The sequence below is a fragment of the Adiantum capillus-veneris genome, chromosome 26 (genome assembly GCF_014529385.1).
Source record: "Adiantum capillus-veneris isolate H3 chromosome 26, ASM1452938v2, whole genome shotgun sequence".
Taxonomy (NCBI): domain Eukaryota; kingdom Viridiplantae; phylum Streptophyta; class Polypodiopsida; order Polypodiales; family Pteridaceae; genus Adiantum; species Adiantum capillus-veneris.
The window spans coordinates 11,781,982-11,926,160 of NC_140956.1; the positions used below are offsets into that span (position 1 = coordinate 11,781,982).

General features: G+C 43.3%; 2 protein-coding genes across 2 annotated transcripts; one reads left to right on the forward strand and one right to left on the reverse strand.

Annotated features, from left to right (window-relative positions):
- Positions 1-33,488: 33,488 nt before the first annotated feature.
- On the reverse strand, positions 33,489-100,756 carry MSFC1 (Mitochondrial substrate carrier family protein). Its single transcript, XM_086501349.1, has 3 exons — positions 100,481-100,756; positions 99,990-100,412; positions 33,489-34,269 (listed from the first exon to the last, which is right to left on the reverse strand). Exons 2-3 carry the CDS (start codon positions 100,407-100,409, stop codon positions 33,712-33,714), a joined length of 978 nt encoding a protein of 325 aa, XP_086357475.1. The 5' UTR covers positions 100,410-100,412; positions 100,481-100,756; the 3' UTR covers positions 33,489-33,711.
- Positions 100,757-129,845: 29,089 nt separating this feature from the next.
- On the forward strand, positions 129,846-132,279 carry LOC147423003 (xylan glycosyltransferase MUCI21-like). The gene is made up of 3 exons (XM_086501155.1): positions 129,846-130,096; positions 130,212-130,310; positions 130,439-132,279. The coding sequence occupies exons 1-3, from the start codon at positions 129,931-129,933 to the stop codon at positions 131,923-131,925; spliced, it is 1,752 nt and encodes a 583-aa protein (XP_086357281.1). The 5' UTR covers positions 129,846-129,930; the 3' UTR covers positions 131,926-132,279.
- The last annotated feature ends 11,900 nt before the right edge of the window (positions 132,280-144,179 follow it).

Below are 144,179 nucleotides of genomic sequence, written 5' to 3' on the forward strand. Positions count from 1 at the left end.
TTTCCTTGATCGGATTCCTGTAGCTCGTTCTACAAGAATTTTGCAAAAGTAGGTCTGGCCTCCTAATTTAGGCTTCCCGCTTCCATCTTTTGATTTCTTTGAAAATTTTTGTGCTTGTATGCCTTGTCTTTCTAATCACCATCATGTCTTTTATTTTTCCATATGAGCTTCCTTGTTATTTATTATTATTTTTTGACCTGTTTATTTGAAAAAATCAAAGAAAATAGTAAAATGCTCTAAAAAAGTAAAGTGAAAATTTAGTAATTAAAAAAATCCATTGAAAAACACAACTTTATTGTTTTTTTTTGGATTTTTCTATCTTTAAGCCTCATTATTTAAAAAAATGATGAAAATACCCAAAAAGGACTATTTTCTTATGATTTTTTGATAGTATATACACTATTTACACTCACCGGGAAGATGTTATCAATGAATTTTTCCTTGATGATGAATTATAAGGGCATTATTAGGTAATTTTGTAAAAGATCACACGTTAACATTGAACTTTTTTCTCCCTCTCAAACATTGCCCTTAATTACTTAGTACTTAGTGCCCTTCCACCCCTCCTAGATGGCGTACTCCGGGACGACTGTGTGCATGGGTTGAACAATTATGCATAGCCGTGGTTGGCTCTACCATGCTTTGAAGATCAATGCCATCCAAACCACTATAATGTGCAAGAGCTGGGTCTTGAGTAATTAACTCAAGGATTTCTAATGCCGAGGTTTGCTGCTGATGTCTTCCAAAGAACAAATTTTGTAGCTTGTGTGCTCTCTGTTTGATTGTACCATCAGGATGCTTCAGCACACAGATTGCTTGAGTTGTTGGTAGCACTTTTGTTTGTTCTCGAGCTTTTTCTCGCCATTGGTAACTTGATTTGCTTGTTGTTGTATGGTGTGGTGGAGTCTTTTGAGACTTAACTCGCCACTGCTTGATTGTTACAGTTGGTGGAGAAGATACGTACTCCTTTTTCTTCCAAATCAATTTCATGATAGATTCCTTGCTCGGAGATGCTCGCCTTTGTGTTTTAACCCTTGGAACCTTCTTTTGTTTTGTCGGTGAAGTTTTAGGCACCCAGAACTGAATCGGTTTATGCTTAAGCTGTGCTTTTGGTATCCAAATTTGCCTGACTCCTTGCATGCTACTTGTAGCATTTTCTTGTCGAGGGGATGGAGAAGATTGATTACTTTGTATTTTGGTATGCTGATTGCTTCTTTTCCATTCCTCTTTGCTTGGTGCAATTGGAACAATGAGTTGCATGTCTTTAGGTGATAGCTTTAGCTCACTTGTATCCCAATCCCAATCTGGTATTGCTTTGTATGTCCACATCCAGGGAATTCCAAGAATCATCGTTTCATTCATGCACTACAACAAAAAAAGGTGTCATCGACGCAGATATCGACGCACTGCGTCAATATCTGCGTCCCTGTAAAACTGTCGCTATTTGCATCGATATCTGCGTGGAAAGGCTTTATTTGCGACACAGATATGGACGCAGTTATAGACGCAGATAGCGATGCAGATATGGACACAGTTATAGACGTACATAGCAACGCACATATGGACGGATATATAGACGCATATATCGACGATCATAACAGAAAAAAAAATTCTTGGGCAGAGGGCAGGTAGCCTGGCCTGTGCCCAGTGAAAAGATGGACACAGCCACAACCAGACTTCCTGCCCTCTGCCCAAGAAAGCGAGCAGCACCAAAATCAACCGTGCTCCCGCGCACAAAAATTTCGGCAGAGTTCCCTTTGTTTTTACATAAACTTTTAAAAAAAAACCATATCATATATACGCCTTCTACATGCTATCCATGTAGGATCTCACAAGAGATTTAAGGCCAATGAAAGAAATGAAATGAACTTTGTGCAAAACCATAACCGTACCAACTTAAAACCATAATTATAACGAACTTAATTTGTGCAAAACCATAACCAAATTAAAACCATAACAGGCCATAACCATATTGATCAAAACCATAATGCAGATAACCATAATCACAAACAAAACAATAATCATAAGCATAACCAGAAAGTTAAACATAACCATAAACAAGCCATCCTTCAGCCATGCTACCCTCAGGACGAGCTCTTTGACGAACGAACCCCTTTAAATTCTTCATGAATCTCTCCAAGAAGAACATCCATCTGCTGTTGACGGTTCCAACAACTGCAACTTCATCGACCACAAGCACAAGCAAATGAATTTGGATGGTAAGAATGTTCGTTGGAAAGTACTTCTCCACCATACACACTGCTTCGATTGCATTCAAGTGAGCTGCATCTATGCTGTCTTTTCTTATCTCTTTTGATGAGATCCAACGCACTAGCTCACTAATTTTATAAATGGTACATCTGATGTCATATGTCAGACAATCTTTTATGGCAATTGGTAAGATAAACTGTAAAAATTTGTGCCAATCATGCGACTTAAGACCACTAAGATTGTCATCTCTAGTAAAGGCCGTTTTCAAACATCGCATGCACCCAGTAGGAGTCTGGAAAGAAGATATGGTCTTCTTCACTTGTTGCTCTTCAGCACGACTCAAAACCCATGGACCTTTTGGAATAGCATACACTCCATTGGACTTTAGTTGAGGCCACATCTCTGGCATTCGACCCACAGCCTGTAGGTCATCTCTCTGAGCTTTGCTCTCCCTTTTTCTAGTAATGGTCTTCCATATGATCTCTCCCACATTCTTAAAAATGTGCATTGGGTCGAGCAGATGATTAATAAGAAAATCACTCCAGTACGGCAGTTCGTGAAAAATAGACAATCTCTTCATGCCGGGTGGGTTAAAATCTCCACTTTGTCTAGAGGTGCACGGAGATCAAGACCATCGGGTAAATCATGTCTTTATTGGTCAAATTAAAGCCTATATTTGTGGGTGCAACATACGTACACACACACACATACTTGCTCTTCAGACAATCCATGTAAACGGTCTCAAGAGTTCTCGCTTTATCTTCGGATCCGGATTTGACCTACGACTTGTGTATTTGGCGTTTTTTATGCCCATTTGACCTACAGCTTGCCATACGCGCTCTTGACATTTCCTAAAGACTACCTAATCGACTACGGATGGTTTCAGTAACCGTAGAATCAGTTTCCGAAGTCCGTTTGCATTTTTTCATAGAAAAACGTAATCGTATCTGATCAATCCCTTGTGTATTTGGCGTTTCTTCTGTCCGTTTGACCTACGGCTTGCCATACACGCTCTTGATATTGCTTTAAGACTACCTAATGGACTACGGATGGTTTCCGTAGGCATAGAAGTCATTTCCGAAATCCGTTTGCATTTTTTCATAGAAAAACGCAACCGGATTTGACATACGGCTTGTGTATTTTGCGTTAATTCAAACCCATTGACCTACGGCTTGCCATACACGCTCTTGACATTTCTTTAAGACTACTTAATGGACTATGGATGGTTTCGGTAGACATAGAAGCCATTTCAGAATTCCGTTTGCGTTTTTCCCTAGAAAAATGCAACCAGATCTGACCTACGGCTTGTGTATTTGGCGTTTCTTCTGTCCGTTTGACCTACGGCTTTCCATACACGCTCTTGACATTGCCTAAAGACTACCTAATGGACTACGGATGGTTTCAGTAGGCATAGAAGCCATTTCCGAAGTCCGTTTGCGTTTTTTCGTAGAAAAATGCAACCGGATTTGACCTACAGCTTGTGTATTTGACGTTTCTTCTGTCCGTTTGACCTACGGCTTGCCATAAACGCTCTTGACATTGCTTTAAGACTATCTAATGGACTACGGATTGTTTCGGTAGGCATAGAAGCCATTTCCGAAGTCTGTTTGCGTTTTTCCGTAGAAAAATGCAACCGGATTTGACCTACGGCTTGTGTATTTGGCGTTTCTTCTATCCGTTTGACCTACGGCTTGCCATACGCGCTCTTGACATTGCCTAAAGACTACCTAATCTTCTACGGATGGTTTCAGTAGGCATAGAAGCCATTTTCAAAGTCCGTTTACGTTTTTCCGTAGAAAAACGCAACCGGATTTGACCTACGGCTTGTGTATTTGACGTTTCTTCTGTCCGTTTAACCTACGGCTTGCCATACACGGTCTTGATATTTTCTTAAGACTTCTTAATGGACTACGGATGGTTTCGATAGTCGTAGAATCAGTTTCCAAAGTCCGTCTGCGTTTTTCCGTAGAAAAACGCAATCGGATTTGACCTACGGCTTGTGTATTTGGTGTTTCTTCTATCCGTTTGACCTACAGCATGCCATACGCACTCTTAACATTGCCTAACGACTACTTAATGGACTATGGATGGTTTCGATAGGCATAGAATCAGTTTCCAAAGACCGTCTGCGTTTTTTCGTAGAAAAACGCAACCGGATTTGACCTATGGCTTGTGTATTTGACGTTTCTTCTGTCCGTTTGACCTACGGCTTGCCATACACGCTCTTGACATTGCCTTAAGACTACCTAATGGACTACGGATGGTTTCGGTAGGCATAGAAGCCATTTCCGAAGTCCGTTTGTGTTTTTTCATAGAAAAACGCAACCGGATTTGACCAACAACGTAGAAGCCGTTTATGAAGTCCGTTTGCGTTTTTTCGTAGAAAAACCCAACCGGACTTAAAAAACGGCTTGTATTTTTGGCGTTTCTTCTATCCGTTTGACCTACGGCTTGTTATATGCCCCTGCCCAACCTTTTTTGAGGAGGAAGCTTGTCTCAAAGAGCAACGACGGCGCTGTTGTTTCTCCCTAGAGGACTTTCATGTGTAAAGCTGAGAGTTGAGCTTCGAATGTATTTTGAGCTGGTCAAATGAAGTCAAAGAAGCTCAAGAGGAGTGTCACATGTCGGCCGGTTATTAAAAATGCTAGAGGAGAGTGAGAGAGAAGCTCTGTGGAGCGCTGTGATGGTTTTTTGAGCAAGCAATGAGCCACCATCTTTGCCTTTTGTGTTTTGTTGCTCCTCCCTTCCCCTTTTCTTCTTCTATTCTGCTCTCGTACTAGCCGCGGTGCTGACTGAGCGTGTGTACGCCCGGGCCGCTGGTTCTTTGCACGCACACACACACACACACACACACACACACACACACACAGAGAGAGAGAGAGAGAGAGAGAGAGAGAGAGAGAGAGAGAGAGAGAGAGAGAGAGAGAGAGATTGTGTGTGCTTTACATGCTGTCACTAAGAATGCCGAATGATGACAGTAAGATGCAAACATTTTCGTTGGTCATGCAGGGATATGCAAACTTTTTGTTAATGTATTTAAAGCTTTTTTATTCTATTTTTGGATATACAAGACCCTAAAACTAATTAACTTTAACCCTAAAATTAATTTCAAGAAACCCTAAAATACAATTAACAATAACAAATTTAAATATAAAATTAAACCAAAATTAAAATTAATGTGTGTGTGTGTGTGAGAGAGAGCAATGAGATTGTGCACTCACATACACTCGTATGTGTGCACAAAGCTTCCGGAGTAGCTTCCACATCTGCAAAAAAAAGCACACACACACACATTGTGTTACACACACACACACACAAAAATAACCAAAAAACAAGGACAAAAGGCTTACCTGCAGCAAGTAGAGAAGATGTGATGGTGTTTGCCCAAGCCCGTAGTAGTCCAAAGGTGCAGATCTGGCAGCGAGTTGAGCGAAGAGAGAGAGAGAGAGAGAATGAGTTTTTGGAAACGCGTAGAAAATAAGCCCGCCGTTTCGTTTTTACTAGTCGACGTCGGTATACGTTGTTGTATACGCATCGGTATACACTGCTGTATACGCATCGGTATATGCTGCTGTATATGCGTCGATATCTGCATCAGTATACGCGACGAAAATTGAAATTTGAATTTTTTTTAAAATCTGAGCTCCCTCCAGTATTGCCGATGCACATACCGACGCCCGCCAATGACGTTGGTAAGTTGGCGTCGGTATTCAAGTGATCTCTAGTAGTGTCTCTCTCTCTCTCTCTCTCTCTCTCTCTATATATATATATATATATATATATATATATATATATCACTCTCTATCTCTCTATTTCTCTCTCTCTATCTATGTACCCTATCTCTCGTTCTCTCTCTCTCTCTCGATCTCGCTCTCGCTATCTCTCTTTCTCTCTAAATTTCCCTATTTCCCTATCTCTCTCTCTCTCTCTGTATCGCACTCCACTTCCCTCTCTCTCTCTCTCTCTCTCTCTCTCTCTCTCTCTCTCTCTCTCTCTCTCTCTCTCTCTCTCTCTCTCTCTCTCTCTCTCTCTCTCTACTTCCCTATCTCTCTACTGATCGAACGAGCGACTGAGCTAGGGAGATCCAGATGCCCACAACTGGGGAGGACTACACAACATCGACAGAGGCTGCATCAAAGGATCCAGGTCACTTTGGCTCGACATGCACAACGCCCGGTCAGACTACTGACCATGGAGGAGATTGATGAGATCCGCCAATGACAGATGCTGGATCTCCTATGATCTACCTATCCCAGCTAGCTGTTTTAGCCGTTTAGTCCACACCCAGCAGTTTAGGATTCCATAATATTTTATTTTGTCATTTTGTCATCTTTTTACTCTGACTTTGTATCAGATCCACCACATTGTAACTTTCTTGTCTCATAGGTCACTTTGGCCTTTCGAAGACGTTAATTAACATTTCATTTCACTTCTCTCTTTAATTTGTATTTCTTTAATTTTAATTTCCTACGTGTACATTAATTCTCTCTCTCTCTCTCTCTCTCTCTCTCTCTCTCTCTCTCTCTCTCTCTCTCTCTCTCTCTCTCCTACACACACACACACTCTCTCTCTCTCTCTCTCTCTCTCTCTCTCTCTCTCTCTCTCTCTCTCTCTCTCTCTCTCTCTTTCCTACATACACACACACACACCGCTCTCTCTCTCTCTCTCTCTCTCTCTCTCTCTCTCTCTCTCTCTCTCTCTCTCTCTCTCTCTCTTTCCTACACACACACACACACATACGATGTAGAGAGAGGGGTTGGGGGGGGGGGGGGGGGGGGGGGGGGAGAGTGACATAATACCTGCGCAGCAAGTTTCGGCCAAGATTTGAGCAGGTAAAAATGGCCCCTGCGCATGCGGGTTTCCCTTTTTTCCCCCAAATTTTTTTGCGTCACAAACTGCGTCGATGTACCCATGGGAATTTGCATCGATATACGTGTGGCAAATAATGCCTTTCCACGTGTATATCGATGCGCATTGCAACGCGTATATCGACACATATATCGACGTGCTCTAATTACGTCAATATACGCGTGGAAAGGCATGGCCGTCGATATATGATGCGTCAATATCTTCATGTTATGTTGTAGTAATGTGTTCATCTGGTAAGCATACAAACTAATGAGGACATGAACATCCATGTACTATCACGTTCAAGTTGACTACTCCCAATGTTTGGGTTGGGTTCTTGTTGCATCCTTTGATTGTCGCTATTCCTGCTGTCAATGCTTGACTTGTTGCCTTCTTGTACATGGAATAACTGACTGCATTCACTCTAGCTCCTGTGTCGACCAAAGCACTGGTGCTATGATTGTTGAGCTGTACTTTGATGTGCAGGTCCATTCCGTCTAACCAGTCATCATCTATTGAAAATGCATCTTTAGGTAATTTCCATTGTCGGTCATCTATTTCCAGAGTGTTGATGGGAATCGATATCTATTGATTCTTGAGAGCAGCTTTCCATTTGAGTACCCGAAGCCGAGCTTCCTCTTGGGCTTCATCAATAACCTGCTGTCGTTTAATATTTCTTTACTTGGCTGCATACATTATTTCTAGCAATTCATTGGTTAGCGACAAATTGTATTTCTTCAAACGACATCCACTAATCCAATTAGCCATTGGTTTCCCATCTAGGGTGGCCAATTTTACTGCTCCACTTGGAGATACATCTTCAATGATAAATGGTCCGTTTCCCTTTTTCTTAAACTTAGGACTGTGTTGCTTAAGGGAATAGACTAAAACTAAGTCCCCTTTCTTGAAGATTTTGGTGATTAAGTGGGAATCAAAAAACTATTTTTGTTTCCGCTTTTGTGCATAGATATGAGCTACAGCAGTTAGCCTTTGCTCATCTAGCTTTTCCAAATCTTCAAGTCTTTCTGACAATTCATGTCCAGTCCACTCAAGATTGTGTGCTACCCTTAATGTCGAAAATAGAAATTCTATTGGTAGTATGGCATCAAGACCATAAACAAGGTTAAAGGGTGTAGCATTTAAAGCTATTTTGAATGAAACTTGATAAGCCTAGAGAGCAGCATGGAGATTCATTTCCTAGTCTGTCCTTCTTGAACTAACTACTTTAGTGAGCATCGGGCTAAGAATTTTATTTGTATGCTCAGCTTGTCCGTTTGCTTGTGGGTGATAGAGAGCTGATTTGTTCTGGATGACCATAAAATCACTAAGCAAATACTCGATTACCTCATTGAGAAAATGAGTTCCCCAATCACTGACAATTTCTATTGGCAGTCCATATCTCGTGAATACATACTCATATAAGAATGCAGCAGTGGTTCTGGCGTCATTCTTTTGAGTTGCTTTAGCCTAAGCCCACTTGGTCAAATAGTCCATAGCTACAATGATATACTGAGCTTGGGGTCTATAAGCAGGTGGTTGTATTGGTCCAACAAAATCTATACCCCATTTTGTGAAAGCTCTAGCCCCCATCATTGGTCCAACAAAATCTATACTGAGCTTGGGTTCTATAAGCAAGTGGTTGTATTGGTCCAACAAAATATATACCCCATTTTGCAAAAGCTCTAGCCCCCATCATTGGTCTTAAGGGCATGCTATCTACACGTGTTGGCATTTTTGCTCGTTGACAAGCATCACACCTTCGAACATATTCTTTAGCATCTGCAAAAAGTGTTGGCCACCATATGCCTGCCATCAAGATTGCTCTTGCGGTGGTCTCACTAGAAAAGTGACCTCCAACTAATCCAACATGTGCTTGTTCTATAATCTGAATATACTCGTTGATCCTTATCTCTTCGATACAATTGGTTCCCAATAAGAGCATAGTCTCTTGCTTTAGTTTCAATTGCTCTTTGATGGCATTTACTCATGTCCTCAGAAAATGTTTGGCTTGATAAGTAAGTAACTAGATAGTTACTCCACTTAGGAACAGGTGACATTCAAAACAATGTTACATGAGGTATGGGTATTTGTTTTGGACATCGAGGGCAATCTCTTACAAAAGATCGAACATCGCTTCTCATAGTCGGCCAAAATACTCCAAGTCTCAAGATTGCGTTGCATAGTTTGGTCTTGAAGTCGTACTATGGTAACATGTGCTTGACTTAGGTACTATTTTTTTTCTTCAGGATTAATGCATAAGAGCAATATTCCATCTCGATTTATTTTGTATAGCCTACCAGCTAGTAATTGATACATAGCTTATTGCTCGATTAAGCTGATCGTAATAGGAAGTGGTATTTGTGAATCCACTTGAGCTATTGTCATCAATGACAAAATGTTTTTCGACCATCGAGGTATTATTTCCACGGAGAACAAATAGGCATCTGGTAGGTCATCGTCTACCCCTTTAGGTGATTCTTCTGAAACAATCCTTGACAAATGATATGCTCGTTGATGTGTAGTGCCCTTTTTTACAACCACAGTGAAATCAAATTCCAGAAGAATGATGAACCATCTCACTATTCTTCCTTTGCTGCATGGCTTGTTGACCAAATACAACAAAGCTTGGTGGTCCACAAAGAACACAAACTTGTTGACTAATAGGTAATGTCTATACTTTTTAAGGCATAGATCATTCCTAATCCTTCCCTTTCGGTGATGGTGTAATTCTTTTCCGCCATGTTCAATTGTTGCTAGCATAAGAAATAGGAAAGTCAATTTTTTCGTCTCTTGATTGCGCTAGTATACAACCGACAGCAAAATTGGAAGCATCTACATGTATGTGGAATATCTTATTCCAATATGATGCTTTCAATATTGGTGCTGAGGTGAGAGCTTGCTTAAGCTTCATGAAGGATTCTTCACATGCCTTGGTCCATTCAAAGTGTGTAATCAAGCTATACATGGGTTTTGAAATTATAGCATACATGTAGATGAACCGTCGATAATATCCACAATGCCCCATGAAGGCTTGTACCCCCTTGACTGTTGTTGGTCTAGGAAAATTAGCAATGTCATGAATCTTCTCAATATCAGTAGCTATGCCATTTTTAGACATTATATGTCCAAGAATTTTTCCTTGTCTACCCATAAATGTGCACTTTTTAGGATTTAAGAAAATCCTATAAAGTCTACATTTTTCGAATACCTTGTTTGAGGTGTTCAAAATGATCAGCCCAGATTGATGAATGTACACATAGATTATCCATATATACTTCTAAGAATTTCCTAAGATATTCTTTGAAAGCATGGCTCATCAACCTTTGAAATGTAGCTGGAGCATTAGTTAACCCAAACAGCATAATCCGATAGGCAAATATACCCCATTCTGTTGCAAAAGCAGTTTTATGCTGATCTTTTGGGTCAACCAAAAGTTAATTGTATCCCGAAAAGCCATCTTAGAAGCTGTACGATTCTTTTCCTGCAACTCTCCAAAACATGCTATGTTATCGAAAGAGGAAAGTTTCCTTTAATGGTAGCTGCATTCACCTTTTTGAGATTAACACACACTCATAATTTTCCATTCTTCTTGGGTACTACCACAATTGGAGACACCCAATCTGTGTGCTCAATTTTGTAAATGAATTTAGCTTCCTTTAGTTTTTCAATCTCTTCTTTTATCTTCGTGGAAAATGTTTCATTATACATGTATGGCCTTTGTCTACTTGGTTTCGCATCATCTCTCATGGGTATGGTATATTGACAGATTTATGGATCAACACCCTTGAGATCCTTGTATGACCAAGCAAAGATATCTCGGTATTCCTTTAGCAACAATAACTCTTCTTCTTCTTCTGTTAGGTCATTCGCAATGTAAGCAGGTCTAGGCTCTTCTACTGGTTCAGCCAAGTCTATCTTTTTAGCATTTTCAGGCCCTTCGTAGGACTCGCCCTGTTTACGTTGTTCCCTAATAGGTTGTTCGACTATGATTTTTTGATCTTGGAGAGTATACTTTTTGTAATGGGATGGTTCGCTCATTACATCATTACCATCCTCTTCCGTGGTTTCCATTTCAGTCGTATATATCTCCTTTAGAGCTTTTTTCAACTCTTGAGATTTCTTTTTCCGCTCGACTCGGATCATGTTATCCTTTGGGTTTGCTTGAGTACCCTTCCTTGTTTTTCTCGATGTTTGAGACATTTTTGAATTCTGGTTTGAAGGATATCTGCCAGTGATTTTGTCCTTGATACAATCATTTGCATCTATCTGCATCAAGAACTGTGTTCTACTGGAGACTGATGGCATAGATTGTGTCTTAACGTATCTGGTGTCTATTTTTCGTCTATACCATTTTTGTCTTCTTGATTTTTGGTTTGGAAAGTCAAAAAATGTTTCCTCCCCTCCTTTTAAGAGTAGCTTAGCTCTCATATGTTCTTTTTTTGACCCCGAACCTTCTGAGGTAGCTGAGTGTTCATCTAACTCATCAGTTGCATCGTAATAGAGGTCTGAAAAGACTTGTTGAGCTTTCATTAAGTCATTGGGTTCCTCATCTTCGTCTTCAATGTTGAGGATTGAAATCATTTGGATGGGAATTATGTCGTAGCCATCCTCATTGCAAAATTGAGTAGGCATAGACGTATTCACACATACATCCATGGTCACTAAAATTTGAGTTAACTCAAATGGCTCAAACAAATGCTCTGGAAAGGGTTCAGGTACATAGGCTTCGTCTGTGTAGTCCCTTTCTAGCATACATTCTTCTCGTCTTAAACTTCCATTTTTTGAAGCTCCACACATCCAAATAGGAGTGTCTTTGTTTAACCAGGATGAAAGCTTAGTTTCAGCCGAAGAGACTGAATCAAACTCTTGTATGGGTGTTTTCAAGACATCTCTATAAGTGTGATCTTTTATATTTACTCTTGTTATAGATCCCACTTGCTTCAAGTACAGATAATTGTTTCCCCAATCTTGGATAAGTTGTATCTGTCGCATGAAAGATCTTCCCAATATTTATTTCATAATTGAGTTTTTTCCCAAAGTCTACTATGGCAAAAGTGTGTTGATATTCAATTCCACAAGAATTGACTATCACCTTTTCAAGCAGCCCTAATGGTCTCTCAATGTGTCCGTCAGCCAATTGCAATTTCATTCGAGTTTGTCTAATGGCTGGTTGTCCCCAGGATTCCCATACTGCTTTAGTGCCTATGGCTATGCCTGCTCCACTATCCAGTATCACCATGGTTTCAATGTCATTGTATTTCACTAGGAGGGTGGTGTTTCCTTCTTCCCCTTCGTAATATTCTCCGACTTTGTTCATGGCAACAGATCGAATCTCTTTGTTGTCCATTTCATTTTTCAAATTTTCCAAGATTTTCGAGATTAACCCCGTTATCCCCACCTTCTCTAGGGTTTTCTGTAGATCATTCCATAAGTATGGTCTGAGTTTTAATAGTTCTCCCAAGGTAAGAGTGCATTGGATGGGTGTAAACATGATTGAATGAATGTTGTCTACTTCTAGGGTTTGTTCAGCTCTTTTTACTTGAGTGGTCTTACACACTATGGAATCATCCCTGTTTTTTCCCAAGTAAGAGGGTAATGTTTTCAAGGTCAATGGTTTTGACATTCCTCAAGCTTCAGATCCGCAATCCCCGTACAAGGATTGCACATCCATGTTCACAGCAGAAGGTAGGCTATCTAACCAGACTTCCTCTATAGGAGCTAACTTTAGAGTTAGGCTCCATTGATCTCTCTCACTTTTTACCATAAGTGTCCTAGCCAGTCTTCCTCTACGAATGGAATTCCGTCTAAGGCATCCTCGCTGTCAGACACTATAAGTCCTGGTTCTTTTGTTTCAAGGTGGGGTTCTGCCACCACATCGGATTTTTCTTTAGTGTCTCTTACCAAAAGCTCCTCAGGTTTTGTGATACTTTCAAGCTTGGGTTTTTGTTTTTCCAGCATTTCTTGTGTGATTCTTATCAATTTTTGATAAGCTTTCAGTTTAGCCGCTTTCATGTCTGGAGAAGGATAGTTTTTCCATATGTTTTCCATGTTTTGGCTTGCTTTAAGTCCTGCTTGGTAGGCTTCCAAGGCGGCATTGATAGGCTCAAAAATTTTATCAACCAGAATGGATCCTCCAGATTTCACGATTGTTTCTTTGATTTCACTTCCAGTTTCCTTCAACTTTTCCTGGAATAGCTTTTTTGCTTTCTCCTCGATTTCAACCCGTTGTTTTTGTTTTCTCATCTCATATCTTTTCCTTGTGCTCCTTTTGATTCTTTGAGAGGAAAATTTTGTATTTTCCGAATCATCAGAGGAGTTGTGTTTCTTTTTCTTGTCCTGGCCTCTAGTGATTAGCTTGATTGGAACAATCGGTTCACTCTCTGATGAGCTACTAGGTATCACTTGGACTACGTTTACTATTGTTTTACCCTTGTTTAAAGGATTTTAAGGACAATCTTCAGGAAAGTGTCCTCCCTTTTGGCAACATTGTATGCAATAAGCTTCAACTGGTTTGAGGTTTTTGTCAGGCTCTGGACATTCATTTTTCAGTGATCATCAGCACCACAGTTCTGACAGTTTTTCGTTCTTGGCTTAATCATGGGTCTTACCATGGGAGGTCTGACACCTTGATTAGCTACATAATACATTGGTGCGAGCTCTGGTGGAGCATAAGTCACGGTTTCTTCCATTGGTGGTATGTGAGTTATACCAATCTCTTTCTACCATTATTGTAAATGGACTAGGCTTCGCATAGGGTGTAACAGGCACTAATGCTTGTTCACATCTATGACTCCTTCAGAGTGCATGTACTTACATGCACTGCATTATGTCTTGGATACAGAGGTAGTTGACCCAACTAGGGTTGAGATCTTTCCATACCCACTGGTGGTCTTTGAGCTTGGTCCATATTAGGCTGATATCTGTACATGGATTGTCCTTGTGGCCTCATGGGCACGTACTGAACATTCCCATCATACTTTGGTCTGAAGTAGCACTCGTGGGTCTCATGGTTGGTCCATTTAACCTCAATTGCACACCATTTTTGTGGCCTAATTGGTTGTCCCTATTGAGGTATCCCTTGTCCTGGTCCCCTCATAGGTACTTTTTGCATGTTGTATATCGTGTCATTCATCCTTTTAAGCATATCTTCTATGGCTGAAAGTGGTGCTGCAGCAGCCGTTCCCACTTGTGCTGGTTTAGTGGATGTTGTTTTCTCGCTTTGGTTATCCTTAGGGACATCTTCTTTGTTGAAGATATTACAATTGTCTCTTAAGTCAATAGCATCTGACACACACTCTTCTAGGGTTGTATGTTTTTTACTATAGAGTATAGCATGAAGTTCTTTGTTTAGCAGTCCCTCTAGAAACAAGGATACAAGTTAGTGATTCTTCTATAAAGACAGTAGAGTTTTTGCTAACTCTCGTGATTGGTCTATGTGTATCACTTCAAATCGAGTTATGGGAGTCAAAATTTGACTTTCAAAAATTTTAGCAAAAAATCAAAGGTTTAATCTGCAACATGGAAACTGAGTGAACATGTACCAATTTTGATCTGATTAAACCCAAAATTGCCCGGTGGCTTTGTATTATGTTGGTCTAACAGTGTATAAGTTCAAAAGTCAAAATTGATGTCTCTAGATAGCAGTAGTAAATAATCGTGGTTATTTACTTTTGTCAATTTTTTGCACTTTTTGGATTGGTTTGGCAAGTATACAACTTGTTAAAGTCCCTGGACAAGTTTCAACAAGTTTGGACAAAATGTGATCAAGTTTATCAACTGTTTTGTGTCTGTAGACCCTGATTTCAAGAATCTGGCTTAAGTCTCACTTTTGGGATCCAAATTACACCAAAATCGATTTTTGGGGTCTACTTGATATGCTTGACCTTGTGGTATACTCAATTGTGCAAAATTCTCAAGTTTTGAAGCAGATGTAAATAATCGCGACTATTTAGTCCATCTATATTTTGTAATTTTTTGCCCCAAATTTGACACAAATCTGTTAAGCACCTCAAGTTAAGGTCACTAGCCAAATTCCATCAAGTTTGGATAGTTTTTGGTCAAATGGTCATCAATTTTCTGTCCGCAGACTAACTTTGCAAATTTGGTCACAATTTTCAATCCAGTGATCCAAATCTTACTAAATTTGGTTTGTGGGCTTATTACAACATGGTAAAACTAGTGGTATGCTAATTTGGTTTGTGGGCTTATTACAACATGGTAAAACTAGTGGTATGCTGATTTGGTCAAAAATTTTGAAAAATGAGGCAAATAAAAATAATCACGATTATTTACAACTAACAATTTTTTGCATCTTTTTGGTCAACTGAGCATGTACACATGTTTATCACATCAATATAAGCCTATAAATCAATTTTCAACAAGTATGGGCAAATTTTTTCCCAATTTACACTCAAGATTCAAAAAGTCAGTACAAAATTTAGTTTTTACCCAGTTTTTTGTCAGTTTGGTGATCCAAATCTTTTGGGCCTTTACAAAAGTTGTTTGTACACATGCAATGAGTTAATGGTATGAACCTTGGTTAATTTAGAGCAAAAGTTAATACTCGCGATTATTAACTTCATGCTTGAAATGAACACTTTTTTGCAATTTTTTCAAGGACAGTCTTTACATGAGCTATTTTAAGGCTACAAATCAAGTAAAAATTTAATTTGGCCTAAAATATCAAGAAAAAGTAAATAATCTGAGTTTTGACCAACTCTTGAAATTTTTACCTCGAAGTGTCTTTGAGCTTAGCAACTGGTTCAGACAACTTTTAAGCTTACTCTCCAGTCGGATTAAGTGGTTTCGAGTCTTTTCGAGCTATTTCTAGCCGTAGACCTAAAATTCTGCAACTTCCAATAAACAACTCACACTTGATTATTTCAGAGAGAGCAATGATCTGAAATCCACCTCGGATCCTGCTTACCCTACTCGTAGGTTTTCATACAATGGGTTTGTGGAAAGTGTCCACAAACACTCGTTTTCTTGTCTTTTGGTTTCCTGAGCATTGATCTTAAGACTTGTCTCGTCTACCCATCATTCTCAAAATCCTAATCTATTTCTACAATCCTACAATCCTAAAGGCACTCAGCAAGTACGATTACTTCCAAGCTACCTCTACACAACAAAAGACAACAATCTTAAGCTATGCGATTTCTAAAAGAAATTTTTGAATTCTAGGTGAACCTAGAGGAAGTTAAAGGATAACTTCACAAGACGCTCGTGTTTTTCCCTAGTTTAGGTCTCTTCAATCCCCGACAACGGCGCCAAATGTGGGACGCATGTTTAACCTCACCATCCTATCTTATTGCAGTATTAGCGAGAACCACGATTAATTTGTCAATCCATGGGACAAAGCTGACTCGACTAGTGCATAGAGGCTACAAGAGGGTTTCAATCTCTCGGAAAACAACTAACAACTCGCATCTAACTCAAGCTACACTCAAGTGACTAAAATCGTTTAAAGCCAATCGCTCATCAAATGACATCCAAATATAACGAAACTTCTAGGACATGTTTATAAGACCTAAGCACACATGCTTATGGTCTCAAACCCCACTTTAGGTCAAGTTCCAAAATTGTGATTATTAACAGTAGTGGATTTTTGACCTAGTCGTTCGACCCAGAATGCATCTCAATGCTTAGCAATGATGCCCCAATACCTCGTCTATGCTTACTTTTTCGTTTGAAAGTATAAATTCCTAGTTATGATGAAATTAGACTGCGGGTCAATGATGCCAAAAGCTACGAATTACTGTGAACTGCTTACGTCAACACGTAGAGCTCTTACATGCGGTTGCAATGCAACAAACACGACTGTAATGTGACAACCGGGGAGGGAGTAGGAAGCGTGAGAAGGAGAGGAGTGAGCACTGTTAGCTGACACTGTGTATTTCGTATCCAAAACTTATAAAAAACTTACAAAAATTGGCTTTTATACCTTAGCCAAGGTTTTTGGGTGGTGAAAACTAATAATCTAGAGTTCTACCAAAGCTGGGTAATGATAGGTTGATACAATCTGGAAGCTTATAGCCCCGGCTCATTAATTACAAAGTTTATCCGAGAAAATAGGAGTTACAATATTCCCGATTTATCAAAATAATAAGTGTTTTACAAAGAGAAGTCCGAAAAATGGTATCCGTGTTAGCTTGCTGCTAACAATTTATCTTATTGTTCTCTAGAAACTTCATCAAGGAGGCATGCGGTGAAACAAACCAAGATGATCAAGTCAACCTTCTCACTAGTTGTCTCAATACCCATGATGTGATTTCTATCTTACAATCACCTAGGTGGAAGCACATTAAGGATGTAGTCACCAAGGACCTTATGCGCAAATTAAGAAATGTGGTTAGTGAAGATGACGTGCAACAAGTTTGTAATGAGGTTGGGATCAACACCAAAGCCTATCATGATATTTTTATACTCCTAAAGGATGCCCTCAAAGAGCGTGGCATTGTGGAAAACCTATTTCCCGTTCCGCACAAGGTCAACCTTGCAAAGAAGGTCAACCTTGCAAATGGAGTACCCCAAAGAGACCAATGGAGTATTTTCATGGATTTTTGAAAGAACTCCATGGATCACAGAGGTAATACAATCCCAAATTGCATGTGAGAAGCTGAAGGTTGAAGGTTTTGGTAGCTTTGATGTGGAGTGGCACTTAGGTGGGGACTTGAAGACCATAAAGTGTTTGCTTGGCTGCAAACAAGGGGCTTCTTCTCTCATGCCTTGTCCATTTTGCACTCGAGGGTATAAACCTAACAGACAAAAATCACACAAGAGCTTTGCAAAGGGCGGTTCAATGCTTCCATGGCAAGGACGAGAGAAGAAGGATTGGACTGTCTCATGATGTCGGAGATGAAGCGAGATAATGGGAAGCATCTATTTTGAGATGTCCCATGCTAAATTCCCTAGATCGTGCACCAAAGGACCAGGCTTGGAATCCAATCTTTCCATTTCCTCTATCAAACATACATTTTTGTACATTACACGCATTCATGCACATTTTTGATAGGCTATTGAAGCTCCACATTGACTATGCTTTCACAATGAAGCCATTGGAAAAGTCCCAGGAAGCGATCAAAAGGGTGTAGGCACTCTTGAATTCCATTGTCTATCACGATGGAAATGTGTCTATCATGCTGCAAAGAACACAGGGGAGGCCCATGAAATTTCCCAACAAGTATCAACGAGTGGAGAAAAATCCAGACACTTTTTGAAGAAAATAACCCAAGGAAAGCCAGGTCGATATGATGCTCAAAACAACTTCAACTAGCAGGTAGGTAACCTTTGGGAACTTTGGAAAGATTTATGCAAAGCTACTACTGACAATGATTCAAATGGTGAGCTTGGAAACAAGCACAAGCAAGTTTGGGCACATTTTGATAAAATGGTCAAGCTTATGGGCCTTACCAGCACAACAGAAGAACAATGCCAATCATTTCAAGAAGCCTTGGCGGATTTCACCAAGGTCTTCACCCTTTCTTGGGGTAAAAATAACATCACACATTACATGGTGAAGGAGAGGAGCCAGGAGCACAGCGGAAGAGGAAGAGGAATGCGCACACACACCACCATAGCCACACACATAGGTTGGAGGGGGAGAGCTAACACACACTGTGTGCCCCATTTCTTTCTTCTCTATCTTATGTACTAAAGCACAATACACATTGTACATAGTTTTAGTGGCTCACACAAGTGTATAGCTATACACTTAGGGCTAGTAGCAGTTAGTGATGGCGGTTGGCCACATGGCCATTAAACCTAACATACTCCCACTTGATGGGACAATGCCCATCAACTCACGAAAGTGCTGAAATTGATGGCTGGAGAGACTTTTAGTGAGTTGCATCTGATGTGTTCTCTAACGTAGGAATCTTCACTAAATCAAGGCTCTTGTTTTCCAGGGGTTCACGATTGAAGTGATAACACACATCAATGTGTTTTTTTCTGGAATGAAACACTAGATTGTCAGCCAAGGCAATACCACTCTTGACTATCACAATGAAGAACTGATGTGCACTGCTCCAATCTAAGATCTTTCACTAGGCGAGCAAGCCAAATAGCTTCTTTGCATGCCTCACTCAATGAAACATACTCTACCTATGTGGTAGAAATGGATGTACAGTCTTGAAGAACGGATCTCTAAGAAATAGCAGAACTAGAAAATGTGTAAATCCAACTTGTTGTTGATTTACGACTATCAACACAACCTACATAATCACTGTCTATAAATTCCTGAATGGATGACTCTCCATGACCATAGCATACATGTCTATCTGCATGCCACTCAAGTATCTGAGAATCGACTTGACAACATCCCAATGCTTTTTACCAGGGTTAGACATAAATCTGCTGACAACTCCCAGTGCATGTGCAATGTTAGGTCTGGTAGCCACCATGGCATACATGAGAATACCACAAGTTGAAGCATAAGAAAACTTAGCCATTTGTAGCTTTTTCCTCATCAGATTTGGGATAGTCGTTCTTGCTAAGTGTCAAAAATATGTAGGCAATGGAGTACTCAAAGCCTTCCCCTTTTGCATGTTGAAATGACCAAGAACCTTGTTCACATACTCTTTTTGAGAAAGGCACAACAGCCTCTTCTTACGGTCACAAGTAATGTGCATACCAAAATGTGATTGGCTTCACCCAAATCTTTCATGTCAAATTGACTTTTCAGCTTGGTTTTCAAGTCAGCAATGTCCTTCTTGGAATGACCAGCAATAAGCATGTCATCTACATAAAGGATAAGCATAATAAGTTGTTCATTGGGTTGTATTTTCACGTAAAGACATGGATACTCATTACTGCGCTTATAGCCTAGGGAGCGCATAAATGCATCAAACTCTTGATACCATTGTCTAGTTGATTGCTTCAAGCCATAAATACTTTTTAGAAGCCTACATACCAAATGTTCCTTGCCTTTTAGCACAAACCCTTCAGGTTGCTATCTCTTCCTCAAGATCACCATGTAAGAAAGTTGTAATGACATCCATTTGATCAAGCTCCGTATCTTCAGTGGAAACCAAAGCAAGCAACATTCTCAGTGTGGTCATCTTAACCACTAGAGAAAATATTTGCTGGAAATCAACACCATATTTTTGCTTGAAACCTTTGGCCACTAAATGAGCTTTGAAATTGTCAATCTTCTTCTTGTAAACCCATTTACAAGGCAATGCTTTCCTATCTTTTGGCAATGGAACAAGTTCCCATGTCTTGTTCTTTGCAATACTAGACAGCTCCCTCTTCATAGCATGTTCCCACTGAACCTTATCATTGGCTAGCATAGCCTCTTTGTGACAAAAAGGCTCACCACTATCTGCCAGCAAAACAAAATCCACGCCTAGAACAAAATGTTCTGGCGGATGTGAGACTCTTTAAGATCTCCGTGGCTAATCAGAACTTGTACTAGCCTGTGTAGTAAGTGGCTCGAGAGCTGTCTAAACAGGAGGTGATACATCGAAAAATGTCACTTTTTGGAATTCAACCTCTTTCACTGCCTGTCTATGTATCTTATTCTCATTAAATACAACATCACTGCTATGTATCATTGATTGACTTTTCGGATCCCATAAATGATAGCCAAATTCACCATCTACACCATAGCCAATGAAGATGCATTTCCTGGACTTAGGATCTATCTTAGCACACAACTCATCGGGTACATGTGCATAAGCTTCACAGCCAAAGGTGCATAGTTTTTCATAAGATAATTTATGTCCTGACCATAACTCCAAAGGTACACGAAACTGTACTGAAGCATGTGGTAATCTATTGATCAAGTACACAACTGTGTATAATGCTTCAACTCAAAACGCTTGCGATAAATTAGCATGTGATAGCATAGACATAATCCGGTCTTGGATGGTCCTATTCATTCATTCCGCAACACCATTTTGTGCAGGGATATAAGGAGTTATGAACTCATGCTTAATTCCCCTACTTGAACAGAAGTCTATAAACTGTTTGGAGACATATTCTCCACCATTTTCTGAGCGCAAAGCTTTCAATTTATGTTCAGACTGAGTTTCAACACTAGAAAAGAACTTCTTTAAGCAAGAAAAGGTCTCATCTTTAGACTTCATGGTGTAGACCCAAACATGCCGTGTTGCATTTTCAATGAACGTAACATAATAGGATGCACCACCATGGGATTTAGAAGGCATAGGCCCACATAAATCACTGTGCACAAGCTCTAAGGGTTTTCTTTCTTTGTCAAAAGAATGTGTACGATGTGTCCATGTTTTCTTTCCATATTGACAGTGCTCACAAAAGGGAAAACAAAAAAATGACAAAGACGATAAGTAGCAAATACGAGAGAGTGTCTCCATTCCCTTCTTTGACATATGTCCTAACCGGCTATGCCACAAAGCAACGGTTGGCAACTCAGTTAAAGAAAGAGCATTGTTCTTATCAGATACATGAAGAGGATAAAGTGAACCAACTTTAGAACCATGGGATATAATAAGATGACCCTTTGCAACACGCCAAGATTACTGATGAAATGTGACTTTGTAACCCAAGGCATCAAGACGTCCAACCAAAATCAAATTGCATGTCAAAGCTGGAACATGACGCACATTATGGATGATAAACTTCAACCCATTTGCCATAACCATGGCAATATCACCTACGCCAACAATGTCACAAGAGTAACTATCACCAAGTGTAACAGAGCCACTGGTTTCCTCATATGTAGTAAACCAATTCCTATGAGGTGTGACATGCAACAAAGCACCCTAATCAAGAATCCATGTATGGGATACTTCATCACTAACAAGGATTTCAGCTGCCATAGAGTTAGATAGAGTGTCATCTGCATCATAAAAGACATCACTATTTTTAGTCAACATATTAATGTCTTGCGCATCACTGTCAACCTGAACTATGTTCAGTTCTTCAATCTTAACTGAACTCTTTGGTTTCTCCTCTTTATTATCATGATCTTTGCCTTTACCTTTGCCCCTCTCTTTGTCACACTTCCAAGCATAACAATCCTTATTTATGTGACCAAACTTATCACAATAATGGCATTGACCATTGCGTCAACCACGAGACTTTGATCTACCCTTTGATGCATCTCTATTGCCCTCTTTCTTGGACTTACGTTGCAAAGAACGGCCCTTACGTTGCTTATCATCCCTTTGCACATAATAAGCTTCACCATGATGCAAGCTAGTCATGGTCTTCCGACGCATCTCCTCTCAAAAAAATGCAATGGTAACATCATCGTACTTTAGCGTACCATTAGGAGCAGAGTTACTAACATCTGTGCAAAAGATATCCCAAGAGGGTGGCAACAAACAAAGCAAAAAGATTGCTTTCGTCTCATCATCAATGGTCATGCACTGCGCATGAATCTGGACAAAAAGAGAATCAAAATCATTGATATGGTTGGCAACACTAGCTGACTCCTTCATACGAAGGTTGAAAAATTTTTGCATCAGGAAACCTTATTGCTAGCCGTATCCTTTTTGTAAGTGGCGTCGCATAATTTTTGCCATAAAGCATGAGCAGTTTCACATTCTAACATTGAAAAGTACACCGACTCACCAAGGTGCAGTCTAATCATAGACCTACATAGCTCATCAAGCTCCTTCCACTGAAACTGAGTCATGTGCATATCTTTAGTTCTAGTCGCATAGGCAATAGGCAACTTTTGTTTCTTTTAGACAAGCACATTATGCATTTGGTTCTTCCAAAGCGAAAAATTAGTGCCATCAAACTTCTTTATGTCATAAATGTCACAGTCTTTGCTAGTAGATATGGTGACTACCAAAAGGTTTTGGGAAAATTTTGGCAAAGTCTCCTTTGTATTTGGGACTATGTCAACCAAAATACGAAACAAAATGACCAAGTATGTCACTCACAAAGCATAAAAGAGGGCAATGCCTCTCAAAAGCACATTGTATAGAGACCAACTGAGGTGCATAAACTATCAAACTGACCATAGACCGCCAACTCGGAGTCAAAAGCACTTATACCACTCTATGCATGTCCTATGGCGAGGCCTCGTAAGGGATGCTCCAGCTACCTATATGACCGAAGGTATCTCCATATTTGAGAATACCCCATCTCATTGAAAAACTCACGCTATCGACCCTCAACAACGTAGGTTATGTAGAAAAACTTATAGCCAAGTCTCGGAAATGGCTATCATCCAGACCAAGTCTCAGTAATGGTCGGGGCTACCGTACTAGCCAAAAGATGACTCCACAAAAGTGTACAATGGCAGTATCCACAGATGTACAAGTCTATCACGATGCTCAAACAGACACCAAAAGCATGTGCATGCAAAGAAATATCCCTGTGGGGAGCCAAACTGCTCTCAAAAGAGCTCAAACACTGTCAAAAGGTGCCAACATATGCATGTACGCACAAAAAATTGCTCCCACTGGAACCAGAATATTGCAAGCACTGAAACCTGTAGCCTATGACTTGATATCGATGTCGTAGCCAAAGACAAGATCAAAGCCGAGAAGCATAGAGGAAGCTAACCAAGCCGCTCTATGTACCTTACCTGTACCTGTATCTGCGCCTATAGTCGAAAAAGACAATGCCGTCAAACTCCCACTCTATGTGTGTGTATGAGGCTACTCCAAAAGAGTCTACACTCTCAAATGAGCCGTGGACTCTCGTAGATGGAAGAGACTGCAACAATGGTACTTGTAATGGCTATGAAAGCTCTGTAGCACAAACTACCAAAAGAGGGTTGAAAACTATAGCTCTTGAACCGTAGCTTGAATGAGGTTTCACATGGCACGAATGGCTCTGAAAGGGGGGTAACATTCAAGGACACCTATCAGAAATGCTCTCGGAAGCTGAATTTGCCGATGTCGAAGTCTGAACCCTGTTTGCACTCTTGAAAGTACACGCGCGCAGAAGCGATTTTGGGAATGAAACCGCTCTGATACCATATGAAGGGGAGGAGCCAAGAGCACATCGGAAGAGGAAGAGGAATGTGCACACACACTCACACACACCACCATAGCCACACACATAGGTTGGACGGGGAGAGCCAACACACACTGTGTGGCCCCTTTCTTTCTTCTCTATCTTATGCACTAAAGCACAATACACATATTACTTAGTGTTAGTGGCTCACACAAGTGTATATGTGTGAGCCAATAACACTTAGGGTTAGTAGCAGTTAGTGATGGGCGGTCAGCCACATGGCCATTAAACCTAACATATGGTAAGCCATGTTACGTAGTGAACTTATTACAAGAGATTGTTTTCATTAAATAATGTGGATCATTTTCTCATGTGAACATCATATCTTGTTTGCGCGTGGTGCGTTTTTTATGCACAAATATGGTTCGCTTGCGAATTTTAGCACTCAAGGCATGGAGAAGTCCCATTATCGAGCAAGGGGGGTATACTTCGACATGGTGGTGGAATGGTGCAATCCAATTATTTGAAGGAGATGTTCAACTGGTTTTTTTGCACAACATTTACTCATAAGCTCACAATGGAGCATGCGCGACAATCCAAGATTGCTAGGGAAGTGCGGAAATGGAGTCGTCAAGAGCACAGCAAGAAGTTGTGAATGTCGCAAGGCCCCGGCAAGCATGTTGCATGGCGCCAATGCAGAGTGCAAAAGAGTTAAAGTGGATTCTGCACGAGTGATTACACGTGAACGCAGGGTCCAACTCTTAACAACATATTTTTTTAATAAAGTTTGGTGCATCCATCTAAAAAATAATAGTTTTTTGTAAGTTAGTGTGAACAGGGCCCTTTTAAAATGGGTCCTTATAAATATTGCATGCTCTCATAAACCACTCATTTCTTAAGCACAGGTGATCTCTTACCATACCCAATGTCGCGCACCAAACAAACCACGAAAGAGCATCCGCCTGCCAATGGAAACACCCTCCAAGGATGTGAGAAGCCAAGATGGCTTAAAGGCACAAGAAAACGGTTGCGAACACCTGGCCATTCCAGGCACTCTTCAGGCAGTGGACATGGTAGTCGGACCCAAGAGTCATTGAGGACAGAAGATTCTTCACGTGCTCAACAACAAACACCTTGACATAGAGTGAAGCAACGCGTCCAGTGCTGGTGAGAAGAACAGGGCCAGCAAACACCAGAGTCTGATAGGGAGGAGCCGTCGCACCACCAATCGCAAGCAGGACCATCCAGAGCTCGAGTAGTACATACAAATACTGAATCAGAGACAGAGACACCATGGCAACGAGCTCAGATATCGCGCACATACCAGGTGCCAGTTGGGGGGAAGACATTGCCTCGTGGCCAAGGAGATCTCCCCACAGCACAAGATTGGGAGGCAAGGGAAGAGGATGACTCAAAAGAGGCCGCAGATCCAACACCAAAGCATGTAAACAGGTGCAAATCTAAGTTTTTCAAGAAGCCCAAACACTGTCAACCAGCAAATGTGCAAGTGCCCCCAAGACAACCTTAGCGGCGTCGAAAAATAGCAAGGGCAAAATCCGGCACTACCAGAAGACTACTGAGTTTTAATTTGACGCACCCCCTTTGCTCGCACGGTGAAGGAGGTTTCTCAAAGCTATGGAAATCAATATAGGATGCAAGCAATGGCACTGTAAGCTATTCAAGAAGCTGTAGAGGCCCACATCATTTCGGTGTTGGAAGATGCCAACCTATGCGCCATACATGCAAAGAGAGAGACAATACAGCCAAAGGATATGCATCTTTCACGTCGATTACGGTGGGGCTTTGAGCATAAGCCGAAGTTACACGTCCCTTTTTTGTATTGCACACCCTTCTCTTTGTAATTAGATGACTTTGCAATGACAAAATGATTGAGAGTTGTGTCTATTGTCTCCAAATTCATTTGTATTTTCTAATTATTCATGTGTTTTAAGTTAAGTGATTCTAGTCATGAAGAGTTAATTTTAAATCAAATATTAACTTTTTTTGGTATCCTGGGGGACATACAAGGCCAGATAATGCCAAAAAAGGGGTGGCCACAAGGACGCGCAGATGGCCCATCCAGCAGTTTTGGATGGTTCACCAGTGCGCCCTTATGGCCACCCTCTTTTTTGCATTTTCTAGCCTTGTTTGTGCCCTAGAATACCAAAAAATATTAATATTTAGTGAAACCAAATGTTTATGCAACATGACAGTATAGATTCCACTTCTTCCACTTAAATGATTTTTATAGTGTCCCCAATGTGATTTGACCTTTTGGTTTAAGGAACTATTAAATTAATTTGAAAGGAGTGATGATGTACATGAAAAGTTAAATTTAAGGTTTATCTTACCATTTTAATGGTCTTTGAGTGCAGCAATGGCCAAATAATGCAAAAAAAAAAGAGTGGCCACAAGAGGGCTCAAATGAGCCATCCAAAGCTGCTGGGGCTGGGCCATCTTTGCGCCCTTTTGGCCACCCCTTTTTTACATTATCTAGACTTGTTTTCCTTCTAAGATACCAAAAAATGTTAAGATTTAGTGAAAGTAAATCTTTATGCAACATGACATTATAAATTCCGCTTCTTTTCACTCATATGATTTTTATATTGTCCCCAGAATGATTTTCCTTTTTGGTTTCTTAATGTATTAAGTTAAGTTGAATGGAGTGATCATGTGCATCCCACGGATGCTCAGTTGTTGCTCTAAGCAAAAAAGACACCGCTTATTAAAACACATCACCAATTTTAGTAATTTACAAGATTGAGAGACCACATTGAAAAGAACGTACAAGATAAAGTGGCAATTTAAAGTATGTTTTATTACTTCTAAAAAGTTGATTTTACATCATACATCTGAGGAGCTCATAATTTTCTTTGTCATTTCTTGGCGCCTCTCTTGCGCATAAGGCAACTTCCCAGCCAGGAGGGAGTGCACTATCTCCTGAGGGTCAATTGAGCCAATAGAAGCGTGTATCCCTTTCTGGGCAAGCACTTTGCCATGGAAGCCAGTGCCAAATGTTGTGCATACAAGGGATCTATGCACTAGGAACACAAGATGTGCAGCTTGAGCAATGGTTCACCAACGCAAAACTTTTCTCAGAGCTTTCAACGACCATTTCATAAAATGGCATTGGGGAGTAAATTCATTATGTACAATGTCAACATCGCTAGGGGGGAGTTGTCTCTAGGTAATGTGCAAGGGAAGACTGAGGTCCAAAGGCCGTCCGCCTGCCACCCATCCTTGCTGCAAACTCATCAACCTCCAGGATGTCCTGTCATAAACCAATCAAGGTTAAGAAAAAAGACAATGAAGGGCAAAAAAAAAAACATGGAAATTAGGATAGAGTTTACCTCCTTCTCCTTGTCCTCCTCCTCCCTATTGCCCTTTCCAGCCAAGTCGGCGCTCCCTTTTATTGAACCTACAAGCTTTGGATCATCAGAGGGGGGGTTATGGGTTATGCATTGGAGTAGGCATCCTAGCGGCCTCAACCTTGGCTTGTGTGGCCTGGAATTCTTCCTCGTCCACGTGTATCTGCTCCGCTATCAAGACCTCCGCACACACAACTGCAGTAGTGTCAGTAACAAAGTCCCCAAGTGGCAAGAGCTTGCTTTCAAGGGTATCCGCCGGTGTAGTGTCTCAGGGAAATTGGGTGTTTTTGTATAGCACGCTCAAGCATTCATCCATTCGCAGACCAAATGCTTTCTCCAAGTCATCAATTTTTACATACTCCTCTCCATCCAGTACCATTGAGGAGAAGCGGCTGATTTATACCTCTGGGATAGCCTCATTCAGCAATGGTAGTGGCACTAGAGTATCACTAGGGCCAGCCACAACGATGGATTTCTCAACCACCTTCTCGAGCCCCCTCGGGTACTCGAGCCGAAGTGCCTGTCCTTCCACTGCAAGGTTCATGGGGACATCATCCTACTCCTTGACGTCCTTGATAAAGGACACAACCTAAAGGTGTGGTAGATGGAGCTCCTCCAAATCAAGTTCCTCTCCCAGAAAGAAGATAAATATTGCCAGCCGAGAAAGGTACTCCATCCCCAACTTGCGCTTCTTGAGCGCTGACACCCCTGGGGCTTGCTCGTCAAAGAAATGGCCTGCGTTGCTGGCAATTTCTTGGAACTGTCTCAACTGCTTGGAGAATGGGCGATCACATTTGTGTATGTAGCGCAAAAGATTGCAAGGCACCCAAATCCTTACATGTGGGGAGATAGATACGAAATCTTTTATGATGTGCCTCCATGAACGCTAAAATCTCGGCAAATGCATCCGTGTGAAGGGCAATTGTGGCGTCAAGGTCGGGGAGACGAGTAAAGAAGGTATGGAAGTCCAACTTCCCTTTGTAGTTGGTGTCCTCGAGAAAGAGGGTGAAGCGTGACATAGGGGTGCATGTGGGTGCAGATGCAGAGGCTATGGAGGCGTCCATATCTAGCCCGGGGTGCAGACAGAGAGTGGAGGAGCTCAAGGGTTGCGAGAGTGAAAAGTTTGAATGAGTTATGCAGCCCCCCTTTTATAATGGTCCCTTTTTTAAAGAAGGAACTTTTTCCAAAAAAAATTTAAAAAGGCACTTTCACCAAAAATGAACTTTCATCTCAATGTGAAAAATTATATTCAAAGTCATAATTTTCCGAAGCAAATTATATTGATTACATCAGGGATTATTTCCAAAACTACAAGAGTTACAAAGCTATAAGAGCGATAGCATAGTTCCATCCATGTTCCAATTCTTCTCGACCTTCAATCTGTCTTCCATTCTCTTTCCAATATGCAGACATTCATTACAATAAGTAGCCAATGATCATCAAACTATGTAGTGAAAATGTGGTGGAAGGATTCTCACCTTGTAACCTTGCAAACAAAATTGCGCTTGTTGAAGGTCCTTAAAACCCATAATAGCCAAATGTTCTCGCACATTACTGAGAGTCCAATCCGTGTTCACTGGACAGCCTCCAAAGCATCATTGGCCATCCTCACTACAATGTCAAAGCTTACAGTAGCATCATCTATGATCTGCAAGGGAGTCCACACTTCAAGCTTGCACAACCAACGATCATAGTGAAGTCATATGTACAAAGAGGTGCGGGATTTTAAATAGCGCATCCCAATACCTAAAGCTCCAACCTTGCAACGGTACCTATCCCCATTGTGCATGCCCTCCACAAAATCCCAATCCTCTTCTAAAAGCCTTCCTAATTCCTCATAATTCACATCTTTACATACAAGCATTGTGGTAGTCTCCACAAATCCAAACCCTTTAAAATCCAAATCCAAACACCAACTCAAGCCCACAGACCTAGAAGCTTTAGAGTATTTCAAGGAGTTTTGGACATCTATTATCATCTTTTGCTAAAAAGATACTACCGACCACAAATTTGTTTGTGGCCACTCCATAGTCAATAAGGAAGATACTTTGATGGGTTCAAGCTTTCCAAACTTTTGTGTAGAAGTAGGCACAATATAGGAGTGAGAATAGAAGAAAATCCTTCTTTGAACCAGTTTGGTTGGGCAAAGATGTGCAAAAATTGTTGCTCCAATATCCATATGTATAGCGACTATCTAGTGGCTGCTCCTCCACCAATGTGGATGGAAAATATGACTATAAATATATGGAAAATCTTAAGTATGAATCCATAAAAACATTACACTATGATTTCACACCTAGCTTTGTATTCTCAAAACATGTATTTACAATGTGTTGGAAATCAAGCTGGTTGTTGCAATGGCATGCTTGACATTGAGAAACCATGTTGCACAATGGTTAAGGTCCCCTTGTTTTTGCCGTTCTTGAAGTCAAGGAGCTTTCCTTTCCAATGATAATCCAAGTTTGGATGATTTCGCACACGGTGAGGACCAATAGCAGATAGCTGCATGTATACACAAGCACCTTTGGTGAACTCTTGTGCCACCCACTCATCATCTATACCTCTTGTGTTGTGGCATGCAAGTGCTGTAACCTCATCGTTTCACCTTTGCGGAGTAGAGCTGGCCATGGGTGAAGAAAGAAAATTAGGAGGAGAAGTAGGACCTTGATTGTTGCTACAATGTAGGTGGGAGAAAGTGGATGACTTTTCTTGGTGTGACAATGGGAGGTGGTAGTGATAGGGGCGGGGGAGGGAGGAGTCTTGTGGCAATCGAGATAGGAGAAGGAGGATAACCTTTGCTTAGTGTGACAATGGGAGGTGGTAGGGGAGGAGAGAGGAGCTTCCTTGTTGCAGTTCTAAAAAGATAAAATCACTTTTTGACTGAGCACTAGTTTTGAGGATACTTTGGATAGTAGAAAATGATGTGTCAAAAGTTTTTGAAAAAAATTTGAATTTTAGGGTTTTTTGGTGTACGTTTTGACTTTTTGAGGTCAAAAAATGCTTTTTTGACCATAAAATAAGTTTAGGAGGTTTATAAGAAAATACGATTTGAGTTTTGAAAATTTTGAAAAATTTCAAAATTTTGAAATTTTTTCAAAACCGGATTAAAAAGGAGGAAAGTTGGAGGTTCCAAGTGGCCCACCACAACCCCCCCCCCCCCCCCCCCCCCCCCCCGGCCCCACCCCCCCCCCCCCCTCCCCCACCCCCACATTTTCACTAGGTAAGAGGCCATCAAGAAATGTAAGACTTGTTGGCTGGCCTCTAATTAACCTTAATCCCAAAGGACCCCTAAAGGGTTCATATTTTTTCTAATGCAAGAGACTAACTCAAATAAGTGACTATTTAGTTTGTCTCTTGGATATGAGCCTACCGAGGGACTAAATTTGCCATGCACAAAAGCCTTGATCAAATTCGTAAATTTTTCTAATTCACCATATAAAGCTCCCTTTGAAATGCTACAAGTCCCTTTTTAGGTGTTTCAAAGGGCGTACCATCTGAATCGAGGGTCTAAGTTTATAGACTTTGTTTTGCTTCCATTATCCAAAAGAATCAACTACAACTAACTTGACTTCTTTTTAAGCTAGCATCTCTTTAGTGCTAACATGTTGTTTAGTAGGAATTCAAAATGCTTACTCATCTTTAGTGGAGAATTTATGGCGGAGGTACCCTCTTCCGCCCTTACAAACTTGTTTCGAGAAATAGTCTTAGTCGGAGGTCACTCTTACCACTTTCTCAGTGCTTTCACAATGTTTATTTTCTTACACATGCAATGAAAGCATACGATTGGAACATTCTCAGTTCTCTCCAAAACACGACCATCAACTTTGCATTAACTAAGTAAGCTTACCGCTTGTCAAAGCTAATTGTCGCATAAACAAGCAAAAGGGGAATAACACATGTGAATATGTGTGCATCCACTGACAAGCGAGACAACGACTTGCTCACAGACAAGTGATACGTAGGCGTTGTATGCCTCTTGTGAAGAGCTCTCTACATAGGAGCATTGCATATAACTTACTACCCAACCATAGGAGTCCATCTTATATAGACTTTGTCGTTCATACTTGACTAGACACTCCTATGCATTGCATAAAAGTTGCTACTTAACCACAGGAGTCTATCTTATAAAGACTTTTCCGCTCACACTTGATTGGACACTAATCGATTATGCCCAAATCTACAACATGCCGAGCTACAAACCTCTATGGTTGTCTTGCCTACTCCACCCGTGAACTATGCATACACGGCATGCTTTGTGCACCTATCCATGCATGCAATCTATGCTCCACGGTCCCGATCCTATAGTTGATGTGACACATGGGTTGCGATAAGAAGCTCTAGGTCATTTCCCTCATATGCTTGCATCTTGAAAGGCATGTGACATTATCCAAGAAGTGGGCATGACTGAACATACACGTGGTGCAATCAAGGATCTGGGGCTCTTGGAAAACAAAATGTCAATGTTTGCAATGCTTTGGTCAATATGTATGTCAAATATGATGAAAGCACAAAACCATTTTAATGAGCTTTTGTGATCCAGGATGTGATTTCCCACACATGCTTTGGTCATTTCCCTCATATGCTTGCATCTTGAAGGCACGTGGCATTTTTGCAAGAAGTGGGCATGAGTGAACATACACATGGTGCAATCAAGGGTCTGGGGCTGTTGGAAAGCAAATGTCAATGTTTGCAATGCTTTGGTCGACATGTATGTCAAATATGATGAAAACGCAAAATCATTTTAAGGAGCTTTTGTGTCCATGATGTGATGTCATGAAATGCATTGTAGATTGCAAAGTTGGCCAACAAGGTAGGGCCAGGAAGCACTAGGTTGTTTTCAAAAATCCTAGAGTCAAGATTTCTCTCTAGATGGGATTTTAGTCCAAAAGGTCGTCTCTTAGACTAAACTAATTGCAACATATGCCCAACACAGATTGAGCAAAGAAGCTCTAGGTTGTTTCCTGGGGTTCGGGTACAACATAAGGGCTCTCAGCCTTGCTGAGCTACCAACATTCGTAGTAGCCATCTAGACGCTCTATGCTCCATTGCATTGACCTACGCTTACATCTTCAAGGCATGTGGCATTACTTAAGAAAAAGACATGTGCAAACAAAGTCAAGATGATATTGTTAGTTTGAGGGATCTTCAAAGAAAGGACGAATATTAGCAATGCTTTTGTCGACATCTATGCCAAATGTTGCGTACTTTTGAAACTACAAAATGTTTTTGTTGAGCTTGCTATCACGAAGGTAGTCTGTTGAAATGCATCGAGTGCAGTTTATGCCAAATAGGGAAATGGCTAAGCATTTCGCAAATGCAAAACAAGGGTTAAATTACTACATATGCGTTTCTAAAGATTGATCTTTGTAACTGCTAGCATGTATGTAAAATGCGGTGAAGTCTGAAAGGGTTCTTTATTAGCTTTTGTCTGGTATGTGGAATGAATTGCAGATTGCGAGATATGTCGAAGAGGGGCAAGGCAATAGAACACTAGGCTGTTTCCATGATGTGGGTGTTTCTTACGAACGTGAAGCTCCTTTCCAAAGTCCTTGAGTGCCTCGCGTGCTACCCGCTGCTAGATGGGTCTACGAGATATTAAATGAGATAAGAGGGAGAGATGAAGAATATGGGAACGAATTTAACACGCAGTCGCATAGAAGAAGAATGAGCTCCCAACAATTACCAAAAGGTGTCAAAAGAGTGCCGAAGAAAGGATGCCATAAGGCAACCCGACCCAGTTGCGTCTGCATCAGTTACTGCAATATAGAGCTGACTTACTCGGGGCCTTCTTGCACTAAGTGTTCACTTTGAATCCTCGGGAGCAATTCAGTTTATTCCTCTGGACCCAGGACCAATACCAAGGTTAAAAGCTTTGATTCAGATTGGCTGCTTATCAGGTTCTTACACGGAGGCAACCAACATCAACCCCAATGACACTCTCATCAATTGTTAAGTCCTCTAGCTCTTTATCGATTGCAGTCAGATTTTTGTTGCTGCTAAAGAGTGCATATTCTGTCAAAACAAACATAAAAGAGAATCTCATTGCAAATAACCACCTCCTTAACCTGCTTCTGCATGCCTCAGGCTTGACAGTAACGAAGCGACACCTAAAGCTAAAGTGACACAGCTACACAATTGCGAGAAAAGTTCTGCCCAATGGAAAAGATGTAGGCAAAAAAAATGGTTGTATGCTGTTTCAAGGTGGATCATACAAACTCTTCATGATAGACCAAACTACTCTACAGAACTCAAGATGGCAGTAGCCCTGGCCCTTGTAAAGCCATTAACTATTTTTAAGTACTCTGCTCCACAAGCAGCCATGTGGATAGGATTCCACAGAAAAATTCCCCACCGAAATCAGCTTTTGGGATCACTCTTCCTGAAATTAGATTCAGCTTTCCTCAACACGTATTTTCCGATGCAAAAACCGTCTCTCATACAACCCTGTAATTTGATCAGCCACTGTCCACATGATGGCTTGGCCAGGCGGAATCCTCATCAATCTGGGTAAAAGGCCTCTCCATAATGCACGTAAGCCCTCCTCCTTGTAAATCAGCGCAATTGCATGAACCATACCTTTATATTTTGGTTCACCTGAGGAATCTGCGAACCTACTTTGTGCCATTAACCGCGTTTTCACAACATCAAATGGACCCGTGCACACGGGACCTACAAAGCCTGCCGCAAAACCTGATATCATTGATTGCCATGGTTGTAGTGTCTTACCATCTCCTTCGTGCTTGTCCCAAAGCAGTGAATCAAACGTGCTTTTGGCTGTAAACATTGCAGCTTGATTGATACCGTTTCTCATCACTGTGGGGGCTGCACCTGCCCACAAACCAAGAAGTCCCTCTTCGCGCATGATGGTTGCTGCACAATGAACTGGACCTTTGTACCTCAGTAAATCAGCTGATAATCCTCTTTGTTGCTGAAGCCTAATTTTGACCACCTGTATAAAGATAACAAGGGCTATCAAACAAGCAGTGTACTAATGAAGCTTGCTGTTTTGCATTCTTTCTGATGATACCAGAATCCAGCAGCTGTGTAATCACGAAACAGTACACCCTCAATCAGGGGGCAGCGAGCTAGTGAAACCTCTGAGCAGAAATTCAATACATGGACATATATGTCTACATTTATAAATGCATTATGCAATATGTATACATCCAAAATAATAAATGTGTGCACATGCGACACACTGAAAAAAGCTCACATAGGTTCATGCAAGTGTCAAACATGGTGGCCTCCATAGAAAACAGTGTTTGAAAAAAGCGCGCTTTGACAGGTAATATGTAGTATGTCTCATGTCATGCACATGTCAAGTCACAAGGGAGTCCCTACTTGAAACGTGTTTGTGTGCACGCGGTTTTTTTTTTTTTTTTTTTTTGGGGGGGGGGGGGGGGGTATATACATGAAATATGGGAAAATCCCTAGAGATATACAATGAGATCATGGGGGGAAATCCCATACAAACCAGAGGATACATCAAGGGATAAGGTACTCTAAGCAGGGAGTGGTAATGAAGGTCTCTCGCTATAAGAAACCTACACAAATCTTTCAAAAGCTCCATCCCTCTCGAGCGATGATGTGAAACCACAACGTCCACTGCTAGCTACCTGACTGATATACTGTAAAACACCTCCTGTAGCAGCTCATAGAAGCCAAGGGACTGTAAACCCCTGGCTGTCCCTCCAAAATCATCCCCATCCACTCTAACATGTCTGGATGTTGTACGCCAAAAAAGGATGAAGATCTACGGCACACCATACTCTAAGAGAGGCAGAAGGGACCCACTTGTCGTCCACCACAAAAGCCAAAGGGAGGTATTAAGATGCACATCTCTCTAACCAAACCCACTTCCCCAAGACATCACTAGTCGCTCAAACGAATCTGCAATATCAGAGATAGCCTCACTCATCCAAAAGATAACAATCCCAAAAAGCTAAGCACATCATATACATTCTTCAATTCTAGCCAATCCCGAATAGTAGATATTTTTGCTGGGTCCATCTTTGCACCTGCTGCTGTGTCCCAAAAAGTTTATCTCTAGTAGAAAGAATTCACTCTTGTTTTGTCCATCTTTACACCTTCTGTTGTGTCCCAAAAAGTGCATCTCTAAATAGAAAGTATTCACCCTTCTGCCCATTTATACCAACCTGTGCTTTCGTGGTGCCTCAAACATCTCTAACAAATAATTTCGATGTTCCTCTTCATTCTTGTAGAATAGAATAATATCATCAAAGAAGGTGCCCACAAACTCTCTATGCTCTCAAAAGATCCGGTCCATCATCCTATTGAACATTGCAGGAGTATTTTTGAGACCAAAAGGCATCACCAAATACTCATACAATCTAAAGGATGTCTTATATGCAATTTTGTATACATCTCTAGGAGCGAGCCTGATTTGATGATAGCCACCTTTTAGATCGATTCTGCTGAAACATGAACCCTATAATCTGTCAGTATACCTTCAATCCTGTGTATTGGAAACTTGTTCTTGATGGTGCTCTTATTAAGAGCCCTAGTGTTGCTAAATGGACTATTTTAAAAATATTTTCTTATTTTCTCGAGTAATTTCTTTTCATTAAAATTAGGATATTTAAATATGTGCACTTGAACCGTAAGGTTAGGAACTGTAGATCTACTGGAATTATTAAAAGCCATCAAGAACGGAAAAACACTGATGCGTTATATGATGGTTGACTTTAAGCATCACGAAGGGGTTGTACCGTTAGTTCGGTAGGAAAGACCCGGGAACGGATATTCCCGATGCGTCCCGTGTTTGTGTGTGTTTGCACCGCGAAGGAGAAGCAGGCAGGCTTCGGCCTACACTTGGGAAATTCGGATGCAGAATTCGGAAATTGTCTACGGAGCCTCGACTCCGAGTACATACCAAAAAAGGATTGAGAGCTCGTCTCTTGGATTTCCATCCGGAAGGAACAACCATCGAATCTCAGAATTAGAACGGAGGGGTTTTCTCCGGTTCTTGTGCTTGTAAAAAGATTCTCCCTAATAAAGGATTCTCTTTAAGGGGGGGGGAGACCAGCCCATCTTCTGTTCCCAAATACTGTGTCGAACTTCTCCCTCAACTCTATTTAGTTGAAAGATTATTTATTTTCATCTTGTTGATTATTCGTGTGCGCTCCCGTTTGTGACAGTGGTATCAGAGCTCGAATTTCTCTCTTTCTTTGCAAAGGAGGACGATTCAGGGAAGGAACAGGAAGAACCATGTCAAGCCAAGGGAGAAGCACTGAAGAGGAACTTCAACAAGTGCGAGCTCAGCTTGCGGAATTGCAACAACTTCTGCTAGATATCCAGAAGATTTTGGACGGACTTAAGAACACGCAAGGAACAGATATCGATGGGCATCAGGAAAATACTACGGGTGGTACAAAACCGCAAGAGCAACATGCTGAGGATGGTGCCGATACGCACAAGGGATCTTCGGATCGGAACAAATGGCCTACAAAGAGCAAAAGCCAGGAAAAGGAACTCTCTCTGTTGGATGAAAGCAAGGATGTCTTTATCTCTTCTCCATCTTACTCTCCTGATTATACTACTTTCACTTCTCATACAATATCTAAAGGATAGTCGCAAGTCTCATCGCCGCATGAGGATCTTCAAATCTGGTGACAAGGATGTCAAGTTTGACAGCTATACTGGACGAAGGATATCTCTAAAGCACTGTCCTTTATCAGGCGGTTTAAAGTTTCTTTCGCTAATGAGCACTTCACAGAAAAATCCAAGTTGCGTCATGTTGGGATGTATCTCAAGGAAACGGCAAGCAATTGGTGGTTAGCCAACATTCTGGAAGGCTCTCAAGCCAAAACATGGACTAGGTTCAAAGCTGAATTTTATGAACAATTCCTTCCACTAGATTTCGAGAAGGACATCAAGAAGGAATGGGATTGGCTCGCCCAGAGAGAACATGAGAAAGTCACCACTTATGTTGACAAGTATTGGTCGGTTCTTCTAAAGGTTACTCTTTCATGAAGATTTTCGACGAGGAAAAGATGCGAAAATTTGAAGCGGGTCTCCTACCACAGCTTCGGAAGAGCGTGAAGTGTATCCTCATAATACCCTTCAGAGGATGATAGAGTTAGCCATCATTGCTAAGAACCTACACTCTTAACTACAAAAGAGATACTCCAACTGGAGCAGACCATCCATCATCAGGACTGCACACTTAAGTTTTGGAAGATTACACCTTGGATGCTCAAGGGACAACAGAGCAGGAATTAGCATCCTATCCCAAGATTCTAGAAGGATATGTACAAGAACTACAGTTGAGGACAACTCTTTAGAAGCCAAAGGATGTTGCTAAATGGACTATTTCAAAAATATTTTCTTATTTTCTCGAGTAATTTCTTTTTATTGAAATTAGGATATTTAAATTATGTGCACTTGAACCGTAAGGTTAGGAACCATAGATCTACTGGAATTATTAAAAGCCATCAGGAACAGAAAAACTCTGATGCGTCATATGATGGGTGACATTAAGCATCACGAAGGGGTTGTACCGTTGGTTCGGTTGGAGAGACCGGGGAACAGATATTCTCGATGCGTCATATGATAGGTGACGGGAGCATCGAAAAAGGAATATTCCGTAGGTCAGGCAAGAAACCCGAATTGGAAAAAGGAATACGCGTAAAGACGCAAGCACAAGAATAAAGATGGGTTCTGAGAAGCTTTTCTTAAAAAGCGAAACATTTTAACGTGTTTTCCAAGAAGAGCAAACACTTTCCCAAAAGGAATCTATGTTTGCATTGCATTTGTCCATGGGGTTGCATCTAGGGACGCCTGGGAAGTTCTGTGAAAGCATTGTTTTTTAATTATAAGGTTTATTTGAGTTTTTGAGCAGATTCGAACCAATTTTAATATATGCCGGCCGCCCACTTAACAAGTGGGCAGCCACTTGGAAAATAAAGCAGCAAAACCAGCCAATGTTTTCTCTCCCCCTTTTTTTGGCAGAAGATCAAAAACAAAATAAAATCCGCCGTGATCTCTAAGCGGGCAGCCTGCGCTCAACTATTCCTGCAGTGGCTAGGGCGCTATTAGGCGCTATTAAAGCATCACACGCCCTCACTCAGAAGAAGAGTTGCCAGCACCAGCAAGAGGAGACTGCCGCCAAAGATGCAAGAGATCACGAGACTACGAAGCACGGAGGTCGCTTTTCCCATGCAAAGAGCGACAGGTATCAATTGTAGATTCGCCATACCAATAATCGTCCCGTGTTTGTGTGTGTTTGCAGGTACTTCATCGAGCGGGAAGGCTTCGGCCTATGCTTGGGAATTTTGGAAACGGGGACCAGCCCATCTTCTGCTCCCAAATATTGTGTCGAACTTCTCCCTCAACTCTGTTTAGTTGAAAGATTATTTATTTTCATCTTGTTGATTATTTGTGTGCGCTCCCGTTTGTGACACCTGGAGTCTATGCACATTCTCCAAGATTTGTCTTTCTTTAAAACAAGAAGCACTGGTGAACAGGAAGGTGATGTATATTGGGTTGGATTAGGGCCTTTTCCAAAAGTTCTTTTACTTAAATCGTTATCTTTTCATTTTTAGGGCTTTGCTCACTGTATAAGGTGGCCGGTTTGGTGGCATACTACCACAGTTCACATCAGTCATGTGATCCTCAATCCTCTCATGAGGTAGCTCTCCAAGCAAACCCTCACAAAAATAGTCCGCTTGAGCTCAGCGTTCTCATTCTAAATCGGACATATTTGAACCTTTATGTTCCTCCAAATTGTTAAGAAAAATAGAGTATACAAACAGATTGGATTTCATTAATTTTGAGATCGCCGAAGCCAATTCAATTGGGACTGACTCGCCCTTTAACTTTACATCAAGGATGATCTCTCTACCCTTAGTATTCTTCAACATGAATTTTCTTGCCCAATAATCCACCTTGACATGGTCCTTGTGGTGCCAAGGCATCCCCAAACGCACATCACATGACTCAAGAGGCATGATATGAAACTCCTACTACACCTAACAATGCAGCTCAAGTTTACCAATGACAGACGTAACGTCGACTTCATGCCCTGGTGCCGCTAAACTGCATCCAACCGTGGTCCCATTTCTTCGGACCGCCATATGTGGTGAGATGAAATTGGCCTTAGCTCCGCTGTTGAAAAAGAGTAGGGGTTCCTGATCCCATACCTTACCCCAAGCTCTACAAAGCTCTGAACTCTCATCCTCATGCTCAAAGGTCGTCCACATGAAATCTGGAACTACTCCTACCTTTGTCTTTCCTTTCTTTGCTCCCTCTTTATCCGCCTTAGAGCTCTTTGGCTTGTCCTCACACTTCTCCTCTTTTTCTTTCTTTGGACACTTTGCAAGAGTATGCCCAACTTCTCCACAGCCATAGCACTTGCCTTGCTTGTAGTATTTTGCACCCTGGTCTACTGTCAGTTTAGGCACATTGGATTTCTTCTTTTGTTTCTTGCCTTTCTTTCTCCTTGGAAGAGTCTTTCTCCGATGCCTTGGACACTGACTCGTTCCTAGCATACGTCAAAGACCACGAGAACATAGATAAACTATCCATCGCATGCTCCATAAGCTGTTGAATACTCGTGGATTTCTGTTTTAAGCAGTATCGTCGAATCTCTTTAGGCAATCCGCAACAATAGTGCTTCCTCTACTCCACAAAAGACACCTCCTGAAAAGATCAACCGGCAAAAATGAATCTCAAAAAACGTTCTGCAGGTGCCTCTTCCCGCATCCTCAAATGGTTCCTGGGTGTAATAATGTCCACCTCGTACAGCTATGTCAACCACACCCAAGAGAACAGTTTCTTGAACTTAACCCACTTGGATGGCGCTTTGCTGTGAAGCAAAAGAGTGGACCACCATGTGAGAGCATACCCTTTCAGGAAAGATCCCGCATTTCTGATTTTAGAGGCTTTTGTAAAGTTGTCTCCTAAAAAAGCCATATTTATAACAGGCTTGGACACCCAAACAAACAATTTAAAGCGGTACCAAAAGAAGTTCAAAACAGATATAATCTATTCCAAACCATTTTCAAACAGTATTCAAAATCTTAGTCAAAGTTCAGACAAGCCTTTCTTCTCATTGGTTTTCCATCTCCCATGCTTGTAACTCCATGTTCCTCCATCCTGTTACCTATTGTACCCAGAACATAATTGACACATGCTGCAGGAATCCTAAATTTTCTCAAAATTGTTCAAATCAAAATTCGTTCACATCAATGCGTAGGGCTCATCGAGAGGATCAACTTTTATCTTTTGCCTCATATCCAAGTTGTCGTCCGTTGAAGACATTTTCAGAGGCCTCTCCAACATAGAAAAGCATGTTTTTAGAGCTTTTTAGGGCAAAAAAGAACTCTTGTTTCTTCATCTCGTCCTCCTATTGTCGTTGCTTCTTCATCCAACTCCATAGCTTGTTGTTGTAGGTTCATGTAGGACCGGTTTGCTTGTCACAACAGTAAATGACTGATGCTCAAATACCACTATAACGAGAGGGAACCACGTGCAAATTGAAAAGAATAGACTAGAACAAACTTTTAGCACTTCAAAACAATTGAACACACACACACACACACACACACACACACACACACACACAATCCACACGGTAGACACGGAGTGGCAAAGTTCGACTCCAGGAGCACTAGCTTGAAAACCCTTGATACTCAAGACTCTTTCCACATCGCAACTCTCCCCTCCACCCCTGGTTTTGCTCGGCTATAATTTGTCAGCACCTTCGACGTACTCGGTCGAGCAGAGGGCCACCTTTCGTCAACGACTCTTTGCCCCTTCTCCACGGCAGCAGACACTGATGGAGGCTCATGCTCCACCTCAGAGGGACTCTCAAGAAGTTCCCCTCACCCGACCCTGCAAAGCCCACCATCCGTCTTGCTCTTTCGTCGACAGAGCTAGCGAGCCTTGCAGCAGAGGTGGAATGCCTTCAGGCGACTTCCGTCATCTGGAAGATTCTCGGCACCAAACCCAGCAGAGGAGAGGTGTGTGATCTTCTCCAGGCCCGCCTTCTTGCAGAGGTGGGCAAGATCTTGGATGTTCAGTTCCTCGGACACGGCTACTATCAGATAGAGTTCGAGACCTCCGAGATGGCGTCCAAGGTCATCACGATGAGCCCTTTGGCCATCTAAGCAGTTCGAGCCCACTTTCGACAGTGGAGGCATGGTTTCGATCCAGCTATTGATGTTCTGGTAGAGGAGGCAGACCTTCCCATCTTCGTCTCCTTTCCCGGTTTGAGGAGGGAGTATCTGCCACTCTTGTCCAGGATAGGCTCAAAGATTGGGACTGTCTTGAAGACAACTCGCACGACAGCCTCTGTAGCTGCCAAGGCGGCCGGCATCCCCACAGTACATGTTCTGGTTCGGGACACCCACACTCTTCCAAACGTCATCCTACTATCTCGGGTGAGTGGAGGTTGGTTCCGTCAGAGCGTGGAGTATTCGGGCCTCCTGAATCAGTGTTTCATTTGCAAACAGATGGGCCATTTGGCAAAGACCTGTCCTCGCAGGAGACCTCGACCCACGGCGCATGCGCAGCCTTCCAAAGCTGAGCATGCCCAGCAGCCAAACACTCAAGATGCACAAGCTGGTACCTCGACTGAGACTTGCGATCATACAACGGACGGTTGGTACCAGGTGCCTGGCCGCCGCCGACAGGGGCGGGCTTGCCCCACTGCTCCCCGTAGTGGCCGACCTTCTGCAGCTCGGCAGCATTGGGTTCCGACTGAGAACCGTTTTGACCCCTTTCAACAGGACCCGCTTGAGGAGGTCCCGTCCACTTCAACTCCTCCACCTCCTTCTCCCTCAGACGCTGCCGCTTTGCCTCCCCCTCCCCCCTCTTCCTCCTCCACCTCCGCCTCCCCCCCCCCCCCCCCCCCCCCCAACCCCACCTCCACCTCCGCCTCCCGCCCCTCCTCTCTCCCCGGTGGGGCCCCCAGCCTCATGTCCCGACCCCTCCTCAACTCCTCCTCAGACGCAGGGGACTAGACACGCGTCTGTCGCGAGGCGATCTCTTTGTAGTGCTTTCGCTACGAGTCATGTGGCTCGAGAGGGACAACCCCACCTTAGGCTCCCTTTCTTGGTGCAGACTTCTCCTTTTGCAACGTCCCTAGAGGTTTGACTAGCTTTGACATTTGCAGACATTGGGACTTCTTCGACTACAACTTCACACGGTTCTTGGGTGACTCTTTTCCTGACCTGGAGGAGGCTTGCTTTCGAGTCCATGTCCTCTTTCTTGCAGCTAGAGGCATTGAGGCTTTGGACACAGCGGTACATTTCTCCTTTCCGAAGTGCAGTAGGGATTCCATGGAGTGGATTCAGGCTACTGAGTTCCCACACCACACAGAGGACTTAGGGGTGACAGATTTAGTGCAAACACTTTGGCCTCTTGCCAAGTTCAGAGTGACGCCTCCGGATGCAGCGGGTTGCAAGCACATTGTGTTGCATTTGTTTGCTGACACTCAGAGACCTCCTTGTTATGTATTTGTACATGAGGATTCTTGGACAAAGGATGTAGCCCTTCAGGCTGCACGCTCGGCTTGGGCCTCGGCGGGACAGTCACTCCTTTCTGCTTGTCTAGAGGTCGTTCGGATGTGGATTACTCCCCATCCAAACCGGCCTCAAAGATAGCGAGGTTGGTTGTTGTGGCAGCATCTGTTTTCTCTCACTGACTCCATGAGGATCATCTCATGGAATGTGCAGGGATTAGGAGGGCTCCAGTTTCAGCATCAGATGGGTCGGCTACGTCAGGAGCTTCAGAGATGCCTTGTGGGTGGTGAGATTGACATTCTTATGCTACAGGAGCATCATCTTTGTGAGAGCCGCATTAGTCGATGTGGTCAGATTTTGCGTGGTCGCTATGAGACGTTTAGGTCAGTTGCATTTGGACCTGGAGGCATCCAGGGAGGGGTATGTATGACTATTGCGGACTCTTTGAAGCAGGCCATTGTGGGCAGAGGGATTATTGTGCCAGGCAAGGCTCAGTGGATCACTATGCAGGTTCACGGTTGCCTTGTGGGCTTCCTGAACATCTATGCGCCCAATGTGGCGAGTGCACGTGCAAAGTTTTGGCCTCATATTGTTGAGTCTCTGCCGCAGGCAAAGCAATGGTGCATTGGGGGTGACTTCAACATGTTGAAGGACCCCTTTGACAGGATTGGAGGTAGCCACACTACTGTGCATGGAGTTGAGTTGGCAGCTTGGGAGAGGTTTTGTATGACTCTGCGGGCTTCAGATGTGTGGCAGCATTCTAGCTTTGTGAGCCCCCAAACAGCTTGGCCTTCTCTCCTTCGGACCGCAGAGTGGGAGGAGTAAATCTATCTCGGATAGATCGCTTCTACACTAGTGACCACTTCTGTGACTTGGGTGGGACAATTTGCATTCTGGCTGGGACTTCTTTTTGGACCATGTACTAGTGATCCTCACAGTGACAGATAGACAGTGGAGAGCACGATGTTATGTATCCCTGAGAGTGGACTCTACGCTCAAAGAGAGAGTGGTGGATCTTTGGACAGAGGGCTTAGCCATGCAGGACTCTCGTACTCACAGAGTGGCCTCTGGACTTACTATGCTTAGTTGGCTTTTTTTTCAGGAGTCCATGGCCCGCCTGGCTGCAGCGAGAGAGGAGGAGCAGCGTCTCCGTCGGGCCATTGCTTCCTTGCAGAGGATGCAGGAGCAGTATCTAGACAGTCCTTGGTTGGAGGAGCAGTTGCAACAGGCTCGCCGAGAGCTTGCCAGGACAAAGGAGAGGCGCCATGAGTTTGCTTTCCATCGATAGACATCTCAATGGACCCAGGTGGGTGACAGAGTGATAGGGACTTTCTTTGAGGCAGTGAGGCCCCGACATACGCATGCAGGGTCAGCCAGTTGAGGAGGCCCGACGGGTGGTCAGTTGCTTCAAAGCCTGAGAACATGCGAGCAATTGCTACCGACTTTTACCATGACCTGCTATCAGTAGAGCCTCAGTCAGAGCGTCAAGATGCATGCAGAGAGCGGGTTTGGACACAGATGCCTTGTCTTGTGAATGAGGAGATGCGCCAGAGGCTTGAGCTGCCTCTTCAGCTAGAGGAGCTCCACGTGGCCCTCAAAGCACTTCCCCGTGGTAGCTGTCCAGGTGAGGATGGTTTGACTCCCAGTTTTTTCTTAGGTATTGGGGCTTACTTGGCTCAAATCTCTACAACGCTTTTCAGTACATCCTGCACACAGGAGAGATGCCTGACAGCATGAGTGAGGGTCTCATTTACCTCATTTCCAAGGAGGGTGGCTCCTTGGATGAGATTCGACACTGGCGGCCCATCACCATCCTCAACTCAGCCTACCAAAATTCTTGCCAAGGCTCTCAGTTTGAGGATTCAGTCCCTTCTAGAGAGCATTATACATGGGACACAGACAGGTTTTGTCAAGGAGCGTAGTATCCTTGACGACATCTTTACTTTTTCGGAGGCTTCTGCCCTCACTCGCTCGCCTCCGTGGTGAGGATCTGGTGATACTTCTTCTCGACTTTGAGAAGGCCTATGATAGAGTTGACAGAGACTTCTTGGAGGGCACTCTACGCAGGATGGGCTTCTCAGATGCTTGAATCAGAGGTGTGTCAGCTCTCTACAAACGGGCACACAATCAGCTACTATTGGCAGGTGGTAGAGGAGATCGCTTCATGCTCACACGTTAGGTCAGACATGGCTGCCCTCTTGCCCCCTTTCTCTTTCTGTTCTATGTTGAGGCAATGAGCAGATTTTTGGTTTCACAACAGGTTGGTTTACGTGGCTTAGCGCTCCCTGTTCGGGGCAACGAGTTGCTGGATGTTGAGTTTGCAGACAACTCAACTTTGTACTTGGAGGGCTAGGAGGCCAACCTTCATAGGTGTGAGCAAGCTCTTGAGGCCTTTTGTTGTGCATCACGCGCACGGATCAACTGGAGAAAGACTGTGGCTTTCTCGGTTGGTAGTGCTCCTACGCCTAATTGGCTGCCAGGTGAGGGTTTCAAATGAATTCCCCCCGGGACTGCAATTCGATACTTGGGTTGTCAGGTTGGTTTGGACTTGTCCCCTCCTGCTGTCCATCAAGAGGAAGTTGTTACATTGGAGCTCCGCACGTCTTTCTTTGGCAGGTAGAGTTGTAGTGGCCAACCAGGTGTTGTTGGCTACTATGTGGTACATCACTTCTTGTTGGATCTTTTCGAGTTCCTGCATCAGCCAAGTAGAGAGGCTGATCAGGAACTTTCTTTGTTCAGGGCGTGACACTCAGATAGCCCAGGCCAAAGTGGCATGGCAGGTCGTCACTCTTCCTTCTTCTCAGGGAGGGTTGGGGATCATAGACCATCATAGCAAAGCAGAGACCTTCTTGGGAAGTTTGTTGTCAGAGGATTGCTTCCAGGGGAGGAGCCCTGGAAGGAGTTTTGCTTCAGCGGCTTAGTGCTAGGTGCCCCAGGCTGGAGGCCCCTGGCGACCCTCGAGCAGATGGATCTTCACAGAGATGCGCAAAGTTGGCCCGAGCAGGAGACTGGAGGACCGTTTTGCTGTGAGTCTGCTCCGCTCCAAGGAGAGGCCTAGAGCAGCATCAACCTACTTGTACGGAGGAACGCCTGAGACAACCCCTTGTTTGGAACCCCATGGTTAGCACTCAAAGAGGCCACTTGGTTGGTAGTAGCCCTCATGTTTCTTGGGGTCCCATGACAAAGGGTCCAGCATGCACTCTAGGTGACTGGCTACACTTCTCAGGCTTGTCAGAGGAGCTTCAGAGCATCCAGCTACAAGGCATGAGCGGGGTGCAAAGCATGTGTCAGGACATCAGAGAGGCACTACCAACTGAGTGGCTCACACCTCTCGAGTCAGCAGCGCCCAGATGGATGGGGGCCTTCACGCAAGTAGAGGTTCTCATCGCAGTTCGGGCTTGCTCAGAGATTGTACCCTCCTTGTTTTTGGAGCTACAGGGTGAGGGTCATTTACATCGAGTTTCAGTAGAGGCCCCACAGGTGGCAGAGTGCTGTTTTCAGAGGATCCGAGTTGTGGGCATCTTTCTCTGAAAGGACTTGTGTCATAGATCCTGACCCAGCAACTCTTGAGACTGGTCACTGGAGGTTGTGGGCTTGGGAGAGCTATCCACTGGCACGTGTATAGTGGGATCTTGGAGAGTAGTTTTGGAGGGACCCTTTGTCCTCAGCCGACCATCCAAGTATCCCTTTCTTTCAGTACACTGTTCGTCTAGGACGTCACATACTGGCAACACAGAGAGAGGCTCGTCCTGCTGCAGCACTTCATTGGCAAGAGGAGGGTCTCACAGCTGAGTTCTTGTAAGCTTTTTGGGCGAGGTTGTGGGACTCCAGACAGCCGCAGCGAGTCACTTTGTTCCAATGGCTGGTTGCACATCGAGCTACCGCAGTTGGGAGTTGGCTTGTACATAGTGGTCTCTCGGCAGCATGCGCAGCTTGTGAGCATCCTGTGGAGAGTCAGCGTCATTGTCTTTGGGACTGTCCTTTGACACAGCAGTTTGGCTTCATGTCCTTCGACTGATGCCAGCTCTTTCCTCAGCACGGCAGTACACTTGGGGGGTAGCTGTTGGTCCACTCTTACGGGCCCGGCACTTCAGTTTGAGCTATCCTCCACCAACAAGATGATAATGATGCAGGGGGTCGACCTACACTCCAGCCTACTACAGAGCTTACTCCACAGGAGTGGCGCAGTGAGAGAGAGGTGTGTTGGGAGCTCATATGTGGCCTGACACTCTGGTTCATCTAGCGGACCCGCTGCTTCCGCATCTTTGAGGCTCGCCCTGTACCACCAGTAGAGACAGTTCGAGATCTTTGGCTACAATTGATCCATACTCTCAGAGGATACTTCAAGAGACTCCAGGGCAGCTTCGACCGCATGCGGGAGAGTAGAGAGGCTTTCCTCCGACTCTGGCACCCTGGGCCTTTCTTCACCATGGTCCAGGGTGTGCTCAACTGGCACTATTATCCACCTGTGTGGCTCTTCCCTCCTCCCATCTCCTGATTTAGCCTCATTGTACATATGCTGTTTTTTAATTGGGAGAGTCTCCCCTTATGATTGCTGTAGACCTCTCCAGTAGAGGTGGTTGTAGCCCTATGGGCAGTTTCATCAACAAATAGAAGGATCTTTTTCTCGGAAAAACAAAAACCCTTGATACTCCTTTCGGTATTTCTATCCTAGGGAGTGGATCTGTGCTTCTGTAGTCACGCGACACATCCAACCCTATGTGTCCGTGGACAAGCTACAACACGACAAGGGTTCAATCAATCCAATCAATCTAGATTTAGAAGTGAGCTGGCACTTTTGTGAGTCTGTTCGCAGACCGTGCATGCCCAGTCACTTAAATTAGATGCATATCGTCCGGTTGCACACAGCATGATCATCAGCATTCCCATCAAAATTCATCAGAATCCATGAGGGGAATTTTCCAATGCATTAAACCTATTTTCCCTATTTTTGACATTTTTCACTTATTATTTTTAAGTGACTTTTGTTGGAAAGTAGGTAGGCAATTTTGCTAAGTTAATATAAAAGCAAACCAGAGTTAGCACTTTCTGGCAGAAGAGGCAGCAGGAGCACCTTGCTCAACAGGCAACTTCTCAGCAACACCAGCCCCCGCAACTACTCTGGCGTTTTCTCCACAAAAGACCTACCGTTTATGCATCAGATCAGCCTTGGCGATTTGTGCACAGCAGATCAGCCCCGGCGTCGTCAAGACACAGCAGATCAGCCTAGCGTTTTCCATTTGCAGGACATCCGGCGATAGCAGAGCAGATTTTCAGCCCTAGCGTTTTTGCATCTACATCATAACCCAGCGTTTTGCAGATTCTCCGCGACGGAACCTCAAGAAACCCAAGCGTTTTCAGTTTTCAGCCTTTAGACATCGCAGATCAAGTCCACCTCGCAGACCTCACCTTCCCTCAACAGTTCCTCGCCGCACGGTCAGTTTCCGCAAGGTTTACAGTTTCAGCTCGGAAAACGCAGATTTCAGCATCTGCGTTTTCAGCGTGTCGTCGTTGCGTCGTCGTCGTCGACATCGTCACCGACATAGAGTCAAAATTCAGCAGATAAAGATTTGCAGATTTCAACCCTTAGCGTTTTCAGATTTCAGCTCGTCTCGTCGTCGTCAACATCGTCTGAAACCGGCCCGTAGGGCGGTAGACATTGGCTTTCACCCGAAATTCTTTACTTTAGACACACACACAGAGCACTTTGCAAAGGTAACCTGTGACGAGGATTAACACCTAAGTACACACGGGGCTCGGGAGCTAGAATGCTCCGAGCAGACACCGACAACCTGTAGGCCCCAAAATTGGCGCCCCTTTCGGTATTTCTTTATTCTTTCATAGAGGGAATAAAACCTGTGATCTCCTACAAGCTGCCCCGCACAATCTAGGCTAAGAAACACCTGTTCTGGCCCGATTTCGGCGACATAACTGTACTAGGACGCTTCACAGTCAGTATCCCCACGCAATAGGTGACTTTCCCGACGCATACGGACACCTTGCAAAACCTGGCGAGAATCTGCAGCACGCTGAATTCTCTGTTTTCTGCCCCGAAAATGCGCCAGTTCACCTGTACAGTGGTCCCCTTGCATCCCCGAACCTCCTGGGCGTATCAGGGTTCGTTTAGGGCCGAAACCCTAAACCTGCAAAAATACACAGCAGGCTGTAATTCCCTGTTTTGGGCTCCGTTTCGTGTGCCGGTCCAATCTGTAGCAAGACCTCGAGCTCCCGCACCTGTAGGGCTACTTGCCCTTTGAATCGGACGAGATTTCTGGTGTGAAACCTCTCCGAATTCACCTGTACCTGCGGGGGATTAGCCGCTAGCTAATCCAATACCTGTGCAAGAGGCTCTTGCCTCGGCAATCGTGCATGAACCGATACTGTACATTGGTCAAATGAAAAGCCCACTAGTGGGGCATAACATACTGCTCGTAGGGGAGAGAGAGGGCAGTGCGTAGCGTGCAGGGCATCACTCCTGGCACCGCACTGTACATAAGAGGGAAAGGAAGCACTCCATAGCTCTTAACCTGTGACAGAGACTTGCAAATGAGCCTCCCTTCTCTAAATTCAGCGCCAACTCCTTGCATTGGAAAGTGCACAAAAATGTGACACTTGGTGCATTTACAAGCATTTTCCCGTTTCGGGTTCGCCGCTTAAAAATATCCTGACCGGTTGCCCAGTTGACTTCGCTGCAGAGTTGTAAAATGTTCCCCTAGTCATACCGAAGGTAATGACGCGAACACATTTCTCGGCCCAAAATAGCAATTCCCTAAATTTTAGGAGATGCTTCCGTTAGGCTCCCACTGGTCTTCTGACCATCCATCCTCATTGGGACCATATCCAAAAATGCAATATGGCCCAACTATCGGATACTTTCTGTTGGCAGTCACACCTTGACTTTAGGCCTTTATTGAGTTCACTTCCTACTTGCTAAGTGCGACAGGGGGACCTATATGATCTTGCTCTGAGCCTAGACATCCTCTTACCATACGAATTCCAGTGCCGACCACTACCCATCTGCGGGTGAAACTACCGTTCACATTGGCCATACAATGTCCGACCGATTGCTACTTCAAGACGAGGGTCTCAAAAATAAAACAAAACCCATTGGAAAGAAACCAACAACTAAAGTTAGCAGTTGCCACGTCCCCGTGACATAGTTAACAGTTGCCATGTCCCCGTGACATACCCCCCTCTTGAAATCGCAAACGTCCTCGATTGCATACCATAAATACACGCCACTGATGATCTGGTGCTAATAACACTCTTTTATCATCGCATGTATCCGCAACAAAGGTCATAACATATAGATACAAATGACTTAATGAGGCCTTCATACTTTTGTCATTTCCATCTATTACACTGAATTGATATGTACATTTGATGTACTAGCTCTATCATTACCCCTCCTTTGCACACGTTGGGTTGGGGCATAAGTAGGCTGTAACCCAAAGGCTTCAAGGTAAAGCTGCAATACATTTGGTGACTCTGACAATTCATGCTCTTCCATCCACTTTTCATCCATAGGCGGATAGTTCTTGAACTTCACCAAATAGCGTCATGCAACTTGTCCTTTAACTTTTCTGTCCTTATGTGCCAAAACTTGCTCAGGTACTAGGATCTCATCAAGTTCCTCAACTTCTGGCTGATCCTCATCTTGCATATCTTCTGGCACATCACCCACGAAGGGTCTTAGAAGACTCACGTGAAACGCATTATGAATCTTCCACGCATCAGGCAATTTCAGCCTGTAAGCCACATCGCTGATCTTGTCAAGCACTTGAAAAGGCCTATAGTAACGCATGCTGAGCTTAGAAAACAACCGTTCCTAGCCCTTCATCTTCTTTAACCTTGCCTTTTCGAACCTTAACAGAACCCAATCACCAGGTGATAACAGCAATTCACGACGGTGACGATCAGCAGCCTTTTTCTGCTTTGCCTGAGTCTTCTCCAAGGCAACTTTAATCTTCTTATACATCTCATCCATGTTCTCAACATATCGATCTACCTCAAAGATCTTGTCCTTTGTATGCAAAATGAGAGGAACCTTTTTGCCGCCTTCAACAATTTCAAAGGGTGCTCTGCCAGTAGATGAATGCACCGTATTATTGTACGCATACTCAAGCTATAACCGGCCCGTACAACGTAGAGGGCGGTACTATTTCAATTACCTGTTAACTTTACACAGAGCACTGAGAAGGGAAGAGAACACAGTTGCGTCCAGCGACTAGAATGTCACTGCGCACACGAGACCGACACCCTGTAGGCCCCAAAGATTGGCGCCCCTTTCGGTATTTCTTTATTCAAATTAAGGTAGACAATCCGACCACTTAGCACAAGCTTTCACAAAGCTGTCCAAACCTGGCGAGGGCTGAAAACGCAGGTTTTTGACCGGATTTCGATAGCATAACGGCGCAAAAACCCTGTAGGTCAAAAACACCTGTCTAGGACGGATTCCCTCGATATCTGGAAGCTTTCTGGTGAGCTGTCACAGAAATTCAGCGGGCTGTAATTCTCTGTTTTTCACTGCCGGGAGCCCAAAAGCCTATACACGCATCCCAAGGCTCTCACGAGGCTCCCCCGATGTTCCCTTGCAGTTTAGGTGCGAAACCCTAAACCTGCAGAAAAACACAGCAGGCTGTAATTACCTGTTTCGGATCGTTTTTAGCGGAGCGAACACGCCTACGCGTGTCCCAAGGGCTCCCGCACGCAATGGGACAGTTCCCCTGTGAATTGGACGAGTTTTCACGCGAACAAACTCTCCAAACTCGCTATCTTTCGTGATGGAATTGTGCGTACCTGTGGGGGATTAGCAATTAGCTAATCCGGTTCCTGTTCAGAAGGCTCTTGCCTTGGCAAACGCGCATAAACCCCCAGAACTATACATAGGTCAAATGAGAAGCCCACTAGTGGGGCATAACATACTGTACCTAGGGGAGAAAGAGAGCAGTATGTAGCGTGCGGGGCATCACTCCCGTCACCATACTGTGCATAGAGGGCAAGGTAAGCATTCCATAGCTTCTATACCTGCTACAATCCACCTGAGGCTGAAAATGGCGTCCCCTTTGTTGATATGCAGCTCGTTTTTGCCTCCCAGAGTGGCAGAATCGCTCACAGGCTGACACGTCGCCCAGTTTCCGAGTTTGGGCTTTCCCTGCTAATAATATCTCAATTGGTGCGTCAGTTGACTTGGCAGCAGAGCAATAAAATGTTCCCCTTGTCATTCCAGAGCTAATGACGCGAACACATTTTCCGGTCAAAAATAGCAGTTCCCTAAATTTTAGGAGATGCTTCCATGGCGTCCCTATCGGTCTCCTGACCATCATTGAAGACTACCATTTGACCAACATCTACAATGTGGGTTAATTTACTGGCCCCTTTCAACTTATAAAGTTGCAGTGACTTGACGAGTGGCCCAAATTCCAGTTTGGCGCACACGAGCTTCCATACTCATCAGAATTCAGTGATAACTGGCTCGCGCAGTCCCTGTCTGACCGACCTAGATCCCCGATGTGAGAAACCCATTTGGCTACAGCCATTTCACACTGGCCATGCAATGTCCACTTGCACCTTTTCAAGGGTTTTGGGACAAACAAGTAAAAATAAAATAAATATATCTAATACTTATTTACGGAAGGCAAAAGGAAAAATACACCTCCTGGTGACACAAGCATAGGCAAATACTGTTCCCACTTGCCCTTATTATCTGACACATAGCATTTCAGCAGATCTAAGACAGTAGAATTAGCCTCTTCTGACTGTCCATCAGTTTGTGGATGAAACGAAGACGAAAACTTGAGCGTAGTGCCCATGTTCTCAAACAATCCTCTCCAGAACAAACTGGTCATGCGAGGATCACGATAACTCATAATCGATTGTGGCACACCATGGTACTTAAACACATTGTACATGAACAAGCGTGCCATCTGATCAGATTTTATCTTCTTCCTAACAGGGATAAGAGGGGCCTGCTTGCTGAACCTGCAGATAATGGTCCATATACCGTCACTCCCTGTTGGCGTCCTTGGAAGATCAAAGATTAAGTCCATAGCAATGCTTTCCCATGGCTTATCCGGAATCGGCAGTGGTTGTAACAACCCTGGTGCCTTTTGCCTGTCAAACTTGACCTTTTGGCAAACTATGCATACTCGCACAAAGGCATCCACATCTCTCCTCAAGGTAGGCCAATAGAAGAATGTCTCTATTGCTTTAACTGTTGCATCAATGCCACAATGCCCTGCATATGGTGGGACATGACTCTCTTCCATGACCTTATCTCGCAATGGCCTAGTGACACAAAGTCTGCCATGCATCATCATAAAACTATCTCTGAGGAGGTAGTGCTCGTAATGTTGCCCCTCTTGTAACTGTTCAAAGATCCTTGCAAAATCTTCATCGGCAGTATACGGTTCCTTCATGTCATCTAACTCATGATGATAAGGAATTGACACAGCTGAAATTTGTGGCTTTCTTGATAACGCATCAGCCACAACATTCTTCTTACCTTCCACATGCATAATCTGGAAGTGGAACATGGAAAGAATGTTTGCCCATCGCATATGCTTTTCGGATAACTTTGACTGTGTCAAGAAGTATCGCAAGGTTTGATGATCTGTTTGGACAACAAAATCAGCACCTAGGAGGTAGTGCTTCCAGCTAGAAAGCGCATGAATCACGGCCAAGAGCTCTTTCGCATAGACTTGCATAGTCCTCTCTGGCCCTTGCAAAATTCGGCTTTCATAAGCTACTACCCGTCTCTCTTGCATTAGCACTGCTCCGATGTTACAGCCACACGCGTCACACTGGACCACAAATGACTTCCTGAGATCTGGCAAAACAATAACTGGAATTGAAGTCAACTTTTCCTTTAAGAAACTAAAAGCTGAAATCTCTTTTTGGGTCCATCTGAAAGTGACCTCTTTCTTTTGCAAAGCGTGAAGAGGCGATGCTCTCTCTGCAAAATTTCTGATAAACCTTCTATAGTAGGAACACAATCCCAAGAAGCTTCTGACATCGTGCACAGTCTTCAAGTCTGGCCATGTCTTGATAGCTTCGATCTTTGCGGGATCCATTCTAACACCATCCTTTGAGACAATGTGGCCAAGAAAGTGGATCTCTTCAAGGAAGAATTCACTTTTCTTAGGATAGACAAGTAACCTGTGACTGCGTAGCTCTTCGAACACAATGGTAAAGTGACGCCTATGCTCCTTTCATTCTTCGAATACACTATCATGTCATCGAAGAACGTTCCAACAAACTGTTGATGCGAGCAGAAAATCCGGTCCATCATTTTGTTGAACGTGGCAGAAGCACTTGTTAGCCCAAACGATATCACTAGAAACTCATAAAGACCAAATGTCGTTCTGAACGCAGTCTTGTGCACATCCTCTGGCCTTATACGAATCTGATGGTACCCACTCTTAAGGTCTATCCTGCTAAAACTTGCAACACCCGCTAAACGATCCAGAATATCATCAATTCTAGGAATAGGGAACCTATTCTTGATGGTATTCTTATTCAACGCACGGTAATCAATACACATGCGCCATGAGCCATCCTTCTTCTGCACTAGGAGCACTGGGGAGCAAAAGGGTGAAGAACTAGACTGAATCAGCCCCTTCTCTAATAACTTCTCAACCTGGCCCATAATCTCTTTCTGCTTCGCCACACTAACCCTATAGGGAGGTCTATTTAGTGGGCTACACCCTGGCACCAAATCTATCCGATGGTCCTCAGGTCTCTCTGGCGGCATTTGCGACGGTAATGAATCAGAAAAACAATCACTAAACTTTTGCAAAAATGCTGACCTTTCTTTATCTAACACTGATAAATTTGACGCATCACTATCTGAGACATCACATGCAAAAATCAAGTACACAGAAAGATGATTCTGTATTACAGAAGTGATTGCAAAAGCAAATACAATAGGGACTGACTCTCCTTTAAGCTTTACATCCAAGATGTGAGTTTTGCCCCTATGCTGTACAGTGATCTTTTTGTTGTAGGCATCCAAGACTCCATGCACTCGGAACATCCACGGGATCCCCAACAAGGCGTCACAACCTTCCAACGGCATGATGTAAAACTCTTGAGTGTCCACATACGACTCAATATGCAGACGCAGTTTTCCAATGATGGTAGTAACACACTCTGGGTGGCCAGGACATGCCAACCCTGCCTCTGGTGTGTACCCCATCTCTTCAGCTCTGATGCCCAGCTTCATAGCTAACTCTGGTGAGATAAAGTTGGCTTTGGCACCTGGATCAAAGAAGATGAGTGCCGTCTGATCCCTAACTTTACCCCATGGCACCTGATCAAAGAAGATGAGTGCCGTCTGATCCCTAACTTTACCCCATGCCCTGCATAAATCACTGGCATCTGTGCTGGGCTTGTCACCCACCATGTCTGGCACTAAACCTGCCGTGGGTTTAGGCTTCTTGCCTTTCTAGTCTTCTTTATCCTCTAAGTCAGCTGGTCTTTTCCTTTGTGGACAAAGGAAAAGACCAGCCTGGTTACTTTTCCTTTGTGGACAAAGGAAAAGTAACCAGGCTGCTCGCATATAAAGCATTTGTTCTCAGCCATTAGGACCTTCTTTTCCTCGAGCGACTTGCGCACAAAAGGCTTCCTTTTCTGTTTCTTTGCCTGCGCTCCAGAAGTCCCGGCTGAATCCTTGTCTTTGGTGGCCTTTTCTGACCCCTGTGACGCATCAGTAGCCGTTTTCACAAAGGGCTTCTTCGCTGAATTTTTATTTTGCTACCCTCCTTTGTCACTCCTCGGAAATCCACTGTCCTCTCCTTTCAACAAGGCAAGACCAGTGTTCGCAACTTCCATAAGCTGAATGAGGGTAGCCACTCTGTTCTTTGTACAGTAATCGCGAAGCCCTTTAGGCAGCCCACAACAATACTTCTCTATCTGCTCTATCAATGGCATAAATCTGTAGGAGGTCACTGAGAGTAACGCTTTACAAAACCTCCTATACTCGAGCAAGCTCTTGCACAAAGCTGAAGTAAGCTGGTGCCAATCTGTCATGACGTCGGCTTCAAATTCATTTGACAGCCAAGCAGATGCAAACATTTGCTTGAAGTAAACCCAAGTGGCAGGTGCCAGTCGTTGCATTAACAATATCGTCCACCATGTAAGCGCATTGTCCTTTAAGAAAGTGATAGCCTTCCTGACCTTCCAGGCCTCTGTAAAATTCCCTCCCGCATAAGCTGTATCAAACTGCTGGAGGAAAGTGAGGGCCTTTGTCTTATCCTCGAAACCACTGAAGGTACTGAACTTTACCGCTGCACCACCTTCTTTGTAATCCTTCGGCTTCTCTAGTGCCCCCAAGTTGTCATACGGAATGGTCTGCAACATGGGCACTGTAGTAGGCATGATCAGCACATCTTGGCCATTCACATTTTGCGTCAGAGGTGCGATATCTGGCTGCTGTCCAGAAAAACCAGTCATGCCAAAATGACCGTGTGGCACCCCAAACTGGCCCTGGTTGCAGTGGAAACCTTGCTGCATGCCGATACTACCATACATGGGGTTTGGCATGATCCCTTGCATACCCCCGAACACTATTCCTGGCATGTACGGCTGACTTCCAGGCGCATAACCAGCCATACTTTGGAACATTGATCCACCCCCGAAATACCCAGGATGTATCGTGGGTGGTGGAAAAACTGAGTGCATAGCCTGGTATCCAACTCCCTGTCCATTCAAGACAGCATGCTGGCTTTGAAAGGTGGCGGGCTGAACTGGCATAACCTGTGGAATAGGCGTTCTAGCCACTTGTTCAAGCACGGGAGGAACCTGCTTTGGATCCCCCGACTCCGCAACATGCGAGTGTTCCCTTTCCGCTTGCGCCACATGAAGTACCTGGGCTTGAGCATCAACAAGCTCTGTACGCGGCATAAGTTGCCTATTTTGCTGTTGCACTGGTGGCGCTTGCAAGAACTCCATAAACCTTGGATTCTGCACGAGCTGCGAAAAGACATTCACCGCGGCAACTAACTGAGTCTTGAACGCATCATCCTCAAGTTGCCCAGTCATAGACCCCTGTACTACTGGAGGGACATTCACGTTGACAGGAGGTACAGACTGACGTGGCTGTGAGCTCTCGCCAATCTCAAAAACCATAGGAATCACCTGCCTGTCCTTTGAAGAGGAACCCTCTTCCATAATGCCCTTCCCCTTGTCGGCCATAGTGTAATCCCGCATTCCTGCACTCTGTGTCTTTTCCCAAAACAATCCAGGCTCACTCTTTAAGGAAAAAGTGATTGATGTCCCAGCGATGGAACCATGAAACCGGCCCGTAGGGCGGTAGACGTTGGCTTTCACCCGAAATTCTTTACTTTAGACACACACACAGAGCACTTTGCAAAGGTAACATGTAACGAGGATTAACACCTAAGTACACACACGGCTCGGGAGCTAGAATGCTCCGAGCAGACACCGACAACCTGTAGGCCCCAAAATTGGCGCCCCTTTCGGTATTTCTTTATTCTTTAACAGAGGGAATAAAACTTGTGATCTCCTACAAGCTGCCCCGCACAATCTAGGCTAAGAAACACCTGTTCTGGCCCGATTTCGGTGGCATAACTGTACTAGGACACTTCACAGTCAGTATCCCCACACAATAGGTGACTTTCCCGACGCATACGGACACCTTGCAAAACCTAGCGAGAATCTGCAGCACGCTGAATTCTCTGTTTTCTGCCCCAAAAATGCACCAGTTCACCTGTACAGCGGTCCCCTTGCATCCCCGAACCTACTGGGGGTATTAGGGTCCGTTTAGGGCCGAAACCCTAAACCTGCAAAAATACACAGCAGGCTGTAATTCCCTGTTTTGGGCTCCATTTCGCGTGCCGGTCGCATCTGTAGCAAGACCTCGAGCTCCCGCACCTGTAGGGCTACTTGCCCTTTGAATCGGACGAGATTTCTGGTGTGAAACCTCTCTGAATTCACCTGTACCAGCGGGGATTAGCCGCTAGCTAATCCAATACCTGTGCAAGAGGCTCTTGCCTCGGCAATCACGCATGAACCCACATAACTGTACATTGGTCAAATGAAAAGCCCACTAGTGGGGCATAACATACTGCTCGTAGGGGAGAGAGAGGGCAGTGCGTAGCGTGCAGGGCATCACTCCTGGCACCGTACTGTACATAAGAGGGAAAGGAAGCACTCCATAGCTCTTAACCTGTGAACAGAGACTTGCAAATGAGCCTCCCTTCTCCAATTCAGCGCCAACTCCTCCTTGCATTGGAAAGTGCACAAAAATGTGACACTTGGCGCATTTCAGCATTTTCCCATTTCGGGTTCGCCGCTTAAAAATATCCTGACCGGTTGCCCAGTTGACTTCGCGGCAGAGTTGTAAAATGTTCCCCTAGTCATACCGAAGGTAATGACGCGAACACATTTCTCGGCCCAAAATAGCAGTTCCCTAAATTTTAGGAGATGCTTCCGTTGGGCTTCCACTGGTCTTCTGACCATCTATCCTCATTGGGACCGCATCCAAAAATGCAATGTGGCCCAACTATCGGATACTTTCTGTTGGCAGTCACATCTTGACTTTAGGCCTTTATTGAGTTCACTTCCTAGTATCCACCAACTTGCTAAGTGCGACGGGGGGACCTATATGATCTTGCCCTGAGCCTAGACATCCTCTTACCATACGAATTCCAGTGCCGACCACTACCCATCTGCGGGTGAAACTACCGTTCACATTGGCCATACAATGTCCGACCGTTTGCTACTTCAAGACGAGGGTCTCAAAAATAAAACAAAACCCATTGGAAAGAAACCAACAACTAAAGTTAGCAGTTGCCACGTCCTCGTGACATAGTTAACAGTTGCCACGTCCCCGTGACATCGTCGGCAAGTCCAAGCATTGTAGAGATTTGTGCAATCGTAAGTAGACCGCTCTCGCCATAGAGAGTGGGGCCTTCGGAGGAGGGTTTTACGTCGTCTCTAGTGTCGTATTCTCTTCTGTATCTCTCAGTCTCATACACTTTCACGCACAGTGTCCATTCACTTTGTTTGTGTTCATTGCACTCTCTCATTAAGAATGGAAGGCTCTCCCTTCCATAAGAACAAAAGGAACCTTGAGCACAGTTCGGAGCACTCATCTTGAACAAAGTTCAAACATTCATTCCGCTACACCTTACATCTGCGCGTGCCAAAATGCCCGAGTGAGCATCCAAGATTCATATTTAAAGGCACTTGGCCTAAAACATCGAGCATGAAAAGCTATGTCCTCCAAAAGCATCAGGTTCCAAAAGCTTGCACCCTATTTCCGTAAATTATGGTAGATCCGTACAGTTGCCACGTCAGCAATGTTTCCACGTCACCAAGTTATGACAATGATCCTCTCCCAATTCATCAGAATAAGGCTTTCCCTGGTTGGAATCTCCGTTGCTTCTCTTTGTTTCTCCGATGGAACTCAAGTGCTTTTCATCCCCTCGTATAATTAAAGTAGGTCACATGAGTTCCGTTGTGTCGGATTCACTGCTGAAACCCATGTGTGCTGCAAAAAATTGGTTCGGATCCTCCGTAGGATAAGAATCATCTGGTCTCAAATACCACTATAAAGAGCTTGGACACCCAAGTGACAAATCAATAGCAACACAAGAACACAAACTACAACAAACTGAACTAAATAGAGAGAGAAGAGGTGCCCTACGAAATGCACAGGAAAGGGATTAAGCGCTCGCTGTTCTACTTCTTGTCACAGAAGCAGCTATCGGAAAAGCAGATGCAGTGGGCGAACATCTTGTCACAGTTTCACTTCCAGATTGTCCATGTGCAGGAACAGAAGAATTTGGTGCCAGATGCTTTGTCTCGGAGGCTGTTGGTTCTGGCTATTTCCGTAATTCATCATAGGAGCTTCGAGGATATGGTCGATCAGTATGCCACAGATACGAATTTTGCAGACGTTTTCACACGGATACGGGATGGGGAGACAGTAGCGGGATATTCCATTTGGGATGGCTACTTGATGAGAAAAACCATGTTGTGTGTTACACAGCCGTTGAGGGAAAAGGTTATGACCGAATGCCACTGTCCGCCTTTTACAGGTCACTGCGGCATTGCTACCACGTTGAAAGGGGTAAGAGATACTTCTCTTGGCCGAGACTCAAGAAGGATGTGGACAAGTTTGTGCGCAGTTGCTTGGTATGCCAAAAGGTCAAGTTTGACAGGCATAAAGCACAGGGATTGTTACAGCCTTTGCCCACCCACCCCTGGGAAAGTATTGCCATGGATTTCATTTTTGATCTCTCAAAAACACAGAGTGGTCACGATGGTATCTGGACTGTTATTGACAGATTTAGCAGGCAGGCTCATTTCATTCCAGTGAAGAAAGCAGTCAAGCCGGATCACTTAGCGAGATTTTTTGTGGCCTAGATTTTCAGATTACATGGCATGCCCGAGACGATTGTCTCCGACAGGGACCCCAGATTTACGAGTTTGTTTTGGAAGGCAATTTGGGAGAAAATTGGCACGCGGTTGCAGTTCTCATCATCTTTCCACCTGAAGACTGACAGGCAATCTGAGATTACCAATTGAGTGGTTTTAGATTTATTGAAGTCTTACATCTCGGATCAGAAGACTCAATGGGAAAAGTATCTACCTTTGGTGGATTATCCTACAACAACACGATACACTCTTCGACGGGGAAGGCGCCATTTGAGATTATAGAAGGTGCTGCGAAGGTTCCACCCTTCCTAAGCATGAAAGATAAGATTTTTGAAGCCGATGAGTACACGCGCGACTAGGACACGGCTTTTGCCAAGGTCCGCGAGGCTTTGCAGAAATCTCAGGAAAGACAGAAAAAGGCAGCGGATCGCCATCGACGCGAATTGAAATTGAAGGAGGATGATTGGGTGCTCTTACGTTTTGAGAAGGCACACCTGAGAAAGAAAAAGGGAAAGGAGAGGCTTTTTCCAAAGCTTAGTATGCGATACTACGGACCTTTCCAGATCTCCGAAAAGATCAATGATGTCTCCTTCCAACTGAAACTGCCTGACACTTGGAGGATTCACAATGCATTTCATGTGAGTCTCTTGAAACCTTTTAAAGGTGATGTGCCCGATGATGGGGAGTCTGATGAGCAACCCGAAGTGGAGGAAAACGAGGAGATCCTTGTTCCTAAACAGATTTTGGCACATAAGGACAGAAAGATTAAGGGTAAAGTACGAAGGCAGTTCTTGGTTAGATTCAAGAACTATCCTGCATTGGATGCGAAGTGGATGGAGGAGAAGGACCTTGCAGATACTCCTCAGATTGTGAACCTTTACCTTGAAGCTTTTGGTTTAGCATAGTCTACTCCAAATGGAACCCGGAACTCAGCTTGGCCGGAGATCTGGTGCAGTGGGGTTGCACAAGAGGAGAGTTACTACTCTTCTTTGTCAACAGATGCCTCGATTTTAGAATACTAGAGTCATTGATGTCTCTTTGAGATTCAAGGATATTGAGAGCTGACAGTGTTCTACTATATGACTTTATGAAATGGAATTCCCGAATATGAAACTGATTTGTTCTTGACTTGTTTTTAAGTGCAGCAACTGATAGACGAAATGATTGCAACATTTTGGTCTGAATGATCTCGAATAGACATGGTTGTGTCACGTGACACATCCAACCCTATGTGTCCGTGGACAAGCTACAGCGTGACCAGGGTTCAGTCAGTCAAGTCAGTCTAGAATAGAAAGTGATCTGGCACTTTTGTGAGTTTGTTCGCAGACCGTGCATGACCACTCACGAATATTAGATGCATATCCTTCGGTTGCACACAGCAGGATCATCACCATTCCCATCAGAATCCATCAGCGGAATTTTCCAGTGCATTAAACCTATTTTCCCTATTTTTGGCATTTTTCACTTATTTATTAAGTGACTTTTGTTGGGAACTAGGTAGGGCAATTTTGCTAAGATAATATATAAGCAAATCAGAGTTAGCACTATCTGGCAGAAGAAGAAGGAGAGCAACAGGCACCTAGTGCAACAGGCCCTCTGGAGACCCTTCTCAGCAAGACGACCCTCCCCATAGCTTTGCGTTTTCAGCCCTAAAAAGCCAGCGTTTTCAGGTCCTTGAACCAGCGTTTTCAGGACCTTGAACCAGCATTTTCAGCAGTGGTTGCAGCAGCACTATTCAGCAAGGAAAACCCAGCAAACTCAGTGTTTTTCCCACTAGCAACCTAGCGTTTTTAGCAGCCCCAGACCAGCGTTTTTGTAGCAAAACAGCCAGCCACATAGCGATTTTCAGCAACGATTCCACCTCAGCATGCCAGCGTTTTGCATCAGCAATTTCAGTAGATAGAAGCCCAGCAGATCCAACGATTCCAAGCAAGAAAGGACAGCCCGACAAGAAGCATTCGAAGCATTCAGTTTTCAGCCATAGTCTCGTCCTCGTGGTCCACACCGTCGACCTCGACATAGCCATTAGACTTGCATCAGCATCATTGTACCAGATTGTGCAATCAATAGTAGGCCACTCTCGCCATCCAGAGTGGGGCCTTCGAAGGAAGGTTTTACAAAGTCTCTGGTGTCGTATTCTCTTCTCTCTCTATCTCTCAGTCTCATTCACCCTCACGCACAGTGTCCATTCACTTTGTTTGTGTCCATTGCACTCTCTCATTAAAGAACGGAAGGCTCTCCCTTCCCTAAGAACAAGGAACCTTGAGCACAGTTCAGAGCACTCATCTTGACCAAAGTTCAACGTTCATTTCCATTGCACCTTACATTAGTATCAAAGCTTTGGCAGCGTTCTGTATCACTCAAGGAAAGAATTGTCACAAGGCGGGCACCACATGCCAATAGAAAAGAACAGACTGAACAGACTTTTAGCACTTCAATAACAACTGAACTGAAAGAGAGAGACGACACGGGACACGGAGCGGCAGAATTCCACCGCAGAGAGTATTGGCCCCAAAATCTTGGCACCCCTTTCGGTATTTCTTTATATTGCATCAACAGAGTACAAGCCGGTACTCCAGACTCTGCACCTTCTGCAGGAAGCATGCCAGAGAATGAGCCCTAGCCTCATATTTAAAGGCCCTTGGCTTGAAAAGCAGTTATAGTAAAAAGCCTTTAAAACTCGAAAGCTTCTGTTCCAAAAGCAAAGCCAAAAAGCTGTCAGCGTAAATCACGAAAATCCGTACAGCCTGCCACGTCATCAACCAGCGCAATTTTCAAAAATCTCCCTGCTGCCCTTAGGGTTAAGGTTAGGGTTTTTGCAATTTTAGGGTTAGGGTTTCCAGAATTAGGGTTTGCAGCTTTTAGGGTTAGGGTTTCCAGAATTAGGGTTTATAGGTTTTAGGGTTGGGGTTTCCAAAATTAGGGTTTCAACAGTTAGGGTTTCTGGCAGAAATTAGGGTTAGGGGTTCTGCTCTCGGGCAACCACATCATCACTTTGTGACAATTTAGGCCCCTCGGCCACATTTGTAAGTTGGCTCCATTCTTTAGGCTTTGACACGTCAACAGTTTGTTACATCTCCTGTAACAGACTTCGACACTCCAAGTCAAGAATCAACCGCGACAGCACCAAATAACCACTTCAAACAATTCACAAATCACAACAGATTTGCACTGGCCCGGCGGAGTTCCGTGCCTAGAGATATTGGCCCCAAAGACTGGCGCCCCTTTCGGTATTTCTTTTTGTATTAATCAATTCAAAGTACGAGAGTGTTTCGGGTTTCACTCTCAGACTCTGCGTCCAGATGCTCTGAGAAGTGAGGCACTCACCACTAATTTAAAGGTTACAAGGGATGCCAAAAGCGGAGCCCCAAAAGCTTAAAAGCAAAACCAGAGTTTTTCTCTCTCTCACACAAGCTCTCTCTTGAGCTTTTAATCCAAAAAAAAAGCAATGATGCTCTCTCTCTCTCTCTCTCTCTCTCTCTCTCTCTCTCTCTCCCATGCTAGCTAGAAAAAGCAGATAGCATCCCTTGGAAGAGGGAAAAGCAGCCCACCAAATACGGAAATCCGTACACTAGCCCACGTGGCAATTTTTAGGGATTCAGCCAATTAGGGTTTCAGCCAGCAGTTAGGCTTAGGGTTTCCAGAAATTAGGGTTTGCTGAAAATTAGGGTTTTTGGCAGATTTTAGGGTTTGCAGGAAATTTAGGGTTTTTGGCAGTTTCTGTTGTCCGTAGCCACGTCATCACTTTGTGACATACCCCCCTCTTGAAAGCATTGTAATCGACTGTGATTACGCCTGCAAAACCGACAAAAGCCATAAACCGTCTTAGCAGACACTGACTGTTAGTACCTACGTACTAGGAACACACATCTAGCACATGTACCAAAATCGACAATCACATCACAGGACATCACTAGACATCACATGACATTCAACATTCATTCGGATCTTAGAGCATGATTTATCGGCAATGTAGCTAGCAATCACATCTAGGTCCAATCGGGACCTCATCGATGTCCGATTGACTAACATATACCTTCATAAGTTCAGAATAGTCTAAACTCACGAATTATAAGAGGGAATAAAGCAATCATAAAACTATAAAAGCAAGGGACACAAGAAAAGAAAAACAAAAACAAACAAACAAACAAATTAAATCACTTTGTTTGCTACGAAACAAAACTAGATAAAACAAAACATTATTAACTTAAAAATGTTTTTAGAAAAGGCATATGTAAAATAAGTTGACGCAACTTACTTGGCTTAAAACAAGTACTCAACTTTAAGCAAAAAAAGGATAAGACATCTTCAAAACTTACTCCTAGAAATCAAACTTCACACAACAACTTCTAGCGGAACACATTTTTAAGTCCTCAAGTAAGCTAAATATGAAATCGAAAAATGAATACTACTACAAACCTACGAAGAGCAAAGAACCAAACTTGACAATATGTGATCTCAACTTCACTGCTTGTCCAAACAGAAAGAATAAGATTATCACCTTTATCATGCATAGCTTGGACAACAGCTATGACATCCCTACTCACGTCGTCAGTGCCCAAGAGTAGGTGCAGGTTTATATAGAGGTCATTCATGCTTTGAACGTACTCTACAAAACCAACGAGCTGAGTTTCTATCACCCTCCGGAGGTGATGGGCATACTCAGCCATGATAAAGGCTAGCAATTGTCAAGCTATAGTGAAAATACTAGAAGCGCTAAAGATCAAAACAACAACATAAGGTGTTATTAAGTCAAACAATAAGTGGGCTTTTTAGCTCCCCACTTCTATTGAATTTACTACTGATTATCTTGAACATTCCAAAGGAAGAAACACTAAAAATAAACTTACTACGATGCAAAGATGAACGAACTTTTTTCATGATTCTTTTGAATGAGTATCCTTTTTCAACTAGTAAAGAAATAAGATGGCAAGATTGAACAACAAAAGTATATTTACTAGAACAAAGACGAGAAAATCTAAATAGTTGAGAGCAAATGACACCGTATTTAGCTAAAAGAGAAATGTTCGAAGAAATGTGAGGCATACGGATGATTTTTAGATTGGCATATTCTGGTTCAAGGCGCTTATCATAGATATCTACTTCTAATCCCAAGGGAGTCTGAAAAATCTTAAGGTCTAAAAAGACACAACAATCACTATTTGTGGTACAGTTTAAGTTCACAAAACTCCTTGGGATAAATTCCTCCGCCTCCAGAACTCGAATTCAAGTACATAAAATCTTGAAAAGAAGGAACGTCAAGGACAAAAAGATCATCTACAAAGCGTCTTACATTGCATAACTTGTGCAAAAATATTGTGCAAGTGTTAGCAAGGACAAGACGCTCCATAAAATCAAACTCATAAGTAAAAAGATAGAAATTAGCAAGAAAAACAGCACAATTGGTGCCCATAGGGATACCAATTGTTTGCTTGAAAAGAGAGTCGCCGATGGTTATATATAAATTGTCCAAAAGAAAATCTAACCAAGATATGATGTCAATGTCATCTACAATCCTGGTGAATCTCTTTCTTCCTTTGTCTACATCTACATTCTTACTTTTCAGCCATAAGAAGTCAAAGTTCAAGGCTGACTTTTCTACTAGCAATGCCTTGTACCTATCCTTCTCAAGCTTGTACGCAAAAACTTTTGAAATAAGAGACTTTACTCTAAATTTAAGGTCCTCCAAATTTAGCTTCGTGTATAGTGTTGTAAAGTCAAAAGTTTGGAGACATAAAGGAGAAGATTTCTCCTTAAGGCTTCTTGAAGAGTTCAAAAACTTTAAAACGGGAATCACACGTACTGAATCATTTAAAATCCAACTTGAATCGGTAGGTACGTACTACGTGTGCTTCCTTTAGCATATTATTCCACAATTCATTTACGCTAGGTAAAATGGCTTTGAAACAATAACTAAGCCATTTGGAAACCTCAGTCAAAGAGGTGTACAAGAAGAAGCTATAAATCTAGGCTTTATAGGGTTCTTGTGGAACTTCCAAACAGTATATAAAAAAGGTAATTTAGGCTCGCACTTGAAACCAAAAGACTTACAAAAGTCTTGATGTTTCAAGATAACCTCTTGCATTGAAAGATCACAATCACTGTAAGTCTAAGAGTTTACTTCACCTAACAAGCATTCTAAATAGAACTTTTTGCACGTAACAACAAAGTTATTAGAGCACTTATCTACATAAGAGATTACAAAATCACGATGAAATTTCCTAAGAGCATCACGATCAGAAGAAGATAAGCTATTCCTTCCTAAAGAGACGTTCCGAGAGCAAGATGCTAATTTTAAAGAAGCTTTCTTGAGGATTACAAACTTCCAATGGGTAAAAATACCTTGAACTCCTAAAGACTCCTCAAACTTTACTACGAAACTAGAAATTCCTTTTTCTATGGCTTTGAGAAGGCAAGAGTCGTTTGAAGAAGGGAGCCTATATTTAGTACCTCTTGAGAAAAGGTCTTTCAAGGAATCCGAAGGAAGGATAGAACAATCGGCAATAACTACATGACCCAAAGCTCCATTTATGTAAGAAGAAAAGGCAGTTTTACTACAAGGGCAATCAATACTTGAGATTGCTAGCCTCTCTTGCTTTTTAAGATTACCTCCTATGTCACTATAGTTGAAAGCTTTTGGTCCTAAAGTTTTCACATATTTGAAAGCTACGACAGGATGGTTCCATACCTTTCTCACACAAGGAGGGAGAGCATCCAAAGCTTCTTGAGATCTCAAAATAGAGCTTAATCCAATCTTGTCTAAGTCAGGGGAGGTAAAGATAGTTATCAACAAATCTCTCTTTCCAACTAAGGGATTTTTCAGACTAGGACATTTGGACTTCAGAAATTTGTCTAACAGTACTCGAAGTTGAGTACTATGAGACTCTCTTAGCTCCAAATCTTCATAAGAGTAGTTCTCAAGGGTATACAAGAACTTAAATAAGATCCTTATATTATACCTTTCAAATATTTTATAAGAAAAAGAACCCAATTCCATGGCTCTAGATAGGTAAATCAATCTCCGTTTGAAATCTCTATAAGCAAAAATTCTATGGTTAGAAGGGTCATCACTCTCAATTCTAGAGATTGAAGCTCTAGGGAGACCTTGTACTCTATTAGAAATAGTGTTGTGCAAAACAACTGGATTGATTTCAAGGATAGAAGGCGGATCTGAACGAGAACCTTTAGAAATCCAAGTTCTTTTAAACTGACTTGAAGGGAAAACTAACTCGGGTTTGGGATGCCTTCGCCAAAGCATAGGTTTCTTATGGTAAATTGTCTTATTTTTACGTAAAGAAGACTTTCCTTCCAAGTTGAAACCTTTAGGGAAAAAAGTATGCAAAGTTCTCATCCAAAACAACTCTCGAGGCCACGCTGATTTATAGAACTCTTTAGAGTTTCTAAAATTACCTTCTATGTGCTCAATGGGAAAACAACGGAAAGACTCAAACCCATGTTTTGCTATTGCCGCATACAAGGGTTTCACACTTTCACGTACGGTGCTCTTACTTTGAACTTTTCTCGCTTCTCTTACATGTTCCTGAAAACGAACAAAAGCTGTTCGAAAGGTTTGGCCAACATACATCATAGAACTATCGTGAATATTATAAATAACATAAATACTTCAGAGGTAAGAACCGGACTTAGAGGACGATCTACCGCAAGATGTTTTTTCCTTAAACACCTCAAACGATTGAGGGCTTTTATGGAAGAACTTGTGTAATGAGTACTAACTAAGACATTCTTAAAAAAAACCCAACGAATAGGACCATCACCAAAAACATGCAAAATCTTCAAATTAGACTTAGCTAAAAACTTAAATCTTTCTTGATACAGATTATGACTACTTCTAGCTATTGAAAAGAAAAAAGGGTCGAAAAGACGTACCTGAGAGTCATCAACATTGCTGGTTGAAGATGAAGAAGAAGTAAAAGTGTTTTTCATTTTTGTAGTAAGGTCAGTGTTTCAGATCAACGCCCGCCTCAAGGCTAAAGATCCTAAGGCTAAATTGGTGCTAGCCACACCCCTCATTTGTATAGCAGGGTTGCTGCCAAGCAGTGAGGTCCTTAAATAAGGCTGCTTGCTACACTCAAAAGATCATTGACAATAGCGTGCAATCGAGTGCCCGTGATCCCTTGCTAGAATCACTACTCAACCTCTCCTCTCACAAGAGATATTTCATGAAACCGCACAAGAAACCCTTGATCCAAAGGACCCAAATTAAGAAGTTATTTTTATTTTTTAAGAGATTTAAGAGAAAAACATTATTTATTAAAAACATGCAATCTACAAAGTTAGAGTTATAACTTTCTCACTACAACCACCGAACACACACACGCACACACACACAAAATCAAAAGCAAAAAACAACAAATAGATAAATCAAGACAAATTAAAAAATAAAAGGCATAACACTCAAACAAACCAAAATCAAGACGAAAAGAAGCTCTACACAATAAATCAGGATACAGCCAAAATTACAAAAAGACCCATTACTTATAAAAAAAGTTTATTTAAACCAAAGAATAAAAGTAATACATACATAAAATCACATCGACACACACATGAGTATAAGATCGGTAGCTGTTGGGGTATGCACACACTCCCAATATATCTTCATGAAGCTCAACAGCTGGTCACCACTCGGACGAAAATCAAAAAGATTTGCATGTCCGCTAGATGACTGAAAAATATACCTTCATAAGTTCAGAATAGTCTAAACTCACGAATTATAAGAGGGAATAAAGCAATCATAAAACTATAAAAGCAAGGGGCACAAGAAAAGAAAAACAAACACAAACAAACAAACAAATTAAATCACTTTGTTTGCTACGAAACAAAACTAGATAAAACAAAACATTATTAACTTAAAAATGTTTTTAGAAAAGGCATATGTAAAATAAGTTGACGCAACTTACTTGGCTTAAAACAAGTACTCAACTTTAAGCAAAAAAAGGATAAGACATCTTCAAAACTTACTCCTAGAAATCAAACTTCACACAACAACTTCTAACGGAACACATTCTTAAGTCCTCAAGTAAGCTAAATATGAAATCGAAAAATGAATACTACTACAAACCTACGAAGAGCAAAGAACCAAACTTGACAATATGTGATCTCAACTTCACTGCTTGTCCAAACAGAAAGAATAAGATTATCACCTTTATCATGCATAGCTTGGACAACAGCTATGACATCCCTACTCACGTCGTCAGTGCCCAAGAGTAGGTGCAGGTTTATATAGAGGTCATTCATGCTTTGAACGTACTCTACAAAACCAACGAGCTGAGTTTCTATCACCCTCCGGAGGTGATGGGCATACTCAGCCATGATAAAGACTAGCAATTGTCAAGCTATAGTGAAAATACTAGAAGCGCTAAAGATCAAAACAACAACATAAGGTGTTATTGACTAACCCCTATTGCAACCATGTCTATTCGAGGTCAATCAGACCAAAATGCTGCAGTCATTTCGTCTATCGGTTCCTGCACTCAAAGGAAGTGAAGAACAAATCAGTATCATTATCAAGAATTCCATTTCATTAAAGTCATACAGCAGAATACTGTCAGCTTTCAGTATCCCTGAAGCTCAAAGAGACATCAGTGACTCTAGTATCTAAATCAAGGCATCTGTTGACAAAGGAGCGGAGCGACTCCCCTCTTGTGCATCCCACTACACCAGATCTTTGGCCAAGCTGAATTCTGGGTTCCGTTTGGAATAGACTATGCTAAACCAAAAGCATCGAGGTAAAGTTTCACAATCTGAGGAGTATCGCTAGGTCCTCCTCCTCCATCCACTTCGCATCCAATGCAGGATAGTTCTTGAACTTAACCAAGAACCGCCTTCGGACTTTACCTCCTTCGTATCCTTATGTGCCAAAATCTGTTCAAGAACAAGGATCTCCTCGTTTTCTTCCACTTCGGGTTTCTCATCAGGCTCCCCATCATCAGGCACATCACCCTTAAAAGGTTTCAAGAGACTCACATGGAATGCATTGTGAATTTTCCAAGTATCTGGCAGTTTCAATCGGAAGGAGACATCATTTATCTTTTCAATGATTTGGAAAGGTCCGTAGTATCGCATACTAAGCTTTGGAATTCCCTTTTTCTTTCGTAGGCGTACCTTCTCAAAACGTAAGAGCACCCAATCATCCTTCTTCAATTTCATGTCGCGACGATGGCGATCCGCTGCCTTTTTCTGTCGTTCTTGAGACTTCTGCAAAGTCTCGCGAACCTTGGCAAAAGCCATATCCAAATCTCGCGCGTATTCATCCGCTTCAAAGATCTTATCTTTCGTGCTTAGGAAGGTGGAACCTTCGCAGCACCTTCAACAATCTCAAATAGCGCCTTCCCCGTCGAAGAGTGTATCGTGTTATTGTAGGCAAATTCCACCAAAGGTAAGTACTTTTCCCATTGAGTCTTCTGATCAGAGATATAAGACTTCAATAAATCTAGAACCACTAAATTTGCACTCTCAGATTGCCCATCAGTCTGCGGGTGGAACGATCATGAGAACTGCAACCACGTGCCAATGTTCTCCCAAATTGCCTTCCAAAACAAACTCGTGAATCTGGGGTCTCTGTCGGAGACAATCGTCTCAGGCATGCCATGTAATCTAAAGATCTGGGCCACAAACAGTCTCGCTAAATGATCCGGCTTGACTGTTTTCTTCACTTGAATGAAATGAGTCTGTTTGCTAAATCTGTCAATAACAGTCCAGAAACCATCGTGACCACTCTGTGTTCTTGGGAGATCAAAAATGAAATCCATCGCAATACTTTCCCAGGGGCGGGTGGGTATGGGTAAAGGCTGTAACAATCCTTGTGCCTTATGCCTGTCAAACTTGACCTTCTGGCATACTAAGCAACTGCGCACAAACTCTTCCACATCCTTTTTGAGTCTCGGCCAAAAGAAGTATCTCTCTACCCCCTTCATGGTGGTAGCAATGCCGCGGTGACCCGTAAAAGGTGGACAGTGGCATTCAGTCATAACCTTTTCCCTCAACGGCTATGTAACACACAACATAGTCTTTTTCATCAAGTAGCCTTCCCGAAGGGAGTATCCAACTACTGTCTCCCCATCCCGTATCCGTGTGAAAATATCTGCAAAATCTGTATCTGTGGCATACTGATCGACCATATCCTCGAAGCTCCTATGATGTATCGCGGAAATAGCCAGAACCAACGGCTTCCGAAACAAAGCATCTGCCACCACATTCTTCTGTCCCTGAACATGGACAATCTGGAAGTGAAATTGTGACAAGATGTTCGCCCACCGCATCTGCTTTTCCGAAAGCTGCTTCTGTGACAAGTAGTAGTGCAAACTCTGATGGTATGCAAAGACAGTAAAATCCACTCCGAGTAGGTAATGCCGCCATTGAGTAAGAGCATGGATAACCGCCAAAAGCTCTTTCTCATATATCTGTGCTGTCATCTCCGGCCTAGAGAACAATCGGCTCTCGTAAGCAATGACATGGCCTTCTTGCATCAAGACCGCACCCAGACTACAACCGCAAGCATCACAATATACTTCAAATGACTTTTGCAAGTCCGGCAAAGTCAAAACTAGTCCCGTAGTCAATTTCTCTTTCAAGGTCCGAAAGGCAATCACCTCTGTTGATCCCCACGAGAAAGGGACTCCTTTCTGTGTCAAGATATGCAAAGGGGAAGCAACCTCTGCAAACTTTTGTATGAACCGCCTGTAGTACGAACACAGTCCCAAGAAGCTTCTAACTTCATGGACATTCTTCAAATCGGGCCAATCACGGATAGTCTCTATCTTGGCCGGGTCCATTTGCACTCCAGCTGCAGAGACAATGTGTCCCAAACAGTGCATCTCTGGTAGGAAAAATTCACTTTTCTTTGCATTAATCACTAACTTGTGATCTTGTAATGCCTGAAAGACTTGAAGCAGATGATCTATGTGTTTTGCCTCATTCTTGGAGAAAACAATGATGTCGTCAAAGAAAGTGCCAAAAAATAGTCTGTACTCTCGAAAAATCCTGTCCATCATCCGGTTAAATGTCGCAGGAGCATTGGTTAAGCCAAAAGGCATCACCAATAACCCAAAAGTCGTCCGAAAGGCTGTCTTGTAGACGTCTTCCGGCGCTATTCGGATCTGATGATATCCACTCTTCAGATCAATCCTGCTAAAGCACGAGAATCCCTGTAACCTGTCGAGTATATCATCGATTGTAGGAATCGGAAATCTGTTCTTGATGGTGATTTTATTGAGAGCTCTATAATCGATGCACATTCTCCAAGATCCGTCTTTCTTCAAATCCAACAACAGTGGAGAGCAATACGGTGAAGTACTATGCTGGACAAGACTCTTTTCCAAGACGTCTTTCACTAGGTTCATAATCTTTTCATTCTATACTCGGCTCACACGATAAGGTGGCCGGTTCGGTGGTGTTGCTTCTAGGTATCAGATCAATGGTATGATCTTCAGGCCCTCTAAAAAGCAATCGGCATGAGTGTGGAGAAAAATCTTGGCGTTCTTTTGTTCAGGTCAAAACATATTCAACCTTTGTCCATCGTTCAGTTCTCTCCCAAAAGAATGAGTAAAGAAACTGAAGTTCATCAAGTACAATCTCTGAGCCCTTCATTTGTCAAAGTCGCTTTCTTGACCCGGTAGTCAACCACGGCGTAGTTCTTGTGGTACCACGGGATTCCGAGTAGAACGTCACTCGTGTGCCCTGAACACCCCTATCATTGCAAATGAAGTTTGCCAATGCTCGATGTAATGGCAACATCCCATCCGGGTGCCAGTCGAACTAGCTCCGCCTGTGGCGTCAGTCTGTCGGGCGTAATTCCAAATCGAGCAACCAATTCCAAGTGAAAATAAGTTGGCCTTGGCTCCTTCAAAAGAGCTTCCTGATCCTTCACTTTGCCCCAAAAAGCGGCAAAATTTGTACTTTCATTCGTTTGATTCAGTGCAGGTCCCACGCCATGTGGTACCAGTTCTGCTTTTCTATCTGCCTTTTCTGCCACATTCCTCAGCTGCTCTCCAACTCTCAGGCCTGTCGTCGTCTTTATCATTTTGTTCTTTCTGTGCCTTTTTAGGGCACTTCGCGGAGATATGTCCATGTTCCCCGCATCCAAAGCACTTCCCCTCTTTGATGAAGCGAGCTCTCTCCTCAGGAGTAAGATTAGGTCGTGCATCCTTTTTCTCTGGGTTGCTCTTTCTCTTTCTACTTTCATTCCAAGAAGTCTGTACGGCTCGTTGTGTCATGGCCTCATTTGTGGGGTAGGTCAGACTGCCAGAGTGATGGCAAAGCCCTGCTTCGCATGACTCATCAACTCCTGAATAGAAGCTGACTTCTGCTCCAAGCAGTGATCTCGGATCTCTGTAGATAGACCCAAGGTAAACCGCTCAATCTGTTCTCTGAACAAGATCTTCTGGAATGAAGAGGCGGGTAGAAAAGAGCTCCAGAATCTTTCATAGTAAGCATTGATTGTATCTTTCTTGGTCATCCGAAGATGGTTCCAAGCAGCTCGTATATCTCGTTCATATTCTTGCGTTAACCAAGAAGAAATAAAAAGCTTCTTAAATTTCAACCATTTAACTGGCGCAGTCTTGTTTAAAAGAAGCGTGGACCACCAAGTACGAGCATTCCCATTAGAGTAAGAGGCAACTCTCCGAATCTTGGAGTGCTCTGAATAGCGTCCTCTCGCGAAAGCGATGTCAAACTGTTGTATAAACGACAAAGTCTTCGAAGCATCTGAGTATCCTGAAAAAGTATCAAACTTGATCGAGTGGCCACCTTCCTTAAACTCTCGAACTTTCTTGCTTTTATCTTCGAGAAAGTCATACTGGTTGGCTTTGTAAAAATTCTTCTTGTTCGCATAAAAGTTTCCGTTATCTGAATCTGAGCTGTCTCTAGACGAGTCCTCACTAGAACTGTCAGTCTCTGGGCGAGATTTAGCCTTCTTTGCCTTTTTCTTGCCCTTTCCGAAGCTTTGTTTCTTGCTTCGCTTTTTACCTTTTCTGTCTTCTTCGCTCTAATCTGAAGAGCTAGAAGAACTGTCAGAAGAAGAAGAAGAAGAAGAAGAAGAACTGGGTACTCCTTCAAATCGAACACGCTTCTTCTGTTTCTTTGCCTTGTCAAATGTCAACTGACGACCCAAATATCTCGGGAAGTCAATGCTTTTCTTCTGTTTTTTCCGTGCTTTTTGGATTTCTTTTGCACGTCTCGCTCATATATTTTGCCAATTTCGGATCCTTCGCAAAACTCAGCATCATCTTTGTTGCATCACCGATCAATTGACGACGCTTCATCTCTCTCTGCTTCGCCTGAGTAGGCCGAGGCCGGCCATACTCTCTGCCGGAATCTTCGTTGTGATCCCTGCCCGCATCTCCAGATGCAGAGGGAGTCGAATGATCCTTGCATGAAGTCATAGGTGCCGCGGAAAAAAAAAGGGGATCGGATTACCCGTAGAAGAGAAATCGGTCGTGCTTTGATACCACTGTAACAGACTTGGACACTCCAAGTCAAGAATCAACCGCAACAGCACCAAATAACCACTTCAAACAATTAGAGTAAGATGGAGATGAGATAGAGATGTCCTTGCTCTCGTCTAGCAAAGAGAGCGCTTTTTCCTGGCCTTTCCTTGAAGTAGGCCGTTCATTCCGATCCGTAGATCCTTTGTGCACCTCGGCACGTTCTTCTTCTCTTGCCTCCTGTGGTCTCACGCCAACAGTGTTGTCTGGATGCTTGGCTGCATCAGTTCCATTCGTTTTCTTCATTCCGCCAAAAAGCTTTTGGACGTCTGGCAACAGTAAGATTTGTTGCAACTCCGCAAGCTGAGCTTGCACTTGTTGAAGCTCCTCTTCAACGCTTCTCCCTTGGCTCGACATGGTTCTTCCCGGAATCGTCCTTCTTTGCAGAGAAAGAGAGGAGTCCGAGCTCTGATACCACTGTCACAAAACGGGAGCGTACACGAGCACTTCGAAAATCTGAAAATTATAATTCTTTGAAAACATGAGAGAAGGGAGAAGATCGACACAGTATTGGGGACCAGAAGATGGGCTGGTCTCCCCCCCGTTAAGAGTATTCTTTTATTCAGGGAGAATTCTTATACAAGCACGAGAACCCGAGGAAACCCCTCCGTTCTGTAGTCTTAGACCCGAAGGTCGTGCTTTCCCGTAAAGGGCTTGGGCACAAGGCCGTTCCTTCCCGTGAGGGACTTAGGCGCGAAGCCGTACTTTCCCGTAAGGGACTAAGGCGTGAAGCCGTACTTCCCGTGAAGGGCCTTCCCATGAGACGGGAGATTCCTGCAAAACAAACCACACAAAGCAGCAATTCTCAATGCGTATCAACACCTTATACCTATCGCTCCTTGCTCGGAGAATCAACCTCCGTACTCAGTCGTCACGCGAGCACTTGCAAATTCCGTCGCCAGTCTCTGCTCCAAAATCCCAGCGCTTGCACTTCCTGCTGCTTCCGGCTCCTCCAAACTGAAACGCTGGCTACCCTTTTATAGGGTCTGACACCCGACAGGAATAGGGGTCCAAAAGCAGAGCTTGGCGCTCCTAGAGAGAGGAGAGAGAAAATCGCGTTTTCTAGAGAGAGGAGAGAGAAAATTGCGTTTTTTTAGAGAGAGGAGAGAGAGAGAGAGATCGCAATTCAGCCCCCTGCGTAGGTTTTAGCGCTAGCTTTTTTTTAAGGGCCTTGCTTGCTTTATTTTATTAATAAAAGCCTGGTCACTTAAAAGTGACCGGCCACTTTAATAAAATAAAGTGTGAACCTGTTCAAACTTTAAAAACTCACTCAGTTAGTGAAAACAATGCTACACGGACACATTCCAGGCGTCCCCGGGTGCAAGACACGACACAGATGCAATGCAGACACAGACTCCTCGCGGGAAAACATATGTCCTCCCGCGACTGTTCCTGCTTTTCGTAAAAAGCTTCATTGAACCCATCTTTATTCTTGTGCTTGCGTTCTTACGCGTACTTTCTTACTCAGTTCGGATTTCCTCCTTAGCCTACGGGATGCCCCCTTACTGATGCACCCGTCACCCATCATGTGACGCATTAGAGGCACTCGTAACCCGGCCCTTTCCACCGAACTTACGGAAACTCCTTCGCGATGTTTACCGTCACCCATCAAATGACACATCAGAGTTGTTCGTTCCTGATGGCAGTTCCTGTAGCTACAATCTTTTTAACAGTTCTTAGTGCACATAATAAAAAATCCTAAAAAAGAGATTTAATCATTAAAAATAAGAAAATAGTCCAATTAGCAACATTGTGGAACTCCACACAACCGAGGCGAGTCACTTTGTTCCAATGGCTGGTTGCACACCGAGCTATAGCAGTTGGGAGCTGGCTTGTACATAGTGGTCTCTCGGCCGCATGTGCAGCTTGTGACCATCTAGTGGAGAGTCAACGTCACTGTCATTTGGCACAGCAGGTGTGGCTTCGTGTTCTTCCGCTGATGCCAGCTCTTTATGCAGCTCGGCAGCTGCTTGGTCCACTCTCACGGGCCCGGCACTTCAGTTTGAGCTATCCTCCACCAGCAGGATGATAGTGATGAAGAGGGGTCGTCCTACACTCCAACCTGCTACAGAGTTTACTCTACAAGAGTGGTGCAGTGAGAGAGAAGTGTTGGGAGCTCATCAGCGGCCTTGCACTCTGGTTCATCTAATAGGGCCGCTGCTTCCGCATCTTCGAGGCTCGCCGTGTACCACACGCAGAGACTGTTCGGGATCTTTGGCTAGAGCTGATCCATACTCTCAGAGGAGAGTTCAAGAGACTCCAGGGCAGCTCCGACCGCCTGCGGGAGCACAGAGAGGCTTTCCTTCGACTCTGGCGTCCTGGGCCTTTTTTCACCATGGTCCAGGATGTGCTCAGATGGCACTACCATCCACCTGTGTGGCTTTTCCCTCCTCCCATCTCTTGATTTAGCCTCATTGTACATATGTTGTTTTTTCATTGGGAGAGTCTCCCCATCATGATTGTTGTAGCCCTCTCTTGTAGAGGTGGTTGTAGCCCTATGGGCACTTTCATTAACTAATAGAAGGATCTTTTTCTCGGAAAAAAAAATAGAGAGAGAAGAGTCGACACGAAGCGATAGAGTTTCGCTTCCAAATGATGATGTCACAAACTCGTGACGTGGCTGTCCTACGGGTGCCGCAAAATGCTGACATGGCAGTTGCAGTGTACAGAAACCCACAGAACCCGACGCTTTTCACGCTCTACTGACGTGGCATGACTATACGGCAGCTCCCCCACAACTTGCGGTGCAAAAAGCGTTGGCTGATCGTACGGAATTCCTACGCAAGCTTTTGGACCTGCTTTATTTTACGCAAGTCAGCAAGAGAGAGAGGGAGCTTAATTGGCTTGCTTCATTTTATCAAGCAATGGCTTGAGAGAGAAAGAGAGAGGGAGCTTAATTGGCTTGCTTCATTTTATCAAGCAATGGCTTGAGAGAGAACTTGCTTTATTTTTTAAAGCTTTTGGGGCTCTGCTTTTGGCATCCCTTGTAATCTCTTTATAAGTATAGTTGGGCTCCCACTTCTCACAGCATCTGGACGCAGAGTCTGAGAATGAGACCCAACCACTTAGTGTACTTCGTGCAACAAATTAATACAAAAAGAAATACCGAAAGGGGCGCCAGTCTTTGGGGCCAATATCTCTAGGGACAGAACTCTGTCGGGCCGTGTCGAATCAATTGTGAACTGTGACCTGCTTTGAAGTGAATTCTTGTCGTGTCACGATAGAATCTTGACTTGAAGTGTCCAAGTTTGTTACAGATGATTGTAAAGTACAATTGCCAGGAGGTGAGCTTTGCAATCTTCTTCCAAGCTAATCTGCAAGGGCCAAGAAAAGACTATGCAAATCTATGAGAAAGAGCTTCTCACCGTGATTCATGCGCTTTCAAGCTGGAAACACTACCTGCTAGGTGTTGATTTTGTTGTCCAAACAGATCATCAAACCTTGCGATACTTCTTGACACGGTGAAAGTTATCTGAAAAGCATATGCGATGGGCAAACATTCTCTCTTTGTTCCACTTTCAGATTGTGCATGTGGAAGGCAAAAAGAATGTTGTGGCTAATCCGTTATCAAGAAAGCCACAAATTTCAGTTGTGTCAATTTCTTATCATCATGAGCTTGATGACATGAAGAAACCATGAAATAAAAATCCTCGTGTCCTACATGTCACGGGGACAGGTACCACATGCCAACGAAAAAGAACAGATTAAACAACTTTAAGTACTTCAAATAACAACTAAACTGAAAGAGAGAGTGCACGACACACGAGACAGGGAGTGGCAAAGTTCCACCCAGAGAGCATTGGCCCCAAACTTGGCGCCGCTTTCGGTATTTCTTTATATTGCTTGAACTCAGTACAATGCCGGCACTCGCGTTCTGCACCTTCACCGAGAAGAGTGCTAGAGTCAGGGTTGTTCTCGTCCGACGGACAAAACGAGGCGTCCAAAAGCGTCCCGTCCAGTCAAGGCATCCGATCCGTCCGGTGGATTTTTTAGCCCGTTTGACCAGTCAACGGTCGGTTTGACCGTTTTGAGAACTTTTGACTGCGCTTTTTTTTGGAAGGTTTTTGGGTTGCCTTTTGGCATAGGATCCCTCCCACCTAGCCTACGATCCCCCCCCCGCCCTCACCTCCCACATGCCTTGAGCCTCATCTCTCTCTCTCTCTCTCTCTCTCTCTCTCTCTCTCTCTCTCTCTCTCTCTCTCTCTCTCTCTCTCTCTGTGTACGGTGCAACGGAAGTGAATGTTGAACTTTGCTCAAGATGAGTGCTCCGAACTGTGCTCAAGGTTTCTTTTACTTACGGAAGGGAGAGCCTTTCGTTCCTTTAGTGAGAGAGTGCAACGGACACAAACAAAGTGGATGAACACTGTGAATGAAGGTGCTGAGACTGAGAGGTAGATAGAGAAGAATACGACACCAGCATGTTGTCAAACCCTCCTCCGAAGTCCCCACTCTCTATGGCGAGAGCGATCTACTATTGATTACACTTGGACTTGCCAACTATGTCAACGACGATGAGGACGACGACGAGACGGGGCTGAAATCTGAAAACGCTACTGCTGAAATCTGCAAATCTTTATCTGCTGAATTCTGACTCTATGTCGATGACAATGTCGATGACGATGCGACGACGATGCGCTGAAAACGCAGATGCTGAAATCTGCGTTTTCCGGGCTGAAACTGCAAACTACGCTGGATCTGACCGTGCGGCGAGGATCTGTTGCGGGAAGGTGAGATTCTACTGCGGGATCTAACTGCTGAAAAACTGAAAACACTAGTCTATCTTGAGGTTCCGTCGCGGTAGATCTACAAAATGCCGAGGCTGATCTGCAAATCAAAAACGATAGGGCTGAATGGGGGTCTGCTGCAAAAACGCTATGCTTCTGCTGGTCTTGCTACCGCCAGGGCTGATCTGCCATGCAAAAACGTCAGGGCTGAGTTGATGTAAGAAACGCTAGGCTTACAGCTAGGGTTGTTGCGGGGGGGAGTCTTGCTGAGAAGGTGTCTGTTGAATGTTGTGTTCCTGCTGCCTCTTCTGCCAGAAAGTGCTAGCTGTAACAGACTTGGACACTCCAAGTCAAGAATCAACCGCGACAGCACCAAATAACCACTTCAAAACAATTCACAGATCACAATAGATTTGCACTGGCCCGGCGGAGTTCCGTGCCTAGAGATATTGGCCCCAAAGACTGGCGCCCCTTTCGGTATTTCTTTTTATATTAATCAATCATCAAAGTACAAGAGAGCGGTTAGGGTTTCACTCTCAGACTCTGCGTCCAGATGCTCTGAGAAGTGAGGCCCTCACCACTAATTTAAAGGTTACAAGGGATACCCAAAAGCAGAGCCCCAAAAGCTTTTAAAATCAAAAGCATCAATTCTCTCTCTCTCTTAGAGAGTCTTTTCTCTTTTTTTTTTTTTTAAAAAGCAAAAGCAAAATTCGCGTCGCTCATCATTTTCCAAAAAAAAAATAATAATAATAATAATAATCCGCCTCCGCGATTTCCGGAAATTAGGGTTTCTGGCAGAAATTAGGGTTTGTGGGAATTTTAGGGTTTCTGTTGTCCGCCACGTCATCACTTTGTGACACTAGCGCTAGGTTTACTTATTATATACTTGCTTATCAAAATTGCCCTACCTAGTTCCCAACAAAAGTCACTTAAAAATAATAAGTGAAAATTGGCTAAAATAGAGAAAATAGGTCTATGCACTGTAAAAATGCTCCTGATGGGTTCTGACTGAAATCTGATGATCATGCTTTGTGCAACCAAAGGATATGCATCTAATCTAAGTGTCTGGACATGCACGATCTGCGAACAGACTCACAAAAGTACCAGAACACTTCCTAAGCTAATTGAACCGAACCCATGTCATGAAGTAGCTTGTCCACGTATTCATAGGGTTAGATGTGCACGTGACATCCCCTCCTTTTCAAAGTGAGGTACTGGTACCGAATTGTATGGCGTCGAGGGAGATCGCCAATAGTGTCCGGAATCCTAGAAAGGACTCTTCGCCGGCCCACTCTGATGCGTGGGTCATCCGATACTTGAACTTCATAAAGGTCTGCAACGCTTGCTATTTGGGCCGCACCGAAAGCGACACAAAGTCATATATGGCTCCTTCAATGCTTCAACTTCGTCTAGAGTCCTGTGTCTACCATCTTCTAGAATCTCCGTGGGTAAAAATTCTTGAAACCACTTCCAACACAAAAACATGAACATACTCATTCCATGTAAAGTGACTGGAAAAATTCTAGTCTTCTTGAAAAACTGTGCATGCAATGTAGATGAACATATAGACTGAGTGCCAAACCGTTCATCAAACACACGCAAACAATGGTATCGAAACTTGTCTTTTTTATCTAAATCAATCAACTGTGGCAAATCATAATGGAAATGCCGATGCTTGATGCTCAATCCTTCTTGTGCTCTTTCGGACATTGTGTCATGCCAAGGAAGAGACATGGAATGTGAATTCCTTGAATGCAAACATTTCATCTTTTCATGAGTAATCCGCATACATCCGTGCTCATTCATGAATGGATCGTGTTCTTCGTACAATATGGCATGCCTGTGAAAAGGGATCACATAATGACTGAGAGAATCTCCTTCTCCAGATTCTGTTCAATCTGTCCATGCACATTAGAAAAGAGTCGCAACACACGTGCTATGGCTTCCATTCTTTCGTGGTACTTACAATCAATTGTTGCCTTTCTTGCTTCGCGTTCTAACTTCCTTGCTTCGCGTTTTGGCTTCCTGTCCATCATCATCTTGTGGAAAGCCTCCATAGGAATTGGTGCAATCCTTGTCGTAGATGGGGAAGGGGAAGGGTCGAAGAAACCTCCTGGTGGGGAAAATTCTTCTTCGCCTCTTCCATGCTCATCACCTCCATGCGAAGTATCCATTCCCCTTCCGATGATGACCATACATTGAAGTCGTGGGTTCTTACGTTCACGAGGAACTTGCGTTCTTGTGGGTCTTGGGTTCTTGGGTTCCTGAATCTTCAGGTTCTGGTGTCTCGAGGGTCTTGAGGTTCTTTAGCTTGCAATCTCTTACCCAAGCTCTTCTCTTTCCCACGGGCGCACCCCTTAGCGGCCTTGCGCTCACACCAAGGTTGTTATTTCCCACCTCACGTCGATTGGCCAGCCGCCAAGTGCACGGTCCGTTCTCAATGAGTGAAAAGAGAAACAAGGAGAGGCTGGACAAGACCTTCTTTCTTGGGTTTCCAGTCACTCTTCAAAAACACGATTAGGAATCCACACGCCCAAGTGGACTTGGATTACTTGCGACCGCAACAAGCAAAAAAAATTATGTGGTTCTTTCCTTTAGTGATACAGAACACCGCCAATGCTCTGATACAAATCTAAGGTGCAACGAAAGTGAATGTTGAACTTTGCTCAAGATGAGTGCTCCGAACTATGCTCAAGGTTCCTTTTACTTACGGAAGGGAGAGCCTTCCGTTCCTTTAGTGAGAGAGGGCAATGGACACAAACAAAGTGAATGAACACTGTGAATGAAGGTGTTGAGACTAAGAGAGAGTGTCACGAGGACATGGCAGTTATTAACCAAGTCAAAGAGATGTGGCAACTGCTAACCTTGGTTGTTGGTTTCTTTCCAATGGGGTTTATTTTATTTGTTTTGAGACCCTCTTTTTGAAGTAGCAAACGGTCGGACATTGTATGGCCAATGTGAACGGTAGATTCACCCGCAGACGGGAAGTGGTCGGCACTGGAATTCGTATGGTAAGAGGATGTCTAGGCTCAGAGGAAGATCATATAGGTCCCCCCGTCGCACTTAGCAAGTTGGTGGATACTAGGAAGTGAACTCAATTAAGGCGTAAAGTCAAGGTGGGACTACCAACAAAAAGTATCCGACAGTTGGGCCACATTGCACTTTTGGATGCGGTCCCGATGAGGATAGATGGTCAGAAGACTAGTGGGAGCCCAACGAAAGCATCTCCTAAAATTTAGGGAACTGCTATTTTGGGCCATGAAATGTGTTCGCGTCATTACCTCCGGTATGACTAGGGGAACATTTTATAACTCTGCCGCGAAGTCAACTGGGCAACCGGTCAAGATATTTTTAAGCGGCGAACCCGAAACGGGCAAATGCTTGTAAATGCACTAAGTGTCAAATTTTCATGCACTTTCCTCTTGCAGAAGAAGTGGCGCTGAATTTTATGCTGGGAGAGGCCTCATTTCAGCTTTTGTCACAGGTTAAGAGCTATGGAGTGCTTCCTTTCCCTCTCATGTACAGTGTGGTACTAGGAGTGATGCCCTGCACACTACACACTGCTCTCTCTCTCCCCTACGTGCAGTTATGTGATGCCCCACAAGAGGGCTACTCATTTGCCTGATGTACAGTTGTGTGGGTTCATGCTTCTGTGCTGAGGCAAGAGCCTCCTTGAGCAGGAACAGGGGTAGCTAGCTGATGCTCCAAAGCAGGCTCTGGTGAGGGTCATAACCTCACCGTACAGGTGCAAAATCAGCGCTGTGTATGCGCTGTAATTTTACTGTTTTTCAGCCATACGGACGCCAGGACCATTGGGAATCGTGCCCCACTGGCAGAGGACAGTTAGGGGACTGTTTGGGGCTGAAAACAGGGCAAAAACAAGTAAATACAGCGTGCTGAATTTACTGTTTTTGAACAGGAATTAGAGGGTATACGCCAGTAGAAGCGAGTTCCAGCAGGGGAATTGGTTTCGCGCAAGTTTTGGGGCTGTTATGCTGCTGAAATTTGGCCAAAACAGGCGGTATCTAGTGGGATACAGTCAAAGGATTCCCAGGACTCTTCTTTGTACTTTACCCTCCTAAAGAATAAAGAAATACCGAAAGGGGCGCCAATTTTGGGGCCTACAGGTTGTCGGCGTCTGCTCGGAGCATTCTAGCTTCAGAGCCGTGTGTGTGATTTAAGTGTTAATTCCCGTTACAGGTCTCCTTTGCAAAGTGCTCTGTGTGTGTGCTTAAAGTAAAGAATTTCGGGTGAAAGCAAGCGCCTACCGCCCTACGGGCCGGTTTCATGGTTCCGTTGCCGGGACATCAATCACTTTTTCCTCAAAGAGTGAGCCTGCCTAGATTGTTCAGGGTAAAGACACAGTGCAGGAACATGGGGATTATACTATGGCCGACAAGGGGAAGGGAATTATGGAAGAGGGTTCCTCTTCAAAGGACAGGCAAGAGATTCCTATAGTTTTTGAGATTGGCGAGAGCTCACGGCCACGTCAGTCTGTACCTCCTGTCAACGTGAATGTCCCTCCAGTAGTACAGGGCTTTATGACAAAGCAACTTGAGGATGATGCGTTCAAGACTCAGTTAGTTGCCGCGGTGAATGTCTTTTCGCAACTAGTGCAGAATCCGAGGTTTATGGAATTCTTGCAAGCGCCACCAGTAAAGTTCAGTACCTTCACTGGTTTCGAGGACAAGACAAAGGCACTCACTTTCCTCCAACAGTTTGATACAGCTTATGTGGGAGGGAATTTTACAGAGGCCTCGAAGGTCAAGAAAGCTGCCACTTTCTTAAAGGACAATGCGCTTACATGGTGGACGACATTGTTAATGCAAGGACAGGCACCTGCCACTTGGGTTTACTTCAAGCAAATGTTTGCATATGCTTGGCTATCAAATGAATTTGAAGCCGATGTCCTGACAGATTGGCACCAGCTTACGGCAGCTTTGTGCAAGAGCTTGCTCGAGTATAATAGGAGGTTTTGTAAAGCATTACTCTCAGTGACCTCCTACAGATTTGTGCCATTGACAGAGCAGATAGAGAAGTACTGTTGTGGGCTGCCTAAAGGGCTTCGCGATTACTGTACAAAGAACAAAGTGGCTACCCTTACTCAACTTATGGAAGTTGCGAACAGTGGTCTTGCCTTGTTGAAAGGAGAGGACAGTGGATTTCCGAGCAGTGACAAAGGAGGGCAGCAAAAGAAAAATTCAGCGAAGAAGCCCTTTGTGAAAACGGCTCCTGATGCATCACAGGGGTCAGAAAAGGCCATCAAAGACAAGGATTCAGCCGGGACTTCTGGAGCGCAGGCAAAGAAACCAAAAAGGAAGCCTTTTGTGTGCAAGTCGCTCGAGGAAAAGAAGGTCCTAATGGCTGAGAACAAATGCTTTATATACGAGCAGCCTGGTCACTTTTCTATCAATTGTCCACAAAGGAAAAGGCCAACTGACTCAGAGGATAAAGAAGATCAGAAAGGCAAGAAGCCAAAACCCACAGCAGGTTTAGTGCCAGACATGGTGGGTGACAGGCCCAGCACAGATGCCAGTGAGTTATGCAGGGCATGGAGTAAAGTTAGGGATCAGACGGCACTCATCTTCTTTGATCCAGGTGCCAAAGCCAACTTTATCTCACCAGAGTTAGCTATGAAGCTGGGCATCAGAGCTGAAGAGATGGGGTACACAGCAGAGGCAGGGTTGGCATGTCCTGGCCACTCAGAGTGTGTTACTCCCCTCATTGGAAAACTGCGTCTGCATATTCAGTCGTATGTGGACACTGAAGAGTTTTACATCATGCCGCTGGAAGGTTGTGACGCCTTGTTGGGGATCCCATGGATGTTCCGAGTGCATGGAGTCTTGGATGCCTACAACAAAAAGATCACTATACAGCATAGGGGCAAAACTCACATCTTGGATGTAAAGCTTAAAGGAGAGTCAGTCCCTATTGTATCTGCTTCTGCTATCACTTCTGTAATAAAGAATCATCTTTCTGTGTACTTGATTTTTGCACGTGATGTCTCAGATAGTGATCAGTCAAATTTATCTGTGTTAGATAAAGAAAGGTCAGCATATTTGCAAAAGTTTAGTGACTATTTTTCTGATTCATTAGCATCGCAATTGCCACCAGAGAGACCTGAGGACCATCGGATAGATTTGGTGCCAGGGTGTAGCCCACCAAATAGACCTCCCTACAGGGTTAGTGAGGCGGAGCAGAAAGAGATTATGGGCCAGGTTGAGGAGTTATTAGAGAAGGGGCTGATTCAGCCTAGTTCTTCACCCTTTTGCTCCCCAATGCTCCTAGTGCAAAAGAAGGATGGCTCATGGCGCATGTGTATTGATTACCGTGCGTTGAATAAGAATACCATCAAGCATAGGTTTCCTATTCCTCGCATTGATGGTATTCTCGATCGTTTAGAGGGTGCTGCAATTTTCAGCAGGATAGACCTTAAGAGTGGGTACCATCAAATTCGTATAAGGCCAGAGGATGTGCACAAGACTGCGTTTAGAACGACATTTGGTCTTTATGAGTTTCTAGTGATGCCGTTTGGGCTAACAAATGCTCCTGCCACGTTCAACAGAATGATGGACCGGATTTTCCGCTCGCATCAACAGTTTGTTGGAACGTTCTTCGATGACATGATAGTGTATTCGAAGAATGAAGAGGAGCATAGGCGTCACTTGACCATTGTGTTCGAAGAGCTGCGCAGTCACAGGTTACTTGTCAATCCTAAGAAAAGTGAATTCTTCCTTGAAGAGATCCACTTTCTGGGCCACATAGTCTCAAAGGATAGTGTTAGAATGAATCCCGCAAAGGTCGAAGCTATCAAGACATGGCCAGACTTGAAGACTGTGCACGATGTCAGAAGCTTCTTGGGATTGTGTTCCTACTATAGAAGGTTTATCAAAAATTTTGCAGAGATAGCATCGCCTCTTCACGCATTGCAAAATAAAGAAGTCGCTTTCAGATGGACCCAAAAAGAGATTTCAGCTTTTAGTCTCTTAAAGGAAAAGTTGACTTCAGATCCAGTTATTGTTTTGCCACATCTCAGGAAGTCATTTGTGGTCCAGTGTGACGCGTGTGGTAGTAGCATCGATGCAGTGCTAATGCAAGACGGACGGGTGGTAGCTTATGAAAGCCGAATTTTGCAAGGGCCAGAGAGGACTATGCAAGTCTATGAGAAAGAGCTCTTGGCCGTGATTCATGCGCTTTCTAGCTCGAAGCACTACCTCTTAGGTGCTGATTTTGTTGTCCAAACAGATCATCAGACCTTGCGATACTTCTTGACACAGTCAAAGTTATCCGAAAAGCATATGCGATGGGCAAACATTCTTTCCATGTTCCACTTCCAGATTATGCATGTGGAAGGTAAGAAAAATGTTGTGGCTGATGCGTTATCAAGAAAGCCACAAATTTCAGCTGTGTCAATTCCTTATCATCATGAGTTAGACGACATGAAGGAACAGTATACTGCTGATGAAGATTTTGCAAGGATCTTTGAACAGTTACAAGAGGGGCAACATCACGAGCACTACCTCCTCAGAGATGGTTTTATGATGATGCATGGCAGACTTTGTGTCACTAGGCCACTGCGACATAAGGTCATGGAAGAGAGTCATGTCCCACCGTATGCAGGGCATCGTGGCATTGATGCAACAGTTAAAGCGGTAGAGACGTTCTTCTATTGGCCTACCTTGAGGAGAGATGTGGATGCCTTTGTGCGAGCATGCATAGTTTGCCAAAAGGTCAAGTTTGACAAGCAAAAGGCACCAGGGTTGTTACAACCACTGCCGATTCCAGATAAGCCATGGGAAAGCATTGCTATGGACTTTATTTTTGATCTTCCAAGGACGCCAACAGGGAATGATGGTATATGGACCATTATCTGCAGGTTCAGCAAGCAAGCCCATTTTATCCCTGTCAGGAAGAAGATAAAATCTGATCAGATGGCACGCTTGTTCATATGAGTACAATGTGTTTAAGTACCATGGTATGCCACAATCGATTATCAGTGATCGTGATCCTCGCATGACCAGTTTGTTCTGGAGAGGATTGTTTGAGAACATGGGCACTACGCTCAAGTTTTCGTCTTCGTTTCATCCACAAACTGATGGACAGTCAGAAGAGGCTAATTCTACTGTCTGAGATCTGCTGAAATGCTATGTGTCAGATGATAAGGGCAAGTGGGAACATTATTTGCCTATGCTTGAGTATGCGTACAATAATACGGTGCATTCGTCTACTGGCAAAGCACCTTTTGAGATTGTTGAAGGCGCCAAAAAGGTTCCTCCCATTTGGCATACAAAGGACAAGATCTTTGAGGCAGATCGATTTGTTGAGAACATGGATGAGATGTATAAGAAAATTAAAGTTGCCTTGGAGAAGACTCAGGCAAAGCAGAAAAAGGCTGTTGATCGTCACCGTCGTGAATTATTGTTATCACCTGGTGATTGGGTTCTGTTAGGGTTCGAAAAGGCAAGGGTAGAGAAGATGAAGGGCAAGGAACGGTTGTTTCCTAAGCTCAGCATGCGTTAGTATGGGCCTTTTCAAGTGCTTGACAAGATCAGCGATGTGGCTTACAGGCTGAAACTGCCTGATGCGTGGAAGATTCATAATGCGTTTCACGTGAGTCTTCTAAGACCCTTCGTGGGTGATGTGCCAGAAGATATGCCAGTTGAGGATCAGGCAGAAGTTGAGGAACTTGATGAGATCCTGGTACCTGAGCAAGTTCTGGCACATAATGACAAAAAAGTTAAAGGACAAGTTGCAAGACGCTACTTGGTGAAGTTCAAGAACCATCCGCCTATGGATGCAAAGTGGATGGAAGAGCATGACCTGTTAGAATCACCAAATGTATTGCAGCTTTACCTTGAAGCCTTTGGGTTACAGCCTACTTATGCCCCAACCCAACGTGTGCAAAGGAGGGGTAATGATAGAGCTAGTACATCAAATGTACATATGAATTCAGTGCCATAGATGGAAATGGCAAAAGTATGAAGGCCTCATTTGTATCTATGTATGTTACGACCTTTCTTGCGGATACATGCGATGATAAAAGAGTGTTAATAGCACAAGATCATCAGTGGCGTGTATTTATGGTATGCAATCGAGGACGTTTGCGATTTCAAGAGGGGGGTATGTCACGAGGACGTGGCAGTTATTAACCATGTCACAGAGATGTGGAAACTGCTAACCTTGGTTGTTGGTTTCTTTCCAATGGGGTTTATTTTATTTGTTTTGAGACCCTCTTTTTGAAGTAGCAAACGGTCGAACATTGTATGGCCAATGTGAACGGTAGATTCACCCGCAGACGGGAAGTGGTCGGCACTGGAATTCGTATGGTAAGAGGATGTCTAGGCTCAGAGCAAGATCATATAGGTCCCCCCGTCGCACTTAGCAAGTTGGTGGATACTAGGAAGTGAACTCAATTAAGGCGTAAAGTCAAGGTGTGACTACCAACAAAAAGTATCAGACAGTTGGGCCACATTGCACTTTTGGATGCGGTCGCAATGAGGATAGATGGTCAAAAGACCAGTGGGAGCCCAACGGAAGCATCTCCTAAAATTTAGGGAAATTCTATTTTGGGCCGTGAAATGTGTTCGCGTCATTACCTCCAGTATGACTAGGGGAACATTTTATAACTCTGCCGCGAAGTCAACTGGGCAACCGGTCAGGATATTTTTAAGCGGCGAACCCGAAACGGGCAAATGCTTGTAAATGCGCCAAGTGTCGAATTTTCATGCACTTTCCTCTTGCAGAAGAAGTGGCGCTGAATTTTATGCTGGGAGAGGCCTCATTTCAGCTTTTGTCAGAGGTTAAGAGCTATGGAGTGCTTCCTTTCCCTCTCATGTACAGTGTGGTACTAGGAGTGATGCCCTACACACTACACTTTGCTCTCTCTCCCATACGTGCAGTTATGTGATGCCCCACAAGAGGGCTACTCATTTGCCTGATGTACAGTTGTGTGGGTTCATGCTTTTGTGCTGAGGCAAGAGCCTCCTTGAGCAGGAACAAGGGTAGCTAGCTGCTGCTCCAAAGCAGGCTCTGGTGAGGGTCATAACCTCACCGTACAGGTGCAAAATCAGCGCTGTGTATGCGCTGTAATTTTACTGTTTTTCAGCCATACGGACGCCAGGACCATTGGGAATCGTGCCCCACTGGCAGAGGACAATTAGGGGATTGTTTGGGGTTGAAAACAGGGCAAAAACCAGTAAATACAGCGTGCTGAATTTACTGTTTTTGGACAGGAATCAGAGGGTATACGCCAATACAAGCGAGTTCCAGCAGGGGAATTGGTTTCGCGCAAGTTTTGGGGCTGTTATGCTGCCGAAATTTGACCAAAACAAGCGGTATCTAGTGGGATACAATCAAAGGATTCCCAGGACTCTTCTTTGTACTTTACCCTCCTAATGAATAAAGAAATACCGAAAGGGGTGCCAATTTTGGGGAATACAGGTTGTCGGCGTCTGCTCGGAGCATTCTAGCTTCCGAGCCGTGTGTGTGATTAAGTGTTAATTCCCGTTACAGGTCTCCTTTGCAAAGTGCTCTGTGTGTGTGCTTAAAGTAAAGAATTTCGGGTGAAAGCCAACGCCTACCGCCCTACGGGCCGGTTTCATGGTTCGGTTGCCGGGAAATCAATCACTTTTTCCTCAAAGAGTGAGCCTGGATTGTTCAGGGTAAAGACACACAGTGCAGGAACACGGGGATTATACTATGGCCGACAAGGGGAAGGGAATTATGGAAGAGGGTTCCTCTTCAAAGGACAGGCAGGAGATTCCTATAGTTTTTGAGATTGGCGAGAGCTCACGGCCACGTCAGTCTGTACCTCCTGTCAACGTGAATGTCCCTCCAGTAGTACAGGGCTTTATGACAGGGCAACTTGAGGATGATGCGTTCAAGACTCAGTTAGTTGCCGCGGTGAATGTCTTTTTGCAACTGGTGCAGAATCCGAGGTTTATGGAATTCTTGCAAGCGCCACCAGTGCAAAAGCAAAATAGGCAACCTACGCCACGTACGGAGCTTGTTGATGCTCAAGCCCAGGTACTTCATGTGGCGCAGGAAGAAAGGGAACACTCGCATGTTGCGGAGTCGGGGGCTCCAAAGCAGGTTCCTCTCGTGCTTGAACAGGTGGCTAGAACGCCTATTCCACAGGTTATGCCAGTTCATCCCGCCACCTTTCAGAGCCAGCATGTTGTCTTGAATGGACAGGGAGCTGGATACCAAGCTATCATTCAGTTTTTCCACCACCCACGGTACATCCTGGGTATTTCGGGGGTGGATCAGTGTTCCAAAGTATGGCTGGTTATGCGTCTGGAAGTCAGTCGTACATGCCAGGAACAGTGTTCGGGGGTATGCGAGGCATCATGCCAAACCCCAGGTATGGTAGTATCGGCATGTAGCAAGATTTCCACTGCAACAAGGGTCAGTTTGGGGTGCCACATGGTCATTTTGGCATGGCTGGTTTTCCTGGACAGCAGCCAGATATCGCACCTCTGACGCAAAATGTGAATGGCCAACACGTGCCGATGATGCCTAGTACAGTGCCCATGTTGCAGACCATTCCGTATGACAATTTGAGGGCACTAGAGAAGCCGAAGGCTTACAAAGAAGGTGGTGCAGCGGTAAAGTTCAGTACCTTCAGTGGTTTCGAGGACAAGACAAAGGCACTCACTTTCCTCCAGCAGTTTGATACAGCTTATGCGGGAGGGAATTTTACAGAGGCCTCGAAGGTCAGGAAAGCTGTCACTTTCTTAAAGGACAATGCGCTTACATGGTGGACGACATTGTTAATGCAAGGACAGGCACCCGCCACTTGGGTTTACTTCAAGCAAATGTTTGCATCTGCTTGGCTATCAAATGAATTTGAAGCCGATGTCCTGACAGATTGGCACCAGCTTACGGCAGCTTCGTGCAAGAGCTTGCTCGAGTATAATAGGAGGTTTTGTAAAGCATTACTCTCAGTGACCTCCTACAAATTTGTGCCATTGACAGAGCAGATAGAGAAGTACTGTTGTGGGCTGCCTAAAGCGCTTCGCGATTACTGTACAAAGAACAAAGTGGCTACCCTTACTCAGCTTATGGAAGTTGCGCACACTGGTCTTGCCTTGTTGAAAGGAGAGGACAGTGGATTTCCGAGCAGTGACAAAGGAGGGCAGCAAAAGAAAAATTCAACGAAGAAGCCCTTTGTGAAAACGGCTCCTGATGCATCACAGGGGTCAGAAAAGGCCATCAAAGACAAGGATTCAGCTGGGACTTCTGGAGCGCAGGCAAAGAAACAAAAAAGGAAGCCTTTTGTGCGCAAGTCGCTCGAGGAAAAGAAGGTCCTAATGGCTGAGAACAAATGCTTTATATGCGAGCAGCCTGGTCACTTTTCTATCAATTGTCCACAAAGGAAAAGGCCAGCTGACTCAGAGGATAAAGAAGATCAGAAAGGCAAGAAGACAAAACCCACGGCAGGTTTAGTGCCAGACATGGTGGGTGACAGGCCCAGCACAGATGCCAGTGAGTTATGCAGGGCATGGAGTAAAGTTAGGGATCAGACGGCACTCATCTTCTTTGATCCAGGTGCCAAAGCCAACTTTATCTCACCAGAGTTAGCTATGAAGCTGGGCATCAGAGCTGAAGAGATGGGGTACACAGCAGAGGCAGGGTTGGCATGTCCTGGCCACTCAGAGTGTGTTACTCCCCTCATTGGAAAACTGCGTCTGCATATTCAGTCGTATGTGGACACTGAAGAGTTTTACATCATGCTGCTGGAAGGTTGTGACGCCTTGTTGGGGATCACGTGGATGTTCCGAGTGCATGGAGTCTTGGATGCCTACAACAAAAAGATCACTGTACAACATAGGGGCAAAACTCACATCTTGGATGTAAAGCTTAAAGGAGAGTCAGTCCCTATTGTATCTGCTTCTGCTATCACTTCTGTAATAAAGAATCATCTTTCTGTGTACTTGATTTTTGCACGTGATGTCTCAGATAGTGATCAGTCAAATTTATCTGTGTTAGATAAAGAAAGGTCAGCATTTTTGCAAAAGTTTAGTGACTGTTTTTCTGATTCATTAGCGTCGCAATTGCCGCCAGAGAGACCTGAGGACCATCGGATAGATTTGGTGCTAGGGTGTAGCCCACCAAATAGACCTCCCTAAAGGGTTAGTGAGGCGCAGCAGAAAGAGATTATGGGCCAGGTTGAGGAGTTATTAGAGAAGGGGCTGATTCAGCCTAGTTCTTCACCCTTTTGCTCCCCAGTGCTCCTAGTGCAGAAGAAGGATGGCTCATGGCGCATGTGTATTGATTACCGTGCGGTGAATAAGAATACCATCAAGCATAGGTTTCCTATTCCTCGCATTGATGGTATTCTCGATCGTTTAGAGGGTGCTGCAATTTTCAGCAGGATAGACCTTAAGAGTGGGTACCATCAAATTCGTATAAGGCCAGAGGATGTGCACAAGACTGCGTTTAGAACGACATTTGGTCTTTATGAGTTTCTAGTGATGCCGTTTGGGCTAACAAATGCTCCTGCCACGTTCAACAGAATGATGGACCGGATTTTCCGCTCGCATCAACAGTTTGTTGGAACGTTCTTCGATGACATGATAGTGTATTCGAAGAATGAAGAGGAGCATAGGCGTCACTTGACCATTGTGTTCGAAGAGCTGTGCAGTCACAGGTTACTTGTCAATCCTAAGAAAAGTGAATTCTTCCTTGAAGAGATCCACTTTCTGGGCCACATAGTCTCAAAGGATAGTGTTAGAATGGATCCCGCAAAGGTCGAAGCTATCAAGACATGGCCAGACTTGAAGACTGTGCACGATGTCAGAAGCTTCTTGGGATTGTGTTCCTACTATAGAAGGTTTATCAAAAATTTTGCAGAGATAGCATCGCCTCTTCACGCATTGCAAAATAAAGAAGTCGCTTTCAGATGGACCCAAAAAGAGATTTCAGCTTTTAGTCTCTTAAAGGAAAAGTTGACTTCAGATCCAGTTATTGTTTTGCCACATCTCAGGAAGTCATTTGTGGTCCAGTGTGACGCGTGTGGCAGTAGCATCGAAGCAGTGCTAATGCAAGACGGACGGGTGGTAGCTTATGAAAGCCGAATTTTGCAAGGGCCAGAGAGGACTATGCAAGTCTATGAGAAAGAGCTCTTGGCCGTGATTCATGCGCTTTCTAGCTCGAAGCACTACCTCTTAGGTGCTGATTTTGTTGTCCAAACAGATCATCAGACCTTGCGATACTTCTTGACACAGTCAAAGTTATCCGAAAAGCATATGCGATGGGCAAACATTCTTTCCATGTTCCACTTCCAGATTATGCATGTGGAAGGTAAGAAGAATGTTGTGGCTGATGCGTTATCAAGAAAGCCACAAATTTCAGCTGTGTCAATTCCTTATCATCATGAGTTAGACGACATGAAGGAACAGTATACTACTGATGAAGATTTTGCAAGGATCTTTGAACAGTTACAAGAGGGGCAACATCACGAGCACTACCTCCTCAGAGATGGTTTTATGATGATGCATGGCAGACTTTGTGTCACTAGGCCACTGCGACATAAGGTCATGGAAGAGAGTCATGTCCCACCGTATGCAGGGCATCGTGGCATTGATGCAACAGTTAAAGCGGTAGAGACGTTCTTCTATTGGCCTACCTTGAGGAGAGATGTGGATGCCTTTGTGCGAGCATGCATAGTTTGCCAAAAGGTCAAGTTTGACAAGCAAAAGGCACCAGGGTTGTTACAACCACTGCCGATTCCGGATAAGCCATGGGAAAGCATTGCTATGGACTTTATTTTTGATCTTCCAAGGACGCCAACAGGGAATGATGGTATATGGACCATTATCTGCAGGTTCAGCAAGCAAGCCCATTTTATCCCTGTCAGGAAGAAGATAAAATCTGATCAGATGGCACGCTTGTTCATATGAGTACAATGTGTTTAAGTACCATGGTATGCCGTTTCATCCACAAACTGATGGACAGTCAGAAGAGGCTAATTCTACTGTCTCAGATCTGCTGAAATGCTATGTGTCAGATGATAAGGGCAAGTGGGAACAGTATTTGCCTATGCTTGAGTATGCGTACAATAATACGGTGCATTCGTCTACTGGCAAAGCACCTTTTGAGATTGTTGAAGGCGCCAAAAAGGTTCCTCCCATTTTGCGTACAAAGGACAAGATCTTTGAGGCAGATCGATATGTTGAGAACATGGATGAGATGTATAAGAAAATTAAAGTTGCCTTGGAGAAGACTCAGGCAAAGCAGAAAAAGGCTGCTGATCGTCACCGTCGTGAATTGTTGTTATCACCTGGTGATTGGGTTCTGTTAAGGTTCGAAAAGGCAAGGGTAGAGAAGATGAAGGGCAAGGAACGGTTGTTTCCTAAGCTCAGCATGCGTTAGTATGGGCCTTTTCAAGTGCTTGACAAGATCAGCGATGTGGCTTACAGGCTGAAACTGCCTGATGCGTGGAAGATTCATAATGCATTTCACGTGAGTCTTCTAAGACCCTTCGTGGGTGATGTGCCAAAAGATATGCCAGTTGAGGATCAGCCAGAAGTTGAGGAACTTGATGAGATCCTGGTACCTGAGCAAGTTCTGGCACATAATGACAAAAAAGTTAAAGGACAAGTTGCAAGACGCTACTTGGTGAAGTTCAAGAACCATCCGCCTATGGATGCAAAGTGGATGGAAGAGCATGACCTGTTAGAATCACCAAATGTATTGCAGCTTTACCTTGAAGCCTTTGGGTTACAGCCTACTTATGCCCCAACCCAACGTGTGCAAAGGAGGGGTAATGATAGAGCTAGTACATCAAATGTACATATGAATTCAGTGCCATAAATGGAAATGGCAAAAGTATGAAGGCCTCATTTGTATCTATGTATGTTACGACCTTTCTTGCGGATACATGCGATGATAAAAGAGTGTTAATAGCACAAGATCATCAGTGGCGTGTATTTATGGTATGCAATCGAGGACGTTTGCGATTTCAAGAGGGGGGTATGTCACGAGGACGTGGCAGTTATTAACCATGTCACAGAGATGTGGAAACTGCTAACCTTGGTTGTTGGTTTCTTTCCAATGGGGTTTATTTTATTTGTTTTGAGACCCTCTTTTTGAAGTAGCAAACGGTCGAACATTGTATGGCCAATGTGAACGGTAGATTCACCCGCAGACGGGAAGTGGTCGGCACTGGAATTCGTATGGTAAGAGGATGTCTAGGCTCAGAGCAAGATCATATAGGTCCCCCCGTCGCACTTAGCAAGTTGGTGGATACTAGGAAGTGAACTCAATTAAGGCGTAAAGTCAAGGTGGGACTACCAACAAAAAGTATCAGACAGTTGGGCCACATTGCACTTTTGTATGCGGTCCCAATGAGGATAGATGGTCAAAAGACCAGTGGGAGCCCAACGGAAGCATCTCCTAAAATTTAGGGAAATTCTATTTTGGGCCGTGAAATGTGTTCGCGTCATTACCTCCAGTATGACTAGGGGAACATTTTATAACTCTGCCGCGAAGTCAACTGGGCAACCGGTCAGGATATTTTTAAGCGGCGAACCCGAAACGGGCAAATGCTTGTAAATGCGCCAAGTGTCGAATTTTCATGCACTTTCCTCTTGCAGAAGAAGTGGCGCTGAATTTTATGCTGGGAGAGGCCTCATTTCAGCTTTTGTCAGAGGTTAAGAGCTATGGAGTGCTTCCTTTCCCTCTCATGTACAGTGTGGTACTAGGAGTGATGCCCTACACACTACACTTTGCTCTCTCTCCCATACGTGCAGTTATGTGATGCCCCACAAGAGGGCTACTCATTTGCCTGATGTACAGTTGTGTGGGTTCATGCTTTTGTGCTGAGGCAAGAGCCTCCTTGAGCAGGAACAGGGGTAGCTAGCTGCTGCTCCAAAGCAGGCACTGGTGAGGGTCATAACCTCAGCGTACATGTGCAAAATCAGCGCTGTGTATGCGCTGTAATTTTACTGTTTTTCAGCCATACGAACGCCAGGACCATTGGGAATCGTGCCCCACTGGCAGAGGATAGTTAGGGGACTGTTTGGGGCTGAAAACAGGGCAAAAACCAGTAAATACAGCGTGCTGAATTTACTGTTTTTGGACAGGAATCAGAGGGTATACGCCAGTAGAAACGAGTTCCAACAGGGGAATTGGTTTCGTGCAAGTTTTGGGGCTGTTATGCTGCCGAAATTTGGCCAAAACAGGCGGTATCTAGTGGGATACAGTCAAAGGATTTCTAGGACTCTTCTTTGTACTTTACCCTCCTAATGAATAAAGAAATACCGAAAGGGGTGCCAATTTTGGGGCGTACAGGTTGTCGGCGTCTGCTCGGAGCATTCTAGCTTCCGAGCCGTGTGTGTGATTAAGTGTTAATTCCCGTTACAGGTCTCCTTTGCAAAGTGCTCTGTGTGTGTGCTTAAAGTAAAGAATTTCGGGTGAAAGCCAACGCCTACCGCCCTACGGGCCGGTTTCAGAGAGAGAGAGAGAGAGAGAGAAGAATACGACACCAGAATGTTGTCAAACCCTCCTCCGAAGGCCCCACTCTATGGCGAGAGCGGTCTACTATTCATTGCACAAATCTCTACAATGCTTGGACTTGCCGACTATGTCGACGACAATGAGGACAACGACGAGACGGGCTGAAATCTGAAAACGCTACTGCTGAAATCTTTATCTGCTGAATTCTGACTCTATGTCGATGACGACGATGCGACGACGACGTGTCGAAGACGCAGATGCTGAAATCTGCATTTTCCGGGCTGAAACTGCAAACTACGCTGGATCTAACAGTGCAGCCAGGATTTGCTGCGGGAAGGTGAGATCTGCGAGGTTTGGGACTTTGAATCACGGACGATTACTTTCTTTCAAGAAGGGGGGATGTCACAAACTGCTAACATGCCAAGCCACTGAAGAATGGAGCCAACCTGCACATCTTGGTCGAGGGGCCTAAACCCTAAGAGAAGAAGCAACAAAAGAAGCAGAAGCAACTTATAAAGACTTGCCGTGTGACCTAATTTTTTAAAAAAATTCCCACCAATTTATGGAACCCCGCCCGATGGGGACCAAGTGACACAAGACGTTAAAATAAAGGAGCGCCCCCCCCCCCCCCCCCCCACACACACACACACTCTCTCTCTGTCCAACTCTCTTGCGTAGCAAGCTAATACGGACGCTCCAAATTTTGCGATGACATTCTGGCGTGCACTATACGAACGTCCACGAAATGCATTGGCTTCTGACGTGGCAGATTGTACGGATCTTCAGAGTTTACGCTAGCTGCTTTTGGGAGGCCAGATGCTATTAGAACTTGAAGGGGCCTAAACCCTAAGAGAAGAAGCAACAAAAGAAGCAAAAGCAACTTATAAAGACTTACCGTGTGACCTAATTTTTTAAAAAAGTTCCCTCCAATTTATGGGACCCCGCCCGATGGGGACCAAGTGACACAAGACGTTAAAATAAAGGAGCGCACCTCCCCCTCTCTCTCTCTCTCTCTCTCTCTCTCTCTCTCTCTCTCTCTCTCTCTCCAACTCTCTTGCGTAGCAGCTCATAAGTGGCAAGCTAATACGGACGCTCCAAATTTTGCGATGACATTCCTATACGGACATCCACGAAATGCGTTGGCTTCTGATGTGGCAGATTGTACAGATCTTCAGAGTTTACGATGGCTGCTTTTGGGAGGCCAGATGCTTTTAGAACTTGAAGCTTTTCATGTAACTGCTTTTTATGGCCCAGGGCCTTCAACTATGTGCTATGGCTTAGTATCTGGCACGTCTCCACGTGGGAGTGGAGAGGACAAAGTACAAGCTTGTATTGAGCTGAAGCAATATAAAGTTTGGGGCCAATGCTCTCTTGGGGTAGAACTCTGTCACTCCCCGTCTCGTCACTCGTGTGTCGTGCATCTCTTTCAGTTCAGTGTTATTTGAATTGCTTAGAGTTGTTTAGTCTGTTCTTTTCCATTGGCACGTGGTGCCCATTCCCGTTACACTAAGCAACTCTCTCACTTTCTCTCTCGTACATTCTCTCCCTAACTCTACGTTTCCGTATCGTCGACTTTGACAACCTTTGCATTGACTGCACCTATGGCCACTATCTGGATAGAAGTGTGTGTGCATTGACACTAGATTGGTAACAAGACTCTTTATGTCCTTGGACACTGTTGTGTCCTCTTAACTCAGCAACTTCCTAGAATTGCGGCTTGAGATGCCAAGGAGGTTCTCGAGTGCCATGTATCCACAAAGCTAGCTTATGACTTTAAAAAAACTTGGAAATTTTTGGGGCTATGGATTCCACCTTTAGAGTTGGGTTTGAATAACATTTATAAACCTAACCCGAGTTGAAAAACATGCGTTGTTTTTTGCCAATTTTCATAAACTTGGCGCTAGATCATCCTAAAACACAACTTAGTGACCTCTAAAGTTCGACATAGCTGGCATAGCTAGTTCTAAAGGTGTTTTTATTCTTTTCTAAAATGGAAAGCCTATGTATTCGAAGTTATTTTCCATTAAGGAAAATTCTCTATACCGATTTGATAGTAGAATTCACATTTTGATGAATATTTTAGAAAGATCTTTGTAATCAAAAGGATATTTTAAGTGTGTTTATGGAGTTATTGATATGTAACTCTTCATCCTTGAGTTTTGGGACATCTAATATCCTAAATAGCAAACAACACAAAGGCAGAAGACATTTTCCATCTTACCAGAATCAAACTCTCTCAAAAAAATGGTACATTTCAAGGTTAGGCCAAAATATGAGTGTACGCTTTCAATTTGGTGCCAACTTGATAGGTTTATATACCATACGGAAGGCCACATTGTGGAAGCCAGATTTTATATCCATGCAATTTTTGTACGTCATAGGTGTGTTCCAAATTGTCTTAGGAAGACATGTTTTGATGCTTTTGGTTTTTCTGTGCTTAAACATGAAAGTAAAGAACCGAAGTGTGTAAAGTGAAAACATTTATAAAGATAATGATGGGTATACATAGTCCTATGTTAAAAAGAAAATTTGTTGGCCTACACCAACCATAGACTTTGGTCAAGAACTCATTGATGTTTGAGGAAAAAATAGGCTCATTGTCTAGAGATCTTTTTACCTTATGTAAGATGGGTTTCACCTGGCAAATATGCTATTTTTGGTCAAATTGAGCACTCTTTTGGCTTTGAGAGCTCCTCATGACCATATAGCCAAGAGTTGTGAGTGTTTCTTATTTTTTCGACATAAAGTTAGCTTTGAGCTAAAGTGAGGACTCCTACAAACACATACATGTAATAGGAGTATTTTATTTTTTTCCAAAACCCTGAAGGACACTTCTATGTCCTGTTAGGTTACCAAACTTGTGTTAATCATGAAACATGTGCCAAGTATAAAGGAAGCGTTCTTCTTTTACAATAACCAGAATGTTTTAAATTCATCAAAAATGGTTAAAACATAACTTTCACACTAGACCTGCATGCTGCTATCCCTAAAATGCCATGTAGCCTTGATAGACTTTAGCACTTAAAATTAGATATATATTGTATGCTTCGGTGCCCAATCAGAAAAAAGAAAGGCTAAAAGAAATACACAGCATACCTCAAATGGGGTAACAATCACAAGAGCTTCAAGGACTCCAGCACCAAAGCCAGAGGCCAGTCGACCAGTAGAACTAATCTGGCCAGTCTCGGGATCCCGAAAGAGCATTTGCAAAGCTGCATTGGAGCCCATGCGAAGAGTATACTTAAGAGTAAGATGCGTAGCAAAGGGAGTGAGCCCTTTCCAAAGAGCTCGTATGCCTTCCTGCTGTACTATGGTTCTCCCACAATGTATAATGCCTCTGTATTGACCACTTCGATCCAATTGAAGCCGCGTTTTGATGACATCTATGGGTTGTAGACAGCATGCCTCAACTATTCCGCCCACAGACCCAGAGATGGCCTTCACATATGATGGTATCACAACCTCATTTTTGCTCTTCTTGCTTGCAGAAACTGAATGCTTCTCCTCATAGGCCATCCCCTACACGAATGAAAATCTCTCTCTCTCTCTCTCTCTCTCTCTCTCTCTCTCTCTCTGTGCACACCTACCTCAGAGGGCTGCCAGCGACCAAGAAGACTACCACCTCATTCGACCCTCGACGCTTCGCAGGTTCGACAGGTCAGCTTAGACGCAAAATGCCAATGAATAATAGTTTGAATGTACCTCCAGTATTTTAGCGAAACGAATTAATAAGTCACGGCTTTAGCAAATGACATTATTATACATGCAGGAAAATTGGTGCAAACTCGAAGTCCTACTCCTGCTCATTTCCACAGTCCACTCCGTGTTACACATGAGGGAGAGCTATGGAGATTAAAGATTTGAGACTCTCCCTAGTATTCGGGCCACGTGCAAGTACGAAGTCCTAGCTTCTAAGTGCCAACCAAATGACAACTCAAGATCCACCACAAATTATCTACCATCATGACTAGTAGTTAGAGAGAGAGAAGAAGAAGATTATAACGTCGTAGGAAACTAGTGGGGGAGGGGGGAGATGATGATGCATGAACATACAAACATAGACACACACACATACAAATCCCACAACATGGAGACTCCTAGACACCCCCCTTCCTCTCTCTAAATGTCATCTTGAAAATACAAGCACACATCTAAGGATGAGTTTGGATGAGCCGCAATGCATCCAAGTCAAGGGAAGTGGAGGCAACCTTCATAGGCTACACCTTACGCTCACCGCATTTTGCTTTAAAAGGGGCACGGTAGTTCACTATTGCTAGGGGGATACTCATGCTACACAACAAGTACACCTATGCTTGCTCTTGTGCCTCCCCCTTATCTGAACCAGTATAAGTCTTGCCACCAATATCTTTGCCTTTCTATCACCAACGCTACTAACACAAGTCCAACATACACATCATGTTGCATTAGACGTGGCAACGTCTCTCCCAATCTTTGTCGACCACATACCATGCCTCCCCTCCTGAACCTCCACTTGGGGGAGAAACAATGCAAGCCAGCAATACTGCAATCCAAAAGATAAGAGGATGTAAAATCTATGAGCCTCCTTTTGGCGGGTCATACCACTAACCGATGGGAGGAGGAGGAAGGGAGGTTTAAATTCTCTCTTTGTCTACTCATCGTCCGTGATCTTGATTAGCTTACCCAATTACCCCCTCTCTCATAGCTACTCCCCTAGTTGCACAATTAGCTACGGGCCTTTCTCTTTCTCACTCGCTCCAATTATGCACAAATAGCCTTCCCATATTTTCTTGCATTATCTTGCTCAAACCTCAATTTTGTTAGCAATGAATTAAGCTATTATAAGTTGTAACGGCTTATTTCTACTTGATGTGTGGGTTGTGAAACATCTCCTTTCTAAGACAAGGTTCCAATTGTAATGGAAATCAATATAAAATTATTTTCCTACAGCTTACAGGTGGAAAAGCATGACCGAGCTATGGGCTATGCGAAAGAACGAGGAAAGAACATCACATTTATGTATAATTTATTATTCAAGTGCTCTTTATGAGCTATGGCCATTTATGTTCGGCCGGCCAATGTGTATTCATTTTGAGCATTCAAGAAATCTATAAAAATAAATATGTGCAAAAGGAAAATTCTCACTCTTGCACGGGGGGAGATTGCACCCAGTGCTTGTGTCTATTCTTCTCTCCTATCCTCTCCTCTCTCATCGTGTTGGTGTAGCACTCAACTCTATGAGGTGCATCTGCATTCTCTCTCTCTCTCTCTCTCTCTCTCTCTCTCTCTCTCTCTCTCTCTCTCTCTCTCTCTCTCTCTCTCTCTCTCTGTGTGTGTGTGTGTGTGTGTGTGTGTGTGTGTGTACGACCGATGATATAGGATTTGACAGGTATGTAGATTTGTATGTTTTATGGGTTGTAGCATGTAGTTTTTGGTATTTTGTAGGGCTCTCTGCACCTCCATCTTTAGCAGTGGTATCAAAGCTCTGGGAACAATCTTAGAATCGCGACTATTACTAAGGAAGCATGGATATCAAGAGGAAAAGAGCTCAGATGAATAGAGCTAATTTATTTTGATTCTTTGTTTCATGATATAGGAATGCATGTATGCGTATTTTGTGTGAAAACAGATGCTTGAAATGGGAACCTTAAATTACAAGTAGAATGAACACATAAAGATGAACTTTTGATTAGCAAGCATGGCAGGGTGATTATCTCAAGATCCTTGAGGGAGTGTGTAATATAAGAAGTAATTGCATAATAGGATTCTTGCATAATATGCACATTGATGGAGTACATAAGAGGTAATAAGAAAATAAGATTGTATTTTAGAAAACAAAAAAGTTGGGATGAGGTTCGTCTCTAACAAAAAGACGTGAATCGAGAAGAGTATACTTAATCAGTGTGGGAATCATCTCAAGAAGACCAAAGTTGATTTTTTCTTTCTTCTTCTCTCGAGCCTTGAACTTCGAATCTCTCGCTCAAGGGGGCACAAGGTTACCCCCATAATCTTGAGCATAGAAAGCAATCCTTTATCAATGAATGAAGATGAGAGAAATTCTTACTTCATGGGAGCCTTCCCCAAGAGGGAGAATTAAAGATCTGCGAAGGGAGCGTGAGAAGCAACCCCACCTAAATGGAATCACCTCAACCAGCCTATACATATTGATTCCTTGCTCAATTAAATTGTAGCTCTACCAGTATCCCCCAACACCTACGGCAGCTCCTCCCGACAATGGCAAGTCGTCTTTGAGCTAACAACCTCGGGCATTCAAAGAGAGTCTGCTGCGCTGAGCAGGCAAATACACAACAAATTTTTTTTGTTATTATTTTTCAAGTAGCTTGCAGCTTTGGGCATCCGATGTAGCAATAGGACACAACTGTTGCACACACATGTGGCCCACTCTCCGCCAAAGGTTGCAATTGCAGACGCGTAAAGCAAGGGCGACAACATGCAACTTTTTAAGATGCAATTCTCCATGCAGTATTGAGCACTTCAATTCCTCTAGCTTTTAAGGGCCAAGGCTCTAATTACATGCCAGAGTATTCTCCATGGTCTGTACAGTCGTGGTTTGAAAATAAAAAACCTCCACCACACACCCACACTCCCACACACATGCGCCGGCCTGGGCCGCAAATTCTCAACCACCTCTTTTGGTCCAGCTGTCATCCACTCCTTGAGATTGTCTGACTTTGACCGTAGATGCATACCCTTCAATCTCACTCCCACTCTCTCTATCCAATCTTTTAGTCAATCGAACACTCCCTCTCTCTCAATCTCTCTCAGTCCAAAACTCTTTCACTCTGAACCAGTGAACTTGCGTTCTCTCTCTCTCCCTTATCTGCAAGTAATGACGCCTGCACACCTAGATTATGTTGCTACAATAATTAAGTTGCTACCATCAATTAAGTTCACCCTCTATGTTCTCAAAGCACTCTCACAAAAATGCTCTCTTTAATTCTCCTTCCGCTATTCTCAAAGTTCATGGGCCATTTCCCACTATGGGAGAATGCTGCTATTACCGCACAGCATTACCGCATAAAAGGAGAGAGAGAGGCTTCAAGAAAGAGAGAGATTGTATGATGCAGCCCCGCTAGCCCCTTTTTCGATTTTTCCGCGAGCATTACCGCAATTATTACCGCATATATAGTTGCCCATATTACCGCAATAGAAAAAGAATCCACGCGGCCCATTCCTCTCCCACTTTTCCCTTTCTATAAATCCTATTCTATTTTGTTACTTTTCAGAAATTGGTACCCCCTTTTTGCATGGAGTGTAAGAAATCCCATTCTCATTTGGATTTTTAGTACCTCTCTTCTCTTTGCTTGCCTCATCTATTGGTATGATTCTCCTACTCTACTCATTTGTACTCCATGAGATTCTATATCAAAAAATAATTTGTTTCCACCTCAAAATCTTATGTCAACTATGCATTCATATGGAAATGGCAAGCGAACGATGATCAAAATTGTCTCATCACCCCCTTTTTGCATGGAGTGTAAGAAATCCCATTCTCAATGGGATTTTTAGTACCTCTCTTCTCTTTGCTTGCCTCATCTATTGGTATGATTCTCCTACTCTACTCATTTGTACTCCATGAGATTCTATAAACAAAAATATTTTGTTTCCACCTCAAAATCTTATGTCAACTATGCATTCATATGGAAATGGCAAGCGAACGATGATCAAAATTGTATTGTCTTGCGTTCATAAACAAATAGCCCTTTTGTACAGCATAAGTAGAGAAAGAAGACAAAATCCAAAAGATATTTATTAATTTTCATCCTCCAAGAGATCTCTACAAGTGCTTACATCCATGTCCAACCCCATGGTAGCTAAATCAACAAATAAATCTATTGATTCATCCTCTACAGCCTCTCCTAGTGAATCATCATCATCCTCTCCATCCTCGTCCTCCTCCTCACTATGGTTGGTTATTGGGAATGGTTGGCTCTCCTCGACCTCAACTGCATCATCGTCATTGGCGTCTTCTTGAGATGGTATGATGGGATCTGCCAAAGTCTCTATGTTCGTATCTGCAAAGATAGATCTGCTTCGTGGTGTGACTGGAATAACATACCAAAGTCATCTTCGATACACACAAGGCACATAAAACACATGTAGGTCATAGAGCAAACAACAACGTGAATGTAGTTTTATATGTATCATATAATGTTTTAGTGAGTTGCACATGGAAACCTGCTCACAACTACTAGGTTGCACCAAGTTGTCGGTCTTCCCGCGATGAAATTGCCCGGAGTCTACCATATAGAGCCTATTCTCATGTCTCTTAACCTCACCCGCAAACCATCGGCAGTCAAAGAGATATTTGTGAAATGTTTTGAAATCCACTTTGATTATCATCTCTATTGTTCCACATTCCCTCACCTCTTGTGTTGTCGTGTCAAAGTTGCCCATAACTCCACTATCGTGAGTGGTTCGACGCTCATCTATCTTGAGGGTTCGAAAATGACGTCCTTCGGACCACATAGAGTTGAATGTGAAGGCCTGCAAAAACCAATCAAGATAGATGAGAGAGAGAGAGAGAGAGAGAGAGAGAGAGAGAGAGAGAGATGACACACACACACACTCGCACACACACACTAAACACATTGAGATTACCCTTGGTAGACATCCTCGCGCGTACTCCCATTCTTTAGGGCTTATTTGTTCTCCTTGTGCCTTGGCCTTGGTCATGGCATTGTGTATCCACCCAACTAGAATTAGATCAGGGTATTTGGCAAGCTTTTTAGGAAAGGGAGGTGCTCGCCTACCGCCATGCGACCTCTTCCATGCTTCCCTCTCCCTTTCTCTCGTTGTACGCACCTCCACATACATATCCACCCATTTGCCCATGATGGGAGCATTGAGTAGACAATGGTTGTTGACTATGGCTTGGAATTCCCTATCCAAAATCAAGAGAGAACCTTTCCCACTTGGAATGTTTGTGTGTTTTTTTGGATCCTCTTCCTCCGTCTTTAAACGAGGCAATGATGGGTCTATTGTGAAAAGATATTGAGAGACGTACACAAAAGCCTCTTGTACAATCCAACCCTCTGCCATGCTTGCCTGAACACATGAAACCATTAGTGATTAAAGTAACCAATAAAAAGCGTTGTGAATACAATCTAATCCTAATAAGATTTAAAGCTTAAGATCGATGAATACCTCTGGTTGTGATCGTAGCCTTACAAAGTCTTTCAAGGTCTTTAGGAACCTCTCAAGAAAGAACATCCACCTGGAGTGAACCACACCACAAATGGCTATCTCCTCAACAAGATGGAGCAATAGGTGAACTTGGCTAACAAGGATAGAACGTGGGAATGCATCCTCAATAGCACAAGTTGCTTCAATCGCTAGAAGTCGAGCTGTTGGAATGGCTGAAACTTCGATTTTTTTGGAACTCACAAACCTGTAACCAAAAAATCCTTCATAATCGTCATAGTAAAGTTAGTCTTCAAAGTAAAGTTTAGGAGGGAGGATCAAATGTGCTATACCTGACAACTTCTCCCACCTTGAATATTGCAGTCTTTACCTTCGTGTCCGCAAATCCACTAATGCTAATTGGAAGCACAAACTATTGCACAAACAAAAGACTTATTAGTATCCAGAACCCTAAACCACATACACACACACTCACATATACACACACATACACACACACATATATATACACACACACACACACACATTACCTCAAGAATCTTGTGCCAATCATGGGATTTGAGCCCATACAGTTGTGTGGATCCTCCTTTCTTAGTTTTAGTGAAGGCACCCTTGAGCGAACGCGTATAACCTGTTGGAGTACGGATGGATGCAATGACTTGTTTCATCCGCGCTTGATCCACCCTTGATAGAATCCAAGGTGCCTTTGGAAGAACCATCTTCCCCCGAGGCCCCATGCGAGGTGCGGCCGAAGGAGGGAGCCTCCTTATGGCCCTCATGTCCTCTCTAGCCCCCAATGAATCTTTCTTGCCTACTATGTGATCCCATATAGCTTGCCCAACATTTTTGAACACATGCATTGGATCCAATAGGTGTTGGATTTTCAATGAAGCCCAATAGGGTAGTGATAAGAAAATAGAGTACCTAGGCATACCCCTAGGTGGATCATTGGAAGGAGGCAATGTGTAGTGATGCTCGTTCCAATGTCTTGCCCAACCGGCCATGGTCCAATGGAGTGGCTCCATCCCATTGCACGGTGGAGCATAAGATTGATGTGTGGGCGGCAAGAAGTGATGGTTATTGGGGTAGATCACCTTACCAAGTAGAGCGGGTCTCTCCGTCACGAGTGAGGGTCCACAAGTTGGGCGTGGCCTATGTCCAGATGTCGATAGTCCTACAAAAACAAAAGACATAACCGCATATAAGTGACCAATGCAAAGACATTAAAGAGCGTCACAAAGTATAAGCTTACCAGAAATCTCTCCAAGCCCGGGGTAATCATGCATGGTCCACATGAGAATGCACTTGATCATTGTGCGCCGATCACGAAGTGGTCTTGATATATCAAAAACATCTATACCGTTCCATAGCTCTTGAAGCTCTTCAATCAAAGGTGCTAAATATACATCCATGTTCTTCACCTTGTGTTTTCCTGGGACTAGAAGAGAGAGCAAAATGTTCCCCTTCTTGGTTGACTCCCATGGTGGAATGTTGTAGTTCACAACAACCACTGGCCAAGTACTCCATGAGGTAGACCGATGCCCAAATGGGTTTACCCCATCACTAGCCAAACCAAGACTCAAGTGATGAGGCTCTTCTCTAAACTCCGGCCATGTCTGCTCAATGTGTTGCCATGCCGGCGAGTCAGCCGGCACTCTCATAACCCCACCGGCGGAGCGATTTGTCATATGCCATGTAAGAAGCTCGCTTGTTCCTTTGGTGCTAAACATGTGCTTGATGTGGGGAATGAGGGGGACATTACGAAGAACCTTGCGAGGTATTGTGGTTCCTTGCATTCCCTCTTTGTACCTTGATTCTCCACACTCGGGGCAAGCATCAAGCCCTGCATGTTCATTGCGGAATAGCACGCAATCATTGACACATGCATGTATGCAATCATAGTCCATCCCAAGCCCTGTCAGCACCTGTTGTGCCTTCCTTCGATTTTCTGGAAGATGATTGCCTTTAGGCATCATCTTGCCTAATAGCCTATGACATAATTAAAGAACACTCGTTATTGCATATAACCACGAAAAAAACTCACAACTAACACTTATTACACTTAAACGTACCTCAATAGTGCATCGACCCCTGCATTGCTCCATCCAAACATTGCTTGAATATTCAAGATCTCAAGAGACGCTCGTAATATGGAGTAGGAGTATCCCTCGTAAAGAGCGGTGTGTGCTGCCTCTAGCAATGAATCTTTGGTTTTTTGGGCGGCTTCTTCACATGCACACTCAGGCTCACACTCATTCGCCGCCTCACGTGCAAGAAGATCCTCAACCATATTGTGCAAATGATCTTCCTCCACCTCCATGTGGGGCGGGGTGGTGGGGAGATCCCCATATGTGGTGGATGTAGGATGCGCATGCGCTCGTGTGGACCCACCCACATCGGACCGCGGGTGTGACCCCCCTCCCATGATTGCTTCCTGGCGCAATCGCTCTTCCGTCCTCCTCCCGCCTCCGCCCCCGATCACACTCCAATGGGGAGCGACATCAATGGATGCCAAAACCCTCGGATCGCTAGTTTCCATTCGAGCGCGTTTTCTCGGATTGTCCCATAGTCCATAATCATCCACGTGAGCCAAGCATATACGCCGAAGCCGTGCAATCACACACTTACATCGCGTACATGGACATGGTAATCGCTCGCTCAACCATCGAGTTCGTTCCGCGCCAACCGACGGACCCACGTCATCCCAATCGACCTGCACACACGACCACACACTAAATAAGAAAAAATTAAATAAGAAAAAGAAGAATCAAGAATGTTGGTAATGACATGACTGACACTCATTAAAGATAGAGGGGAGGTGGGTACAAGAGGTCATGCAGTCGGCGTAACCTTAATGTCTCATCAGAGATTTTCACGGTAATACACGCAGTAATACAGGCGGGAAAAGGCGCGGTAATACACGCGGTAAAATCCCCATCAAATTTTTTTATATAAAGGGGGCACCTGCGTGCCCCCGCGAAATTGAATACCAAAAATTCAAAAACGAGCTCCTCTTCTGCGCGGGCCTGTTTCCCTCTCCATCTCCAAGCTCTCTCTCCTTCTCCCTCTCCATCTCCAACCTCTATTACGCTCTTCATCTCCATCCCCACCATATCCAAGCGATCGAGGTCACGACTGTAAGTGCTCGAACTCTTTCTCTTTCTTCTCGTTCTTCTACACACACACACACACACAAACACATATACACACACACATGAACACACACACAATGCATACACACACATTGTACACACACGCATACACACACACTGTTTTGTGCACAATCACACACTAATGCTTGCATTAGTGTGTGCATGCATTATACACACACTAATGCCCGCATTAGTGCGTGCATGCGTTACAAGCACACACTAATGCTTGCATTAGGGTGTGCTTGTGCATGAATTAGTGTGCAAACACACTAATGCATGCACAAGCACACCCTAATGCAAGCATTAGTGTGTGCAAGCATTATACACACACACACTAATGCTTGCATTAGTGTGTGATTGTGCACAAATTAATGTGTTTTCACACACTATTTTGTGCACAATCACACACTAATGCTTGCATTAGGGTGTGCATGCATTATACACACACTAATGTCCCACATTAGTGTGTGCATGCGTTACAAGCACACACTAATGCAAGCATTAGTGTGTGCTTGGGCACAAATTAGTATGTAAAAACTAACTAATGCATGCACACACTAATGCTTGCATTAGTGTGTGATTGAGCACAAATTAGTGTGTTTTCACACACTATTTTGTGCACAATGCATGCATTATACACACACACACACACACACACACACACTAATGCAAGCATTAGTGTGTTTCCACACACTAATTTGTGCCCAAGCACACACCAATGCAAGCGTTAGTGTGTGCATACCTCTTTAGCACACACTAATGCTTGCATTAGTGTGTGCTTGTGCTCTAATTAGTGTGTCTACACACTAATTTGTGCACAAGCATACACTATTGTGAGCATTGGCCTGTGAAAAAATTGCACACACTAATGTTTGCATTAGTGTGTGCTTGTGCACAAATTAGTGTGTGAAAACACACCAATGCATGCACACACACACTAATGCGAGACATTAGTGTGTGCTTGTGCATGCATTGGTGTGTCTCGCATTAGTGTGTGTGTGCATGCATTGGTGTGTTTTCACACACTAATTTGTGCACAAGCACACACTAATGCAAGCATTAGTGTGTGCATGCGTTACAAGCGCACACTAATGCTAGCATTAGTGTGTGCTTGGGCATGCATTAGTATACCAAAGCATACCTCCATTAGCATTAGCATACCAAAACATACCTCCATGTGGGTGTGCGATGAAGTTGATTGAGACCCTAATGGTCATCGAGAAGCCCAACGGTAGATTAAGGTCCAACACACACACACACTGGATTAATTTCTTTGCCACACACTAACGCGCACACACACACACACACACTCTAAATGGATGCAAAAAAAATAAGCACACAAACCATTTCTTAAATAGGAGATAAAAGGAATCCTATGCAGGGAGGAATCCTATGCAAGGAGGAATCCTATGCAATAAAGAATCTCACTTTGATTAGAATCCAATGTTGATTAGGGTCCCTTTTTTTTGTGAAATTGTAGGATATGGCATCCTCTTCCACGCCCGGCTATCAATCCATAGAGGACTTTCTCGCCGAGGGCCTCTCTTACGAGGACGCTTGTGATGCTTACTACTCGCAGTCTTCCTCCCACCAGCAGTCACAATCCACCTTCGGCTTTCGATGGTTCCGAGATGCAGTACACGATCCCAACCTCGAGAGGGCATACCGCGCCCAGGCAGAGTGGCTATCCTCGCAGCAGAGTCTTCGTGGACGTTACACACCAGCACAGTTGGCTGCCTATGGGCTCTCACCGCTTGCGACATCGGGCGCCGGCACTCCGATCGTGCAGAGTGTGCCTCCCAGTGGGCCTCCCTCCACCTTACCCTCGACTTTCCCATCACCCACAGCTCCCTCCACCTTACCCTTGACTTTCCCATCACCCACAGCTCCCTCCACCTTGCATTCGCAGCGATCCACGCTCGCACCGTCGAGTTATCCGTCGCCTACACCACCCAACGGTTCGGGCTCGGGCCAGCGCTCTTCGGGTGGCCAACGCTCTTCCCGTAGTGGTGGCTCACGCTCTCGTCGAGGTAGTGGCTCGTGCTGCTTTGGTGGTGGAGGGGGCAGTGCTACAGATTCACCTCCTCCTACACCCCGAGCTCCTCGCTCACCCCTTGGAGCTCCACATGAGGATGAGGACCGCAATGCACCCGCCCAGGACGCTCGTGGCTACTACTATTATATACATCGAGGGTGGGGGGGGTGGTGGATCTAGGTTCCTCTTTGGGGAGGACATTTCGAGGGCACCTTAACCAGCTGATCCACTCGACATACCAAGATTGCTTTAAATCTTTCAAAGATCAGGACCCAGCCGACTTGACGTACATTCACACGACATTGCTCATGCGGTTCCCTAATCCGGAAGTGGAAGAGTTCTCCAGGCAGTGGCTCGAGGAGTACGTCAAGAATTTCTTGAAAAATAAGAAGTCCAGTGTACGGAGAGCAGAAAAGCGAACATTTGAATCTGAAGGTCACAACTATCGCCCTAGAAATGTTCACGACGAGGAGTGGGAGAAAGCCTAGGGCGAGCTGGAGGACGAGAGAGCGGTAGGTGCTAGGACGCACACTCGCCAGGTGGAGGCGAGGGCGCAGCAAACGCCCACGCATTACGGCTCGGGCAGAAAAGCAGCATGGAAAGATAAATTTGTGAGTGCGCGTATTTTCATTTGAATTTATTTAATTTGTGGTAATAAGGTTAGGCTTGTGATATTTTTTAATTGATATACAACAAAATATTACTATGACCCGGCCAAGCCGAGAGATCCAGAGATACAGAGAGAGCCACTAGTCCGAATATCAGACATGGTGCTGGCTGTATGAAAACAACAAAATCAATCACGAAGAATTTGAAAATGCATGTACACTACAGCCTGTAAGTGTGAACTTTTAAAAAAAAATGAGTGCATGCAGAATTATGTATCCATTTGTATTAATTAAAGGTTTTGTTGTTTTTTTCTTTTCCAGAGTCAAGGAGTCCCTCGAGAGGTCCCAGGATCCGAGTAGCTCAATCCTCCAAGTGTTTTTGGGCCCGTCTTCTTTTGGCCAAAGTTGTATAGCCCCCATGTATCGCCTATTTGGGCAATTTTGTAATATCCAATATAATTAAACACTTGATTTTGGCCCAAAGTCTTCTTTTGGCCACAGTTGTATAGCCGCCATGCATCGCCTGTTTGGGCAATTTTGTAATGAACAGTTTCTCCAATATAATTAAACATTTGATTTTGGTCCAAAGTTTTTGTGCAATGAAATTGTTGTTTTTCTATTTATTAAATGTATAGGAAAAAAAGGCAAATGACCATTTGCATGGGTCCTACCAAGGACCATCCAAATGGTCATCTGCTTTTTTTAAAAAAATACTCGCGTGCGCGGTAATGGTTACGGTAATACTGGCGGTAAGTCACGCGGAAATAAGTGCGGAAATATAGCCGGGCCGATTATCGCGTGCATTGCTGAAGGACCATTACCGCAAGCATTGACTCGAGGATTACCGCTCCCGAGATTTTTTGGCTTGAACTTTTCCTTTGTTTTTGTGCGTCTATCTGAGCGGTAATGTGCTCCAAATGTCATAGTGTCCATTAAAATGATATCAGAGCATTTGGTTTCTCTTTTCTTGCTTAAGAAGAGAGGTCCTTAAGTAGCCTATTAATGGTTGATTTTATTTATTATATTAGGGTAAGTGGGACTGGGATCTATTATCGGTTTTGTTGAGCCCACTATGTGGGATATGGTGCACACCTCGGGAGCTTTGATCTTAATAATGGGGTCTTTTTAGACTTGCCTACGAGTTTACCATTATTGAGCCATAAGAAGTCCGAAAGGAGCTATTCCTCGGTGATTCTGCAGTATTAGACCCATTCCACTACTCTTTATAATTAACCAATTCGAGCCGTGGGTGTAGATGCTTAAGTGATGATTTTCAAAGCCTAAGAGGAGTAGCAACTAAGGTTTTGAATTGCCAAAGAATACACCAAGTAAACACACAAATTTTGTTAACATGGCTGACAATAACCATGAGAGTAGAATGAACGTTGATAACTTTGACTTTTCACATGAAGGTGCTAATGATGATGCCCCCATTTTTGTCAATTATCTTGTTACTAGGTTGCAACAAGCTATGGGCAACCATGCTTTGCAAGCCGAAGTTACTCAACAACTTCGCGGTTATGGGATTTCCCTTCCTCTCCAAGAGGAGAGAGAGCTTAGGAGGACTCTTGATGAGACCCCCAAAAGAAAACTCTCTCCCATACGAGAGGAGGAATCCAAAGAATGAGAAAGTAATGAATCCCTAAGTTCCTCTGAAGATGTGGCTCCACGAAGACGGCGGTCTAGACGGCTGCCAACACCTCCCAAGAGGAAATGATCAACCCACAGTCCTTCTCCTCATCACTCCGAAAGGGAAGAGAGGAAACAAAGGAAGAAAAGGGCAAGCAAGAAGTCACCCTCTTCTCCTTCTTCTTCACCTTCTTCCTCTTCCGACGAAAGCTATGGCTATTCTCTTAGACAATACAAGAGGGGAGGACATTTCAAATCTTATCCTGCATGGAGAAGGTCCCAAAATCTCAAGAAGTTCAATGAGGGAAAAAAGAGTATCTCTTTTCTCAGCTATGATGGCACCTTTGGTGCTACCGACAATGTATTGGCCTTCATCCAGCAATTTGATGTGGCCTTTGGAGACGAGGGCTTCACGGAGTCCTCCAAGCTACGCCATGTAGCTATGCACTTCCAAAAATCAGCTCGTCAATGGTGGGCTAGCCTTCGTGGCAATGGCGAAGCCCCAAAGACATGGAAAACTCTACGAATTTTCATCATGAAGCAATTCCTTGCAAGCGATGCAAAGGACAAAGTCCTTACCGAATGGTGAAGTTTGAAGCTTCTTTTCCATGGGTCTATTCACAAATATGTGGACAAGTTTTGGGATTTACATCTCAAGGCTACGGTCTTTCAAAAGATAGACCTCGCCGAGAAAAAGCAACAACTCTGTGTGAGATTACTTGAAGAGATGGTCGAGTACGTCAACTCTCAATGGCCTGGTTCTATCACTGAAGTAATCCACCACACAACGGGGAAAACCAATGCCCAAAATTCTTTCCAAGGCAATTCCAACAACAACAACAACAACAATTGGTCCAAGGAGAAGGGAGTTTATAAAGGTGAAAACAAACTCTCTCCAGAAGAGCTCGAAGCTTTTCGCAAGGACCATAAATGTTTTAAGTGTGCGGAGCAAGGACATGGCTATCGTTCTTGCCCCAAGAGAAATGCACACAATGAGACTCCTAGAGCTTCCACTATCGAAGATCCAAAAGAGGATGCTCATTGCAAAGGATCACCTCTCTCCTATGCTTGAGGAAAGGTAAGGGAGCATGGTGCCTTCATCTTGTTTGACCATGGCTCTACTCACAACTTCATATCAATGGAGTTGGCCACCAAGTTGGGCATTCAAGATTTTGAGATGGAAAATATTGTAACAATTGACACAACTTTCTAGGGATAGCAAGCCTCCGTTACTTGCTTGATTGAGAAGTTGAGGCTTCATGTCCAAAGCTATGTCGACAAAGAAGACTTTATCATCTTTCCTCTCCAACATGAGGATGCTATCATAGGGGCACCATGGTTCAGCCGCTTGGCTGCTAACATGAAGTTCCTTGAAAGGAGAATCTACTTTGCCTACAGGGAAAAGAGCATGTATCTAATAGATGCTAGTGAGTCTGGTCGTACTATACCACTTTTAAATCCTCCTGCTTTTGAATAATCAATGAAGAGCTTAGTTTCTGCATACATGATTTTTGTCAATGAGTCCCTTAAAAGTCCTAATTTTTTGTCAAATGTAAATAGTAGGTATCAAGAAGAGTTAGACTTGTCTAGTTTTCTAAAAGGATTCCAAGATGTGTTCATCGATGATATCCCTAATATGGACTTACCGACAAAACGAGGGGATGATGACCATCGAATTGAGCTCCTACAAAGCTCACTGCCTAACAAGCCTCCTTATCGAGTTTCCAAGCTTAACAAGAGGAGATCATGAGGCAAGTACAAGAATTGGTAGACAAAGGGATGGTGAGGCCTAGCTCCTCTCCCTTTTGTTCTCCACTCCTTTTAGTGCAAAAGAAGATAGTACATACCGCATGTGTGTTGACTATCAAGCACTAAACCATATCACTATCAAAAACATATTTCTCATGCCTCGAGTAGAAGATCTGTTTGATAAGCTACAAGGCTCTACATACTTCAGTAGGATTGACCTTAAAAGTGGCTATCATCAAATAAGGATAGTGGATGAAGATATCCTAAAGACCGTGTTTCGTACAACGTTTGGTCTTTATGAATATCTAGTCATGCCTTTTGGCTTGACCTATGCACCAGGCACGTTCAATTGTCTAACGGAGAATATATTTAGACCCTACCGCAAATTCACTGGAGTGTTCTTTGATGATATCATCATCTACTCCAAGTCATTGGAGGAACACAAGCAACATCTCCAAGTGATTTTTCAAGCATTGAGGGAGAACAAGCTTTTTCTCGATCAAAAGAAAAGGGATTTTTTCCTTCATCAAGAGATTCACTACTTAGGTCATACGATCTCTAAAGATGGTATCCCTATGGATCCATCAAAGTTGGAGGTAATAAAGGCATGGCCTAAGATCCAAGGAATCTACATGAGCTAAGAAGCTTTATTGGTATGTGTGCATACTATAGACGCTTCACAGAAAAATTATCTCAAATAGCAGGACCATTACATGATTTAACCAAGAAGAACGTTAGGTATTCATGGACTGCTAAGGAGAAAAATGCTTTTGACGAGCTCAAAGAGAAGCTTACCTCCCAACCAGTCCTTATCATGCTTCCGGATCTTTTAAAGCCTTTTGAGGTCCGGTGTGATGCGTGTGGTGATTGCATTGGAGCAATCTTGCTTCAAGAAGGGCATGCCATAGTATACGAGAGTCGAAGGCTCAATACGGATGAACGAGTCTTGGGCATTTATGAGAAAGAGCTTTTACCTGTTCTACATTCCCTAGACACATGGAAGCACTATCTATTGGGGACTCCATTTAATTTACGACCGACCACCAAAGTCTCAAGTACTTCATGATGCAAATCAAGCTTTCCAACAAACAAATGATGTGGGCAAATTTTATTTCGTAATTTTATTTTCATATTGCTCACATTGCTGGTAAGCACAATCAAGTGGCCGATGCACTTTCACGACAACCAAAAGTTAATGTGTGTCTATAGCAACTCACAATGATCTATCTTCTATGGTAGATGAGTATGCTGTTGACCTTGACTTCAAAGACATAATGTCAGCCCTTGCTTTGGGGAAGAAGGAGGAACCATTCACCTTGCAAGATAGTTATCTTCTCCATGGCAATAGGATATGTGTTACCCACTCCCTTCGTGAGAAAGTCATGTATGAATCCCATGCTCCTCCCTATGCGGAGCATAGAGGCATTCAACCTAGTACTCTTCGAGAAGTAGACTCGACATATTTTTATTGGCCTACCATGAAAGTAAACATACAAGAGTATGTTGCAAAATGTTTGGTATGCCTAAAGACCAAGTTTGATAGAGGAAAGCAACCTGGATTACTCCAGTCATTGCCTATCCCAAAATTCACCATGGGAGAGTATATCAATGGATTTTATCTTTGGATTACCCGTAACCCAAGTCTATCCATGGGAATACGGCAATATGGACAATAGTCGACAGGTTTAGCAAGCAAGCACACTTTATTCCTATCAAAAAGACTATTAAGGTACACCAAATGGCAACTCTCTTTATATCTCAGATTTTCAAACACAATGGATTGCAACATCCATGGTGTCAGATAGAGATCTTAGAATGAACAGTAATTTCTCTTTGAAAATCAAGATACAAGATTGAATTTCTCTTCGGCCTATCACTCACAAACGGATGGCCAAAGTGAGATAGCCAATCTTATGATACTCGATCTACTAAAGTCTTTTGTTACAGAAGTAGATCAACTCTCACAATGGGAAAAGTACTTACCTCTTGTAGAGTATGCGTACAGTAATAATGTACATACGTCTACGAGAAAAGCACCTTTTGAAATCATCAAGGGAAGACCTAAAAGTCCCTTGCTACTTAAGGTACATGGAAAGATCTTCGCTGCCGATGAGTATAGCCATGACCTACAAGAATCTTTTCAAAAGATTAAGGAGGCTATATTTATCTCTCAACAAAGGTAAAAAGGTGATGTTGACAAGCACATAAGGGCCTTAATGTTCAAAGAAAATGATTGGGTCTTACTTAAGTTTCCCAAGGCTTGATTGAGGCAAACGAAGGGCAAAAATCCTACGGGCCATCAAAAGTATTATGCTAAACTAGCAAAAAGATACTATGGTCCTTTTCAAACCTTGAAGCCAATTAATGAGATGCCTTGTCAACTCAAGTTTCCCAACCATTGGCTCATACACAATGATTTTCATGTGAGCCTACTTAAGCCTTACAAATAATAGCCACCAAGTGAGTCAATTATTGAAGACCCTCCCGAAATCGAAGACCAAGAAGAGGTGCTACAACCCGAAGCTATCCTTCGGCATGAAGACAAGGTACTACAACATGATAAGATTATCCGACAGTATTTTATTAAGTTCAAAAATTATCCTTTTGAAGATGCTAGATGGATGCAAGTAATACAGCTTAAGGATAGTATGAACCTTGTCAATGCTTACAATGCTACATTAGAGTAAGCAAAAGTACAAATTTCTTTCAAATGACCAATGTTTTTGTCTTATAAGACTAATTCTCCTTTTATTGTGCACAAATTTATAAACTAGTATGCATACTTAGAATCATGTTTGTGTCGATGATGACGTCTCTCAAACACCAAGTAGAATTTGTCACTCTACTTGGGAGAATGAAATGGACTAAAGAGTAGACATGATTGCGGCAGCTATGTTTCCCAAGCACCAAATGGATTAGTCATCCATCTTGGAAAGATATCCTCTACCTGCTAAGAAACATTGACTAATGACTAAGGCTTTATCTCTTCTACCTCATAGTTGAGAACGACTATGATTTCAAGAGAGAGGTAATGTCTTAAAATCTAGTATGTAACCAACCCAAATGATTTTCTCCTATTAAACTAATCATTTAATGTGGGAGAATAGACGAGAACAAGGGTTAGAGCATAGACATGTGTTTACGGGTCTATCTCAACACGGGACCAATGGTAAAGGGGTCCAAATGAGAGATGATATGTCAAAGAGCAAGGCTAGACAATGGAGCTTAAAGACCTTAGGGTTAGCTTCATCGAATACCTCCAAGGGTTAGTGTTAAAAGTCCTTTGACCTTAGGTAAGCTAGGGATGTGCTTGAGGTGGGAACCCGGCGCCCCAAGCTTGAGGTGCTTAATGACTAAGGTGCTAAGGTACTCCATGACTAAGGTGCTTGAGGGTAGGGTGTTCAAAAAGTCAAATCTAATCCTACTCATGAGGGGGCGAGTCCTAATCGTAGGGGCTAGAGAGAGAACACACACACTCACACAAGGCAAGTTTGGTACCAAGAAGGCAAATAGGACACTTGTCAAGCTCCTCTCCATGTTGCCCTCATAGTGTGCCTAAAGACTATTGGTTGTCCTCCCAAGGAGTCCAATGATAAGTTAGTTGATTTAAATAATTGTTTTTGCATTTATTAAGTCCTCTCTCTCAAAGGGGAAAGGGGTACACTTGTCCCAAGACTACCCTTGTTGCTTGATATGCCTCTTGCAGGTGATCCCGCATGTGATTGGCTAGGCCTAGAGGGGTCCAATGAGCTTCAAGCAAGAGCTACAAGGGGGGATTGACCAAAGCAAGAAGGGGGGTTGCTTGGGGGTATACTCTCCCACACACACTCACACACACACTCATTGTGTGAAGTGCAAAGTGCAAGAGCTCTGTCTCCTTCTCCAAGCTAGTAGAGAAGTTGAGAGCCTACACCAACACTGTTGGCTATAGAATGCAAATCCAACCAAGATCCATGCTTCAATGCTTAAGCTTTCCATCTTCATTACTATGCTATTATGTATGCTAGCAAGAAGAGTGATGATAATTGAGGAACTATTTATTTCTCTTATGAATGTTTCTTCATCCTCTTCCCTACCGTCATTCCCCACTAGCTCTCTCCACCTTTGAAGGTGTTTGAGGCCTTGGGACTGAAACTTGGGATAGTTTTTTTTGTTTTTGCACAGTCTATGTTATGCTCGTGATGCATGAAGCTTTCTTCATTGCATCACCTAGGTCACAAGGAACACAAAGATTGTATTGTACTAAGTCTCTCTTGATGGTAGAATCTATAATACAAAAGCGTATTGGAGAGGGGACCGGCTCCACATAAATCCGGCCGGCCCTCAATTGTTGTCAAGTTCTCTAAACTCTCTTTTTGCAAAAGTATTGTTCATGCCAAGTTAATTAAGTATAATGATTATATTGCTACCATCAATTAAGTTCACCCTCTATGTTCTCAAAGTAGTCTCACAAAAATGCTCTCTTTAATTCTCCTTCCTCTATCCTCAAAGTTCATAGGCCATTTTCATTACATGCCATGTGTGAGTAAAGAAAATTAGGAGGAGGGGGACTTTCTTGTTGCTAGCTACAATGAAGGTGGGAGAAATAAAATGAACTTGCTTGGTGTGCCCATGGGAGGTGAAAGTGGTAGAGAAAGGGGAGGAGCTTGGTTGGTGCCACAATGGATATAGGAGAAGGTCAATGACCCTTGCTTGATGTGGGAATGGGAGGTAGGAGGGGAAGAGAGAGGAGCTCCCTTGGTGCTGCAATGGAGGTGGTAGGGGTAGAGAGAGAGAGAGAGAGAGAGAGAGAGAGAGAGAGAGAGAGAGAGAGGAAGTAGAGAGTGAGTGTGATGGTTGAAACAAAGGACAAGGCTTGGAAAATGGGTTATAGAGAGACAAATTTAGGTTTGGGGGGACTTTGGAAAGTAGAAAATAATGTTTCAATTTTTTTTAAAATTTTTTAATTTTAGGGTTTTTTGTGCACACTTTTTACTTTTGGAGGTCAAAAATGCTATCCTAACCATAAATAGGTTTTGGGGAGTTTTAAGGAGATAAAATTTGAATTTGATTTTTTAAAAAAATTTAATATTTTTGAGGTTTTTTCAAAACTGGGTCAAAAAAGAGGGAAACTTGGAGGTTCCACGTGGGTCCGCCGTCCCCTCCCATCCCACTCCCCACCTTCTCACTAGGTATAAAGAGGCCATTAAGAAGTGTAATGGTACTTTATCCCCCTATTATGTTGAGGGCATAGTGTGTGCACCATCCTCTTCCTATTGGTTGGTCTCTAATTAACCTTAATCCCAAAGGGCCCCTATAGGATTCGTATTTTTCCTAATGTGTGTATGCAAGGAAACATGGCCTATATGCTTGCTAACATGGACTATAGGGCTACCAAGCATGAACAATTTGCTAGTTAATATGGAGTGTATGCAAGGAAGCATGGCCCATATGCTTGTTGTTAGCATGGACTATAGGGCTACCAAGCATGAACATATATGCTAGATAGCATATATTTTATTCTAGTTAGCATGGATTCTATGGTGCTAAGCATGGACTGTATGCTACCAAGCATGGCATGTATGCTAGTTAGCATGGCGTATAGGCTTTCAAGCATGAACAATAGATAGTTAGCATGGAGTGTATCCTAGCTAGCAAAGCCCATATGCTATTGATCATGGAATGTATGCTACTAGGAATGAGTCATGACATGTATGCTACCCAAAATGGCCCATATGCTAGTTAGCATGGCATGTAAGCTATCAAGCATATTGTATATGCTACTTAGTAGGGCGTGTATGCTAGTTAGCAAAGCCCATATGCTATTGACCATAGATTTTATGCTATTGATCCTGGTGTGTATGCTAGTAAGCCAAGCATGTATACTACTTAGCATGGCCCATGTGCTAGCTAGTATGGTATGTGAGGTACTAATCATAGTGTATATGCTTAGTATGGTATGTGAGGTACTAAGCATGTATATACTTAGCATGGCCCATGTGCTAGCTAGTATGGTTTGTGAGGTACTAAGCATAGTGTATATGCTAGTTAGCATGGCATGTATGCTACTAATCATGGCGTGTATGCTACGAAGCATGGTGTGTGTGTGCTACTAAGATTCATGCAGTGCAAACTAGTCAAGATTTTGTGAAGCATGGCCCATATGCTACTTAGCATGGTATGAATGCTACTAGGAATGGCCTGCATATTACTGAGCCAAGCTCATGGAGGTAGGAGGGCACTCTTGATTCCTTGACACCTTGCATGTTTTCTAGATCTCATTAATCTTGAGTGCCATGAGCTAGAGAACGTCTGAAGCAAAGACACGCAGAGAGGAAATCACCAACAAAGAATAGGAGTATGCATGAGGTTGCGTACCAAGGGTAGGGTACTCATACACCTAAATCCTATTGGAGTTTTTACTTGATTTTACCTTTATAATTGATTGTATACTTTTTTCTATTCTATAGTGTCTTTTTTTAACTCCATGTGATTAAAGGATCGACACTTTCGTACATGCCACATTGACAAGCGTTTAACCACCATGGACTGCGGTGTAGTGGATAACTTTGACATAGATAGTGATGAGGCTAGGCACTATGGGACTATTGAAAGGATCCTAAAGGTCGACTTAACAACCTTCATACCTACATCTTTGAGTACAAGTGGTTTGCAAATGTGTCTATAGGGCATGAGATCAATGGAATCGATATGGTAAAGTCCAGTGTGCATCACATACGGAATGCGAGAACTTAGTTTTGCTAGGTAATTGTGAGAAATTAAGCGATTACCAAGTTTATCTTTAGTTGTTTATACCATAATACCAATGTGACTCACTTTGAACTTCTCTTCAGCTACAGGTCATCTATAGCCCATCATCAATCCTCCATTCAAAATTTTGGTTCATAGTTCCAATAACACCTCTAGGAAGGACCATTTTTGCTTCTAATGTCGAAGTGGAGACTATCTTTGACTCTCTCCCACCTCCTACTTTGGATGAGAAGAAGAATGAGGAGAGAGATAGAGATCGATGAATCAAGTTCCACCGCCAATCTTATCGAGGAGGAGGATCGTCATGATGATGGTAATGACATGAAAGATGATGAAGCCAACACGTCTACAAATGATGATTCATTTTCCCTCTTTATTGATTTAGGAGCCATGGGTTTAGATTTAGATGTACCACTTGTAGACATCTTTTTGAAGACAATTCATAAACATTTTGTATATTTTATTCTATGAGAAATTTTTATCATGTCACCCCTTTTCTGCTCTCTCTCTCTCTCTCTCTCTCTCTCTCTCTCTCATTTTATCAAGCATGCTACACTACAAGAGGCTATTCATATTAGCGACGCTCACACAGCGACGCTCAAAAAAAAAATTCCCGACGTCGCTATGAGCGTCGCAAATTTACAAAGAAATTTGCGACGCTCATAGCGACGCCGGCTGGGTTAAAAAAATAACCAAGCGCGCCCAAAAACTCAGATGTCAGATCTGAGTTTTTCAGGGCCCTCAAGCAAGGAGCAAGTAACGCTCTTCCTCTCTCTCTCTCTCTCTCTCTCTCTCTCTCTCTCTCTCTTTTTCTTCTCCACACACACACACACACACACACACACACACACACACACACACACACACGAGGAGAGGAAGGAGAGCCAGGTATGCTCCTTCCCTCTCCTCATTCTCATGTTCCCTTCCCCTCTTTCTCTCTCCCTCTCTCTCTCTCACACACACACATACACACACACACATAGTGTTTTTGAGAGAGAGAGAGAGAGAGAGAGAGAGAGAGAGAGAGTACAAACATAAACAAAAACGCACATACACATACATAAACAAAGAATGCACACACATATTGAGAGAGGAAAAGAGAGAGAGAGAGCATGCATAAACAAAAAACGCACGCATTGAGAGAGGAAAAGAGAGAGAGAACATGCATAAACAAAAAACGCACACATTGAGAGAGGAAAAGAGAGAGAAAACATGCATACAATCCAAAAAAACGCACACACATTGAGAGAGAAAGAGAGAGAAACTAATTTAACGTCGTAGGAAACTAATTAAAATTAAAAGACCTAAAGATCTAGCCGACGAGGAGTTGAACTCAAGACCTATTATTCAAGAGGGAAATGGCATAATCAATCTATCATACTTGGCATGGGTGATAGAAAGGTTATACCATTTATCTCTTTTTATTGGCACACACATCCACACACGCGCACACACACAAGAAAAAGAGAGTTATAACGTCGTAGGAAACTATCCTAAAAGACGTTAAAGATTAGGTTAGATGTAGACTTACGTTAAATTAGATTTAGGTTTATTTAAGTTAAATTAGATTAGATTTATGTTTATTTTTAACTAGATTTACGTTTATTTACGCTAGATTTAGATTTACGTTATATTAGATTAGATTTAGGTCTCCATAGACTGCGATGCCTGCATGAAGCGGGTGAAGAAAGCCCTCAATGGAATATAGGGTATTGCTGCCTTCACTCATGGTGGGCTCCGTCGATCCAAAAGTACTGGTGAAATGTCTTCAGAAGATAGGGAAGAAGGTGGATCTTCAGGGCGGCAAGAGTCACTACATCCCCGACACAATGACCATCTAGACAACCTCTAGTCATTCAATAGCAACTTCAAAGTTAGTAACAAGAGCAAGAACGGTCTAAAGGGCCAATTGCTGTCGTCAGATGTGGATGGAGATGAGGCAGCGTCACTGCCGGAAGTTAACTCTCACATCTTTAGTGATGAGAATGCCAACTCTTGCCGAGTTATGTGAAAAATTATGTGTTAAATTAGTTTTAAGGTTCTTATAATCCCTGTTAGTTTAGTTCTTTGTTTTTAATATAACATAATTTACGTTAGATTTAGATTTATGTTATATTAGATTAGACTTAGGTTTATTTAGGTTTACCCACACACACACACACACACACACACACACACACACACACACACACACACACACACAAGAAGAAGAGAGTTTTAACGTCGTAGGAAACTATCCCAAAAGACGTTAAAGATTAGGTTAGATGTAGACTTACGTTAAATTAGATTTAGGTTTATTTTTAGTTAGATTTACGTTTATTTAGATTTACGCTTATTTACGTTAGATCGAGTCCACGCAAGAATTACTTACGGTTTAGGGTTTAGAGTTAGACGAACAGTGAAAAGATCTACTGTGAAAAGATGTTAAGATGCTGTGAAGTGCTACAGCTAGAGAAGAGGCAAAGGGGTTTTGTCCACTACATGCAGTATCATGTAGACGTGGGTGTGTAGATTTCTTGTACCCACAAATATAGGTATTGACCAATAAAGACGAGATTATAACCCGGTGGTTCTGATCTCCGTGCACCTCTAGACCGAGGTGTGCGGGGATTGGACATGACTAGAGAATGTGAGGTAAAGAGAGAGAGAGAGAGAGAGAGAGAGAGAGAGAGAGAGAGAGGAGAGAGAGAGAGAGAGAGAGAGAGAGAGAGAGAGAGAGAGAGAGAGAGAGAGAGAGAGAGATAAGACGAAGAATGCCAATAGAATATTAAATTTGTTGTACAGGTTATAAGATTTTTATCCTCATTATGAGTAGTGACGAGGATGTGGGACCGTCCAACCGAAACACTTATCTCTCAACGAGGGTCTTATGTCCTTGTAATCAATGCAAGCATGCTGTGCGACGGACAAGACGTGTTTCTTTGCAGCACGTTCGTGAATTTGGCGAGTTCGATCCATCTATTATAGATCGAGTTGTTGCCAATTATAACTCGTCGGACTCTGACGCTGGCCAACAAGCAGCAATCTTGCAACCCAATAGACGTGTTCGCATGCGCTTTGGTCAAACAACATATTTGAGGCCACAATATGTAGCCTCTGACAGCTCGGGGGATGATCATGCAGAGCACATTCCCAACGAGGCAATGTTTGAGCTCGAGATTGATGAAATGATCGAGACGATCATGGATTCAGAAAGGCTTATCTATGATGATATGAAAAGTGAAGCCGATACGCCATTGTATAATGGAGCACGTATGTCTAGATTGAAAGCACTCCTGGTTCTTCTCAACATGCAGACAAAGTTTGGATGGAGTGACACTAGCGTCACAACGCTTTTCAGGTGATCTATTACAATTAGTTTACTTTAATAAAACTCTAGATGTATAATGATCTGATAGATTTTTACACGACTGTATCGTATTTTTATGTTGTGTAGATTGCTTAAAGAGCACATACTACCAGCTGACAATGTGATGCCAGATTCCCGAGATGAAGCAAGAAAGATTTTGCGAAACTTGGGGATGGATTACAATTCTATCCACGCTTGTCCTAATGACTGCATTCTTTTCAGAGGGGAATACATAGACATGGAGAAGTGTCCGAAATGTGATTTCGAAAGATATCGAGTAGATCTCCACGGGACAAAAATTCCACAAAAGGTTTTGCGACATTTTCCTCTGCTTCCTCGCATCAAGCATTTCTTCGAATGTAAGTCCATGGCCGCCCTAGCATCATGGCATGAGGAGAATAAATCTTCGGATGGTGGCATCTCTATGGTACGAGTTACCATACTGGCCCCGACTCATGATCAATCACTTGCTCGATCCAATGCACATATTCAAGAATGTGGGTAATCTACTATGGGACCATCTGACCGGCAAGAAAGATACTTTGGGAGCCAGAGTTGACCTTAGAAATGTGAATCGTATGGAGCAATATTGGCCGCAAACAGCGTCTGATGGATCGATAAAACTCCCTATAGCACCATGGATTTTCACAGGAGCCCAAGAACGCAAAGTAAAAGAGACCATTCGATCTTTGCCGACCCCCACTGGCGTAATGCACTCGCTCCGAACGTGTTTTACTAAAGAAGGAAAGCTTACCGGTTTGAAGTCACACGATTGGCATAAAATGTGTCAAGTACGTTCATAGTGGGCTTTAATATCATTGCATAAAATGTGGACTTTAATATCATTGCTGCACATACTTTACAGTTTATTTTACCGGTTGCCATTGAGGGATGTTTGTCTCTCGACATCCGTAACACAATCTACAAACTTGCAAAGCTGGTGCAATGGATCTCACAAAAGGAGATCAACGTAGACTCCATACCATTCGCCAAACTAAATGCTGCGGAGCTTGTGTGCATGTCTGAGAAACATTTTCCTACTACCATGCTAACCATTCAGGTGCATCTTCTTGTTCACATAGTTGATGAGGTGGAAATAGCTGGCACAGTTCATTCCAGATGGATGTTCTTCTTAGAACGTTTCATGAAAACGCTTAAGGGATATGTGCGTCAAAAGGCACGTCCGGAGGGTAGCATGGCAGAAGGTTGGTTGGTATCAGAGTCCCTAGTGTACATTGGAGAGTGGCTAGACGGATTTGATAAAGCCCGGGACACGCTATGGCGAACCATAGATGATGAGCGCATATCTGGGATTGTCATGTGCAATCTCGGTGTTGAGAAGAAGATGACGGAAGATCTAGAGGCTAAAATCAACCGATTTTGCATGCTTCACAATCCAGTGATGCAAAAGTGGATTTCACAATATGAGGATGCAAAGCAAGAGCGACAAAGGGCACGAATCGAGTGGAGACGGGGAAGACGACCACCGATGCACTATCCAGCGGTTCTGGAGAGCCTACCAACCTTCATGAGGTGGATTTTTTGTCGACTTGTTCGACGTGCAATGGTTCAAGATAATCATGGAGGGTCGCAACGCTACTGTGCGTAGAGGAGAGTCTGGTTTTCTTGAGGTGGATTCTACTAAGAAATGGACTGACCTAAGATTTAATGGTCTTTGCGTCATTGTCTACTCTATTCATTCAATATTAAGTTTAAATATTCGTGTGTTTAATGTAAGTATGGATGATGAGGAGTTTCTTTCTTCTTTGTCACCGCAGCAGAGACAGTGGTACGTGGAGCGTCATTGCTCTGGCGCATCATCGCGCGTTCCTACTCCATCCGCATCTCCCTCTCTTTCGGAGCATTTGGCGCGCTCCGAAGCTTCGGCGTCGACGAGACGAGCTTCACACTCGTCTAGACACCGGCGCTCTAGTGGTGGCGGTGGCGGTTGTTGTGGGGATTCCGCCAAAGATGCCTCCACACCGCCTCGTGTTCGACGAGGCTCTTTACCCTCCCCTTCTTTGCCCGCCCCCACACCAGCCACAGCATCGCCATCTACGCCAGGTTTTGCACGGCTGACTGTTCCTAGAAGCTACACACCTCTACCTACTCCGCCAGGAGCCACCCCACTCGACACTCCTCGCTTCGGGGCCCAGACGCCGGTGGAGACACCCGACGTCCGTACCCCCATCGACACGCCGCTAGAGACCCCTGTCGGGACACCCAGGTTCACGCGTCACCGGCCAGAGGGCTTGTCTTACTCCGTCGACTTCAGCGGCGGCATCATCATGGATGATGACGGCAAGAAGGTGATCTCGCGCATGCGTGGTCTTTGCTCTCAGCTGTTTAGACACTACATACTAAACAAATGTGTGAAGTACCAAGTGATTTAAAAAACAGAGTCATCAGCATACTTCATGATGAGTTTCCCGTTCCAACACGGGATCAACGCTTCAATGAAGACCTGATGAAGATTCGAATGCGCGAATACTGCAAACACAAGCGTTTCGAAGTGCAAAAAGCAATCAAGAATGGGTAGAACAGGCCAGATTGGCTGGCCAAAGAAGATTGGAAGAATGCGAAGAAAGCAGCGCGCGAGAATCCCGACAAGTGGAAGCAACAAAAGGATGCAGCCAGAGCGCGAGTAGAGGCAGGGAGCTCGCACCACTTGGGGAGCGGTGGATGGGCATCATTTGAGGCCAATTTTGTAAGTTTTTTCGCATTGCTCTTTATGTTCGATAGTTTAGGGTTTATGAGTTTTTTAATTCTAACATAATGAAATCTTTGTATGTTTTGACAGTGGTCGATGACAGGACGTGATCCCACACCGTACGAGCGCGAGTACGCAGGCAGAAAGGGCTTAAACGTCCTGATGGACATTCTCAGTTCTCACGGCGGCATGGTTAGTATTAGGGTTTACTCTTTTTTATTTTTTGTATTGTTTTATAAATGTCGTTATATGTTTATACTTACTGAAAGCTGTCTTATTGTCTTTTTTTGCAGAATCCGACAGATACGCCGCTTGGACGCGATGAGACGTCTGACTAGACGACGTCAGTTTAGCTGTAGCTAGATAGCATTAGTTTAGGGTTTCTCATAGCTTATGTATCATGAGACGGATTTTATACGTCTTTTTGAACCATGTATATTATTACATTTGTCACCGCAGTTCCTTTTGCCAATCAATTCTTTATGCCTATGATGTTGTACAATTGTCATTATTACATTTGCCAATCAATTCATTTTGCCTATGATGTGTACAATTGTCAATTTTGCAAACAATGCGTCTTGTGGATGACTATTTTAGGTCTATTATCTACCCTTGCACTTTTTTTAAAAAGTGAATCAAGTACAATATGGTTGATGGGTGGCAGGGCATTCAATGCCCTGCCACCAAAAAAAAATTCTCTCGGGCGTCGCTATAACCGTCGCTATTTATGGCTTTGTAGCGTCGCTATAGTCTTCTGTGTAAACGTCGCTATAACCGTCGCTATGAGCATCTCTATATAGCGACGCTCATAACGACGCATATAGCGACGCATATAGCGACGCTCTTAGCGACGGTTTTAGCGACGTCGGGGGTTATAAAAACCCAGTGTATTTCCGTCGCTAACAGCGTCACAAGAGCACACAACTTCTTGTAGTGCTAATTTATGCTTATCATATATATATATAGTCTATTTTTTAATGAAAAATATCATGCTCTAAATTTTATTTATTTTTAAATAGAAAGAAGTACCCAAATCTGTATATTTTAGCTTCAAAGCATTGCGTGGTAATGATAGAGGTAATAATAGCGATTACAAACGTAGTAATAACGATAATACTAATGCAATAATATATGCGATAATGTTTAATTTGCAAAAGAAAACTCCTTCCATTCCCCTATCTCTTCTTTGGCCACCCCATTTTGTACTCTCTCACTACAAAACGCAGTAAATGGCCACGATAAACTTTGAGAGAGTTTTATAGTGATATATACAATAAGAAATTCTCTCTTTTCTTTGCAAATCCACTTCCAACAATGGAAGCCCCAAATTGGCTTCTAACACTAGGAGTCCTCCTCACTAATAAAAGAAAAGGGCACGTCTTTCTGTGATTAATTTAACAAAGGACAATAGCACCACCTTCCCCCACACACTGCTCAGCTAACGATCGTTTGTGCGGCACGTGCGATTAGTGATTTGATATAATTCTGAATGGATACAATATATTGCCTTTGGTCATGTTATAGCTCTCTCTCTCTCTCTCTCATGTCCCCCCCCCCCCCTCTCTCTCTCTCTCCCGCGTCCCGTGTCCTACTAGTTGAAAACAAGGGTAGCTTGAAAAATGTGCCAAAGACCAAAATTTATGCTTTGAAATCAAGTTTTGAGACTTCTTGGATGGGAGAAGATGTCAATGATAGCTAGGTGGCAGAAAATATGGGCTCAAAAAATAGTGCCCACCAATTATTATACCCGTCAATTTTCACTTTTGCATTAGAAGGCGACGCTTTAGTGATGTAGCTGGCGTGGGCAGGAGGCCGAACGCTTCCGTTTTGAAGCCATCTTCTCCCTAATATTGTCTCTGGGGCGCCACTATAATCATGTGAACAGGACACATCTGCTGCAGCGCGTAGATCATGATCAAATTGCATAGCGAGCCATTAATACTGCAATCTGCTAGTCTCAATTATCTGAAATTCGCGCCCCGCAGGACCAGCAACCGAAGATTTCTAGTCTTCTGCGCGTTCTTGCTCACGCTTCTGTTTGGTTGCGCATTCTCTTTTAATGCCAATACACCAACCTGTAAGAATTGTATTACAAACAGGTTCACGTTAATTGATCATACAATTTATAAGGGACTTAATTGTATGTCGACTACAACTTGCTAATCAAACTTTGTGCAAACGACCGCATGCAGTCAATACGCAAGTGGCTTTCATTGGCCACAGATTTATCAGCGGCAGAGTGGAACAGCTGCGGGGTAAAACTTTTGATGTCGATCATCTGCCAGCAGCAGGTATGTACTTGCAGTAATTCCAGTAAAAAATATCGACCCATATTAATGTCCCTGACAAGGCAGACAGTTAATTGTTGAGGAAGAAACGGTTTTAATGGCAGTTAACTTGTAATTCGTCGATCACGCAGGGCAATTATTGACGAGGATTAATGAGACTTCAGAAGAGGCCTTGCACTGCAATCGAACTCATTATCGGACAGATGTGTGCGTAGCCCAGGGGGATGTGCGTGTGATGGGCGGCGGCGAGCACGGCAGCGGCAGCTTTCATGTGGTTGTGTTAGTAGACACTGGTCTTGAGAGGGTGGAGCGGGTGAAGCCCTATACCAGGAAATGGGAAGTCAATGTAATGGCCACCATAGACGAGGTGAAGATCATCAAGAAGGTCATTAACAGCAGCAGCCCCGACAAGGAAGGCATTATAGATGTTCGCATCGCTGGAGGCAACAGCTTTGAAGAAGGTGTAGAATCAGCAGGTGCAGGAGCTGGTAATCGTAGTGCTAACCTGGAAGTTCAGAAAGGACATGAAGCAGCCAGCGATATCCATCCGCAAATCAAGCGGGCAAAGGGGCATAAGATAAGGAAACGGCGGCGGCAACCACCACCGAAAATCAGCGGCAGAGACGATAATGAACTATTTATGCCAGAACTGAACAGCAAGGTCGAAAAGCAGGGAAAGGCGGTACCCATTTGTGAGGTGCATCACCAGGTGCCCGCCATCCTCTTTTCGACAGGCGGTTATACGGGCAACGTCTATCACGAGTTCAATGACGGTCTCATCCCGCTCTTTATCACCGCCCAGCAGTATGCACCGCCGGCCGGCCAGGTGGTTCTGCTTGTGCTGGAGTACCATGCCTGGTGGATGATCAAATACAAGGAGGTGGTGGCTCAGATTAGCAACTACACTGTTGTCGACCTCTCACGCGACTCGCGTGTACATTGCTTCCCTGAGGTAACAGTTGGCCTACGAATTCACGATGAGCTATCCATAAAAGCTGGTCGGGATGATGCATCAATGGAGCGCTTCCAAGCAATGCTCCGGACCGCTTACAGAAATAGTCTTCCAGCAGTATCGTCGTCAACCGCCCTGTCGACGGCGCCAAAGCTTGTCATAATATCGCGCAAGGGTCGATCGCGGGTGCTTCTAAATGAAAAGGAGGTGGTGGGTTTGGCCAGGAAGGTCGGGTTAGAGGTGCAGGTGCTGCGTCCAATACCCAGCACAAGAATGGCGGATATTTACGCGGCGCTGAGCGGGTGCGATGTGATGCTGGGTGTGCACGGGGCGGCGCTGACGCATCTGCTGTTCATGCGGCCGGGGACCACATTCATACAGGTGGTGCCACTGGGCACAGACTGGGCGGCAGCCACCTACTACGGCGAGCCCGCCCGCAAGCTGGGGCTGAAGTACGTGGAGTACAAGGTGAGGCCCCAAGAGAGCTCGCTATGGCAGCACTACGCCAACGACGATCCGGTGCTCGTGGACCCGGAGTCCGTGAACCGCAGAGGAGGGTGGTGGGAAACGAAGCGCATCTACCTGCAGGCCCAGAACGTCACCGTTTCCCTCCCCGCCATGGCCGCCCTCCTGCGCGCCGCCACCACCGCTGCCACCTCCTCGTAAAATATTTTTCTTGTTCTTGCTTTGTTATCGTAATCCTGAATTCTTTTTTTTTTTCCTGATTACGCTGAATCCGCTGCTTTCTATCGGCTTTTCCGTAACACGTTCTCATTAAACTTTACATAAAAGTAAAGCGTCACAGCTCTCTCTACCATCCCATCACCTGTTGGGCGTGGGTGCCTTGACAATCACGAGATGCGAACTCATGATATCGGGGTAGGTTAAAGGCACCTTATTACCTTTCTACAAGTACTGTCACAGCAAACGTCCATGATACTTTCACTCTATTTAATTTTGACGAAGACTTAGTATTCTTATATAGAAAAAAATGATGTCCGAGCTAAACTTACTTCTTTACATAGATATGACCCATATGAGCCATTTGCTCCATGTCTCGTGTGTGTGTGTGTGTGTGTGTGTGTGAGAGAGAGAGAGAGAGAGAGAGAGAGAGAGAGAGAGTGAGAGAGAGAGATAAGTGCATAGGCTTTTACATTGCCCTATAGTAGTTGCCTGCTTGTGCTTGACAGGTTATGATGTGTGTGTGTGTGTGTGTGTGTTGGTGTTGGGGGGGGGGAGAGAGAGAGAGAGAGAGAGAGAGAGAGAGAGAGAACAATGACTCAGTGGCAAGCACACCCTTTGCAAAAGAAAGAGAGAGTGGGTGAGAGCGCTCTAGCTTAGCTTCGAGTAACAGACAAAGAGGGGGAGAGAAAAAAAGAGACTGAGTAGTGAGAGCTCTCGCCAAGAGAGAGTGGGGGGGGATCTTGTGTCAAGAGCATGCTCCCATTGAAAGCGCAGAGAAAGGCTCGAAGGTTGCGTTCGACGACAATCGATGGTACTATGAAAACCAATTGAAAGCAAAACTACTAGTATTAGTATTAGTCTTGTAATGGGCCATAAAGTGGCTCATGCTTAGATTCTAGTGTTTTAAGCATAACTTTTGCATATGAATTCAAAAGTGGCTCATGCCTAGATTTTAGTGTCATATTTAAGTTAAAAATGCTAAAAACTTTAAAAAAACAATTTTAAAAAAAGAGCGTTCTTGCGTAACCTATAATTTACTATTTAACTTGGGTGAGTAGTAAATATTGGTAGTCTTTATGTAAGCACCATAGAAATACCATAGGTTCATTACATACCTATTGAGGGATTTTCAAAGAAGTTTGAGTCTGTTTTTTTTTTATAAAAAGTCTACCTTTTAGTCAATTTAGTAAAATTATACTCATTTTACCGCATTAGTCCTTAGAGATGGCCATGCAAACACCCTTGATTTATTTTCTTGACATTTTTCATCCACTCATACTATGTGCTGGCCCTACGGGCTTATTTCTTTGAGAGTGTTTTTTGTTTAGACATCTAAATAGCTATTGAATTATTTTTAGCCTGCTAAGGCCTTAGTACACTATGGGTGAAGGTCGTTCAATTTTCATTTCTTGACAAGTGTGCCAAATAAGGATGAAAAGTTTGTGAATGAAAAGAAATCATGTTTTTTTAAATGCCATTTTTTAAAGTTGCATTCATCTTTTGGATTAAAAAGAGTATTCAAGGAGTTTGATCCCATGATCCATGATGTGAAGTATTGACGAAGGGTCCTTTGATTTAAGGACTTCATAAAGATTAATTTTATTAATTTGTTTTATTATTCTTTATATTAATAAATTTACCTTCTCTTATGAAAAAGCATTAAAATAATTTTTGTTTTAATTTTGTATTTTATTGTTTTTATTTTACTTTCTTCTCATTTTATTTTGTTTCAAAATGTTGATGTGCAATGTGCACCTTTCACATTATTTAAGTGGGGTCCTTCATAATATACAAACCATTTGTGACTATATATGTATAATAGGTAATACAATTTTGTATTAAACACAATAAAATTCCATGTGATTGTAGGCAAGTATTAAACTTACTCTCCCTCATCTCCCCTTAAACTTAGGAGGCCTTTGTGCCTCCTCACCTTGTTTTACAAAAGCCTCTTAAAGCCACAAAAATGGCTATTTGTTTACAGGACTAGTGTTAGGACAACTAGCATAAACAGTCGCTTCGTGAGGTAAGGGCATCATCATCAAGATCAATCGCCTTTTTTTTAAACCATGTTCTTGAGTGCATTTTGAAGATACATTAGTGCTAAAAAAAAACCCCCGGCTTCTTTTATAAATGATTTTTGGCGTGAAGACAATATTTAAAACAATATCCACCTCACCGAGAGCCTTCTTGTTTACAATAATTTTTATAAAAGAAAACTGAGATTCAAGTAGTATTAAGAATCACATCCCAAATCATTTACGACAAACACCATCAGCTCCTCAACCACATTAATATCCTAGGTGATAGCCGACCTTAAATGCCAATAACCACTAACAGTCTAAACCATTGAGAGAAGAATTATCTACTCTAGTCATCAAAATGAATTAATTAGCTAAAACAAAGTCAAGTGTTTAGAAGGAGCATCATCAATATACAGAAGAAGTTAGGTAGAAATCATACTAGTCCCTTGATTCTACCTGAGAAAGTGTGGTTGTCTGCCTTATCAAAATAAATAAGCCCATGTCACAGTAATATATGTATGCCTAGATCAACCAGAGATGTTTTTTTTTTAAAATCACGACAATAAAAAACCAACAAGCCTACAGTAAACTATTAATAATGCCAAGATCAACGACAATACAATTTTACGGCATGTATGTCCATTAATCAACCACAGATGGTTTTTTAAAATTACAACAATAAAAAACCAACAAGCCCACATTTATTGTAAAAAGTATAATCAGCGAGTATAGGAATCTTAGACGAGGTAGAGTTGTTAGCACATTCTGTAGCTATAGCAAACTACTATCACCACAACAAAACCCACCTCTCCTATACATATGTTCTCAATAGTTCAGAGATGGCATGTATACCATAACTCAATCATACCCCTTTTTTTCAACCATACTTCCTTTCATAATTTTAAATGAAAACTGAGAGAAATATCAAGGCTAAGTGAGGGTATAAGCAAACACTCACCTGTTTAAATGGTAACATCTTTATGATGGAATCTAGTTGGGCAACAGAGTCTTGGAAGCTCCAAATCCTATGAATCTAGTTGCCTTGTACGCCTCAAAGGAGCAGTGTTGTACAAACTTGAAAGGGCATCCCAATAGGCCATGCATCAAGTCCGTATGGGGAGGAAGGGAGAGAGAGGGAAGGAGAGTTAAAAAGTGAGGGAATCCATGGTTTGTAGTATCCTAAGAGGTAGCCAGTTGACATATTAGAGGGGCAGGTACCCACATCAAAAGAGAATACGGCTTCTAGTTACACCAGGCGATGGAGGGAGGGAATAGCATAGGCCCCACAAGGGGAGAGGGAGACCAAGCCGAGCACATCAAAAGATCAGAGAGAGAGAAGAGACGTCTTGAGAATCAAACAGAGAGTGAACGTGGCAAAAAAAAACTCAAGTGGCAATAGGGAAGAACCCAGCATTGGGTGAAGACTTAAAGCTTTTAATTATTGTCCAAGCATCCACTCACACCCCCCAAGGGGGGGAGGGTCCCACATGATTAAAACTATTAGTTAAAAAATATTAGATCCATCATGTTGTGGTATAGAGAAGAGAAATAGGCCCTCCATCACACACTATATTCATCTGCTTAATTAGGCATAGCAAACACAAGAAATTTCATTGAGGGAAGTGTAGGATAGAGATTCAAAGTAATAACCTACGAGACATTATAACCATCAACTATATCAGCAACATAAGTGTAAATGTGTGTGTAGCTGGATGAAGCACCGACTTATGGTAATTATGCTTAATAAAATCATCAGTTCTAATAAGTATAACATAAGCAAGGGCAGTAGTCTACATCTTCACAAGGTTATGTAACAAAATAGTATACTCGTTAGCTCCATCTTGCACAATAGAGCCAAATTCTCTCCTTGAGACCAAAGCAAGGTAAATATTCCAGGTAATTACCACATGGCAATATGACCATTAACCCTATTAAGGATATTAAGAGGCAATTACAATAGCTGTAGGATAGTAGGCAGAAACAACTACATAATGGGCAAAGGGAACTTAGCAAATTGTAGCCAGATGTAGCACTTAAAGCAAAGTACATTGAACAAGTGACTTGCATAGGAGGTGAGAAAGCCAAAAGTTAGATCCTAAAAATTCACCATCCATAGTCAAATATAGTGACCAAGTGTGTGTATTCTTCACAAGCCATATGGAAAATCCTATGAAGGCCGGACATTAGGTCATGCCAAGTATAGTGACAAAGTGAGTGTGTGTGTGTGTGTGTGTGTGTGTGTGTGTGTGTGTGTCAAGTGAAGGTCTTGCTCAATTTTTGACTTGCTCGGTGAATAATAACACGGCCCCTTAAGGCCTAAGAACTACCTCCTATCAAAAGATTAGCAATTAACCTCGACAATAACTCTAAAACAATGGATTAAGTCTCACACAACATAGACACGAACCTTCACCAAACTAAAAATCAATACACTCAAGAGATAGGACAAGAGGAGAGAAACACAATGCCCTTTAAGAAACTTGATTTTGATTACTTGATTGCAAGGATATGTCAATTATAAAGTAGCTCTGCTCAATTTTCTACTTCACCATACAAAGATTATTTCCTTCTGAATAATTGACTTTTATATACCTACGGCTTCTAAAAAATGATCTCTAGGCTTAGTTCCCATGGGCAATTTACATTTACATCAAAAGTAAGTGTGACAATTTCAATTACATCATAATCAAATGAGCTTCATCTATACTTGCAATTTTTAGAATCAGAATAGGATTACAAATGAGAAATTTAGCAAAAATTGGCTAGATAGGGTATCTGTAGTCGACATCTCCAAACGCCTATATTTGGCTTCTTGGGGGAAATGGTTTTTGATTTTTTGCATTGGGGGGCAATAGGGGCAAGGGATTCTTGAGTAGGTGCTTGAGTGGGGGTAGCATCGCTTTCTTGTATGCAAGGCCTTTTCCCTTCCTCTTCGACATATTATCATATAAGAGGTCAAATGGCTTCATGCCATCCATTAAACCTGGTAATCTCTCAACCCTGGGCTCGAGGTCCTTTGCAACTTTGCACACTTGGCTAAAAATCCTATAGCACCAATTGGCCTCCTTTGCAAATTTGCACACTTGGCTAAAAATCCTTTGGCAATCAGAGACTAATTGGCCTCTTGTAACGACTTCAATCCCTCTAGAAGCCTTAGTGAATTTTCTAAATAGGGCCCTATATGTCTCTTGGCACATGTCCTCAACCATTTTCTTGTATGCATTCTCCTTAAAGGCACCTTGAATGAAGTCCTCTCATGCCTAATGGAGACTAATGGAGGCTTATGCGCACACACTCCTCCACAAAGCAAAACAATTTTGTCATGTTGCATGTGCTAACTAGAGTGTGGCCTAGAAACACCAAAAACAAGGACATTAGAAAAGAATATATTCTAGATGCATAGCCTCAAACATTCGACCACATGCATGCAGAATACATTTCTTTAGCATGCTCTAGATGAAATCTATATGCAACCAAGTCCTCCATGACACATAATTGACTCACATGGATGCATATTTATTTGCAAGGCATCTCAAAAAGTAAGCACAATGTACACTAAACACAAACAAGACAAAGAATTTGTGGTGTGCAACCCTCTTATTGTAAGAATCTAGGCCCATCATAGATTAGAACATAGGGGTTCTTAGGCCTATGGTAAGAGCAAGGGATGAACCAAGTTGATCTACCCACTACGAAGGGTACACTCTAAACGCTCACTAGAGAAATGTATTGTGCATAATTTGTATCTAGGAACAACTGCTCCCATTGTAAGAACCAAGACTAAACTAAGGATCATAACCCAGGGAGAATTTTAGAGCTTGCAAGCTACATTGAATATGAGCTATGCTATTCTAAAGCACCATGTCAAGTAAGGAAACCCAATGAGGTAGGTCAAAAACATTGCATGTGCTATCTAATGGTCCCTTAAATCCAAAACTTAGGTAAGAAATGTGACCAAATCAAACAAGAGACACCTTGTCATTTTTACAATCCCCACCCCCCTACCCTAGACTACTCCTAGGGCAGGAAACACCTCAAGTGGATCATAACCTTGCAGGGTAAAGATCTACCTATTGTTGGAGTTAGGGTTGCACAGTTCCACACACAACTTGGAGATGGAGAAGAAGCTCAAGACATAGAATAGAGAATGTATTACTTGATGTGTGAATATAAGATAAGATAGCCCTACAGTGATGGGAATATAGACAAGCACGTGTGAAAAAATCTCCTAGTGAGGGAAAAAAGTTCCCAGTGGTCCTAAGTGTGTTCACACACATCATTACCATATGTATGGTAACAAATCTCCCCTTGGAGTGATGTGGTGAATGAGGTCTAGCACATAGATATAGGAAAGTGCTATGCCCTAGGGACATGATTAGTCCACAAAGGGAAGCAAGGCCAAAGCTTTCCAAAATGCTTCAAACTTCTCACAAGGCAATGCCGTTGTGAACATATTTGGAAGGTTTTCAAGTGTCAAAACACGAGGCAAGTTGATCTCTCTAGCTGAGAATCTCTCACTGACATAGTGATAATGCACCTCAATGTGCTTTGTGCAAGCATGAAAGCCTGAGTTTCTCCCAACTACCAATGCACTCTAGCCGTGCGTGTAAATGAGAGTGTCAAAACTCCCATCCAACTTCTAAATCATTCATAAGGCATTGGATCCACACTCACTCAACCATAGCTATGAAATTTGCCCCATACTCAACCTCACCACTAGAGGTGGCTACAATAGGTCTCTTCTTGCTCAACCAAGATATGTGTGAACTATTGAGCATGAAGTAAAAACTACTCGTGGACACTTGTGTGTCATAGCAAGATATGAAGGTTGCCCCATACTCAACCTCACAACTAGAGGTGGCCACAATAGGTCTCTTCTTGCTCAATCAAGATATGCATGAACTGTCGAGCATGAAGTAAAAATCACTTGTGGACACTTGTGTCATAGCAATCATCCTAATCTGAGTTAAAAAAACATTCCATCCAAAATAAGCTGCCAATGCATAAATGAAATGAATAATAGTCATACAACAAGTGAGAGCAAAATTTTATTCATAATCAACGTCCTTTTGCTGAGCATAACCTTTTGCAACAAGCCTTGCCTTGTAGCAATCAATACCACCATCCAAATTACATTTTAGCTTATAAACCCACTTTGTACTAATGGCCTACTATCCAAGAGGTAAGTAACATGAAGACCAAGCATTGTTCTTAAAAGGGCATCATATTCATCTTTCATAGTAACCATTCAATTTTTTGAATTTTGTGCTTCATCAAATGTAAGAGGTTCCTCCTTGTCATACACACTTGACACAATCAAAGCATAATACTATGATGCACAAGAAGCTTGATGGGAACCCAAATAAGTAATATTGAATAAAGGTGCATCCAACTTACTATTACTATCACACAAAGTATGCACCAAACATTTTGGCATACCTCTAGCTTCCTCATTTTTAGCCTTATTATCATCAAGTGCATCATTTACATCTACATTAGAAACAGGTTGATTTGACATCACTCGCTATGTAGGTTGAATAATTACCTCATTTGGACTTATATTTGTATTTTCACCCTTTAAAAGAGATAATAAGGTATCAAAAAATTTCATGTGATCTTACACTTGTCTCTATAGTACATGACAACAAGGGTTGAACTACATCTTCCAAAAAAAAACAATATTGCAAGAAGTCAAGATACATTTTGACTATGGATGATATAACCTAAAACCCTTTCTCTCATTGTTGTAATCAATAAAGATGCATTTGATAGCCTTATCATCCAATTTCCTATGTTATTGTCATGGAACTAGAGCATAATCCATGCAGCCAAAAACACGCAAGAGACCAATAGATGGTTTCTTATCATTCCATGCCTCATACAAAGTCTTAGACTGCCAAGCTTTAGTGGGACACCTATTAAATATGTAGGCAGCACACATCATAGCCTCAAGCCAAAAAGCATGTGGAAAAGTTTGGCTTTTGACTATACATCATGTCATCTCCTTAAGTGATGTTTTTCCTCTCAACAAAACCATTTTTTTAAAGGTGTATAAGGCATTGTACATATGGTGCTCTATCCCACCACAAGCCAAAAACTCATCAAGTTCTTTTGACATATACTCACCCCTCAATCAAAATGGAGGGTGCCCACAATACAACCAGATACATTTTAGTCAACAACAAAAGATGTTTGAAGCATATAAACACTTTGGACTTACCTCAAGCAGATATATTCATGCATGCCGTGAGTAGTCATCAATGAAAGTCGTGAAGTACGAATGATTCCCAAAAGAAGGAATGTGCATTGGGTCACAAACATCACTATGAACAAGCTAGGACTTGCGAGTAGCCCTCACACTGAACCATCTTTTAGAAAACAAGAATGCTAATTTTTTCCCAAAATACAGCCTTCACAAATATGCTTAGATGATGCCTCCAAAGGGGGCAATGAGACAACGAGATCATATTTCTACAAACGCATCAAACTAGCAAAATTTAGACACCCAAAACATGCATGCCATAGTTTCGAGTCTAAAACAAACTTAGGTTATGTAACTACATTTGCAAAATTTTACACACTTTTCATAAAAATTGTGCTTCTATAGTTTATGAGACAAGTTACATGATGCCATAATAATATCACCTACACTAAGATTGTGAATAGTGCATTTGTCATCCACATACATTATAACAAGACCAAGTCTTGCTAATGTAGAATTTGACAACAGATTCTTATTGATCCGAGGCACAAAAAGTATATCAAAAGTGTAAAGGAACTATCATCAATTGATGTGAGTGTATAATCTTTCCAACTCCTTGAACTAGATAAGAGGATTGTTGGCACAAGTGATAGCATTCCCATTGGGGACAACATCAAGGAAGGGAACAAGCCATGATGACATGTAATGTGCCTTTTTGCACCATTGTCAAAATACCTCACATATGATTTTGTGGCCTCAATCATGCATGTATCATGGATAGAAGGGTCGCATTGGCAGAAGGATTATATTGGCATTTCACACTAAAAGCCCATTCTAAATTAATATTAGAATTTTCGAATTCTACAATGCCTACATTTGAAGAGGATTCACTTTCTTTCTTACGTGCCTCTTTAGCCTTTAGCTTAGGACATTGCTTTATCGGATGATTAACGTTACAATAAGTGCAATGCAACTTTCTCTTTTTCCTTTACTATTATGGGAGGAATTTCTCATAGATGGTTTGCTGCCTGAAGAAGGAAAATTTGAAGTAGAAACATTGTTATTGCTACCTCTTCTTTGTGCACCAACAAAAGTGTGATAAAAAACACAATGCTTAGCCCCATTTCTCCTGACATATCCTCTGGTAACATCCAAGTGACCAATGCATAAAATATAACAACATTATCATTGTCCTATGCAACAAGTCTCCAAGTAGAAGCAAAAGTCTGATATAAATCTGGTAATGCATCCAAGATAGTCTACACAAGTGAATGGTTGGAAATTACTTCACCTACAAAAATGATTTTCTCATGGATATCTCTGATTTCAACAAGAAAATATCCACTTCATCTTCCTCATGCATGAACTTTCATTCTAGTTCTTTGTACAAAAATGATATTTTTATCTCATCACAAGCCAGCTAGAATGTTATAATCTTGTTTTGCTATTTTGGCTGAACGAATGTGAGGAGTAATGGTGTGTTTGATAGACAACATGATCAATGCATGCACATGCACATCTCTACTGCACAACGAGCTTGCCCAGCTATAGGTAAAACAACACTAGTAGTAGGAGCAGAACTGATTGAACCTACAACATGCTCCATAGAACTTGGATCCACAAAGCCTAGGTGTATATCATAACCTTTAAGAATGTTACAACCTTGGAAATGAGTTCATGCTGCATCACTTAAGCCCACAATGGATAGTTGTTTTCATCAAGATACAACATCTAGAAAACACTTAGCCACAATGAAAGACTAAAGTTGATGTAGAAAATGCCCAAAGTGAGTAAAACTTGAAGGGAATGTGTACATTCCATATAGCACAAACCACAATAGACTATCCAAAATTAAAGTGGAGGAAATTTTTTCACAAAAGAAAAAAATTGCATGTACATTACTTGTAGTAGAAGAAAGAGAGGCCAAAATGAGCCCAAATCAAAATCGAGGAGAGTGGGAGGCTTGCTCGGGGGGGGGGGGGGAAGAGAGAGAGAGAGAGAGAGAGAGAGAGAGAGAGAGAGAGAGAGAGACTCTTGGAGCATGGAATGTTGGGTGTGCCATGTACTCTTTCCATCTTGTTCATAACCTCTGAAGGTTTGTTACTTGTTATGATCTGGTTGCCACATCCCATGCATAGTGCTTTTTTGACCATATCTTGAGTGATCAAAAGAGACCTTGAGCATCCTTCAAAAATTTTCATTGTGGTAGTGTTTTCTTCTTGGATATTTCTTAAAGCTTGTGAGCTACTCTGAAGCTGGGTCACCATAGTGGTCAGTTATTCTGTTGTCCAAATACTCCCAAAAATGTATTACATTGGGGTCTGCACATTGTAGTATCCATGTTTACTCGGTCTGCACATGTATCATGACATGTTTACCTTCTTCATATAGAAAGAATTGTTTGATGACTATTGTATTCTACGGATTGAAATTGTCCTCATCTATGTAACATATGCGGCTGGATGCATGAAGTCCCTAAAAATATACAAAATGGCATAGCATATGAGTGCTATAATCAATGATCCCGCATACTTGATGAATCACACATACATATGATCAAGAGTTGTACACAATTTGAGAGAGAGAGAGAGAGAGAGAGAGAGAGAGAGAGAAGAGGGGAGAAGATCAACACCACATGGGGCTAGGGCTACTCCTCACCACATGGGTCCTCAATGAGCCCATGTGAGCCTCCCTTACAAACATGAGAGACTCTTGTCGCCTTTGACGGTCGTGCCGTATGGCAAAGGAATAGTTGGGATAGCACCTTTCTTGATGGCATCTTCCTCATGTGTATCCATGCAAATAATTGATACATAGGTTGAAACAACTTGCATGAGTGAGAAAGGGAGAGAGACCATCTACCTCACACTACGAAAGAAAGCACGCCTATGCAAGAACAATCATGAGGATCATGACGTGGGTAGAAAAGACTATAGCAAGAAGAATTATTTGTTCTCAAATCGCTTATCCAACAATTCATTCCAATTTCAACATTGAAACCGTTCAATCTTTCTTACTTCCTAAAGCATAATGAGATTGTTGTTAATGTTTTAAGATTAAAAAAAAATGATGTGGAACATTTATGGTGATGTTGCTTCATGTTGAGGATGTGTTACACTGGTCGTTGGTGTTTGGATGAGGTTCTCTCTTGGCGGTCTGCTTGTGGCCTTCGGTATGATGGTCTACAAATTTTTGCTACTGGCCTTGGGAGGCATGGGGGGCTCTTGTGGCAGCAAAGCCCCCGTGGTGGCATCTCTTCAGTCCCAGTTGGGTGATGGGGACTATGGGCCTCGCCCCCTTCTTGACAGATATGTTTGGTTTTTTTCATCTCGAGGGTGGAGCCCTGTTTAGCCATGGTCTTTGTTGTTTCTCGGGGTGGCTCCCCTTCTATAGCTGATGTACTTGGAATCTTGTTGTTCTATCTATTGTGGTATGGTTGGGTTTGTTGATCTTTGACACCCTGGCTTGGCTCGGTTATGAGCAGGGTTGGTTTCTGTATTTTTGACACCCTGGCTTGGCTCGGTTATGAGCAGGGTTGGTTTCTGTATCTATTGTGGTATGGTTGGGTTTGTTGATCTTTGACACCCTGGCTTGGCTCGGTTATGAGCAGGGTTAGTTTCTGTATTTTTCTTGGTGATTATATTAATACATTATCACTCACATATTGTGAGTTTTGCATTAAAAAAGAAGATAGACAAAATATCTATACATGAATAATGAATAATGATGGGTATGTTGCATTGCTCAAATGCAAACATATACTTCACATGCATTTCTTGTGTGTATTGGAATGAGTTTTTGCTAAAGGGTGCAGTAAGACAAATGATATGTCGATGTGCGTTGTAAATTTGTTTGAAGCATATCACACTATTTAGAAACATGAAAACAATGAGTGTTATGTCACTAAGATAAATGAAAGTGTAGGCATGTTGTGAGAAAGTGGAAATATAATGATGTTGCATTTTTGAGAGAGAAAAATGCATAGTAACTTGAGAGAAAGACAGAAGAAG

Bases quoted from the DNA above. Each gene is read 5' to 3' on its own strand.
- MSFC1 (XM_086501349.1), bottom strand. From the start codon at position 100,409: ATGGCCTATGAGGAGAAGCATTCAGTTTCTGCAAGCAAGAAGAGCAAA. The intron at 34,270-99,989 runs GTATGCTGTGTA...ATCTTTATACAG, and splicing joins TGATTGTTACCCCATTTGAG to GTGGTCAAAATTAGGCTTCA.
- LOC147423003 (XM_086501155.1), top strand. From the start codon at position 129,931: ATGATCAAATTGCATAGCGAGCCATTAATACTGCAATCTGCTAGTCTC. The intron at 130,097-130,211 runs GTAAGAATTGTA...GACCGCATGCAG, and splicing joins TAATGCCAATACACCAACCT to TCAATACGCAAGTGGCTTTC. The intron at 130,311-130,438 runs GTATGTACTTGC...TCGATCACGCAG, and splicing joins CGATCATCTGCCAGCAGCAG to GGCAATTATTGACGAGGATT.